Source organism: Mauremys reevesii, linkage group 4 (assembly GCF_016161935.1).
Source record: "Mauremys reevesii isolate NIE-2019 linkage group 4, ASM1616193v1, whole genome shotgun sequence".
In the NCBI taxonomy this organism is placed as follows: domain Eukaryota; kingdom Metazoa; phylum Chordata; order Testudines; family Geoemydidae; genus Mauremys; species Mauremys reevesii.
Window position 1 is genome coordinate 135,544,442 of NC_052626.1, and position 144,179 is coordinate 135,688,620.

Below are 144,179 nucleotides of genomic sequence, written 5' to 3' on the forward strand. Positions count from 1 at the left end.
AGTAACCTAACCACTGTAACATAGAGGACTTCTTGCCTTTGTTTTGGCCCAATTAATGTTTGTTTAAAGTGGAATAGCTTCCCAGAGGCAAGACCTCAGGAGCTCCCAGTTCAAACCATGACCCTCATCATCTAGTAGAGAGAGAAATTGAACTAGGAATTCCAAGTTTCCCCATTGGGGGTAGCTTAACAAGTGTAACATAAATGGCTGCTTGTTTTTGTTTTGGCCCAATTACTATTTAAAGTGGAATAGCTTCAAGAGGAAAGATTCAGGAAGCTTCTGATTCAAATCTTATCACCTCAAGGGGAGATTTGAACCCGCATTACGAAGGCTCCCAGGGTATCAACTCAGCCACTGTGATATAGAGGGTGCTTGGGTTTTTTGGCTCAATTAAAGTAGTATAGGTTCAAGAGGTAAGACTGAGGGAGCTCCCATTCAAACACCACCTCCTCATTTCATAGCGGGAGGAATTGAATCAGCAAATCCACGTCTCACAAGTGAGGCACTGAACCTTTCTACTACAGAGGACTCTTACTTCTTTGCTTGACCCAATTAATTAATTTTAAGTTAAAGTGGAACAGCTTCCCAAGGCAAGAGCCTGCATCTCATCAGATAGAGGGAAGAATTGAATCTACAGCTCCAGCAGTCCAGGGGAGTAGCCCACCCACTCTATTGTAGAGGACTTGTCTGTTTTGCTTTGGCCCAATTATTATTTAATTAAAGTTGAACAGCTTCAAGAGAGAAGAAGTTTATCTGCTACATGGGGAAACTGAACCAGCATTAGCTAAGAGGCCTCAGGGGGAGAAGTCTAACCACTGTACTATAGAGGCTTCTTGGGAAGTTATCAGGCCAATTTATAGTAAAAGTAGAACAGCTTCAGGAGGAAAAACTGAGGGAGCGCCCACCTCAAATCCCTTCTGCTCATCAAGTAAAGGGAGGAATTGAAGCCACATCGTCAACATTCCACATGAGAAGCCCTCTGCAGTATAGTGGTTACACTATTCATGTGCTTTGGCCCAATTAATATTTTCTTCAAGTGGAACTGCTTGAAGAAGCAAGCTAACAGGAACTCCCAGTTCAAATTCCTTCTCAGCTGGTAGAGGGAGGAGCCTCTCCAAGAGCCCACGAGAGTCACGTAACCACTCTACTACTGAGTGCTCCTTGGGCTTATCTTGGCCCAATTAATATTGAATTAAAGTGGAACAACTTCAAGGGGAAAGCCTGAGGGAGCTTCCATTCATGTCATGTCATCTAGAGGAAGAAATTGAAGCTGGGGGTCTCCAACACACCAAGTGAGTCCTCTAACTTCCACACTGTAGAGGGCTTAATTAACATAGCCCAGCTTCAACTAGAAAAGAACACCCCACAGTGGACTAGCCCTTAATTCAGTTATTAGGCCATATGCATTACATGCTAGCAGATCCATATTCATCTCCCTTCTTTTAAGATAGGCAGGGAATTAAACCATCTGGCATGGTACAGGCCATGGCCCTAACCACTAAGCTAACAGCAAAATGGAACATTGCTGTGATCTTCTCCCCTCAGCTGTTTTGTGTGGTGCTGGGCAGGTACCTAGCAATCTCACAAGATGTGGTTTAGGCATCTAAGTCAGCTGCCTTCAGGCAAGGATTTCCTGACTGTGGCTTTCAAGCAGAGAGCAATGCACCTCACTCCATGAAAGGCAGCACTTAGCATTTCCCTGATCATTCCCCTCATGTCATCATTTCCTGTTGGCTAGCTTAGGCGGCTCCTAGCCTAGTGTGCTGGCTTTTGTGCATTCCCTGCTTAGGTGCCTATCCCGCCCCAAACATTGAAGGGGGAAGCCTAAGTGCCTAAGTTAAGCTTCAGGGCACCCATTGTCATTCCAGTGATTTTTCTCGGCATCTAAAAATTAGGGATGGCAAAATTGATTATTTCCATAGCTAAGGCCCTTTGTAGATCTGGCAGAGGGAGTTATGCCTACTCTGAGGTCGCCTCACACGGCAGTTATGTGCCTCCCTTTGCTCTTGCTGCCTGATGAGGACCCTAATACAGTCTATAGTCTTTTGTTTTGGGTGCTCACATGGGATGTGGATAATTGTGGTTCAAGCCCTCTTCTTGAATAGAAAGAATTTGACCACCATTCTTCTGCTACTAAAGCAAATGTCCTAAGTGGTGGACTATGCGGTGTGCTGGTGTGGGGTACTCTTCATTGTTTGGTGAAGCTGGTTTCTTTTAATTAACTATTCATTGGGCCAATACCACTACGAGATGTCCTCTGTAGTATGATGGGTAGGCTACTCACCAATGCTCTTAGAGACCCTCTTCAATTCCTTCCTCTACCTAGTAAGGTGAAGGGATTTGACCAATGAGATTGCTCAGTCTTCCTGCTTTGAAGCTGTTGCACTTTAATTTGAAATGTTAATTGGGCCAAAACAAGAAGTAGGGGGCCCTTTCTAGTTTGTAATTAAGCTCCACACTAGGGATATTGGAGATTTTCCTGTGTGAGTCCATTCAAAAATGATAAAAGAAAAAATAAAACCCGTATAGGTGAACGCATTTCACAAAGTGATCATTGTACGTCTGACCTATCGATCCTCGTCCTCAGTGGTAACCTGCACAACACGTTGAACAGACGAGCCTCGGAGCTTAGTTCATAACTCTGCTAGATAGCCTGAACAGCGACACTGGATTTATGGCTTATTACGGGGTTCTCAAAACCAGGGTTGGGGCCCCTGAGGGGGTCATGAGGTTATTACCTGAGAGGTCATGAACAGCCAGCCTCCACCCTAAACCCTGCTTTGCCTCCAGCATTTATAATAGTGTTAAATAATATAAAAAAGTGTTTTTTAATTTATATGGGGGAGGTCGCACTCAGAGGCTTGCTATGTAAAAGGGGTCACCAGTACAAAAGTTTGAGAACTGTTGGCTTATTACAACAAGCTGTAACCCACTGACTCTTTTTGTCCCGTGTTGACGGACCACTCTATATTCCGTGGCCCCTTAGACTAGGTGCTAACTCCTTATGCAAAACAGTCTGTTTCGTCTTGGATTTAGCTGTGATGCTTGGCCTACCTTTCCCAGATCTGAAGAGCTCTGCGTGGCTGGAAGCTTGTCTCTGCCGTGGTTTACAGTACAAACTTACGTCAATATAACTACATCGTTGGGGGCATAGGAAACACACACCCCTGAGCAACCCAGTTATACCAGCAGAACTCCCAGTGTAAACAGCGCAGTGTTAATGGGAGGAATTCTCCTATCGACTCAGCTATCACCTCTTGGGGAGGCGGAGCACTTATAGCTATGAGAGCAGCTCTCCCATCGGCATAGGTAGCATCCTCACTTAAGACTTGTCTCCACTTACAGCGCTACAGTGGTGCTCTTACCAACAGAAGTCGGTCCACTAGAAGATATTACCTCAGCCACCTTGTGTCTTTAACTGTCTGCAGTCATTTATATGCCTGCTTCCATTACCTTCAGCATGAGCACTTTTGAGGGCAAAGAGCAGAAACACTCAGGCATGGTCTCACATCAAAGATGTTCCAACCATCTAGTAGGCAGCTACATCTCTGCTGGTTGAGGGCTTTATAAATTACAGGCATTACTTTGAATCCATGGCCTGACCTAAGTAGTATGTGCTCAGTAACACTAGCAAGAGTTAAATGTAGGTAATGTGGCATCTTTATTGTACAGTGGTAAGAACCAAGTATCTCTGGATAATGTTCACTATTTGCATAATTGTTTGCTAAAAACAAAACAAATGAGGAAATGCCACCTTCAATGGCCTCCTTCAGGCAGCACCTAAAAAATGTATTTTATCAGTCACATATATGGAATCATACAAGTTCGGTATCTTCCAGTGGTCCCTGTCAGCAATGGGTGGGTAGTGGATGGCACAGGACACCTTGTTGCTAAAGCGAGAGTGCTGTCAACTGCTCCAAAAGTCACCCTCCTCCTTGTCCTGTGAGAGTGTGTGTGCAGGAAGGAGCTGTGAATGCCGCAGGTGTGCTCTGATGCATGCCACTGTGATAGTGACAAGTGTAGCGCAATGGAGTAGTGAACACATTGGACACAGATTCTGAGGCAGAGTAAGAATGTTTCAACTATCTGCAACTTACTGTGAGCATTTTTCTGAGTAAATATAGCTCAAAGTAGTTGTGTGTTAGCCATTCGATAGCTCAGAGTTACAGGTAGGGGTTAATTAAGAATACAGGGCTATACTTTGTTACTGACACAATATATTCATAAGACATTGCACAGCCCTGCTACTTAATCACTTTTACATTAGTAATGTACATGTATTGCCCTGTGAAAGTACAGGTGTACCATGTGTGCTTTAGACTTATGGTTCCATCTGAGCAGATAACCTCAGATATCTATGTTGTATAATTAAGGGGTAGAGCTCTTGTCTGCATAACTTCATAAAATAGACAAAACTTCTCTGAAATAAGTCCATTCTGCAAACGATAAATATTTTGATATATGGTACAAAGAAGCTCATACTGTCATGTGAATATAGACTTTGGCTTTAAGAAAAGGCAAAGTAGTACAGGAAAATGCATAAAATACACCACGTGGGGCTAAATAAAACTCAGACATTCCAAAACAATGCACTATGTAGTCAAAATAGTCCTTTAATTGTATTTAGAAACTATCTGCCCATTTTGGTCAAAATTAAACTACGGTTCTATACGTTCAGCCTTTCTGGGATTTTATGATTTTTTGCTGATTGGCTGCCCTATAACATTTAAACATTACGTGGTATAGAAGAACTGCACCACTTCCAGTCTGTACAGCCACGGTGGTGGTGATCACCCGATACAGGTAGACATGATAGGACTGACTTTTTTTTTTAAGCTAATGGATCGTTTGTCCTTACATCTAAGGCATTAGAAAGCTGCAGGAACAGTCTGGGAAGTTCTGTTTTTGACATTTCAGTTGATTGCATCTCATTAGATTTAAGTGTTTTGTAAAACATCACATGCTTAATGTAATTTTCAGATTTATTTCTTCTCTCCTTTAAAAAGTGCTTCACATCTCTTGGTGATTAGTGGCTTCTTTGTAAAAGAATCAGATATTTTTCCCGCTGTAGTCTGTTTTTTCTATCTGCGTATCCGTGTTGTCCTTCAGTCAGGCCCGGGCTTTAGCATTCTGGACAACTGTTGCTAGGTTCCACTGCGTGGGAAGGAAAAACAAAAAAGTACTTTCAATAAATGAGAAAACACCTTTAAGATTTCAGAAGACTTCTATGGTTTATTTTTAAATGGAATCTAGATATTTAAACTGACAAACAGTGAAACAGCCCTTCAGCTGACATTAGCCATATACAAAAGTAGGCAGACTATACTTAACTAGTGACACCACACTGATAAGTGAAGGGCAACTATTATTTTTTGGAAGTTGATTTTATAGAATAATTTGTTTTAAAATGTGTAATGTAAAATTACCTTATGTGGTGAAGACTCTTCAATATGTAAATCAACTCAAATGAAATGGTCTCTAATTAAACAATTATAGTAGCAGGATGTGAACTCACATCTCCTCCACCCTATTCACTTCGGAATCTTTCTAAGACTGTTCCAATTTTAGCATTGGGTGGAGATTGGAAAGTCCTGCACCCATGTAGTCACTGAGGATCCTACATCATTCTTAAAGCATTAATGCTGGCTTTCTGCTCAAGTTCAAGTACACGAGTGCCAAATTTACTTCAGTGGGGCCTCTCCCATGCTTAAAGTTAAGCACATGCTTAAGTGCTTAGCTGCATTTCTTTGGCAGATGAAATATTCCTAACAGGTATACTGAAAAGTATAATAGAAATGCAGGATTACTACCATGATTAACAGGCAGGCCAAACGCTACTGGCATAGAGGCCCTTCACAAACATTCTTTTTGGTCTCTTCCTTACACGTCTTCCATCTTAAAAATAGGGGCCACATAAGGGGATTGAACCTATTGTTAGCTTCACAGAAGAAACACAGTTGGTGAACGCTACTGCATGAGCTTACTTATGGTTTTTCATAAGACTTTGGTATATTCCAGATCCCACTATGGAGAACAGCTAGGTTATTCTTCTGGCAGGGTGTCAGCAGCTCTTTGGCAAAAAGTAGGAGAAAAGGAGCTGGGGAAGGTTGAGGTCTGCAGTGAGCAGGCTGAGTTTTCTTTGAGATCTGCAGGGAGAATGGATGTATGAGTGACCATGACAGATCTTATTTTGTACGCAGAAGTCTGAAAAACACAAACAAGATTAATAGGCAGCAGGTTTAGTAATAGTCAGCAGTGTTAGAACAAAGAAAACCAAGTACTGCACACAAGGCACAGTCCACCTGCAGAACTTGTTGCATGGGATGTGGTGAAGGCCAAAAACATAACTGGGTTAAAAAATGAATTGGATAGACCTGTCATCCATGAACTTATCAATGGCTATTAGCCAAGATGGTCAATGATACAACCCCATACACTGTATCCCCCTAAACCCCCAACTTGCTGAAGCTGGGACTGGATAACAGGATTGATTATTCAGTAATTGCCCTGTTCTGTTCATTTCTGCTGAAGCATCTGGCACTGACCACTGTCAGACACAAGATACTGGGCTGGGTGAACAATTTGGTTTGACCTCGTATGGCTTGTTCCTATCGCTAGATTGCTTCCTGACCCCAGACCCCATCCTTTTTCAAAATGTAAGTGTGGGGTAGCAGTATTATCCTTCCACCCAATGAAAGCAGCACCCCACACTTCTATTAGCCAGCTCCACTTTCACACACACTTTTCCATGAGATGGTAATGCTGTAGTGTGTAGGAGCTCCGGTGGTACTCTGTGGCCCCCATTGTTCTAGGTGCTGTGCAAACACGCAACAAAAATATGGTCCCTGCCTCAAGGATTTTACAGTCTAAGACAAGAGTTAAAAGATGGACAAAGACAGACCAGCGGAGGAGTACAGGGGAATAGATGATATTGGTCAGTATGATGGGCTGTGGTCTCAGCCCACCAGCAGCCTAATTATTACCACAAGAGAGATTTGAAGACAGATATGTGCACATGTTGGGAGGAGCTCCCAGGTAACCAAGAAGAGCAGCATGGCAAAGGGCACGAAGAAGGGGCATATTTGAAAATTTAACAAGCGGGCCTTAGAGGCTGGCATCATAGCCTAATTGGAGGTGGGAGTTGACTTTTGAGACTGAATGAGAGATGATAGGGTTGGGATAGGTTATGAAGGGCCCTTGAAAGTGAAGACAAGTAGCTTATGTTCATTACAATGGAGAAGACTGAGCCAGTGGAAAGATGTAATGATCAAAGCATGATCTAAAGAAATTATCTTTGCAATAGCCTTCTGAATGGTTATGAGTGGGGCAAGATAGCATTTGTCAAGGCTGGAAAAGGATGTTACAGTAATCATGACACGAGGTGATGAGAGCTTAGACAAGAGTTTTAGCTGTGTGAATGGATGGAAAGTCTATCTTAAAGATGTTGTGCAGAAAGAATCTGCAAGACTAAGGCTTTGTCTATACTGCCACATTTGTCGGTGAAACTTCTTGTCCATCGGGGTGTGAAAAAAAAACAACTTCCGTGATGGATATAAGTTTCACCGGCAAAAGTGCTGGTGTCAGCAGGAGAAGCTCTGCTGCTGACATAGGTAACGCTGTTGTGGGTAGTTTAATTTAAAGAGCAGCTACGCAGGAGACCTTACAGTTGTACCGCTGTAAGGTCCATAGTGTAGACATAGCCGTAGACATATCCTGGATGTGAGGACTTAGACCTCTCTCCAAGTTCTCCTTTGAATGTTTTTTGTTCTTTAAATCTGACTCACTGAAAATCACTTGAATTCATCTATGTTAATGCAATATTAGGATAAGCTTTTTAAAAAAAGCTTTTCTATGATTGAAACTGAAAGAAGTATTACACTACATCGTTAACTGGTAGCAGTAGCGGATGTTTATTTGGAATCTGAACTTTCAGAGTATTAGATTTCACCATTATTGACAAATATAACCCACTAGATACTAGTAACCAAGAAATGACTTTTTCCAGTCAGAGTTCATATAATTAGGAACATAAGAGCATTAATCTTGAATCATTAGGCAGTTGTGACACCAGTACCTTGCCACCTTTTACCAGTGCCAAACCAGCAAATGATAGTCTTCCAGATTTCCTTCCTGTTAATACCATCTTAAAATACAGGAGCAATAAAAATTAATGTTAAAATACCTGGAAGTGAAGACACTTACCTGTCTTGAAACTGCAAAACTCTGATATCTGCCCACCCAATGATAAGCTGTTTCAAACTTCTAACTAACAAACAAAAACCATTGTTTTTGGAAGTTCTTCCTAAGACTCTCATCTTAAGAAAAATTAAGAGCCAGTTTTCTCTTTTTATTCCATATTTCTTTTCCGTTTTAATTGTGATATTTAGTGAGAAGTTCATCTGTCTTTTTGGGTAACTTAACTTTCTTACTCCTTACTTAAAAAACATCAGAGTCTCAGGGTACATCTATTCTATAAGCACTACAGTGACACAGCTGCAGCTATGCTGCTGTATTGTAGACACTTGCTAAAGTGACCAAAGGGGATTTTTCATCTCTGTCATAAATCCACCCCCTCAGGAGGAAGTAGCTAGATCCATGGAAGATGTCTAGTGGTAGCTATATCAGGGATGGGCAAAATTTTGGCCCGAGGGCCATATCTGGGTATGGAAATTGTATGGCGGGCCATGAATGCTCACAAAATTGGGGGTGGTGGGTGCGAACTCCGGCTGGGGTGGGGCTGGGGATGAGGGGTTGGGGATGCAAGAGGGTGCTCTGGGCTGGGACTCAGAGGTTCAGAGGATGGGAGGGAGATCAGGGCTGCGGGGGCAGGAGGTTGGGACACAGGAGGGGATATGGGGTGCAGGCTCCGGGCGGTGCTTACCTCAAGCAGTGCCCAGAAGCAGTGGCTTGTCCCCCCTCCAGCTGCTATGCAGAGGTGCGGCCAGGTGGCTCTGTGCGCTGCCATGTCCACAGGCATCCCCCCTGCAGCTTCCATTGGCTATGGTTCCCAGCCAATGGGAGCTTTGGGGGCAGGGGCAGCGTGCAGAGCCCCCTGGCTGCCCCTACGCTTAGGAGCCAGAAGGGGGACATGCCACTGCTTCCGGGAGTCACGCAGAGCCACAGCACACGCAGAGTGGGGCAAGTCCCAGAACCCGCTCCTTGGCAGGAGCTCGAGGGCCGGATTAAAATATCTGAAGGGCCAGAGGCAGCCCCCAGGTTGTAGTTTGCCCACCTCTGGTCTACATCATAGGTTAGGTCAGCTTAACTGTCTCTCACAGCAGTAGCTCAATCGATGGGAGAGGTCTCGCCGATTGCCTTGGAGCAGTGGAGTCTCTCAGACTTTTGTACTGGTGACCCCTTTCACATAGCAAGCCTCTGAGTGCAACCCACCTTATAAATTGAAAACACTTTTTTAATATATTGAACACCATTATAAATGCTGGCGGCAAAGTGGGTCTTGGGGTGGAGGCTGACAGCTCGCGACCCCGCATGTAATAACCTCACAACCCCCTGAGGGGTTCAGAACCCCTGCCTTAGAGCAGCAACACTAGCAGCACAGCTGCATTGCTACAGCTGGGCCATTGTAAGCTCTCTAGCGTAGCCATAGCCTGTTTCTCCCACTATCTATCATACTGCAAGTGCATGACAGTACAGAGACCGTTATGAATACTGTGATTCCTTGATTTGTCTGTGACTTCTCTGTATTTGACTTCCTGCAGGAAGGCTGTAGGTGGGTGGGTTGCTAACCCTCAGGAGGGGAGGCCCCATGGGGAGATGTTGAAAGGAAGCCCACCTGTCACAGGGTATACCACTCACCTCTGGACTGGTGCCTCCTCCTGATACTCTGGGGATTAGCTCAAAGACAACCCCTCCCCAACAGTTCACACACTGTCACTCCATCTGCCTGTAGCTCCTCCCGCAGCCTCAGGAACCATAGTGTCCTTCATGGCTCAACCCTCCAGCCCGGTCACTGACTGTGCTCCCCACTTCCAGGGGTGGTTTAGCCATCTATAATCATAGGCAGTCCTCTCGCTCACTGCCTCAGTACCATTCACCCAGTGGCTTGTAGGGGAATCTGGGCTTGCCCTCTATTCTGGGTTCTAGCCCAGGGACCCTCAGCTCAGCAGTCTGGGCCTTCTCTCTCTGATCTCTCTGCTCTATCCCTGGGCTACTTCCTATTTTCAGTTCCCCTTTCCTTCCGAGGCCTATCATTTCCCAAAAGTCTCTTCCCAGGAAGTGACTGCAGTCTCCACTCACTCCTCCCTTTCTCCTGAGAGTATCTGTCTTTCAGTACTGGGCTCTATAGGGCCCACCTATTCCTGCTCAGCTGAGCCTCTTTAATCAGCTGCCAGTATTTTCCTTCTGCAAAAACAGATTGTTCTTTGAGTGACTATTCACCCAGATTCCACAATTGGTACACATGCACCCCATGGGTTGAAAATCCATTCTTTTTTGGCTAGCAGTGTCCATTTAGCTGCACCTGTGCCCTTTTCCACCGCTTCCCTCCCCCAGAGGGTACAAAGGGTGGAGTGGGCCCAGCCACCTCTCACTTTCTTCTTACTTCCCATGGCTGCAAGACAGAACCCCACACACTGGCTTTTCTCTCTGCCACCTCCAAGAAAGTGGACAGAAGATATCAGTATGTGATATTCCTTAGGATACAATCTGGACAGATGGTCAACTGTGTCCCCTCAATTCTCCAGTCTGGGATGCCTTGTATACTGTTTTGCTGTGAGAACAACCACTCATGGCCAGATCTCACATAGCCTCAAGCATGCAAAATCACGCCCAGGTGAATTACATGAATGCTCTGGCCAGCCATTCATGAATTACATACAGGGCACCACCAGCAACTTCCCAGTCCCAGATCTTGCCCCTGAAATGTTTTCTTGTACTGCCAGGCTCTCTACTGAACAACGTAAGCTCACAAAGTTCGTCATTTCAGATGCGCACAAATCTTGTTCTCTCAAGTGGAGATTCCCAAATACTTCAATCCAAACACACTGATTTAGATATCTGTAGGTAATGAACTTGTTGTTTTAAGTGATTGCAAGTAATGAGGCATAAAAATCAGAATTGGTTACAAAAAAAGAAGTAAAAAATAAAATGCAAACTAATACCTAATTTCACAAACTTAAGCATGCTTAAAAGCAAAAAGGTTTGCCTCCCTGCCAGCTTATAGCCGGTTGGCTGGATTGCTTCAGCTAGGACCTCCCCCCAGTTCAGTGGTGCTTCCTTTAGGTTTCAAACATTATTGATGTCATGAGTGGAGAGAGGTGATTTGGGAGCTTCTGTTTTTAGTCTTGTATCCTTCTCCCTTCTTTGAGGCCTGTCTACAGCTGGGGTTCAGGCAACAGTCTGTTTACACGGAAAGCCCTCAGTTGTTCCATTGCCAGTATGTAAAGTTCTAGCTCAGGAGTCAGCAACCTTTCAGAATTGCTGTGCTGAGTCGTCATTTATTCTCTCTCTAATTTAAGGTTTCACGTGCCAGTCATACATTTTAATGTTTTTAGAAGGCCTCTTTCTATAAGTCTATAATATATAACTAAACTATTGTTGTATGTAACGTAAATAAGGTTTTTAAAATGTTTAAGAAGCTTCATTTAAAATGTAGAGCCCCCTGGATCGGTGGCCAGGACCCAGGCAGTGTGAGTGCCACTGAAAATCAGCTTGTGTGCCGTCTTTGGCACGCATGCCATAGGTTATCTAGCCCTGTTCTAGCTCACCTAGCCCTGTTCTAGCTCATGCCCTTCTTCCTGCCAGAGAATGGCCACATGGTACTAGTCCATTTGATTAGGTTTGGGCCTGTTTTTCTAACTTTTGGTACGTGTCACAGCAACGTTGTACAGTAGAATCTTCTAACGTTACATACAATGTTGCCACACATTTTGCCAGGGCAATAATGTCCAGCAGATTGAGTTTTCACATGATGCCTTGTGATGGGGTCTATCTACCCCACACTGGGCCCCCAGGGGTTAACTGTGCATTGCAAGCTGAGGAAGCCACACCCTTCCATCCCTGCTGAGCGTGCTCAGGCTGGAGACAGGTATAAAGGAAAGCAGCCCAACTGAGCTGGGCTGGACTGCTGAGGAGAAAAGATGTATATTGTGAGCTCCCTCCATGGACCTGTGGCAGCCCCAGGTCAAAGAGGCTAGGCATGCTGAACCCCAGATGGACACTGGACAGCCAGTGATTATCTGGGAGGAGACTGAGTTGCTGCAGACCTTGCCAGCAGATGACCCCAGAGCACCCATGGACTGCTGTACTAGGAGACCAGGTAGGAAGTGGCCCAGGGGAAATACACTAGTCTGGTCATAGGACTGAGAAATTTCGCTGTTTTGGGCAGATTCCTGCTGATCCAGTGGAACAACACTCTGCCACTGTTAGGGCCCTGGGCTGGGTCCCAGTGGAGTAGGGTGGGCCTGTGTCCCCCTGCTGCTAGCCCCCACTGGGGTGGCAACTCCCCCACCTTAGACCTAGAGGGTTGCTGTCATCTACCACTCACCAGAGTCAGAATGCTAGACTATTGAGACTGTGTGTGTGTTTGCTGCTCTTCCCTGACTGAGGGTCTGAGATGGTGGTGCAATCTACCCTGACCACTAGGTCATGCTGCCCTGGTAGCAGGCCCTAGGGGACTCTGATTGCTAGGTCTCATACTCTTGTTTTGTGTTAAGCTGTCAGACTCTAGCAGTTGAGGTGTAAGGTCTGCTGACTATATGTGACCAGACACCCCTTGATGGGATTTATCTACCTAGGATATGCCTCAAAAGGCATCCTTTGTAGAAAATTCATCATAATTTCTTAAAAAGAATGAACATGGTGTGCAGACTGTCAATCAGGTCCCCTCCAAGAAGCTTACATATTTTTGAGCTACCTATACCTGGCTCTGTGGTTGTACAAGCTGTACAATACAGGACAAAACATTATGGTCCTCTGAAGTCCACCCCTCAAGAGAGACTCCTTGCCTCCTCTCTGAAAAGCTTGACTTGTTTGGCTGAAAGGCCTGTTCTTCACAAGCCTACAAATGAGGGTAGCAACTTGAAGTTACTAAGCATTACTGGTGGGGGAGGGGGTTTAAACTGGGATGAACTGCCCATTTTTGTGGATAAGCTATCCAAGGAACACTAGGAAGAACTGAAAACACTTATGGCAGAGGTGTACAACTGCCAAAACATCTCTGCAGACTGGATGTGTCTGACACGGCAGTGAGAGTATTGGCCATTGGAATCCTTGAGAAATTGCCATGATTGCAACCCTCAGGGATTCCAAGAGGCAAAAATTGAAGACCTTCCAATTGAGGGCAACACTGAGGCACTCCATACTCTGAAGGATTGATTGCAGGGCTGCTCCGAGCCCTAAGGAGTGCAGTGTCCCAACCTGTAAGAGAACAACAAAAACTGCCATAGTTCAGGCAGTGCTCCCTGATTCTCTGCGTTTTCTTCAGAGGCTCAGAGCTTTCATCGGAGGCAACCTCTGCAACTTCCTCAGCTGCTCTGCAGTCTGGAGCTTTGAACAGACAGCCCCCCACTAATGTGGAGTCCTAATCTTCTGGGATTCTATATCTTTAAATGAACTGAGATGGTTGGGTCTACACGATCTTTATGCCCTGGGTGTGGTCAGTGATTGACCAAGGATCCAGGTATGGCCCCAACAGATACAGCTAGCCAAAAGGATTCCAATCTCTCTAGTGCATGGTGTTCCTGTGCACCAAGAGTGGAATCTTGAACCATAAATACTGTAGATTAAGTAGCTGTTCCTTTACTGCAGAGTAAGCATCATAATTAAGCACCATTTAGTGGAAAGTTGCGGTCTGATGTGTGCAGCCTTATGTTTCTGTAGATTTCTTGTTTGCATAAGTAAACTGGTCAAAATGCTACAGATGTAGACAAATGCCGTCGAAAGTGGAGTTGTCACACTGTCATAATGTGAAGGAGCAGATCAAGAAAAACGGGACAGAGTAAAATAAGTAATGGGATGATTTCTAGATCATTTTTTTTTCCCAACAAATATCCTTGTTTGGACTTGAATCAAATTGCTTCTTGTGGTTGGACATGCAGTTAAGGGGCCAGTATCTCTGAAAATTGCATGCCATGGTGGCAGATAACACTTGCTTTCAAATTTTGAGTTCTGTTGATCTTGACACTGCTTAACTAGTCATGCTTGTTCTGTGGATTTAAGATGTTCTTTTAAAGTAAATATCTAAACACAGTATTGTATGTTCGTTTTCCTTACCTTGTGCCTCACAGATTGGTAGTGCGAGCTACTCTTTGTACTCCTTGTTTTAAGATTTCAAGCTGGGGTTTCAAAAGGGCCTAAGGAAGTTCTGTGCCCAGAACCCATTGAAACTTTCCTAGGCTCTTCTGAAAATCCCAGCCTCTGTCAGTTAAGGCTTAGTCAAAATTCAAATATAAACTCAGAGTGTATGGGTTTTTTCCAATGTTACAATGTTTATTTTTTTTATATAGGTAATTGTGATGCCCCACCAAGGCTAAGCTTTGCTGAGCTGCAGGATGAGTTTAAGACCCAGACAGACTTTCCAGTTGGGACCACAGTGAGATACAGCTGCCGCTCAGGATACCAAAAAGTCCATGGAGAGTCACCCACTCTTACTTGTGAAAATGAATCTGTGTGGTCAGAACCCAAAGAGTTTTGTCGAGGTAAGGTTTTTCTCCTCTCTGCCACCCCTCCACACTCTGGGGTCAGAAAACACTAACAGATTAAAGGTTCTTCTGGACTGGAATGAAGATTTTGTAACCTTTGATGATATGGAGCTTGAAAGGGATGCTGTTTTTCAAACAGAATTGTTTGTTTTTAGGGGGAGCATAAAGCTCCCCTAAAGACTCAAATGTAAAACTTTAACACACAAGATGAAATTCTGGTTTACTTGAAGTCAGTGGCAACACTTCCATTCAATAGGGCCAGGATTGCACATGGATATTACTGAAGACATTGCATGTAGTTATTGATAAAAGCATGCCAAGCCCATGAATTAGTGATACTGATTAACTGATATCACCATCACAGAAATGCCAAATTGTTTTTCTTTCTCTGTGGGCTGGGAGTGCTGTGTGGAGGGCTGTGCTTTCCTTGAGAAGGGAAATGTTGGGTATAATTCTTTAGCTCTCTCATCCTTCTGGAACGTATAAGTGCATCTTGCAGGATAGAGCTCTTTAAGTCAGCCACAATTTTTGGCATCTGGTTGTATTATCTTCTGTGTAATTCACTTGATTTGGGTTCCTAGTAATTTGAAAGTCATATGGTTTATTTGCAGGACTCAATCTGTAGCCTGGCAATGTGATAGCTTATAAACAATAGGGATATTATTTCACTAAAATGGCACTGGTCTCCTCCATTCCACTCAAATGCCACAATATGTAAATTCATCATATTTGAGGGCCTTTTTCTTGTCTTCATAGACTTTTTTAATTAATGTAACACTTAGCTTTACATTAGTCACATAGGAAAATGTGGGTCATTTATTGTTTGCCTTTATTTATCTTTTCTAACAGAACATAGAAAGAAAAATCTAATTGCTATTTTATTCTCTTTTTAGGGAAATCATGTGGACATCCAGGAGACCTAGTTAATGGCAATGTTAATATCACAGATCTCCACTTTGGTTCGAGCATTACATTTTCTTGTGACGAAGGGTAAGGATGTCAAAGTGAGATTTTTTTTTTCCAGTACTTTTCTCCTTCCTCTGTAGACATTTGTATTGACTAGATAGCAAATCATGACAAACCTTCAGGAGGATATTCTGGAGTAAGAAGTTTCTGAAATAAATAGCTGAAACTTTTTATCTGTTCTGCAATTTGAATGTAAAGAAGGTTGGGTTAGTGTTTCCATTGTGTGGACCTACTTTTTTTTAGTATCTTGTATTAAAATTTGAAAAGATTTGCTTTCAAATCTTGGAATTACTTTTTTTAAATAGGGCCCCCAAAAGCTTTTTTAAATAGGCCCTCCCTTTATAAAAATTTCTCAGATTATTTTTGGTGTTTATATTTTGTTAAACATCTATAATTGTATAATATGTACATAGGGCAGAATTTTGTAATTTGTATTAACTTTGTCTCTTTCTAGATGTTTGGGATATAGGGTCATGCATCAAACAGACTGCACTGAGCTCGTAAACTTTTGAGTGTTAGTTCTGAATTTGGTAGCCATTATTTTCTTCCTCCTACAGTATCTTTGGCATTGCTGTGGTAATTTTCAAAGAATCAGCAGTGATGACTGGGGTATCTATAATATGTAAAAGCAGCAAAGAGTCTTGTGGCACCTTATAGACTAACAGACGTTTTGGAGCATGAGCTTTCGTGGGTGAATACCTACTTCTTCGGATACGTGCATCTGACGAAGTGGGTATTCACCCATGAAAGCTCAAGCTCCAAAACGTCTGTTAGTCTATAAGGTGCCACAAGACTCTTTGCTGCTTTTACAGATCCAGACTAACACGGCTACCCCTCTGATACTATAATATGTAAATCTCAGATGTTGATCCTTCTGTTAGCTGGAGTCACTTTTCTCACTTGCTATTTTCTGGCTTTGATCAGAATACTTAGCAAAATAAGTAACTCTTGTCTTATTATGAGAATGATGTCACCTGAAATTCAGTGCGTCATTGCCCTCTGCTGGCAGAACAGAAGTATACTCCAAATATCTGAGCTGACGGTTTAGAAGTTCAGTAATTTAAGAAATCTTGCCTTTTAAAAATATGTTCTTGTTTAGGTTCAGATTACATGGACAGAAAACTATTCAGTGTGTGATTGATGGAACAAAGGTTACATGGAATCATGAAATTCCATTTTGTGAAGGTAAGTGGATTTTATACTTTTTGTTCTGGTTATGCTAGTTCATGCAACTAGTTTTGGTAAATTGTGCTTTAAGATGAATTCACCAGTAAAGAAAAGTTTTGTTAAAATGTTCGGGCTTGTGTTTATTTCACCATTTTAAAAGCTAATGGAAGTACCAGTCTGAGGAATACTATGTTGAAAATGCCCAAAGATTACTGATAGCTAGCTCATATGGGTTAAATTCACTCACTTATTGAAAATCAGGAGTAAACTTTACCTGTTGAATAACTGGTAACACAACTGTCAACTTGTGATTAATAGTCTAGATGGAATTTATGGCCATGTATCAAATTCATTTTGTCTAAATTACATTGAAGAAAATGGTTTTAAAACTGATCTGTTTCTGACTGATTTTAGGTGAACAGGATATGTTTTCATGTATAATCCTGATACAAAGGAAGTAACACAGGATTATTGAGTATCACTGTAGGCTTTTTTCCCCATGACTTCATTGTAGAAAATGTAATGAATTAAACTTTTGTTTTGCTGTGTTCTTCAGATTTATTGCATGTGGGAGCTAAAGCCATACTTGCTTTTTTCAGACTTTTACAACAATTTATTCATCCAGTGCCATAAGTTTATATGGCATTTAATGGAAAATATCTATTTGCTGTTATTATGGAAATTCTTTTCGGATACATTTTAATGGAAGGCTAGTCATTCTAGGCTAAGTTTTAGACTTTTGCATACATTAAGGGCTTGTTCTTTTAATAGTTATTTTTTAACCCTTATAAGGAAAAGGATTCTAATATAACTTCACCATATACAGAGGTTAATCAAGCATAGAGGCTAACTGCATTTCTAGCAAAAGTTGTATTACACCAACGTTTCCTTTTAATGTCCATAACATTTACAGTTTTACTTCAGATGTGTAGTTTCCTATGTAATAGAAAAGCTTGTTATCAAAATACACTCAGGCTTTCCAATTAAATATCAGGAAGATGTTAAAATAATATTATTAATTTTCCTTCAGAAGGCACTGAAGAAAACAAGTCAGTGATTTCTAGTGCAAATGCATCTACTTTTTTCAGGTTTTCAGAGAGCTCTTTTTTCTTTCTGTTCATCTACCACCTAAGCATCTCCTTCCCCATTATGCTGCTAACGTAAAATTGTACATATTTACATCTCCATTTTCTCCTTTTCTGACCTTTTTGGTGGTTGTTTTGCACTTGTTATACCACAGATCCCCATTATCAAATAGTTTAGTGGATTGAGTGAAATCACTTTAAAAAAAAAAAAAAGTGTAGTAGACCCATCAAATGGGTCAGATTGCAGGCTTACATGCATCAGATCTTTTGGAAATCCCCTTGCCTTGAATAATATTGCTGTAAAAATCAGTAGGGTTCTATAATTCTTTGCGGTAGCCTGAATGACCATTGCCCTATTGCCTGTAGACACTGTACCTTGTTGCTTGTCAGTTTTTCTCCCTTCTGTTAAATGCTTCTTTCTTTACTTTTAATATTTTCCAGAAATTCCATGTCTTCCACCTCCAGAAATCGACAATGGGAGGTACTTTGGTGACCCTAATAATCACTACACCTATGGATCAACAGTCAGTTACAGCTGTAATACTGTACCAAGAGGCACAGACTCTTTCTCACTTATTGGAGAGGCATCTATTCATTGTACATCTGACGAAAAGCAAAATGGAGTTTGGAGTGGAGAGCCCCCTGAGTGTAAAGGTCACTATTTTTTTGTAGCTTCTGTAAAATCATACCAAAAGGATACTCAGGTTTAAGATTAAAGATCTCATCTGGATTAAATAGGGCGCCCCAGATGTCTTGTTTGTGTGTTGTCCTTAACTTTGAATTCCTTTACTTCTGTGGTATTGGTTCAAATCCTGAACCTTCACATATCACATTTTAGTTGTTCAAAGGGGTATCCCTGCCTAGTTTCCTGCTGTTTAGTAATGTTTTCAGATATGTGGCATCAGTAGATATGTAGTTTCCTTTAAAAATCCCCAATGCTAGATAGTCCTGTCTCTTCCACTGAGTTTTTATTCTGGGGGGAAAAAAATCAACAGTGTAGAACTGCATGGGATAGGAGGACAAATACAGTTTTTGCTGCTAAAAACTTGTAGTACATCCTTTCAGAATTTTAAAAGGAGTAGTAAAGATCTCTCAACTCAGTTTTCATCTCCCACTTGCATGATATAGATCAATGGTCTCCAAACGTTTTTGATCGTGTACCCCAGCAGTACAAAAATTTTGAGCACGCACCCAGTGGCCAAACTGTCAAAGCGCGCGCAAAAAAAAAAAAAAAAGCTTCTCAGACTCCTAGCTGAACTGCTGGAGAGGGGGGAGGGTGGAGAAAAAGCCGCTTGGACTCCCGGCTGAACTGCTGATGGGGGGTGGGGAGGAAGCGGCATTGCTCTCGTGGTGCTCCTCCTGCCGCGCACCCCGAAAGATCCTCTTGCGCACCCCCCAGGGTGTGCACCCCCCACTTTGAGACCACTGATATAGATTACGACACAAAAAAGATTGTCATAGGGCAGGATTCCCTGACCCTGGATTCCTCGCTGCAAACAGTCCTCAAGCGCTCCTTTGGCAAGCTCAACATCATGTGCTTGTATTTATACTGCGCAACAACAGTACAAGCTCCCCGCAGCACAAGGCTCTTACCTTCTCCCTAGGGACAGGTTGAGAGATCTTATCTCCCTGTGATCCTGGCCTTCTCTAACCCCTCCTTGGGGACTACCTCTCTTCCTGTCCTCAGCTGGTGAGCTGAACCACCCTATTAACTGATCAATCACCCAGTCCTTAACCAATTATCTCTCCAGTTTGCCCCATGTGGGGTCACTTTCCAAGTCCCCAAACTGGTGAGTCAGCTTTAGGCTACTCCCATTCTAACACAGATGTTACCTTTGTATTTCACTTGACTTTAAACAATGGTATGACATCAACACTTGACAGATATGTCGGCACATTGCTTAATGCTCGAATGGAAGGCAGTCTGCTATTAAGATTAACATGGTATTCTAACCTATGTAGAATAGAATCCTAAAGAGCCCAACCACCCAATCCCAAACTGATTTGGACAATGTTTATATTAGTGACAGAGCTTGGAAATCTCCCTTCTTTTTGTAGTAGCGTTGGCTAAGTTAGCTTTTTGTCGCTGTCCAGTTGAGCAAATCTCATCCTCTCCAAGGGATAATGAACTAGTAGTAAAGACAGAAGGGACAAGTGAAATTGTTATTGGCCTACTTAGAGTGTCACAAATAGCATGGTTGTAGTAAACCTACAGGAATTTCTTCCTTAATCTTGCTGTTTCTTGGACTTGTAAAATATGAGTGCAATTAAGTATAGGGTTACGTGATTTAATATCTGTATGCATCTATTTAGTTACTTAGTTGAAGGCTCACTTTGATATCTGTAAAACATGATTTTTTTCCTTGTCTAGTTCCTAGGCAGCTGTTGTGGAAATAAATGTTAAAATTAGGTCGGGGGGAGGAGAAGGAGATGCAGAGTTACAGCCACCATTTATTTAAAAAATGTAAAGAGGTGCTAGTCACATGTTTCGGGGCTTAACTCATCTTCTAGAGATGAAAATTTTTCACATTCTTATCCATTTTCAGTGGTCAAGTGCAGTAATGTAGAAATTGAAAATGGGAGGAAAAAAAGTGGATTTGGTCCTTCCTATACATATAAAGACGCCATTACATTTGGATGTGATGCTGGCTACTTCTTGGTTGGCAGTGAAGTGATTATATGCCAGGCGAATAATTCATGGACTCCTGCAATACCAATTTGTGAAAGAGGTAAGTGCAAATGGGATTTGATGAGAGGTCAACTTCCCTTACACATTGCGCACACAGCATTATAAAACTCTCACTTGTTCTTCCAAAACTTGGGTGGACTATAAGGTTGTTTACAGTGAAGAAAGGAAGTGCTAATTTTAGACCTAACCTGGGCTTTCTCCAGAGCTCCTAAGGGAGTTCACCTCTACAAGCTGGTTTGTTTGTAGGCCTTCTGACACTTCAGTAGTAGCAATAGTTGCATCTATTGGGAATGACACATACAATTGAGTGTTGGTATACTATTGGCAGCTGAGCACATGGTGTTTAATTCTCTGGAGTGGTTTCCTGTAGATATTGAAGAAGAACTGGGATAGCATGGATCCCTGTAGAATCTCACAGGTGAGGGCCCTCCAGTAGGAGGAGCAATTAGCCATCAGCAGTTGAGTTTCAACCACTTAACTACCGAGTCATCTGCTCCTGCTGTGTCATGTAGATGGGTTAGCTGGTTGCTTATGGTCCACTGTGTCAGAGGCAGCATAGAGGTCACGTAATATGAGCAAATCTTGCCTATGTCCATGATCACAAGAAATTTGTCATCTTGTGCCCTTAGAACAGTCTCTGTGCTATGTCCTGGTCCAAGCCCTAATTGTGAGGCCTCCTGGTCACATGCTTTTGGAACTTCCAGAACACATTTCTTCGGCTTTGATTTGTAAAAATGTATGTATTTTTACTACAGCAATTTGCAGTGCCCTAGAGTTCCCGCATGGAAAAGTGTTTCCATTAAAATCTGAATATCCCGATGGAGATTCTGTTACCTTGACCTGCGATGCAAATTATTTCTTGCTGAATGGTGTAAAATCGATGACTGTTCAATGCAAAAAGAATACATGGAATCTTCCTATACAAACTTGTCAAAGTAAGTAATGGTCAAAGTTGTTATGGTCCTTTCCACCGTTACTCCACAGGCATGTGCATTAACACAGATGTTGCTTCTGCAGATTCTAGGCCCTAGGAAACATTACCATTAAACTCAAGTTTAAGATAAATAGCTTTTAATTGTCAGCCATTAGGGTTTCTGCATTGAGGGGGGAGTTTAAGGTTTTGCATACACTGAAGGATAAAATCAGTGGTTACTATGCAAGTTATTTTGCCCAGGAATGGGATGTTGAAGAGGTTTCAGGGTCCAGTTATGGCTTCTTAAGGATTGAGAAGCTACTGTTTCTTGCAAGGGGCTTGGTAGTTATGGAAATAGTACTTCTCGGAGAGAAGCATAAGTAGTGGCCATAGTTCCCTACTGGCCTTTACTAGCCAGGAAGGCTGTGGACCCATTTCGCAGCTTGTGGTTTAAATATTTCCCAGGGTTTCTTGAGCTATGGCGTATGTGATGGAGTCTAATACGCTTACCAGAAAATCAGGCAAATCTGCTTGCATGTTCTATTCATATCCTGCTTATCTTTTAGAACATTAGCTCTTTGGACCAATGTCCGTCTTTACAGCAGGAGGGGAGAGATGGGCAGTGTAGGGAATAACTACCATTGTCAAAGGACAGTACATCAAGCTGTGTGAATAATAGTTCCCGAGCTTCTGGGATGTATGAGCTGTGCCACCCTGTTAACTAGTTAATCACACAGTCCTTAACCAATTATCTCCCCAGTTTGCCCCATGTGAGGGCACTTTCCAAGTCCCCAAACTGGTGAGTCAGCTTTAGGCTACTCCTATTCTCACACAGATGTTATCTTTGTATTTCACATGACTTTAAAAAATGGTGTGACATCAACACTTGACAGATATGTAGGCACGTTGCTTAATGCACTAATGGAAGGCAGTCTGCTATTAAGATTAGCATGGTATTCTAACCTATATAAGAATAGAATCCTAATGAGCCCAACCAGTCAATCCCAAACTGATTTGGACAATGTCTGTATTAGTGACAAAGCTCGGAATTCTCCCTTCTCTTCGTAGTAGCGTTGGATGAGGTAGCTTTGTGTTGCTATCCAATTGAGCAAATCTCATCCTCTCCAAGGGATAATGAACTAGTAGTAAAGACAGAAGAGACCAGATCCTGAGTTGGTATAAACTCATGTAGCTCCCTTGAAATCAGTGATTCTGCAGAATTACCCCAGCTGAGAATTTGGACCAGGAGCAGGGATCAGTATTTGTAAAGCAGATTGAAATACTTGATGGAAAGTGTAATCATAGGAAGGGTGAGAGGAAATGAAAGAATATAGATTTCAATAATAGGACAACAAAAAGCAGTACAGGTGAGTCGCATCATACGTGTATTTAACTTACGCAAATTCAACTATACATACTCGGCAAAAAAAGAAAAACAGCAAGATCCCTGTAAATAGTGCGGGCAATTCCACCCAATCAGCGTATGCCCCGGAGTGAGCCTGAGATGGGGGACATGAATCTGCTGTTCCTGCAGTCGGTCTCAGTTCCTGCGTGCCTCTCATAGTGTGAGCATCTCGCTGTGCTGAGTGTGATTCTAGTGTTTAAAAATACATATTTTTCATACAACATGAAGTAGTTGGCTTGCGTTTAGGGGTCATCTGGTGCTCAACCGAAGAAACAGCAATCTGTTCCAGTGCTGGAGGAAAAACTGGCTGTTTTGGACTTACTGAGAGACGGTATGTCGGTCTCCAACGTGGTACGTAAATATGGCCACAACGAATCTAGCATCCGTGCCATCAAGATTCGAGAGAGAGAAATTTGTCAAGCCGTGGCAGCAAGTGCTCCAATAACTGCTAAGGTGATGAGCCAGGTGCGTGATAAGACTTTAGTGAAGACTGAAAAGGCATTAAACTTATGGCTGGAAGACATGAATTGTAAACATGTGCCTATCGATGGCAACATGTTGCGAGAAAAGGCTCTTAGCCTCTACGTGCTGTGGGACAGCCTTCTGATAGGGAATTCAAAGCCAGCCAAGGTTGGCTTAACAGTTTTTTAGGAACCGTTTCAACCTCAAAAACGTGCGGACTACTGGTGAAGCTGCATCTGCCAATGAAGAGGCAGCAAAAACCTACCCCGAACAGTTAAAGAAAATCATAGAAGAAAAGGGCTATCTTTCAGAACAAGTTTTTAATGCTGACAAGACTGAGCTCTTCCGGAAGAAAATGCCCAACCGCACTTACATTTTGAAATCAGAAAGACAAGCTCCTGGCTTCAAGGCAGCTGAAGACCATATGACTGTGTTTTGTGGCAATGCGGCTGGGCATTTAATAAAGCCAGGCTTGCGCTGCAGGGCTGCAAATCCCCGTGCCCTACAAGGCAAGAATAAAAATCTCCTGCTTGTGTTCTGGCAATCAAGTAAAAAGGCTTGGGTGACAGCAGCATTATTTCTGGATTGGTTCCACAAGTGTTATATTCCGGAGGTCAAGCGGAACCTCAAAGAGAAAGGACTGGACTTTAAAGTGTTGCTGGTTGTAGACAGTGCTCCTGGCCATCCTGCAACACTCTGGTTTGCACATGATGTTGAAGTCTTCTTTCTTCCCCCTCCAATACCACCTCCAACCTCTCAACCAAGGCGTGTTTTGCTGTTTCAAGGCCACATACACAAGGCTTACATTCTCACTGATATGTAGCGCTATGGATGCTGATCCCAATCTTAATGTGATGGAATGTTGGAAGTCCTTCAACATTGCTGATTGCATCACTTATGTCAAACAGGCAAAGGATGCAATCAAGCCTGAACAGTCAATGCACGTTGGCGAAACCTATGAAAGGAATGTGTGAATGATTGTAATGGTTTCCTGATCATTGACAAATGAAACGCATTGTTCAGGTGGCCAGGCAAATGGGTGGTGATGGCTTCGTCAACATCCTCGAGGAAGAAATTGAAGAATTAATTGAGAGCCATAGAGAAACATTGACTAACGAAGAGTTAGAGGAACTGATAAAATCGTGTACAGAAGACGAAGATGACGACGACTAACTAGAAGAGCCAGCAAGTTGGAATCTTCATAAATTTGCTGAAGTGTTTCAGGCAGTGAAACACATGAATGATTTAATTTCTGAATACAATCCCTCTATGGAACGAAGCCTCAAAATCACTTCTTGTATTACGGGCGATTTGAGACCGTATCAAGAAATGTTTGAGCAGTTCAAGAGACAACAGCGACAGTTGCCAGTCACCATGTTTTTCAAGGAAAAACAGCCAGCAGCAGATGAGCCTATGCAATCAACTTCTTGAGCTGAACTAGAGCCAGCCACTTCGTCTACGACTTGCTCTCCGTCACCTCCGTTTCCTGGATCGACATCAAGCCCTGACGACCACCTGTAATTAAAAATACAGTACTGTAAAATTATATTTTGCATATGTACTCTATTATATACTGTACATTACTGTATACATTATACATTTATACATATTACTGTACAGGGTTGTATTCACAAAGCCATGTACGCTATACTGTACTTTATGGTCGATTTAAGGGATTTTCAAGGGTAAATTTGACTATATGCGATTTTCGCCTTATGCGCTGACTTTAGAACCTAACCCCCGCGTAAGATGCGACTCCACAGTAGAGTTGGATCTTGGGAATTGTGAGCTCAGGAACAAGAGGGAGAGTAGTGTTGATTGGTCAAGGGCAACAGATCCACTAAATGAAGATTGCAGACACATAGAAAAGGGTCATAAGACATAAACCTACTAAGTATGAGTAACAATGTTAACATTTTGTCACTTGGACATATGGACACCCTCAGTAAAATTTAGGTTTTTTTGTCTCAAGTGAAATTGTCATTGGCCTACTTAGTGTCACAAATAGCATGGTTGTAGTAAACCTACAGGAATTTCTTCCTTAACCTTGCTATTTCTTGGACTTGTGAAATGAGTGCAATTAGCTATAGGATTATGTGATTTAATATCTGTATGCATCTATTCAGTTACTTAGCTGAAGGCGTATTTTGAGATATGGAAAACATTTTTTCCTTGTCTAGCTCCTAGGCAGCCACTGTAGAAATAAATCTTAAAATTAGGTCGGGGAGGAGAAGGGGATGCAGAATTACAGCCACCATTTATTTAAAAATCTAAAGAGATGCTATGCACATGTTTCAGTGCTTAATTTTTTTCTTATCTAATTTCAGTGGTCAAGTGCAGTGATGTAGAAGTTGAAAATGGGAGAAAACTAAATGGATTTGGTCCTTCCTATACATATAAAGATGTCATCACATTTGGATGCGATGCTGGCTACTTCTTGGTTGGCAGTGAAGAGATTATATGCCAAGCGAATAATTCATGGTCTCCTGCAATACCAACTTGTGAAAAAAGTAAGTGCAAATGGGATTTGATGAGAGGTCAACTTCCCTTACATATTGTGCGCAGCATTATAAAAATCTGCAGTGTAACCAAGTCTTGGAAGAACAACAGGTTGTTTACAGTGAAGAAAGGAAGTGCAAATTTTAGACCTAACGTGGGCTTTCTCCAAAGCTCCTAAGGGAGTTCACCTCTACAAGCTGGTTTGTTTGTAGGCCTTCTGACACTTCAGTAGTAGCACTGATTGCATCTATTGAGAATGACAAATACAATTGAGTGTTGGTATACTATTGGCAGCTGAGCACATGGTGTTTAATTCTCTGGAGTGGTTTCCTGTAGATATTGAAGAGGAACGGGGATAGCATGGATCCCTGTAGAATCTCTCAGGTGAGGGCCCTCCAGTAGGAGGCGCAATTAGCCATCAGCAGTTGAGTTTCAACCACTTGACTACTGAGTCATCTGATCCTGCTATGTCATGTAGATGGGTTAGCTGGTTGCTTATGGTCCACTGTGTCAGAGGCAGCATAGAGGTCACGTAATATGAGCAAATCTTGCCTATGTCCATGATCACAAGAAGTTGGTCATCTTGTGCCCTTAGAACAGTCTCTGTACTATGTCCTGGTCCAAGCCCTATTTGAGGGCTCCTGGTCACAGGCTTTTGGAACTTCCAGAACACATTTCTTCTGCTTTGATTTGTAAAAATGTTTTTATTTTTACTACAGTAACTCCACATGTATGTGGCACTCCACTGTTCTCAAATGGAAAAATATTTCCATCAAAACCTCGATATGCCACTGAAGATAGTATTACCTTGACCTGTGAGGCGAATTATGTCTTGTTCAATGGTGCAAAATCAATGTTTGTTCACTGCAAAGGAAACAATGTGTGGGATCCTCCTGTACAACCTTGTAAAGGTAAGTCTAGATAAGACTGTCATGGCCTTTCCACAGTTGCTTCACAGGCATGTGCATTAACACAGATGTTGCTTCTACAGATTCTAGGCCCTAGGAAACATTGCCATTAAACTCAAGTTTAAGATAAATAGCTTTTAATTGTCAGCTGTTAGGGTTTCTGCATTGAGGTGAGAGTTTAAGGTTTAAATTTTATCCTTCAATGTATGCAGTGGTTACTATGTAAGATATTTTGCCCAGGAATGGGAGCTACTTTTTCTTGCAAGGGTCTTGGTAGTTATGGAAGTAGTACTTCTCGGAGAGAAGCATAAGTAGTGGCCATAGTTCCCTACTGGCTTTACTAGCCAGGAAGGCCATGGATCCATTTCGCAGCTTGTAGTTTAAATATTTTTCAGGGTTTCTTGAGCTATGGTGTACGTGATGGAGTCTGATGGATGGATTGCACCCTTAGCAAGTTTGCAGATGACACTAAACTGGGAGGAGTGGTAGATATGCTGGAGGGTAGGAATAGGATACAGAGGGACCTAGGAAAATTAGAGGACTGTGCCAAAAGAAACCTGAGGTTCAACAAGGACAAGTGCAGAGTCCTGCACTTAGGATGGAAGAATCCCGTGCACTGCTACAGACTAGGGACCAAGTGGCTGGGCAGCAGTTCTACAGAAAAGGACCTGGGGATTACAGTGAACGAGAAGCTGGATATGAGTCAACAGTGTGCCCTTGTTGCCAAGCAGGCTGACTGCATTTTGGGCTGTACAAGTAGCATTGCCAGCAGATCAAGGGACATGATCATTCCCCTCTATTTGGCATTGGTGAGGCCTCATCTGGAGTACTGTGTCCAGTTTTGGACCCAACACTACAAGAAGGATGTGGAAAAATTTGAGTCCAGCAGAGGGCAACAAATGATTTTAGGGGGCTGGAGTACATGACTTTGAGGAGAGGCTGAGGGAACTGGGATTGTTTAGTCTGCAGAAGAGAAGAATGAGGGGGGGATTTGATAGCTGCTTTCAACTACCTGAAAGGGGGTTCCGAAGAGGATGGATCTAGACTGTTCTCAGTGGTACCTGCTGACAGAACAAGGAGTAATGGTCTCAGGTTGCAATGGGGGAGGTTTTGGTTGGATATTAGGGAAAAACTTTTTCACTAGGAAGGTGGTGAAGCACTGGAATGGGTTACCTAGGGAGGTAGAATCTCTTTCCTTAGGGGTTTTTAAGGTCAGGCTTGACAAAGCCCCGGCTGGGATGATTTAGTTGGGGATTGGTCCTGCTTTGAGCCCGGGGTTGGACTAGACCTCCTGAGGTCCCTCCCAACCCTGATATTCTATGGTTCCTGCTGGTGGATTGTGGAGTGGATAATATGATCTGGTCAGATGGGATTTGTCTTTCCTAGTAAAGCTTGTGTGTGTGTGATTTATTTTTATTTTTATTTTTATTTATATTTATATATATATATATATATATATATATAAATAAATATAAAATCAATGAAGTAAGCTGAGAGCTCTTGGTAATGGTCAGTGCTTGGGGTCTGATGTCGGGGCTGATTAATCTGAGGGCTATGAGAAATAGCTCTGCTAGCTGTGATTAAGACTCACTGATGGCAGAATAGAATGCTTTTTGCTGCCTTCACTGCAGTGACAGTCATGGAAAAACCAATGCTGCTGGCGGGTGGGTTCAAAATATTTTTTATTAATTTGTGTGCTGTCTGCCATAGTTCATCTGTGAACCATGGTGATCATCTTGGTGGTGGAGGAATTGAGCAGCTTGGGGCCAAGGCATCTGTGACAGTGGACGTTAGATGTACTAACTCATTGGCAGCTTGGTCTTGCACATTGAGTGACTTATGGAAGTTTAAAATCTGGAGAGTTCAGGAGTCTTTAGGGGCATACCAGCTGTGGTTGTTCACTGCCCTGGTGGGAAGCAGGAAGGCTCTGATCTTTGCCTGGAGGAGGAGGTGGTGGTGGTGGTCAGACCAGGAGAGTAGCATGTTGGTGGTGTCTCCAATAGGCACGGCTAGGCTCAAGATAGGCTCTAACAATGTCTGGCTGCATGTGTGGGCCCAGAGACTGCCTTGCAGAATCCCATGTAGGGCAAGAGAACACACATTTGTGTAGCATCCGCATTGTCTATGTGGAGTATGAGATCATTAGGACAAGAAATCTTCAGCCCTTGTCCACCACATAGAGTTCAAGCTTAGCTTTCAAAGCTGAACAGAGTTCTCCCTTGCTTATCTGTCCTCCTCTCATTTCCTCACTCCATGCACTTCATCAGTGATGTTAGCCTTGATGCCCTCTGTGACTGCCTTTCTAGCAACTATCATACCTATAAACCATCTTCCTTGAGCTGGTCTGGCAAGACTCCTTATGCAAATCTCTCTTTAGGAGGCTCTTCTAATATGCTTACCAGAAACTCAGGCAAGTAAACTGCTTGCTTATGTCTTTTAGAACATTAGTTCTTTGGACCACTGTCTTTCCCTTTACAACAGAAGGGGAGAGATTAGTAGTTATTCCCTGCACTGACCTTGTCAAAGGACAGTACATTGAGCTGTCCTGTGAATGATAGTTGCCCAGCTTCTGGGTTGTAAGTCCATGGCCAGACAAGATAAATATTTGTAGTAGTGACTCATTAAATTACTTAAAATAAATCTCTTAATAAGAGTCCAGGGCATGTCACCCCTTTATTTTTGCTACAGTAATTCCAAGCGTATGCAGTGCCCCAGCATTCCCAAATGGAAGAATACTTCCATCAAAACCTCAATATGTCACTGGAGATGGTATTACCTTGACCTGTGAGGCAAATTATGTCTTGCTCCATGGTGAAAAATCGATGACTGTTCGCTGCAAAGGAAACAATGTGTGGGATCCTCCTGTACAAACTTGCCTACGTAAGTCTAGATAAGACTGTCATGTTCCTGCTTCAGAGGCACATGCATTAACACAGATGTTGCTTTTGCAAAGTCTAGGCATGAGGAAACTTTTACCTCTTACAAGGTAAATGCAGTTTCTGTACTGGAGGTGGAGTTAACATTTGTTTTACCTTTTTAACTGGACTGAGTGACAAGTATCTTAGAGGTTCTAAAACCATGTGCTTTCATGTCCTCTTAGATCTGTGGCAAAGGACTTTTGTTCACAGGAGCACTGCAGATATGTAATGTCTGTTGCTTTATCATCTGAGAAGCACCTTGATGTAGACAAGTGTGGAATGGGGGGGTTACAGATTTTTTTAAATTTGTGTATTTAAAAGATGAAAACTATTTTAAAGGGTGGGGCATAGCACAGGCACAACTAAAGTTTTTAGTTCAGCTTTAGTCATTTTACATAAAGCTACATTAATGTACCAACAATTAATAGATGCCCTTTAAGTAAGTGAAATGGAATATTTAGTATGTGGGGTTTAAGTTTCATTTAAGTGGAACTTTCACACTAGCTCTGGCTCTCTGCTTCCTTTGTCTGATTTTTTTTTTTCTTCCAGAAAGCCCCCAATGCCAAGAGCACCAAAGAATGCACTTCCCAAAAGGGGAGTGCATGCTGCAGTCCTCATATTGGAGGGGAATAAACTTTTAATAAAGCTCCTTAAGTGACATGACAAACAGCTTTAATAGTTTTTGAGACTTTTTCTGCCCTAGTGCTTTCTCTATTGATGGAGATTAGCTCCACACTGTATGAGGGGCTTGCAGCTTTTTGGTTGGATGGCTATTTTAACTCTTCCAGTGCTTCTCATTAGCTCATCTTCTTAGGATAAGCATTGTATAAATGCCTATAAACAAACAATAGTAAATCACTGGAAATAAACAGGTCATGAGACTGTAAGATTCCTGTCTACATAATGTGGCTGTTTTCCACTCCTTTAGTAAACCAATGCAAAGTTCTCAAACATGAAAAATGTTGAGTAAGTTATGGAACAGGTACTCTGAAATGTGCTTAGTTCTTACCAAACATGTCTTAAAAGTAGCAGAAAGCTCCAATATGGTATATGTATTTTAAAATGCATGTGACTGGAAATATTTTTAAAATGGGACGCCTAATCTCTCTTGCACTTGGGTTTTGTATTACTTGGTTTTAACAAGTGTTTTTTCACGTTTTTATTTTCAGCTGGTTGTCCAGACCTGGTCATCCCTCATGGAAATGTGACGTCTGGAGCAAAACTTTTCTATGTTGTTGGAGACCGTGTTGCAATTGAATGTTCTACGTCCCACATACTGCATGGTGAACCTAATATTCAGTGCACTGATGAATTTCAGTGGAAGCCTGCAATTCCAGAATGTAAACCATGTAAGTATAAATGTGAAATTCTAAAAAATGGTCCCAAAAATATATTCCATATTGTGTGACACCCAAATGCTATCCTGGGATTCAGGAAGTTGTCACTTGGGGGACACATTTTTCCATTGAAGAGGTGGTGATAATGCATCTTGTTTAAGGAGTTTGGGGGTGAGACACAGCTAATCCCTTTTTATTCTAGAGATTTTATTATATATTACCCTTCTATTAGATTTGTTTTTATCTAGACACAGTACCTGGAAGACTGTTCAGTTTCTTATTTTTAATTGCTGCTTGTCCTAATTTAACACTTTTGCTAGATTTTCTTGGAGACAATCCAGTAGAGATTAATATGTGTACACCTGCTTGTAGGCTTGTATAATTACCATGCATGCTCTTAAATTGAATTCGCTTTTTTGTTTACTCTAGATGGGTCCAACACTGTCGTCATCGTTGTTGGTGCTGTTGCTGTTGCTCTTGTTGTTGGTGGTGGTAAGTACCTTAGTAACACCAAATGAGACAGTGAAGCTTGTTTTATTTCATGTCTAGAATGAGTGTTTTACTTCTATTTCAATTCATTGTACATAACTGCAAGAACCTACAGTGATTTGGGTGTTTCCCTGTCATTGAATTACATGCATACGCCTTTTCTATGCTGTAAAGTTCCTGAAAAAACTGATTGGGTGTATGAGCATCAACTGCTATAAATCATAGTTTTAATGTAAAGTGGAGTTTTTCTTTTGTCATCTATAATATGACATGAGCAATATTTTGCTATGTTCTGCAAAGAATTTGAAGCACACTTCTGGCTGTTGGATTTTGTTGGAACTATAATTAGGCAATAACTGGTCCACAATCAACCAGCTGTGCCTCCCTATCTTACAAAAGGTTTTTCTCTCCTCTCCCTCCTTCTTTAGCACTTAGTTTTCAACTTTCTTTTACATTTTTGTGGACTGTGTAAAACAAAGATCCTCTCTTGGACTCTCCCTCCCATTCTTACCTCAATTCTGCAACTCTCTGGCCACCATAGAGCGTGGTTATTTTAACAAGCAGCATTAGGCATAGTCATGAGGTTTACTTACCACTGGTACAACCCCTTGTGGCTGCATCTGGGGATTAACTCTGCTGAGGCTGACATCCCCTTCCATCACTTGCTTATGCCACAGTCCCTCTGGGTCTCTAGGACTTGGTGCTGGCTCTCCAGACAGATCGCTGTACAGCTTTCCCCTTTCAGGGTAACCAAGTCACCAGACCAGGTGTCGTTCCAGGCAGTCTTATGACTCAAGATTGTGCCACTCCTGCAGTGGCTGGTAAGGAAACCCAGGCCCTCCCACTGCTACAGCTTCTAGCTCAGGGACCCTACAATCAAGGGCCAAGGTCTGCACCATCTCAGCTCTTGGTGCCATTTCCATAGGCTGCTTCCTACACTGCCCTCTGCTGGCTTTCTTCTCTCCATCCTTCAGGGTCAGGAGCCTAGGTCTTGGGCTCCTACTGCCCCAAGTTTCCACCTTCTATCTTCACTAAACTCAGACAATGACTGCAGACGTCGATGTTACAGCACTTTTTGCTCACCCTTCCTGGCTTTATAGAAGGCACACCTACTCCTGCCCAGATGGGCACTATCTTCAGTTAGTGCTTGTCAGTCAAGTCCAATGCAGCCTACCAAGTTAATTAGTCCCTTCTGAGCCACCTTAACCCCTTCATGGGTGGTTGTCTATGATAAGGTGTTCACGTTACTTCTTAAAGAATTACAGTGAACTCCCTGTAATGCAATGGATGCAGCTGCTTTACCATTTTGGGTCTGTGCTTTTCCTCTCCCCTGAGATGATCAGTTCACTAGCTTAGTGTGCCTTTGAGCACTAAGTGAGTATTTAATACTTTTGATTAAAGATTCAGAGGTGGGGGTGGGGGAGGTTGTACTATGGCTGAACACCTTACGTTGCCAAAAAAAGCATTATGAATGTCACTTCTACACCTGTGAAGCTTGTTAATTGCGGGTGTGTTCTTGGGCTAACAGTGACTTGTCACCCAACTACATTTTTTTTTTCTTTTCCTTTTCAAGTAATTGGTGTGGCAGTTTATAGGAAAAAACGTTCACAGGAAGGGTAAGTCTACACCTGTTTTTGTCAACTTCCTGATACTTTTTTTTTTTTTGCATGAGCAAGTACTGTAGCTTCTTGAGCTTTTCATTAGCCTAGTAACACATGAAAAATTCTAGCTTTTCATCTACTGTTATAAATTGTCAGAGTTGAAGCTATATTCTCACTTGGCTCTGATCATTACCCACATAAAAGCTGTGAATTAACCTTAAGGACTGCCTGACTATATGGGAAAATATCATGTGCATTTAAGCTCATAATGCCACTACATAAATCCATGGTACACCCACACCTTGAAGGATGCATGCAATTCTGGTCACCATCTCAAAAAAGATATTAAAATTGTAAGACTATAGAGAGGGCAACAAAGGATGATGAGGGGTATGTAACAGCTTCTGTATGAGGAGAGATTAAAAAGACAGACTGGTCAGCTTGGAAAAGACCCAACTGGGGGTGGGGGAATATAATTTAGAAAATCATGACTGGTGAGGAGAAAGTGTTTACCCCTTCACATAACACAAGAACTAGGAGTCCTCTGATGAAATTAGTAAGGGAGTACTGCACACAACCTGTGGAACTCATTGCCAGGGGATGTCATGAAGGCCAAAAGTATAACTGGGTTCAAGAAAGAAAAGTTTATGGAAGAGATGTGCATCAATGGCTATTAGCCACAATGGTCAGGGACACAACCCCACGCTCTGAGTGTTCCTAAACTTTCAAGTGCCAGAGCCTGGGACTGAACAACAGGGGGTGAATCACTCTAAATTGCCCTATTCTGTCCATTCCCCCTGAAGCATTTGGCACTGGCCACTGTCAGACAGGATACTGGGCTAGATGGACTGCTAGTCTGACTGAATCCAGCCATTCTGAGGTAGGCTTAGTTCTGACAAAGGATCCTAGGAATACTGTACGATATTTTCTCGTGGAAGGAATATGCCTATGCCCTGCTCAGAAGTACACCAATTTTTTTTCCCCCCAGTAATTTAGATAGTAGCACATGCTTGTGCCATTATCAGTTTTTGTTACTTTGCTGCATCCAGGGCAGCTGACTTCATTAGGGAAGAATCTGAAAGACACTGCTTGTCTATTCAAAATATTTTATTTTTTTATGTTTGTTTCTCAAAAGTATCTTTTTCATCTAATCAAGAAGCCATTTGATTAAATGTTTTTAACAGGTAAATTAAATCCCCCTACAACACAAGGCAAAGCTAAAACAGCATGCACTTCTAAAAAAAAGTATTGTATAAAATAAAAACTGAACATTACATACAATTCATAATACATAATAGTTGGTAGTATAGAAAAAACAAGATGTGTAGTATTTAAATTTTGAAACTACCCAATAAATACAAGTATTTGACATTTAATTTGTATAGATTTCTAGCAAACCTGTATAGTGACAGAAGTAATTTTTTTAATTAAATAAGAAAATAGTGAACATTAGAACCAGACCTTGCTCTGGGAACAGTGGCCCCTGCATCCATGTAGTTCTCAGGCAAGGACTGGAGCCTAACTTCTTAATTCGTAAGTTTCCTCTTTGTAATACCTTGCATATATTTTTCTTGAAGTCCACTTTCTAGGACAAGTTATTTAATTTGCTTTTTACTGTGGTAAGCGTTTGTTAGAATCTTGTGGAGGGATGGGGTTGGGGACACAACATACTTTCAAAAATATTTAGCATAGAGAAATTCAAAGGGCTATAAAGAACCAAGTACAGGGCTTAAGCCTCATTTCAGCAAAGCACTTCAGAATTTACTTGTAAGTCAACCGTACTGTTTGCCTGGTTAAAGTTGAGGCATGTGTTGTAAGTGCTTTGCTAGATCCAGGGCATTAGTGCACCGTGTGTGGTTTGGTTTGTTTTTTTCCCATTAAATATGCTCTCCATGAACCTCTGACGCATTAAAAAAGAGAGAGCCAGGTTAACAAATCAGAATGAGGTTTATGCCCCCACTTGTCTTCTGTGAAGGGGGAGTGGGGAGGGGAATTTTAAAACTGAGACCTTCAACAGACTGTTTTGGCTCCAATATTTGATATAGACTAGAGCTTATTTTGGAAATCACCGCAGGCACCAAACTCTGTATTCGGTTTCTAAACTTCTTAAGGATCCCATAAAAACATATCTCACCAGCCATTTCCCTCCACTCCCTTGGGCTTCACTCACCATTCATAGAGACTATTAATCAATTAGACTTCTTCCCCCCTCTCCCACCCCGCTGTTCAGCGCATACCAAACCGATGAAAACGGCAAAGGAGCATGCATTTTAAATGTTAAAGTACCAGATGAAAATGAAGCATCTGCATTAAAGAATTAATTGAAACATGAAAAGGTATTGTTTAAATTTCCTTTCCACTTGAAAATGTCCAAATTAGATGGCTTATTCATATTTCCAAGGGAAATGTGGTATGTAACTGCTATGTATTAGGTGAAGACCACAACCTATTTTCATAGGTCTTCCTGTATGGTATGTATGTTTCATTTTTTTGTTTGTTTTTTGGACTAATTCATTCTCATGTGTTATCTCTTTTGATAAAAAGAGAAATATGGTCACTTAAAACCAAACTGCATCTTATAAGGACCACTGTACATCACCAGGTTTGAAGTGTTTTTTAAAGGCATGCTTGAAATATTTCAGATTTTCATTTTAAAGTATTAGTGGCTTTAGTTTTTCAGTAAAATTGATTTAATAAAATACTTCCTCATAATAACTAAGGAGTAATCATAGAAAGGTAGGTCTGGATGAAACTGCAAGATGTCATCTAGTCCAGCCCAGTTTTGTCCAATCTGTTCTCAGAAGCCTCTAATGATGGGGGCTCCACAACTTCCTTTGGAAGACTATTCTAGTGCTTAACTATTCTTATAGTTAGAAAGTTTTTCCTAATAGCCAATCTAAATCTTCCTTGGTACAGATTAAGCCCATTACTGCTTGTCCACCTTCAGTGGACATGAAGAACAATTGATCACCGTCCTCTTAGAAACAAAACGTGTTAAATGTAAACTACTAAAAATGGAAAGTTTTAAAAAAGTTTTGACCTTGGTAAGGAAACTGTTTCTATGCTTGTTGCGTTTAAATTAAGAGCAACATTTTTCCTTTTGCATAGTAAAAGCTGTACTAAGCCAATGTTCAGTTGTAAACTTTAGAAAGAATCATAACATTTTGTTCAGAGTTAAACACTTCAGTTATGAACAACCTCCATTCCCAAGTTGTTCACAACTGAGGTTCTACTGTACTTGATACAAAACCTGTATAATTGGCAACAATTATGGTTATTCTTACACCTGAGTTGAGTCAAAATGTTTATTTCAATCATAACAGAACAAGGGACCAACCTGCTGCTTTTCACTGTGCTCAGTGATGACAAAGTTCTGGCAGTGTTTTTAATACTCTCTAAATTTTACATGCAGAGATAACAAAACCATCCTTTGAAACCAGGGTTTCCTTTATCCCAGTCTCAAATCCTATAGTATAGTATGACTTCCAAGAAAGTGGTAGTAATGGATTGGAGACCAAACATCTCAATCCTGGCTGCTTCCAAAAGGTTTATTGGAAGGACATTCAGTTAAAAAAAAAAAAAAAAAAAGGTTAAACTGTTTTCTGTATTGTAACTTCAATAAATGTAGTTTCAAGTTGGACAGTCTGGGCTACAAATTACATCCCTTCCAGCCCATGTACCGTTGTAGGACAGTCTTTGACTACTTTAGAGTGGTGTTTCTCGTTAAGACTGTAGATTAGCTTGTGCCTCTCTCCTTGTGGGAAGAAGGTGCTCTGATTATCTTTTGTTGTGAAATCTAGACATAGATAGTGGTCATTTCTGTATCTCCTGGGCAGGACATGGTGATCTGAAGCAACAGCAATAAGAGGTGTTTACAGTGGTAACTTCTGAATTCCAGTTTGCAATTGCCAGGAACTGCCCACTGGAGCAAAAACACTTCTTGGCCCTTATTCTAATCTTCCCCCCCCCCCCCCCCCAAAAAAAAAAAAAAAGGTAGATGGAAAGGATCCAATGTTTGGTCTGAAAGTCTCGGCTTAATTTAATAATCCTTTAATTTTTAGATATTCTAAATACTGACACACTCAGTTGTGGGTACACATTGGGATTTAAATCCTCGGATGTTGGGGTGCTAACCATAACGTCATTGGACCACAAAAATGAAAGAATTTTGCTCAAAACTGTGTTTTTAGGGCAGCTTTTGGTTCTTAATTTATGCCACTGGTTCACATGCCTCCACCAGTCCTCAGTCTGCTTAAGGAAGTGATTTCTCAGGAGCATGGGATTCCTAGCTAATAATTCTAAAATAAACACTGTTAAATTCTTAGTGTTTTGCAGTTACCAACATTGTGACAATCTCTTCAGCAACCAAAATAATCCATATAACAAATGCATGTCAGGAGAGCAGAAATGCAGGTTGTTAGCAATTATCAAGCTGCTAATGACAAGTTTAAAAAAAAAAAGTCGTAGGAGCCTATTTACGTTTTAACTTTTTTTTTTTTGAGTGTACCAGCAGCCAGTATATCTCTGAAGTAACAGAAAAGCTGACTTGGAAAATATCACCAGTTTAGTCATAACATGGGAAAATGTGCTAACTTACTAGTTAAAATTAATGAGATTATATGAAAAATCAATTCTAATTCTTGTTTTTGCAGGAAACATGACTCCACTTCACTTACTGCTCAATACACTGCGTGTAAAACCTGATTGGTGGGGAAGGAGCAGTGGTGAAAGATGTCTTACAGATGGAGAAAGGACTGCATTTGCACTATTTCTAATGGAATATTTAGCCCCTACTTTCACCAGAATTGAAGATGCTTTTATCTTAATTTTTCTTCTCCTTTTGTGATTGACTGTTATAAGCATCTACTGCATTTTTACCAAGGCACAAAGCCAGAACGTATACCAATGCCATCCCCTTTAGCTCACCTGTCTGTGTCTGAAATTAACTTATAAAAAGCTTCATGCCCATAGCGGTCTCCCAGCAGCCTGGAACACTAAAACTGTGCCTTCAGGCCACCTGCCTTCTTTCTCTGCCATGCAGCATCTGCTTGCTTCCAGAAGAGACTATGCAATGAGAGAGTGCTTGGTAGGTTCTTCATATGATTTATATTGCATTAGTGGCCATATTGTTTAAATTACCTAAGTACCTCTATTTTAGGAAGCCTGTTGAAAGAGACAGTGCTTAACTTATTTTTCATAAGTTAAGTTTTGTACATTATTCCCTTTATATTTGCAAGAAAGAAATACGAAAACTAAACTTCTCGTGTCCACTGCTTTTGGATATACTGTGCATCTAAATCAGGTTTTTGTAACCTTTCTGTTAAGGCAATTAATTGGTCTTGGTGTGCAACATTGGGGAGCCTGGGTAGTAATTCTGTCCCAGTTAAGACTGTAAATGACCACCTTGAATGGGGAATCAAGAGAATGACCACATCAGAAACATTTGTTACCTCTCAGATTAGCTAGCTAATGAAGGTTTCCCACTAGAAGTGACAGAAGATACTTAATTGGACAAAGTGCTGGCAAATACACTTTTTAATTGCAATATAAATACAATCTTTTGTTTTTCCTTGTTAAAGGGCCAGCCAACACTTGTCAGCTGAAACAGCTCAAAAAATTACATTAGAGATCTTGGATAGGGAGTTGGATTCTTGGTGCATATCTGAAATCACATACTTAAATCTGTTCCCCGAGCATTGGCTCTGAATTAGCTGCTGAGTTCAGTCCAAGCTTTGACTTGTAATGTATAATATTACGAAAATATTGTCATGATCTGTCTATCTCCTAGCAATGTGTGGCTAAGCTAATAAACCTTTTCTCTTACCACAGACCATGTAGGCAGTTTGGTTATAGGTTCATTTTCCCACAGAAAGAAGGAAGTGCACTTTAAGTGTTTTTATTTCAGATCGTCATTGTTCTGTGTGATATGGATGTATATATTTGTATTAGTACCAGAACTGTTCTATGGGATCATATTTATTCAAACAGTAATAAACAGTGGGGCAAGCTTAACGAGGAAGGGGCTAGATTCACAAAGTCTAGGTGGGCTGTGCAATGAATGGGACTCACAGAAACCAGCCTGTTAAGATGCTCCTTGTACAAGGTAGCCTGTAGGTGGTACAAAGCCATGGGGTTTGTGCTAAGCTCACCCCTCTCTGAGATTGGCACCTCCCTCCTGTGAAGTACGTACACTGTTTTTGCAAGAAGAGGAGCAGGGTTGTTGAAGCTCCCATACACTCATTCACCATTTACTCATCATGTAACAGCTTCTACATTGGTCCAGCAAGAAGGAGTAAGCAAGTATCTGAGAGAGGAGACTTGAACCACAGGTCACTGGGCTAACCATTAGAAGGTAAATCTGTGCCCTCTGCTCATTTTGTGTAAGCTCATCTGTGGGGCCTGATCCAGAAGGCAAGGTTTGAGCATGCTTACCTGATAGGGCCCCACAGATGAGTTAAAGGACCATCTACCTTTTCCTGGTTTATGCACTGTTCTGGGGCTTTGCCACTTTAGGTAACTAAAGCCTGTTACATGCCTACATCCTTTTGTGAATCTAGCCCAAAAGGCAAACTAAAAGCTACTCTGATAAGCAAAAGATTAGACCAGCTGGGACCCTGGTCCTGCAAAGACTTACATAGTGGGTCTATTCACAATGTGTACAGGGTATATATGAGATGCCTATATCAATCACTGGATTGTTTTATAGTGCCTTTAAGTGTTATTGGGGAGCTTTGTAAAATGCTACAGTATGAATTTAATCATCTTCTGAACACAAGAAGGATTTGTCTTGATGTAAAATCTAGTATCAACTTGTATTCTTAATAAAGTGATTTTTTTAAAGTGTTTGTCACTGAAATTTGCCTTTGATTTTTAAGTAATATGTCATGTGACAACTGGCCTGACGTCGCAATTTCACTCAATTTTTTATTTTTAAAAAATAAGGGGTTTGATCAATCATTTTACAGGGGTAAAAATACTCTGGGTTGTCCTGAATCAAAAGAGTTACTTGCATATCTCTACTCAATACATGTGTTATAGTACTTTGCAGCCCAGTAAGTCTACAGTGAGTGTATTTCCATCCAGCAGGCAGATTAAATATTACTTAAAACTGCATTATTGCATGTGTTGAATAAGATAAATTTAACAGTTAAATTTATGATGGAAACTGGACTGGGGACATGAGAAGAAACCATGCTTTGCTTGTGTGAGCCAGAGGGCAATACCAGCTTGATTTTAAAGAAAAACTAAATCAAAGTAGACCATCCAGATTTGAAAGACAAATAACTGTTTTACTGGTTTGCAAGTCCACAAGAAGGTAGATGTATTTTTTTTATATAGATATCTGCACCTTGTTCACTGAATAGGAAGAATCTGAACTACTGAACCTTCACTAGAGCTCTTCCTACCAGTTCAACAGAATACAACCACAAATATTACATTAATACACATACTTACAGCATTCTGGGACCCCCCTGATGTGAATGTGCTTGTGGAGAGGGGAAAAACTGAGTTTCCATTAGTGTTGCTTTTCCCCCTACATCATAACCGATTTCAAATGGTGCTAGACAAAAACAAAAAACTCTGAACACCAAGAGAGATCGGTCAGCCTGTGTAAGAGACATTTTCCCAGCTCAAAGGGGGGGGGGTCATCTAGGTCACAGCCACAGGTCCATTTGAGAAAAAACAGCTCTGCTTCTGGACATGCCACAAAAGCCTCTGAAAAATAGTCAGTCTGAAGAAACTAGTCTACCCCAGAACTCCGTATCAAATATGGAAGGGTTATGGCTTTATTGTAACAGGAGCTATTGGAAATAGGTTACTGTTTAAAGAACAAAAATTCAAGGATTACTACTTTTCTCAAGAAAATAGCTTGATATTCAGTACATGAGCTTCCACCACCTACTGGTAAGAGAAGGGTTCAGAACTTCAGAGGTGCTGAGTACCTACAGCTCCCAATGACTTCACTACTGAAAAGCAGCCTCTAAAATGAATGCCATGATTTATTATGGCAGTAATGGATATGAAGTTACCCATCATACCAGTCACTTAAGTTTCCCATATTAGCAGGTTGTGTGAATACTGAAAAGCAATTAGGACTGTATCTACATAAGTGTTTTTGCTATGGATACTTTGAAGTATGAGGATGTACAAAGGTAACTTACTGATTTCAACAGGCATTATCTTTGGGGCTCCCATCCATTATGCTCATGCTTAATTGGGTAAAAATGTAAGGAAGATAACTAAACTGACACACACAAGGGATGCTTCAAAATGTGCCACTCAGGCTATTTACCAGGCTAAAACTAATCTGAAGAGTTGATCCATTTGATGAAGTTAGCAGGCTGCTTCTGGGATCTTCTTTTCCCATGCTGCAATTCTTGCTCCTAGAACACTGATTTCAAATGGTGCTAGATACAAAGATGGGAAAATCTAAGCCACCATGTGAAACCAGCTTCCAGAAGAAGACGACATCTCTGCGAGGCCAAAATCTAAGACAGAAAAATAGCCTTCTTCCAAGGTTTTTAAATTACATCAGTAGATCAGCCACAGCTGTGAGAGCAAACTATGGCAAGTGCTGACAAACTTTTTAGATAACAGCATTAGTCTAGAGAGAGAGAGACAGGACCTTCTGTATAATAAAACAGGTATCCTACCACTGATAATGCTTTTCAAGGAAATCAAAGTGGAATTATAGCAAATACAGTAACTCCCCACTTAACATCGTTTCAATCTTACATCCCTGCTCCATTACAGAACATGCTCCATTTAAAGCTGTGCAATGCTTTGCAATAATGTCAGCCTGCTTTGTTCACAGCTGGCAGCCCCCAATCAGTTCTATGTGTGCCCCCTGCTGACTGGCAGACCCTATGGATCAGCGCCTTCTGCCTCCTGCCCAGGGCAATCAGCTGGTTTGTGATGTTCAGGATGCAGGGTGAGCCTGCGCCAAGTCCTTGCTCCTCCCTCCTGAACACAGCAAACCAGCTGATTGTCACAGACAGGAGGGAGGGGGGAGGCGCAAGGACCCGTCCTGCAGAGTAAAGGGCGTGGGGGAGAGAAGAGGCAGGTTAAGGCTGGCTTGCAAATCCTGAGGGATGATGATCCTGACAGGGAACACAGCTCCCATGTGCTTCGGGGAGTTGGTCAGCTAATGACTTGCTATAAAGAAATTTACCAAGGGGGGGGGGGGGAAGGAAAAACAACAATCTCTAGGTGTGTTTTTTCAAGTTCAGCAAGAGGCACAGCCTGACAATCCACGCACTGACTCCACCACCTCAACCAAGCTTCATACTCAGTAATGATGACTGACTGTAGTATTGAATTGTTTAAAACTTTTAAATTGCTTGTTTAAAAATTATATAATGCCTTTTGTCTGGCAACATTTTTTCTCCTGGAACCTAACTCCCCCGCAACCTTACTTACATTAATTCTTATGGGGAAATTGTATTCACTTATGTTCCTGAAAAATGCAACTTTAAGCAAAATGATGTTAAATAACTACAACATTAAGTGAGGTGTTACCATACTTATCCATCGACATATATAGTAAATAGTTAAAAAAACACACCTGAAAATGAATAGCATAGCAAACTAATCATGCAATGTAAATATCCACACTTCTTTTAGTCTAAATGTTGTTACAGGATTCTTGTTCCATTTGAGAAACCACTGAACTTGGAGGAGGTTTGAATGCCTCAGCTCAATTGCCTTTGTCCCTTAGTTCAGGCTGAGGCTTCGTCTACACCTAACGCTTAGGCCAACCTAGGTACATCACTCAAGGATGTGAAAAATCCACACCCCTGAGAGAGACAGTTAAGCCAACCAAAGCCTCACTATAGACAACCAAGGGGGTGGATATACTAGAGGATAAAATCCTTCAGTCTCTGTAGCAAATGTTTACCCGGCCTGTGGCAGCTGGTCTTCTGCAGTGTACATACGTACGTACGCACGCACACACACACTCACTCACTCTCAGGGTAGGTCTATACTTATCACGCGGGTTCGACTTCTCGGAGTTTGAACTATCGCGTCTAATCAAACTCCCCACGCGCTCCGGTCGACTCCGGAACTCCACCACCGGAGTTCGATCCCACGGCGTCAGGACGGGTAAGTCAGTAGCTATTCGCGTAGCTGAAGTCGCGTACCTTAGTTTGATCCCCCCCGTAGTGCAGACCAGGCCTCATTCACGTATCCAGATGTGTGTACAGCCACACCGTCCTCCTTTCAGTAATAGTGAAAATAGGCCTATATTTTTTATTTTTTTACTTGTGATCACATCTGTCACCGAATTTTTTTTTAAACCAACGTACTTATAAATACAGACATGCTCGAAGCATATATAGCGTTTGTAAAGACAGAGCCATAGGTTTGTACCAGTTCTGCATGTGAGATTTGCCACGAATGCAAATCTGTTTTTAAAGAAGAAAGCATAGGTACAGGAAGTACATCTGATCTTGCTGGCTAGAGGTCTGCAGTTCCACAGACTGACTTTCTGGGGGTGGAAAACAGCTTTGCGTTCTTCAAAAAAGATTACCAGGGCTTCATGGGAACCATGCTCAGTACCAGAAAAATAAGTAAGGGCTATGAGAAGAGCACTGAAAGTATCCTCTTACTAAATCATTCTTTGTCCTTAATGGAAGACACCACCTTAACTAAAGAACATTGAGTCAATTTATTTTTTTTTTTTTTTGCTAAAATGGTCACTGTCTCAACTTGTAGGTGTGTCAATAGGAGAGTGAAAAGAGCAAAACACCATGTAAGGATCATTAGCCCAGTGTGGCTGGGCGCCTATCTTTAAACATGTTTGTAGCTGTTTAAACTGAAGATGCTTCCAACTAAAAGGATTTATTATAGAGTTTGATAGGTCAGCGTGGATGGATCTGAACAGTGTTCTACCACAGACAACCGCTGATCCGGTCATTTGCCTGATGAATCAACTTATGGCTGACAAGTCCAATGCGAGAATGACACAGCTTGTTACAAATTTCAAATCCATGCATTGTCTGAGTTGGAGTCCAAGATTACAGCACACTTCCTTCTTTCTCACTTTGCTTTCATTCTCTGGGTCAAAGTTGCTTCGTGATGAGCAGCACCCACTGCCAGATGGATTCGATAGGATTCTGCTCACTTCTCCCAGCTTTTTATATTGATGTTGAACGACTTCATATAATTTTTGCACATATTTTGGGGGGACCATCATAAAAGGCAACCACTTTCTAGAGCCATCTCAAAACTCACTTTAAAAAATATTCTTTGGGATACGGTCTCCTCCCATTCTTCCGTCATGACCAAGCCATCGCAACCTCTCTTCTTGATAGTGGTTTCTAAGTGTGTCAGTCCTGCACACTCCAGCACCTCTGTGTTTGGTATTTTGTCTTTCCACTTAACTTCCAGGATCTTGTGTAGGCATCTTATGTGGAAGCTATTCAGTCTCCTGCTGTGCCTACCACATGTAGCCCACATTTCTGACAGCACACAAGTGCTCTCGTAGATTGACATCTTCACCGCAGTTAACAGTTTTCTGTTATTCCATGCACATTTCTCTAACAGCCCAAAATTCTTAGCTGCTTTTCCAATCCTGTTAGCTCAATCTGTGGGTCAAGATTCCTGCCAATCATAGCAAAAGCTGTTGACGATGCCAAGAGATTTACCCTCCAGAGTGATGTCAGGCATTGGTTCTTCCATCCTTTGGTATATGATCAGTCTTCTTGAAACTAATTGTTAAGCTGAAGAGCCAAAGCTCTTGCATGATACAGAAAATCTACCGAAGAGATTTTTCAGGGAAGATTCACTGTGGGCAACCAAGGCTGTGTCACCCACAAACGGGAAATCTCTCAGAACCAGCTCTTTCTCCTTGGCTTTTGCTCTAAACCATGTGATATTGAACAAGCCTCCCTCTAGTCTAGTTCCCAAATAAATGCATGAAGAAGGAATGATGTAGTAGATGTTAAAGAGCCCAGGGGGCTATGTAAGACCCACCTGTTTCACCCCGTTGTTAATGTTAAAGGCATTTGAGTCTATGTTTTCATAAACTACAGTTGACCTCGTACCTTGATGGAATGAATGATATTCTATAATTTGAGGGTGGACAATCCAGTTTCTTCAGAACAATAAAAACCATTACAAAACACATTTATAACATGGTTTGACTACTTCCACACTGGCTAACCAAGCAAGGTTCAAGTTCTTCTTCGAGTGATTGCTCCAATGCATTCCAGTTAGGTGCGCGCGCCGCGTGCCGTGCTTCGAAGAACTTTTTTTAACTTTTTCCTAGGGCGGCGGCGCACTGGCCTGGCCTGGCGCGCGCATGCTAAATAAGCCGCCCGGCCCCCGTCCCCTCTCAGTTCTCTACCGCTCACGGACGGTCGGTCGTCGCTGTGTGGGCTCGCTGTTGCCTCCACTGCCCTTTTTTTTACTCTTTTTTTTTTATATAGTAGTATATAGTTAGTTTATATTATAGTTAGTTATAGTTATTTAGTAGTTTGTTATAGTTTTTTTAGTAACGTTTAAGGGTTTTCCCTTTCCTTTCCCCCGGTCCGGGGCTCTTGCCCAGCCGGCTGCAGCTTCCAACTACCTGGCTGACCCACCAGCATACCACGCCGAGAAGCGACTCGCACACCTCCGTTGCTCCGGACAGGACGAGCAAGTGCGTTCACTGTTCTGCTTTTGCCTGCTTTTAAGCAGATCCGGAGGAGGCGCGGGACCGCGAACCTCGGCTTAAGCAGACGCTGATCCTTATCGCAGCCGCGCGCCCAACCCGGCGCGGTGCGCGGAACACCAGCAGCCCGCAGAGTGCGCAGCGCGCTAGCGAGCCCCGCCGCGCGAGGTCCGCACCCCGCCGCGCCGCCGCGCAGAGCGCCCGGCTCGCTCTCTAAAGGCATAGCTGCGGCCTGAGAGCCAGCTCGCCGCGTCTCGTGACGCCGCGCTGTGACTGTGCTCAGCGACTCCGCAAGCTGGGACTGCGCGCTGTGCAAGCCACGGCACCCGCACCGCCGCCCGGCCCGCACTCCCGGGAGAGCCCGCGGCCGCCGCCGATGGCACTCTCGAGCGAGCAGCCGAGCTGAGAGTAGCCCCGCGCCGCCGCCCCGCGCGCGCCTCGCCCCGGGAGGCTGGCCGGGGCAGCCGTCGGCGGCGCGCGGCGACGGCGTCCGGCCGCACGGACACCGCGACCATGCGTCGACCGCCATCCACCACCCCGACCCGGCTCCACGCGCCACCGCCGCCCAGCTCGGCTCCCGCGCGCGCCGCGTACCGGCGCTCATCCGCCGCCGCCGCCTCGTCGTACGACCCGCCCGCCGGTCACGGTCGTCATCCGGCACCGTCCGCCTCCCGGTCATCGGTCGGCCCCGGCGCGCCCGCCCAGGTCCGGCGCCCGCGCCGCGCACCGCGCCGGACTCCCGACGCACCGCCGCACACGGGCTCGGCGCCCCGCTCCGGCACGCACCGGGACCGGCGGTCACGGACCTCCTCGGTCATCACCGGGACGGGCGGGCTCGATACTCGGCCTACCGGCGCCGGCCACCTCCCGCCCCCGTCGCGTGATCCCCTGCGCCCGCCCCCGCTCGCGCGCCCGCGCGCCGCCCTACGCCAGCCCAACCATCCCTCCACCACCGCACAGCCCCGGCTCACCACCACCAACCCCGGGGACCTCTCGGCTCTCAGGCAGTGGGGCTCGTGGGGCCCACCCGGCGGCCGAGGAGCAAGTCATTCTCCGGCGACCGAGAGTCGCCGCGGACGCAGAGTCGCCCGACGACCGATCCGCGCCCCCCGCAGGTCCGCGCCGCCGGCCTCGCCCAGGCCCGGGACGAGGCAGTCCAGTCGCCCGCCCGACCTCAAGCCCCTCCCCGGTGGCCCCCCTGCCATCCGCCCCACGCCCCCACTGGGTCCTCGGACGCCATGGCCAACGTGCGACCCATTGACGGACCCGCCCCCCAGAACTACCCGCCGGACGGCGGACTCCGGCCGGGTGGCCGCGCGCTGGCCCAAGGCCCCACCGCCTCCAGAGGATGACGTCCCCATTACTTACCCGGACGCTACTGCCGTGGCCGCTAGACGCGTGCCACTTGGCGCCCATACAACGCATGGCGCCCCCCGCGCGATCGCGCCACGCCTGGGGCCCGCAGCTCAAAGGCTTCCTGCGCTGGTCTATCAGCCCCAGGCTACCGCCCCCAACCCTCGACTCGCTTGTCAGTGGCACTCGTCGCCCGGGATCGCGTGGAGAGGATGCCCGCGCCCAGACGGCGGAATGGCCGAGCCGGTGGATGGACGATGGAAGGAATGCCCGCCTCGGCGCCTCCTGCTAGGCCGTGCCAGCAATGGAATGGCTCCTGCCAAGGCATGGGTTTCCCTGGCAAATGGCCCTTTGACATCATGGCATCCAACTCCCGCCTCCCGCCTGGCTTCTCGGAGTTCCGGGCAATCCTCCCGAGGAAGTCCAGGCTCTCTCCTGCTGCAAGAAGACGGCTGCGAGACGGTGCAGTGGCCCCGGCTCCCTGGCTGGGTGCAACACGACGGCACGCCACCAAACGGGGGCTGCAATCCAGACGCTGCAGTGGGAGCTGCAGTATTACAGACCAGAATCGCTACTACACACGGCCAGGACCTGGTCGCTAAACCCGACCTGCCGCGCGACCGAGCCGTTCGAGATCCGCAAAGACCGATCGGAACCAGCCGCCCGCACGTGCGTCCTCGGCCCGCTCAGCCCCCGTCCTTCCGCCTTTCCGCTATCGGCGTCAGAGCCCCTGGTCCGCTTTGCCGAGCGGCAGCCCCAGATCGCCAGCCTGCCCAGGGCGTCTCCGGCCAGAATCCAGGACGGCCAGTAGGGACAGGCCTCCCAGGGACGCCCAGGTTTTCTCGGCCCTCCGCGAGCTTCAGCATCACTCTCCCCGAACCGCTCCTCCCCCCAGCTGGTCTCCCTCACAGTTCCCGTCGTCTTCCTCCGCGCCTCCTTACTTCTAGTCCTTTCCCAAGAGGTCTTCCCTCCCACGCCCCGGGCAGACAGGTTCTCACGACAACAAGAGGGCCCTTGTCGTCCACCTTCCTCCCTCTTCACCCTTCCCCCAGGAGGCTCTGGGGATTCCTCAGCAGGGTGCAGAGCCTCACCCAGGTCCAGACAGGGCCGGCCCGATGGAGGACTACGGGGGGAGAGGCGCTGCCTCGTTATTTCCCCTCCTGCGGTCACCTTGGGACCATCATTCCCTCTCTTCGGCGGGAGATTGGTTTGCCGCTCTCAACTTCTGGGGATTGGTCAACCATCATCTTGATCATCCCATTGCCGCTGGACTTCGGCGGTTTGCCTCTGGCCACTACATGTCACAGGTTTCACCTTCGTGCTATCCCACCGGCTCTTGACCTACGCGTACCCTTTCTCGACTTGCCACGCACCGTTGGGCGTGTTACCTTTATTTACCAGTGGCAGCAGCGTGGTCCCAAAGTGCATGGCAGCTGTAGCAGCTGCATGTGCGCCCCGCTATCTGGCAGCAGCCCTCTTATGGCACCAGAGGCTGATTGTCTCGCAGGAGCGCCACCAAGCAGTCCCCTGTCTGCCAACACCTCGGCTCTGTCTGTCTTTCAACTCCTCGTCAAGCTCAACAGCGGCGCTGCGCCTTGTGGCTGCCGGCGGCTCGATTCCTCGACTTGTCAGGCGCCCTCTCGCACTTCCTTCCGGTGCTGCGTCTCCTTTGACTCCGGCCAATGGTCTCCCTCGCATGGCATCGACGTCAACGCTGCCACCGCGCCGCTGGCTCACATGGCTCCGCTGGCCGACCCACCATCTGGTCCACCATGCGCGCCGCGTGCGTGCACGACTCCTCCGTCGCCGTCACCAGTGGCGGGCTCGCCCCGGGCTGGGCACGGGCTGTCTCTCCGCCGTGTCACGGGCCTCCGATCCGCGCCGTTCCTTCGTCCCGACCCGAGACGGGACCGGCCGCCGACCGTTGGGGTCTCCCGCTTCCACCGACGACACACTCCACTCACCGGCCCCGGGGCACGCGGGAGCCTCGCTTTCTGGAGGCGCAATCCTTCACCTCCTTTCTCTGTGCGCCAGGCAATGTCTCTTCCATCAGCCAATCAGGCTCTCTCCGAGCATCTGAGGAATAACTGCCACTTAGCCCTCCAACCACGCCGGTCTCTCCCAAGGCAGCCCGGACAACACACTTGCAATCTTCCCCCCGGAGGGGGCGTCCCGTCTCTGCAAGGTGGCTCTGGCAGAATGCGCTGCTGGCGACCAGGCTCAGGAACCTCACCTCCCCTTCCTTCGTGCTCCCCTCCGCCCGACTCCGCATCCACGATCTTCCGGTCCTGCTCTCCTCGTCGGTCTCTCTCCCGCCTCAGGTTTCCGTCCGTCCGCTGGGCCTTCCACTCATTTTCCCTCGCCGAGGTCCGCCGACGACTCTGTGTCTCTCTTCTCTCCGGCAGGGCACTCTCTCTATTCTCTGTCAGGGGGCTACAGCACTCTCATCTGCAGCGCTCTCCTCACCTCTCGCTTCAGACCTCCACCTTCTCGTCCAGAGTCCTCGGGCACCCACTCACAGAGAGCCTGCCTCCAGGCCCTGGGAGGGCACCTCCATTCCTGCTGTGGCTCCAGCCATGCTACCCTGCTGCTCGAGAGACCCCTCCATCCCCATCTCCCATCATGGCGCCCGGCAATCCCCCCTGACTGGGGACTCCCTGTTCCGGACGACGCCAACTCCGCCATCTACTGGCCTCGCCCTCTGCAGTCCACCTGCCCGGCGGAACTGTTCAAGAGAGTCGGTGGAAGCCCTCGGCTGCACCTCCTGGTGTGACCCTCCCACCTAACCTCACATTACTAGATCCCCTACCTACCAGCCTAGGTTTGCTCTGGTGTGACCAGGGTGCCTACCTCCCCCATCCTCCTTCATCTTCAACAGCCTCCTCTACAGTGTCCGGTGTTGGGAAGGGCTCCTTCCTGCCCTCCCTCGACCGCTGTCTCTGCCTCGTGCGCCCCTGCCCCGTCGACTTGGCCAGTCGCCCGCCTCTGCCACCTGAGGGTGCCCTCCTCGCCTGCCAATCACCGCCGTCCTCCTCCCTCGCCCCTACCATCCTGCCTCTCTCCCCTCTACCTTCTCAACCTGGCCGACTCCATCTGTCTCTCCTCTCCTCTATCCTTCCTGGTTCTCCCACGGCCCTCCTATCTGACTCTACCTCTGGTTGCCGGCGGCCTTCCTAGGCTCACTGGGCCTCCTACCAAACTTTCTCTCGGCCGGCCACGTCTTTCCAGGCCGGGCCGGTCTCGGCCCGCCTCACACCTATTCTTCCTCACCCGGGTCGCCGGCCCGCTTCCGCAGCTCTTTCTTCTTCCGCAGCTCCTTCGCCGGCCGAGAAGGCTCCGGAGCTCGGTCGCGCCCCGGCTGGCCCGTACATCTTAGGACAGCGAGCTGAGGCGCTGAGGGCAGCTCTTCAGCTTCATCGCTGGTCGCATGGCCCATGAAAGGCGAGCTCGCTCTTCGGCGCTCATGCACGTCTCGCCGCCGCCGCACCTCCCTCTGACGCCCGCCCACCGCCATCGCCGCTCACGCTCTCATCCTCATCCAGACCGCCTGCAGAGCCCGCTCGCCCCCCCATTCCTGCCCCCTCTCCCCACTTCGCTGGTCAGCAGCTCGCCCTGGCCTCTGCGACCTTCGGCCACGCCCCCGCGCACGGCACCGCCTCAGCACAGACTAACCCCAGGCGCCACTGGCACTCTGGGAATCACCTAAATACTCTCTCCCACTAACCACCGCGGCGCACATCATCACAGAATCACCGGGAATGGTTCGGGCTTGATGCCCTGTCCAGAAGTTTACCAGACTTCCCCCCTGTTCCAACGGGCCGCAGACGGAGAGGGAGGAGCACTGGTGGAGGGGACGCAGGAAGCCTCCGAGCGCGCCTCCGGCCGGCGCGCCTGAGGCCGCGCCATAGCGACGGCCGGGGAGAAGAGAGCGCCCGCACGGGGTTTTTTACACTGGCTTTGAATAATGTTTAAAATAACACTTAGCTTTTCAGCTTGGATACTCCTCCTAGGGCCATTCCAAAATAACATTTCCCAGAGTTCCAAAAGTCTCCCTATTCTGTTACTTCCTAGAAATTTATATTTTAAAATAGCTGCCATTATCCTATCTAATCTGCCAATAGAGGTGAATCACTCAGTTTCATTTGCTAAAAGCTGAAGTAATGAAGAGCCATATATAACTGGGCCTGATTACTAACATTATTTTGTATAATTCCATTCTTCTCCCAGTGATTTTCCAGCTGGAACTCCACCAGCCCCTTTTCAGCCATTAAAAACATCTCCTTAGTTGAGGATTAGACCACTGAAATGCAAAATCCTGAAACTAAGATTGTCAGTTCATTTCATCTACGTTGCAATAAAAAATACCACCCCCAGCGGATCACTTTTAAACACAAACCACTCACTTGGGCTTGGGAGAGAAAAGATGAACCCTTTCGTTGCCGAGTAGAACAAGCCCAAGCTAGCCTAAATGCCTGCCTCTGTTAAAGATACACCTGTGCCCATTTAACACCAAAAAAAAAGCCCAAAAATAAACCTGAGGGAGTGGGAGATAGTGCCTTCTTTACAGCTGCCCTAGGGTGTGAAGCACACGTCTGAAAGAAATAAGAATTTCGTGCTTGTCCTCTTTAGATCCTGCTGTACGTCTTCACTCCTCTTTGCTAAAGCAATTCCCTAAAGAACCTGAGAAACGGGAGGAATAGATGAGGGTTAAAACAGGAGCAGGATCAAGAAAGTGGTCTGCCGATGGAGTTCATGCTAGACTTGGTGCAGTATTATTTAGTTGCGACAGGAAGGTTTACAACATGTGATTTAGAAATCCTGATAGAAGAGATTGTTTGCACTGCAGATACAATCTGAAAAGCTTGAACAGAAATTACCCATGGAAACTAAAAATCTAGGGGTTATTAAATGAAAAATATAATTTTAAGAAAAGATGAATCAAAGAGTTAAACAATGTACTTCTGATAGTCCAGGGAGACTGCTGGTATCAAGTACAACCAGGAGAGAATATACCAACTATGTCAGTAAGTCAGTCAGTCTACAGGTTAACAATAGGTATCTCATTCTGCTCTGCAGAAAAGTGTTCTAAGTGTAGAGTAATTTATGTAACAGATAATGAAAATTCCTGATACGTTCCACTGAAGTTACAGGACCAAGATTGAAAAGGAGGCTGTTTAAAACAACCCCGACCATTGCTTCCCTCGGTGCCTTCTGGTTTTTCATGAAGATCTCCACTAAAGTAAACTGCCAGGAGAAAACAGAGAAAACAGGAGAAAACAGAGAACTTCAAATCAGCTAGGCGTAGGAATTTAATGAGGAAAAAGTGAATGATATTGCAAAATGTTCAAAAACACTTTACTAGATTCCCAAAAAGCCACAATCCCACAATTGAGGAATAAGGCCGTATTGATTAAAAAACTGCCTGGTTTAGAAAGGAAGTGACAGCAGCTATAAAAAAATACAAACAGTTATAGCAAATTGAAAAAAGGGGAAGTTGATAGTAATGAGTATAAATCAGAAGCTAGAAATTGTAGAAAATTGATAATGGAAGCAAAGGGTCATAAAGAGAAGTCTTACTGCTGAGGGAATTCTGTGCCACTGCGCAATGCAGAATTTTGCAGAAATTGTGCACGCAGAATTCCCACCCCCCCAGAAATGGGCTGCAGTGCTGCTAGCCACCATTAGGGGCCACTGGACCTGGCAGAGCCCAGCTAGCACATAGAAGACACTGTCAGGAGGAGGGAGAGGAGGAGCTGGAGGGTACCCGGCAGCCACAGTTCCCCGCACGCTCTGAGAGAAGGAGACGGCAGCGCACAGGAAACGCTACACAAGCCTGGGAACAAGCATCAGGCTGTTCTTCGAGTGCTTGCTCATATCGATTCCAATTAGGTGTGCGTGCGCCGCGTGCACGTTCGTCGGAAGATTTTTACCCTAGCAACACTCGGTGGGTCGGCTGTGCGCCCCCTGGAGTGGCGCTGCTATGGCACCGGATATATTCTCCTGCCGACCCATCCGCCCCTCAGTTTGTTGGAACAGTGGAGCGCAGCTTAGCTGACCTCCACTTCCCTAGCTACTCGTAGTTCTCTCGTTCCTTGTTGTGTATATAGTTAAACACTTTTTATATAGTTCACTTTAGTTTATTACTTTATTACTTTATAGTATATTTAGTATAATAATAGTTAAGAGGGGTTTGGGGAATAGCCCCTTCTCCGCACCCGGTGCCGGGGCCCATGCCCAGTTCACCGGGTTTCAAACCGTGCTCGGCCTGCCGCAGGCCGATGCCGACAGGAGACCCGCACAACTCCTGTCTGAAGTGCCTCGGGGAATCGCACCTGACAGCTACGTGCCACAGTTGCAAGGCTTTTAAGCCAAGAACAAAAAAGGAGCGGGACATTAGGCTAAAGCAGCTCCTCACGGAGGTGGCTCTCACCCCTCCAAGCACTGGTCACTCTTTGAGCAGAAGCACCTCCTCGGCACCGGACCGCGCCGGTACGGCCAAGACTCCTCAGCACCACCTGTCGCCGGCACCGAGGCCCGCTCGACGCCGCTCCCTCTACCCAAGGTCGAGAAAGACTAAGACGCCTGCTGCTTCCGTGCCACCTGCACCGCAGCCAGAGAGCTTGTCCAAGTCGGACCACCTGGCGCCGACACCCGCCGCGGCACCAACGACGTTGCCACCGTCGATTCCGGTCCCACAAGGGCCGTCGAGTCCGGTGCCTGTCAGCTCCCCGGCTAGACCCGTGGTAGAGTTTACTATCCCGTCCACGCCGGAGACGTTCTCAACGGCGAGGGATCTGATTTTAATGACAAGAGTCAACGCTGCCTCTGCCCCCGGCACCGCCGGTGCGGGCGATACAGTCTATAGGCAAGCTGGCCTTGATTCGGCCACCCTCTGTCGGCACAGCAGACCGGCACCGTTCAAGATCACGGTCCCGCAGACGTTCCAGGTCCCGACGGCGCTCCCGCTCGCAGTCCCAGCACCATTCTCCTCTCTGGTACCTGTCGCACTCGCGGCTCCAGTTGGCATCCCGGTCGCCGGCCTGCTATTCTCGGCACCGCTCCAGCTCCCGGCACCACTCCAGGCACCATGACTCCCGTAGCCGCTCCCGACGCTGAGCCTCGAGATCATGGTTGACCTCCCGGCACCGTTCCGGTCGCAGGTCCCAATCTCGTTCCCAGTACCGGTATGCCTCCTGGTATCCGGTGCCGAGTAGAGCTAGGCCAGCTAGAGACATGGACTCTGCTCAGGGCCTCTCCGCTCCTCCATGGCCTTCCAGGCACGCTTCAGAGTCGTCCCGCACGGACACCTATTATGCACAGGACTGTGAGTCTGATGTGCCCACCGGGGTCTTCCAAGAGACACAGGCCCAGGACCTAGGCCCACACCAGTGGGCCTTCTGGACGCCTTGGGCGTACCACCAGGCCCAAGGGGCACCAGTAGTCCCGTCCCGCTTGGCACCATTAGAGCACCAGGTGCCAGAGGCGACAATCAGCCGTCCCCCTCCAGCTGGTACAGAGGAAGCTCCAGTCCACCCACCGGACTCCCCAGTCCCACTGGAGCAGGAGGTTGCTCAGGAGCAAGAGGCCACGCAGGACCCTCTTGTCCCAGGTGTCTCCTGTTCCTCTTCTCCCGACGAGGCGGTGGCAGGGACATCCTCCTCGAGCCCTCCTCCAATCGACCTGAGGGCCCACCAGGACCTCCTCAGGAGGGTAGCACTCAACATGAACCTCCAGGTAGAGGAGGTCCCAGAGGTGGAGGACCCAGTAGTGAGCATTCTGTCGGCTGATGCTCCCACCAGAGTGGCCCTACCAGTCATTCGTACCATCCAAGCCAATGCTGACACTATATGGCAATCGCCGGCCTCCATCCCACCTACGGCCAGGGGAGTCAAGCGTAAATATATGGTGCCCTCTAAGGGGTACGAGTATTTATATGTCCATCCTCCTCCCTGCTCACTGGTCGTTCAATCAGTTAATGAGAGGGAACGCCATGGCCAGCAGGCGGCAGCCCCAAAATCTAAGGAGGCTAGGCGAATGGACCTGCTCGGCCATAAGGTGTACTCGGCGGGTGCCTTACAGCTCCGGGTGGCGAATCAACAAGCCCTCCTCAGCCGCTATAATTACAACACATGGGCGGAGGTGGGGAGATTTACGGAACTACTCCCTCAGGATTCCCGCCAGGAGTTCGCGGCCTTCTTGGAGGAAGGAAAAAAGGTGGCCAGAACTTCCCTCCAAGCCTTGCTCAATGCAGCCGACTCAGCAGCCAGGACTCTGGCCTCAGGTGTTGCCATGAGGCGTATCTCATGGCTTCAGGTTTCCAACCTCCCACCCGAGCTGCAGTACACCATCCAGGACTTGCCGTTCGATGGTAAAGGCCTCTTCTTGGAGAAGACTGACCCTAGGCTGCAAAGCCTGAAAGACAATAGGGTCATAATGCGTTCGCTAGGCATGCACACGCCAGTGACCCAACACAGACCCTTCCGCCCCCAACCTCCTCGTCCGTATTTTGTGCCTAGAAATAGACAGGCGGCATGGCCGAGGTGGGCGTAGACGCCAATCAGGACCCCAAAGGGCCAAAATCAAGGTCCCTCGAAACCACCAGTGGGACCAAAATCTAACTTTTGAAGGTGCGCCCGAGGACGGCGTACCAATTACAGGCCAGGATCTTTCTCTTCCCTTCTCCAACCATCTCTCCTACTTCCTCCTGGCGTGGTCCCAGTTAACCTCAGATCTCTGGGTCCTACGCACAGTGGAATATGGATACCACCTCCAATTTGTTTCAACCCCACCCTTCCACCCCGTCCCTCTTCAGGGACCCCTCTCACGAGCAATTCCGCTTGCAAGAGGTGCGGTCGCTCCTCGCCATGGGGGCTATAGAGGAGGTGCCAAAGAACGAAAAGGGCAAGGGGTTTTACTCCCGTTATTTCCTAATCCCCAAGTCAAAGGGTGATCTCAGACCCATCCTAGACCTGCGAGGACTCAACCAGTTTATGGTAAAGTTGAAGTTCCGTATGGTATCCCTGGGGACCACTATCCCGTCCTTGGATCCTGGAGATTGGTATGCTGCCCTTGATATGAAGGACACATATTTTCATATCGCCATTTTTCCTCCGCACAGGAGGTACCTCCGTTTCATAGCCGACCATCAGCACTTCCAGTTCACAGTCCTGCCCTTCGGCCTTTCCACAGCCCCAAGGGTATTCACGCAGTGCATGGCCGTGGTCGCTGCATATCTCCGCCGACGTCGGATACACGTGTTTCTGTATCTGGACGATTGGCTCATCCGGGGGACCTCCGAGCCACAAGTCGCCCAGCATGTGGGCATCGTCAGGGACCTATTCACTCGTCTAGGCCTGGTGATCAATATAGAGAAGTCCTCTCTAGTTCCCACACAGAGGTTAGACTTCATAGGAGCGACCCTAGACTCCAATCTCGCCAGGGCATGCTTACCACAGCCGTGGTTTCAAGCAATGGCAACAATCATCCGCGGTCTGCAGAATTTCCCGACGACCTCGGTTCGCACTTGTCTCAGTCTCTTGGGCCACATGGCTGCATGCACGTTCGTAACCAAACACGCCAGGCTCCGCCTCCATCCGTTACAAACTTGGCTCAACTCGGTATTCCGCCCGAGCAGGGACTCAATAGACACAATAGTCACCATTCCCCCGAGCACTCTAGGCTCTCTAGACTGGTGGCTGACTCCCTCCCTGGTGTGTGCAGGGCTATTGTTCCATCCGCCTCAGTGTCCCTGACGACGGACGCGTCTTCTCTTGGCTGGGGTGCGCACCTCGGAAGCCTTCGTAAGCAAGGCCTCTGGTCACCTCAGGAGCTGATGCTGCACATAAATGTCCGAGAACTGAGAGCAGTCCGCCTAGCGTGCCAGGCGTTCCTGCAACATTTACAAGGCCGCGGTGTCTCAGTGTTTACGGACAACACAACGGCCATGTACTATATAAACAAACAGGGAGGGACTCGATCTTCCCCCCTTTGTCAGGAGACCATCAGACTCTGGGACTTTTGCATAGCCCACTCGATAGACCTGGTAGCGTCCTTTCTCCCAGGGGTTCGGAACATTCTGGCGGATCAACTGAGCAGGTCATTCCTCTGCCACGAGTGGTCGATACGCCCGGATGTTATTCATTCGGTTTTCCAGAGGTGGGGATTTCCCCACATAGACCTGTTTGCTTCCTGCGAGAACAGGAAATGCCAGATGTTCTGCCTTCCAAGGCCTCTCACTGGGGTCGATCTTGGACGCATTCCTGATGCCGTGGACGAACCTGCTACTTTATGCCTTCCCGCCGTTCCCGCTGGTTCACAAGGTCCTGCTGAAACTCTGCAGGGACAGAGCGCACCTAATCTTGATCACTCCAGCGTGGCCCAGGCAGCACTGGTACACCACGCTACTCGATCTATCACTAGCCAACCCGATTACCCTGCCACTCCACCCAGACCTCATAATGCAGGACCACGGCAGACTTCGCCACCCAGACCTACAGGCCCTTCACCTCAAGGCGTGGCTGCTGCATGGCTGAACCAGTCAGAGTTGCGTTGCTCTGCCTCAGTACAGCAAGTACTCCTGGGTAGCAGGAAGCCTTCCACCCCGTCAACGTATCTGGCCAAATGGAAGCGTTTCTCCTGCTGGTGCGGGTCACACAATGTTACCCCCACTGAGGCCTCGATCCCAACCATCTTGGATTACCTCTGGTCTCTAAAACAGGAGGGCCTGGCGGCATCTTCATTGCAGGTACACTTGGCGGCCATCTCTACCTTCCATCCAGGGGGGAGTGGCCGCTCCATGTTCTCACACCCTATGGTCTCTAGATTTCTTAAGGGCCTGGAGCACCTATACCCACAAGTATGACGCCCTGCCCCAACATGGGACCTCAACCTGGTTCTAACCAGACTTATGTCTCCCCCATTTAAGCCGTTGGCAACATGCTCGTTGCTATACCTGTCCTGGAAGACAGCTTTTCTTGTAGCCATTACATCGGCCAGGCAAATTTCCGAGCTTCGTGCTCTAACGGTGCACCCACCGTATACTGTGTTCCACAAGGACAAGGTGCAGTTACGTCCACACCCGGCATTCCTCCCTAAAGTGGTATCGGCATTCCATGTCTACCAGGATATCTTCCTTCCAGTCTTCTTCCCAAAGCCGCACTCATCACGACGGGAGCAACAATTGCACTCCCTGGACGTCTGTAGAGCGCTCGCATTTTATATCAAGCGGACAAAATCATTTCGTAAAACGCCCCAGCTCTTCGTCGCAGTGGCAGACTGAATGAAGGGTCTACCTGTCTCATCCCAGAGGATCTCATCGTGGGTAACGGCGTGTATCCGTACTTGTTACAACTTGGCTCATGTACCCTCGAGCCACCTCACCGCACATTCTACCAGGGCTCAGGCTTCATCTGCCGCCTTTCTGGCTCGTGTACCTATCCAGGAGATATGTCGTGCGGATACCTGGTCTTCAGTCCACACCTTTGCTTCACATTATGCTCTGGTCCAACAGTCCAGAGATGATGCAGCCTTTGGCTCAGCAGTTTTGCACTCTGCAACATCTCACTCCGACTCCATCGCCTAGGTAAGTCTTGGGAATCACCTAATTGGAATTGATATGAGCAAGCACTCGAAGAAGAAGAGACAGTTACTCACCTTTGTAACTGGTGTTCTTCGAGATGTGTTGCTCATATCCATTCCAAACCCACCCTCCTTCCCCACTGTCGGAGTAGCCGGCGAGAAGGAACTGAGGGGCGGATGGGTCGGCAGGGGTATATATCCGGCGCCATAGCGGCGCCACTCCAGGGGGCGCCCAACCGACCCACCGAGTGTTGCTAGGGTAAAAATCTTCCGACGAACGTGCACGCGGCACACACACACCTAATTGGAATGGATATGAGCAACACATCTCGAAGAACAACAGTTACAAAGGTGAGTAACCGTCTTTTTCTCCCTCTGGATCCCTGGGCTTTGAAGGCAGGTGTCTGGTCTAGGGGTGGCCCTGTGGCTGGGCTCTGCAGGGAAGGGGTGCAGGTACCTGGACGGGGGGGGGCACATCTGACCTCTGTGGGGAGGGAGTTTGGATGTATTGGCAAGGGGGGGCACACAGCTGGGCTCTGGCGGGAGGGGTTGTGGATATCTGAATCCCAGCTGGGTTCTGTCGGGCAGGGGGGCAGAGAAACAGGAACTGCGTTGTCATAAGGGTTTTTTTTTTTTTTTTTTAACTCTCTAGTCCTGGGAAAATTTTTGTTACACACATTCTTGCTGACAGGTATTTTGAAATAAATTACCAAAATAATTGAAATTGGCATGATTATGCGGTGTTATTTTGACAAAATTTGCAGCATTTTAAAATATCGTGCGCAGAATTTTTAATTTTTTGCACCGAATTCCCCCAGGAGTAGTTTATGACCAGCAGATGTAAGGACAATAGAAAGAATTTAAAAGTATATTAGGAACTAAAAAGAATCCTAACAAAGGTACTGGTCCATTACTAGATGGAAATGGTAGAATTGTCAATAATAAGGCAAAAAAAGCATAAGTGTTCAATAAATATTTCTGTTCTGTATTTGAGGGGGGGAAAACCCATAACAATCTCATCATATGACAACACTCTTTCCACTTCACTTGTATCATAGGAGGATGTTATGCAGCAGCTACTAAAGTTAGACATTTTTGAATCAGCAGGTCCAGATAACTTGCACCCAAGAGTTTTAGAAGAGCTGGCTGAGAGGCTCACTGGACCATTAATATTGATTTTCAACCAGTTTTGGAACACAGGAGAAGTTTTATAAGACTGGAAGTAAGCTAATATTGTGCCATTATTTAAAAAGGGTTAACAGGACGAAGCTGGGTAATTATAGGCCTGTCACTCCAAAATCAGTACCAGGCAAGATAATATAAATAATTTAGGACTATTATTCCTGAGCTTGGCTCTACCTTGGCTCATACTAAAGATGGCTATCAGGGTCAGTTTGACACAATTCCCTGAATACAAACAATTTTAGTAATGAACTTTTTTGTTTCCCCCCAAACAACAAAATTATTAGGTGGAGTTGAAACTTTTTCTGTTCACAGATAATTCATAGATTCCAAGACCAGAAGGGATCAGTGCGATCATCTGTTTTGCCCTCACCATATAACTTCCTCAAAATAATTCCTAGAGCATATTTTAGAAAAACATCCCATCTTCATTTTAAAATGAAGAATCCACCACAACTCTTAGTAAGTGGTTCCAATGGTTAACTATTCTCTCTGTTAAAAATGTACACCTTATTTCCATTCTGAATTTCCAGTCTAGCTTCAACCTCCAGCCATTGGATTGTGTCATATCTTTCGCTGCAGATCATTTTTCTTCCTTTCCTTCCCTGGAAATTACCTCTGCTCATCACCTTCCTCCTCCAGAATCCATAGTTATGGCTAGCACCATGCAGTATGGTAACCATCATCTGTGGATTAAAAAAAAAAAAAAAAGCACAATGATCACTGCAGGAAGTGCTATTAAAACCAGTAATTGTAACATTTGGAACTGAATGTACAGCTTCTCACTTGGGCACCAAAATTTAGGCACCCAGAATCACTAGATACTTGTGAAAATCCAGACCTTATGACTCCATATTTAACCACCACCATTAACTGCCAGATTTTCAGAGGTACTGAACACCCATAGAGCCTATTGACTTCAATTTGACTACATTAGTGCCTCTGAAAAATCAGGCCACTAATTTGTGTGTTTAATTTTCAAAGTGCATAAGTAAGGCTAAGAATTTTGTCACAAATATTTTTAGTAAAAGTCATGGACAGGTCACGGGCAACAATGAAAAATGAACGGAAGCCCATGACCTGTCCCTGACTTTTACTAAAAATATCCATGGGGACTTGGAGCTCCAGGGTCCCCCCTGCCACCCGCGGTGGCCAGCAGCTTTGGGGGTTCCCGCTACTTCTTGGGAGCTGTGGGAGTCTACCTGCTTCCCGCAGCTCCCTGTCTCCACAGGTGGCAGGGGACCCTGCAGCTCCCAGCTGGCGCTGGATTCCACGACTAAATCGCAGCCTTATGCATAAGTGACTTAGAAGCCTAAGTCCTGTTTTGAGTAAGACCTAAGCCACTGAGGAACCTAACTAAACCAAACTTTTAACCACATTTGAAAATTTTGTCCAAAAGTCTCACTCTGCTTTTGAACACTTACTGAGAAGTAATGATGGCACGTCACAGGCCCAGTCACACACCCACTGAAATCAAAGGGAAGAGTTGCCTGGCCTTCAGTAGGGAATTAGAGCAGATCTTTAATAAGGGGTCATCTTACTAACATGTCTACTTTTACAAATTACAGCAAAGTACATATTCATTTGTGCTAAAAATTCTTGTAAATAATTAAAATCAAAACACTCCATCACTACCTTTACAGAAGGGACATCTACCTTTAGAACTGATTGACTACTTTATATTGCAAGGAACAGCACCTCTGAAGATAAATGGCTAAAAGTACTGTATTTCTTCAAGACCCAACAAAATAAACAACATAACAGGTCATGAGGTACTAAAATGTATTTGTAACTAAATTCATGATATACAGACAACTTTAAAAAAAAAAAAAACCTCAAACCCATTTTTGTCAAAACAAATGAAGGAAAATATGAATTCTGTGATATAGTATGTTTGATTTTCTTTTTATATAAAATTCAGTTATTAGCTAATTCACAAAATTCAATGATCCACAATGGGCCTCACAATTAATGAGTTTCTACTGTACATTACACACAATTTACATTACTTTCAGATAATTGAAAGACGTGATAATTAATATTTCTTTTTCTGTTTATTAAATCGTGCCCAGAAGCTTGACTTGAAAAACCTTTTCACTGTTTTTCTTATTCCAAAAATAGTAGTAGTTTGGTTCTGACGTAAAAAAAACTCAGCTATTAAACCAAGGTATTGCTTTAAATTCATCTGATATTTTTGAAAACAAAAACAAAAAGGAATTTTGTTACAATACCAGCATATTAACTTCCTATATAACCTAATCACAGTGTTTATTCCCTACTGCTATATTGAAAACTATCTAAAAAGCCGAGTCTGACATTTATTGTGCGTTAAAAACGGAAAACAAAATATTACCTTTCCTCTGATTCTTAAACAAAAATAAAATAATTTGTTTGTACTGTTTAACCACTGTTTGTGAAAAACTCCAGAATAGCAGAATGAGACACTAATGTTTCTCACGCTCCTTTTTTGTAACATACTGAGACCAATGGGTTTTTTTATCCATGTTTTCTTCAAGTCAAAGGTTCAGTTATTAAGGTAAAGCAAAGACCAGCAGAGTTTACCCAGAGTTCCTCTTCATTTGGCAGATATGCATTCCCACCTCTCTCCCACTTCAAAGGTTTTACAATAGTATTGCTTACTGTGGAACTAATTAAATTCTTAAACAAAACAAAAGTCAGAATCAATGTATTGCTTTGCAAACACACTTTCGCCTTTCTTTTTTGAAAAGGAGAGAAACATATAGCAGAAATGTTAACTATTTTCACCTTTTCTAAAAGTCTGATCAGGTTAGAGAATATGGTAGACAAGACATTCATTGCTTTGTCATTTTTATTTTTTGAACTTTAAAGTTTAGTTGAAAAGTGTACTGTGCATTGTTGGTGCTAGTAATATATAGCATGCAGTTGATGGGGATATTACCCAGTATGTAAGAGGATAGTTGGCTGCAGATCAAAAACAATAGATTAGCCCCAGATTTAAATGCAAGATGATGGGGTTTCCTTTTATTTTCGTCAAAATTGAAGAATATACTATTTTAAAAGTGCATAAATCCATCTGCATGCTTTGTGATAAAATAAAAAGCAATACATATACATTACATATCAGACAGACTGTAAGAAGAATGATCTGTCACAGAATTAATCATGGGTTCAACTTGACTCTCCTTACACACCCAAAACTCCCACTGACTTCAATGGAAACTGAACTCTAACAGATAAGGAAGTTGACTCAAAGCAGTTGTTTGTTCCTGTGTATACCTGCCACCAACCACATAGAAATACGCACTTGTGGGAAAACTGCCCTGAAAAGGCGGTTCTGTCCAGCAAGCACATGAATACAGATGCGTCACAACAAGCCATTTGGACTGCCCAAATGAGAAAGCACACCTGCAGGCTGATTTAAGAGAGACACACAAAAAGGCTGATGTTTTGGGCAGCTGGAGCTCTTGGATTTGCAAGAATCCAGCCAGTTACAACATGTCCAACTCGGTAAGGGGCTGGAAACATGCCCCCCCTCCCTTGAATCTTGGTTTCTAGGAGACTTTGTGGTATGTTGTAGCAGAGTAGATGCAGGAGTGAGCTGTTAGAACTGGGTCATGGGTGGTCAAATCTAGTGGTCACAGCAGGAGTCAGGCTGAGTTGGGTCCCAGAGGGCCAGAGTCTGAGACAGGACAGAGGGCAAACCATGAGTCAGCCTCAGGCGGCAGGCAGGGTCACCCACAAAGGAAAGCATATATAATCTCCTTTCCTGTGGTAAACAGTGTCCCATAATTACAATGATCACTCACTCCTGTCAGGTATTTACCCTATGTCTATGCCTGCCTTCTGCACCTGCTTTCACTCTTACTTAATCTTTTCCTAACTAGTTATTTGTATTGTTTCAATGGAAGTCAGTAACAACATGTGCAGGCAAAGAAAATAAATTCCTAACCTAATTTTCATAGCAAGCTGAAAGACAGATCTGAAAAAGACAGATTTTAATTCTGGCACTGATTTTTATCTGACCTTATTGCCTTTAATTCTTTTGTCTCCGTTTTATTTCTGTTAATCGCCCAGAATGGGATTTTCAAAAGCTCTTTTCCCAGTTTTCCCCACAAGTGCATATTGAGGCTACAAAGGCAGAAAACGCAATAAAAATGGGGGATTTTAACTATCCCCATATTGACTGGATACATATCACCTCAGGAAGGGATGCGGAGATAAAATTTCTAGACATAGTAAATGATGGTTTCTTAGAGAAGCTTGTCCTGGAACCCAGAAGGAGAGAGCCCGTTCCTGATTTAGTCCTACCAGGAATGCAGGATCTGGCCCAAGAGGTGAATATAGCAACCCATAATGTAAATCAATTTAATATCCCTGTAGGGGAAAAAATGCCAAAAAATCCCATCACAGTAGCATTTAACTTCAAAAAGGGGAACTATAGAAAAATGTGAAAGCTAGTTAAAAGAAAATTAAAATTAAAAGGAACAGTCACCAGGGTGAAATGCCTTCAAACTGCAGGGAGAGTATTTAAAAACACCACAATAGAGGATAAAACTAAATGTATACCCCAAATAAAAAACAGTAAGAGACCAAAAAATGCCACCATGGCTCATCAGCACAGTAAAAGATGCAGATAGAAGCAAAAAGGCATTTTAAAAAATTGGATGTCAAATCGTAGTGAGGAAAACAGAAAGAAGCATAAAACTCTGACAAGTCAAGTGTAAAAAGTACAATAAGACAGGCCAAGAAAGAATTTGAAGAGAAACTAGATAAGGACACAAAAACTAACAGAAAACAAATTAAGTACATCAGAAGCAGGGAGCCTGACAAACAGTCAGTGGGGCCACTGGATGATCAATGTACTAAAGGAACACTCAAGGAAGACAAAGCTGTTGTGGAGAAGCTAAATGAGTTCTTTGCAGTGGTCTTCATAGCAGAGGATGTGTGGGAGATCCCCATGCCCAAACCATTCTTTTTAGGTTACAAATCTGAGAAACTGTCCCAGACTGAGGTGTCAATAGAAATGGTTTGCAACACATTGATAAATTTAACATTAATAAGTCACCAGGACCAGATAGTATTCACCTAAGAGTCCTGAAACAATTCATATATGAAATTGTAGAACTAACAACTGTGGTATATAACCTCTCTCTTAAATCAGCCTCTGTGCCAGGTGACTGGAGGATAGCTAATGAGACACCTGTTTTAAATACAGGCTCCAGAGGTGATCTTTACAGACCAGTAAGCCTAACTTCAGTACCAAGCAAACTGATTGAAACTATAGTAAAAAAACAAAATTATCAGACACAAAACATACATGATATGGCGGGAAAGAGTCAATACAGCTTTTGTAAAGGAAAATCATGCCTCACCAATCTATTAGAATTCTTTGAGAAAGTCAACAAGCATGTGAACAAGGGTGATCCATATGATATAGTGTACCTGGATGTTCAGAAAGCCTCTGACAAGGTCCCTCATCAAAGGATCTTAAGCAAACTAAGCAGTCATGGGATATGAAGGAAGGTCATTTCATGGATCAGTAGCCAGTTAAAAGATAGGAAACAAAGGGTAGGAATAGTCAGTCAGTTTTCACAATGGAGATCAGTAAATAGCAGGGTCCTCCTAGGATCTCTATTGGGACCACTGCTGTTCAACATGGAAAAAGAGGTAAACAGTGACGTGGTAAAATCTGCTAACAATACTAAATTACTCAAGATAGCTAAGTCCAAAGCTGACTGTGAAGAGTTACAAAGGGACAACACTAAACTGGGTGACTGGATGACAAAATGGTAGATGAAATTCAATGTTGATAAGTGCAAAGTAATATACATTGGAAAAAATAATCCCAACTCTACATACAAAATATAGGGTCTAAATTAGCTGTTACCTTGGAGGTTACAAACCTGTAACCTGAAGTTCTTCAAGATGTGTTGTCCCTATACGTATTCCACATGTGAGATACGCATGGGCACCACGTGCCTGCATCTGGAATTTTTTGCAAGTAGTGTCCATTGTCTGGGACAAATGCCTTAGCTCTCCTCACGCTTTCCTCCAAGGGCACTAAGGGCAGTGTGGGTCAATGCCTCTCCAGTTTCCCATTCCCATCTGCAGCAGAGGAGACAGAAGACGGGAAGCGGAATACAGATAGGGACCATGCATCTCGAAGAACCTCCAGTTACAGGTAAGTAACTTCCATTTCTTCTTTGAGTGATGGTCCCTATGTTAATTCCACATGTGGGAGATTAACAAGCAGTAGTCAGACAATAGATGTGCAAGGACACAGAAGCGATAGCTGATTGCAGTACTGCTGTCCCCATAGCCGTAGCCACAGTTGATAACTGTACCAGGGCGTAATGTCTTGTGAAAGTACGCAAAGAGCTCCAAGTAGCTGCTCTACATATCTCTAGAACGGGTATGTCCCTCAAAAACACAATGGGTCTATGATGGCCTCGTTGATAGGGAGCACAACTGGACTGGGATCAGAGGACTGAAGAATGTCTAGTAAGCTGTGCTGAGGATCCTGAATTTCCTTCCAGCTATATTTGTATTTCTGCCACTATCATGTGCATGAATTCTTGGTGGTGTTCTGGCAGAGAAGGATATGGAGTGACCACTTCCATCTGATGACAAGATTGTTCCCGGAACCGACTCCCCTTCCTCCTCTGAATATGCTTATGGGGCTGGTTGCATATGGCTGGGTTATGGCAAGCAGGACTCATGCACTGATCCTGGTTGTCTGGATTAGGACTCCCACAGTCCCTAGTATTGCCAGCAAGATGGATCCGCTGGTGGAGGGGAAACCCATGGCATAGGCTACCACCAAGCCCTTTGCCACTTGTGGCTGGTTGGAGATTAGAACCCTGACCTTCTAGGCCTTCTGTCTGGGGCCACCTCTCCTCAGTGCCACAGAGACTCCTGTGGAGCCTCTCACTCAGAAGAACAGGCCGGATCCCTGATTACTGGTGGGTCTGATGTTATTGATGGCTGTGTTTCAAGGGTAACCGCGAAATGGCATCGACCAAGAGAATAAGGAGTTATTTACCCCTTCGCATAGCACAAGAACTAGAAGTCACCTGATGAAATTAATAGGCAGCAGATTTACAATTAACATAAGGAAGTATTTCTTCACACAAAACAGTGTCAACCTGTGGAACTCATTGCCCGTGGATGTTGAAGGCCAAAACTATAACTGGGTTCAAAAAAGAATTAGGTAAGTTCATGGAGGATGGGTCCATCAATGGCTATTAGCCACGAAGATCAAGGACACAAACCCATGTTCTGGGTGTTCCTAAACTTTCAATTGCCAGAAGCGGGGAATACACAACAGATTGTGGATCACACAAAACTGCCCAGTTCTGTTTATTCTCTATGAATTATCTGGCACTGGCAATTGTTAGAGAAAGGATACTGGGCTAGATGAACCATTGATCTGACCCAGATTGGTCGTTCTTATGTTCTTCTTATCCCATTACACTCTATTCTTCTGTAATTCATCATAATTAGAAATTTATAACAATATATTAAAAGGCCACCATCATCACAAGACCCAAAAGAGGTTGAGGAGATCGAGTATGGGGGTCAGGGAAAGTGTTCATTTAAAAAAATACTCGGAAAAAAATTACAGGCATTTAAACTGAGGATGGAAAGTTTGAGATGTTGGTCAAGTTTTGTAAAAATGGGTTCTGTCTCCCATGGTTCTGATCTTACAAAGCAATGATCACGTAATGGAAAATGAAGGCACTCAAACCTCACAGAACCCAGAGCAGTGGAGTAATAGTGATGTGGCAGTACTGTGTATAGTTAACTGAATTTTCAGATGCTGGGCAACTTTGGAGTCAGTGCTGGAACATTCAAAAATGTTATTATGAATGGCAAGAACACGCTGAAAATAAAGTTTTTTCTCTGTATCTATAGTGAGATTATTGAAAGTTCATAATTTTTCCTCCTTTTCCCAACATTAACGAATAATTCTAATATTCCTCAAATCAAAGAGAGAAACTACTGGCTTTTAAATATGTAGCTTATGCTTCTTTTCTACAGCACAAAATGATGATCCATCAAGTTTAAGTCCTACAGATGAAAAAATGATGGAGGGAAGGAATTAGGAACTAAGATCTCAATCCAGCAGAACACTCATTAATGTGCTTAATTTTAAGCCTAATCCCATGTTTGTAGTTAAGCACATGCAACAGGATGCCCAGCCAATTCTTCCAGTGCAGGATCCAAATTAAAAAAACATTTTATGTTAACAGCTAATCATATTTAACTGCCTTCAACTTCTATAATCTCCTCTTTGCAGACTGTCTATCAGGTCAGAAGAGAGGTTTGATCCAAAGTAAGACTATACTGCAGCACTGCTTTTATATTCACCAAAAGCTTGTTCAATCAGCCTCTTTTCCCTCCACCAAAAAATTTAAAAAACTGTTGGTTCACTCTTGCAGAGATTAATGCTAGTGGGAAATACCAAGCTCATCAGACATGCAGCAATTTTATAACCTGCACAGGGAGAGAAAAATAGTTCTCAAAAGTGTTTATATTTGCTTTGGCTTCTTCCTCCTTATAATTCTCTAGCCTTCAACACAAGCCAAACCACGTCAAGTGAGCCAAAGGTAATGCTAAGCATGGACCACTGAGGTCATTCTTAACCCAACTAGAGACATTTGCATATGAAAATTACAAATTACAAAAGTGTTTATATTTGCTTTGGCTTCTTCCTCCTTATAATTCTCTAGCCTTCAACACAAGCCAAACCACGTCAAGTGAGCCAAAGGTAATGCTAAGCATGGACCACTGAGGTCATTCTTAACCCAACTAGAGACATTTGCATATGAAAATTACAAACTGAAGATAAAACAAAAATTAAAAATAATCTTCCTGTGTGTAAAAATAAATTAATAAAAATAGAATTGTGCATAATATATTTACATTAATGGATAGTGGTTCCTAAATTGGAGGATATGCTGTAGGAGGCCAAGCATTAAGGTTTGAACATCTAATTTCCTTGGAATCACAGGTTCAAACCCAACCAAGGTCAACTTAGTCCATGTTCCTTCTTCAGTAAATAAATTGAGATCCATACAATTAGCTGTCTTTCATATGTAAGTTTGGCTCTGTCTAGACTCGCAACTTATGTTGGTATAACTACATCACTTCGGAGTGTGGATTTTCCACGCCCACGAGCAACGCTAGTATAGCCACCTTACTCCCAATGTAGACAGCAGGAGGGCTTCCGCCACTGACACAGTTACAGCCTCTTGGGGAGATGGAGTACCTACACCAATGGGAGAAGCCCTCCCATCGGGATAGATAGCATCCTCACTGAAGTGCTATAGCAGCACCACTGCAGCATTTTAAGTGTAGACAAGCCCTTTAAGAAGAGACGGTGTCTGTTCTTCATGGACATTAGAAGATGCCATGGCAATTTTCATAAGAGTGGTATTTTGCCTTGATGCCCTGGCCAGAATTTGTGATCCTACCAATATTGTGCAGCATTCTGAATACCATTTTCTAAGGTAGCAGCAGTTCAGTGGTGCTGTACTACACACACTGTGTCTATGTACAAAAAATGGTATGTTCTTACCTCAGGTTAAAACAGCAGTGAAGACATGGCAACTTGGCTTTTAATTCACATTAGCAGGGTGAGTTCAACCCCAGGCTGCCGTACAAGGCTTTAACTATCAGAATTAAGCCCACATATTTACTGCCCAGATTAATTTACAGTTCAAGTACGACATGGCAAACACATGCAAACAAGATGTTGGGAACAATTAGGGAGGAGGGAATGCTTGATGAGCTGGTCTTAACGGCAATACCTGGAGGAGGAAGTGGGGTCGGGGGGTACGAGGAGAAAGTAAAATGTACTTAGCTCTTGGATCTCTTAGGTAGCTCAAGTGCAATACCTTTCCTGCAATATATCCAGCAAGCTACATTATCTGGCTTTAAACATGTAAGTATGAAAAGAAAGAAATGTCCCCATTGTCACAGAGATATTGTATCAAGCTATTTATTAGCACTGATGATGATAAAGAAGCTTGTGAACATAACATAAGAACATAAGAAAGGCCGTACCGGGTCAGACCAAAGGTCCATCTAGCCCAGTATCTGTCTACCGACAGTGGCCAATGCCAGGTGCCCCAGAGGGAGTGAACCTAATAGGCAATGATCAAGTGATCTCTCTCCTGCCATCCATCTCCATCCTCTGACGAACAGAGGCTAGGGACACCATTCTTACCCATCCTGGCTAATAGCCATTTATGGACTTAGCCACCATGAATTTATCCAGTCCCCTTTTAAACATTGTTATAGTCCTAGCTTTCACAACCTCCTCAGGTAAGGAGTTCCACAAGTTGACTGAGCGCTGCGTGAAGAAGAACTTCCTTTTATTTGTTTTAAACCTGCTGCCTATTAATTTCATTTGGTGACCCCTAGTTCTTGTATTATGGGAATAAGTAAATAACTTTTCCTTATCCACTTTCTCAACATCACTCATGATTTTATATACCTCTATCGTATCCCCCCCTTAGTCTTCTCTTTTCCAAGCTGAAGAGTCCTAGCCTCTTTAATCTTTCCTCATATGTGGACTACATTTAAAATAAGTGTTTCTCAAACAGATGGTGTTTCTTTAAACACTAAAAATGGTCTGATTTTGTAAGTTGTGTTTATTAGTAAAGGGCTCCACTTTTTACTTTAAAAGACAAAACAATTCCTCACCTTCTCTGTTTCTCCACTCCCTCTTCCCTCTCTCCACTCAAGGTCTTTGAAGGTCATGAAAAGTGTCAACACAGACTGGGCAACGCTGACTTCCTGGACTCCTATCATGTATGTAAATTACATTACCGTGTAAAATGTTTTGAACAACTAAGCTGTACTGCATCATTTTTCACTTCAACTGAGACAGACCCAGAAGAGGTTATGAAACACAACAATTATACGCACTGTTCATAAGTCATGGAAACATATTAAACCACTAGAAAGGTGAAGTGAAAGCTACTGCTTTGTTTAGGAATTCACACTTTTACCTTGCAACCACTTTCTCTGGAAAGAAAGAACTTTTAAACTGAACAGCCAGGTAGCAAGGTTAACACCAAACTAGGAAAACACTTGTGAGTGATTCTATTTTGATTTTTTTTTACCCCCTAAAAAGTTATTTTATGCTGATGAGAACTACTTAAGGTTGAGTACTTTACTCATAAACCAGGTGTAGCCTGGGCAGCCCCCATCCTGCTCAACCTTGCACTTTAACCTGGGAACAAGTGGCTAATTCAGTCTCCACAATCCACTCAGTCCTTGGCCTGTGCTGAGACTGCCCATTATGTGGGTGTTTTTTGTGACAGGGATACTGACAGATGGAGGACACCAAATAATTTAATATGGGCTGCAAGCATCCATCTAATGGAAAGAGCTTTCAATAACCATCAAGCTGAAATGGATTGAAACAGCTTCATCTGGAAGACAGTGGGTTAGGAGCCCTATAACAAACTCTACGGCAGGAGTCGGCAACCTTTCAGAAGTGGTGTGCCGAGTCTTCATTTATTCACTCTAATTTAAGGTTTTGCATGCCAGTCATACATTTTAACATTTTTAGAAGATCTCTTTCGATAAATCTATAATAAATAACTAAACTATTGTATGTAAAGTAAATAAGTTTTTTTAAATGTTTAAGAAGCTTCATTTAAAATTAAATTAAAATGCAGAGCCCCCCGGACTGGTGGCCAGGACCCGGACAGTGTGAGTGCCGCTGAAAATCAGCTTGCGTGCTGCCTTTGGCACCTGTGCCATAGGTTGCCTACCCCTGCTCTAAGGCTTGGTCCATATTTAAATATCGTATTGACCGAGCTACAGCACTCAGGGCTGTGAAAAATTCTGCCTCCACATGCCGTAGTTAGGACACTCTAACCACCAGCGTAGATACAGCTACATTTAGCTATCCCTTCTCAGGGTACGTCCATACTACCCGCCCGGGTCGGCAGGTAGCGATTGACTTCTCGGAGTTCGATACATCGCGTCTCATCTAGACGCGATATGTCGAACTCCGAACGCGCTCCCGTCGACTCCGGAACTCCACCACCGCGAACGGCGGTGGCGGAGTTGATGGGGGAGCCGCGGACTTCGATCCTGCGGCCTCAGGACGGGTAAGTACTTCGAACTATGGTACTTCGAGTTCAGCTACGCTATTCGCGTAGCTGAACTTGCGTACCTTAGTTCGACCCCCCCCCCCAGTGTAGACCAGGCCTCAGAGAGGTGGATTAACTACACGGACCAAAAAAAACCAACAACAAACCCTTCTGTCAATGTAGGTAGTGCATCTGCTGTAGCACTTGTAGCATAGACACAGGTTGAGTTACCCATCCCCCTGGTGCTAAACTGTGTGGACTTCTGAAGAATTACTGCACTGAGAAAGTGAAATATCCAATAAAGGGAGGCTTTTGGGGCACCTAGCTAAGAGAGAAGACTAACAACATGGAATAGTCTCATGGATGCCTGGCTAACAGTCCCATTGACTTAAGGTTGACCTAATTAGTTTCATAGCTTTAAAAACAGTGGACATCTCAGTAGAATACTTCAGCCAGCTCTCTACCTCCATGGAACCAATGCTTTAGATTCCCAAACTGTGGTACATATACTCCTGGGAGTACATGAGACATCTCCGGGGATACGAAGAAGAAATTATGTAATAGTGGGTTTATTATTTTATTTATTGCATTTTTCTAATAGACTATTCAGACAAAGCTTTACAACTCGGTGGGAATTTGTTATATAAAATATGGTAGTTCATTGACTTTATGATGTATCAATGAGAACACCGAGTCACGGAGACACTGATGTACAGAGCCCTCACCTCCCATCACCGTACAGCGTGGGTTCAGTTGCACGGCAACTGTCCAGTTTAACTGAGCTCAGAACTTACTCAGGGTTGTTTTTTCCAATTGTATACATCGCACTATAACTCTATTCGTACATAACAGTGAAATATGGGCCGATGGCTCAAGACAGGCAGTGCTACGAAGAACACAAAGTATCAGTGGTCAGACAGGTAAGGGAACGCAAGCAACTAGTAGATCTGGAAGGGGGTATGCGGGCAGCTGGTAGATCTGGAAGGGGGTATGCAATAAGAAAAGTTTGGGAACCTCTGCTTTAGATTAATACTAAAAGGAGGGTAACAGGTTTGTGTTTGTTTTCATGTACTAAACATGTCTAGGTATGCAATGCACAGGCTATTTCATGCACGTCAGCAGTAATTCTTCCTCTTTCACATCAGGTTAATTAGTACAGAGTCATTTAGCATGGCCTCCAGCTAAACAAATAGTTTCAAGTGCAACAAGTACATATTTTACAAATGACTTGACAATAAACTTTGGTGAGTGCCTCTCAGCTAGGGAACTACAGGGATAAACGCAAACACCAGCACACACGCACACACACACACACTTGTATTAACTGGGCTTCCGTGAAAAGCTGCTCAGGCAGCACTGAACAGGCCCCATCCATTCCCAGAGTAAGACAATAAGTTTAGCCAAACTAATTTGCCTACCTGCCACCAACGATCTACAATATTAACTACATAATAGGAAGAGGCAGTATCTAGTAATGAAAGCAGGTAAACGTGTATCAGAAGACCTGGGTTCTGTTACTAACTTGAAACGGACTTGTCCAAGGTCATACAAGACATCCTGGTGCCCTCAGCTGCCCCATCTTTAAATAGGGATAATACTTATTTACCTTAATAAAGCACTTTTTGATTCTTGGACATGAAAGATGTTAAGTGCAAAATACTATCATTATAAGCTAATTTCCTGATGCATTTCAAATCCATCCTTGCTACAATATGTCCATCCGATAGGCAACAAAAATGTTAATGGTTCAGCTGAAATGAAGTGTGTCAGAAAACAGACAAAAGATGCAGCAGGAATACTGCAAGCCATAATAACTAGGGGGTCTCACGCTTTTTTTGCTTCTGTCAGTGAAGCTCACTGTACACACCAGGGGGTCCTTGCATCCCTCCATCCTCCCCGACCCACACCACCCTCCCATCCCCCTTTATTTCAGGGACTTGTTGCAACCCCTCCATTCCATGCTACAGGCTCTGTGTTCCCTATTCTCTACTCCATGCCAGGGACTGTGTGCACCCCCAGTCCTTTTCATGCTCTGTGTGAACACCCCCTTCTCCCCATACCAGGGTCCCACATTCTCCCTCTGCCAGGGGTTGTGTGCGCCCTCCCCCACCCATTCTTCTTTTCTTTCTCAGTCAACATTTTTAAAGTGAATTGGGAGGACAGGCAGAGCTAAAATGAGGGGTAGATACTGTTATGCTTTAATGTGTTAATGGCTGCCATCCACCAGTTATTTGATCTGTAGACAATTACAGAGGTGGCTGAAGCTGCTAGCTCTGCTAACCAGAGGTTAGGGGTTTCACGTATCTCCAATTTCCCTCTGCTGACTTTAACCAAAATCAGTAGGGTTCTGCTGATCGATGCCTAGAACATTCCCTGAAATTTTGCAATCGATCCGAAGTGGCGTTCCACGGTTATCATATTACATCCAAACATCCTAGCACAGAAATGCCATCAAGTTGGGTTTTTATAGCCCCTTTCACACATAACAGCACTTCACAAATGTTAATTAAATGTAGTGACCCCTTTGGGAGGTGGGTATGTATTACTCATCTTATAGATGTATGCAGGGGCGGCTCTAGACATTTCACCGCCCCAAGCACGGCGTCATGCCGCGGGGGGGCGCTCTGCTGCTCGCTGGTCCCACGGCTCCGGTGGACCTCCCGCAGGCGTGCCTGCGGAGGGTCCGCTGGTCGTGCAGCTTCGGTGGAGCTGCGGGACCAGCGGACTCTCCGCAGGCATGCCGCCGAAGGCACCCTGCCTGCCACCCTCCCGGCGACCGGCAGAGCGCCCCCCGCGGCATGCCGCCCCAAGCACGCGCTTGGCATGCTGGGGCCTGGAGCCGCCCCTGGATGTATGAATTGAGACACAGTGATTTTCTCAAGGTCACACAGTAAATAAGTGGCAGAGTCCTGACTCTGCGTGCCCTCCTCTAACCATAGGACCACATTGGAATTCTTCTACGAGATGCAGCCAGCTAAAGTAGAGGTTTTTGTATTGTTTTACAGCAGCACTTATAAATGCAACAAGGAATATGTGAGGACTAATGCTATTTCATAGTGTTTCAGCGTGCACTGCGTTTAATTTGTTCTGCTGAAAAGAATTAAAGGCCAAAATCCATTTGAAGACAAGCATGGACAGAAAAACAGCTCAGAGTGGTTTGGAACAGAAAAGAAAAGGAATTTCAGTTTCATTCTCTGAAAAATGATTGAGTTAATAGGAAGCGAGTGTGATTCATGCGCTACAGATGACAAGATACATTATTCAAAAAGCATTCAGCTGAACTAGCAGCCATTTTGTTTTGTCAAGCTGAAATTCGAGAGCCAAATTCAGACAGTGGTGTGGGGGAATCATTCCACTGCTTCAGTGACAGCACCTCCAGCTCTGAGACAGAGGCTCTCTCCTGCTAGAGTAGGCACATAGGGAGATGTGTGCGTACACACATACAGGGCCAAATCTTCAGTTGGTGTAAACCAACACAGCTTCTGTGCCATCAGTACTGAGGGTCTAGCCTAGATACCTACCCACCATCTGTGATGTCGACGCTATGAACTAGAAATCAGCATACTTCAGTTAAAGCTGTTTCAGTTAAACACAGACATTAAAAAGCAGAGACTCTGGCTACAGCTACACTACCACTTATGTCAGTAGAACTTTTGTCGGTTGGGGTGTGAAAAACACACACCCCTCCCCGACCGATTGACAAAAGTTTTACCGACAAAAAGTGCCAGTGTGGACAGTGCTTTGTTGATGGGTGATGCTCTCCCGCCAACAAAAAACCACCCCCTAACGAGGGGCGGTAGCTATTTTGTCAGCAGGAGAGCTCTCTCCTGCCGACAAAGAGTGGCTACACTGTGTATCTTACGATGGCACAGCTGTGCCGCTGTAAGGTATGCAGTGTAAACCTAGCCTCAGAGGTGTTTCCCCATCTCTGCTTTCAAGGCCTTAGATTGCAGCCACTTTCAAATGAACAGAGCTCCTGCTCTTGGAGCCCCTGGAACAACGTTGGTGGCACCCACAGAGACCTGCCATCTGATGAGAGCCCTGCAGATAACACAGGAAATCAGGCTGGAAATATATATGCATAGATTGAGGCAACAGCAGGCAGACCAATGAGACAGCAGAACCTACCCACAATCATTAAGGTCCTCTCTTTACTCTTCTACTGCTTTACATGTCCTGTTGATTGGAGATTGCTCCAGACCCTGCAGTAACAGACATAATCTTATGTGTTGCAGACTTATAGTGGGTCACCATCTATACTGTACATGCGTAGCATCAGGGTTGGAACTCAAGAATTTTTTGCTACAATGGATGTAACTTCACTATCTGAGCCCAATAAGATTGCCTCTAACTAACAACAGAAGTAGGTCCCTTCTACTCTCTTCAGTCCCAGCCACTAGAATGGTCACACACTGGGCCACCTCAATCTGAATCACAGCCAGGAACCATCTCCTACTATGGCAGGATGGAGTGGGAGCAGCTATACAGACTTGGACCAGGAGAGGGGACACCATCTCATCTGGTTCATTCTCCTGCCCCCCCTCTCCCCGCTGCATGACTGTTCTTATCTGTTCCAGATCAGAGCTCACTTCAAAGGAGATTGGAGACGACTTGAAGATTAGGCTTGAACTACCTATCCTACTGGGAAATTCTAAATCAGCAGTGTCAAAATAGACTCAGTCTTTCATCCTTTCAAGTCTGCATTCCACACAGCTCACAGGCATAGGGGTCTTTCATGCATGTTAAGAAACAGTTTGTGTGCACTCTTCCTAGAAACCAATGATCCCATAACACTTTTGGTAGGAGCTGGGTGGTTTACCCGTGTCTCTTTGGCTCATGGTTAAGATACGAAATTTTGGACAGTTGTCTGCTGCCTCCATCCCAGAAGTGACTGCACTTCAGTTGCAAAATGCCTTGGCATCCCTTGCTGGTGAAATAGAATTTTTACATTCTTCCCATTACTCCTAATCTAAATCAATCACTGCAAACTGATAATCTCTATGGAGCAAAGAAGCACTCTTTGGCAATAGCTTGACTAATGTTTTCCTTTGATAAGAGACTCAGGTAATAGAACCACATGGATGTGCTACGTTTAATATCTCAAATATAATTAGCCAGACCTTTTGCAGAATGCTATCATGAAGCATTTCCTGGTTACCCTGCACTCAGAAAGACAACAAGGCATAGCACTCAGGATTCCATACATCTCACAGCCTAGTCCTCAGAATTGTCAGGAAATAACCACATTCCATATTCAAGGTGATCTGTAAAGGAGTAAGAAAAGCCTAAGGCAAACGTCAGCACCGCCAAATTTTTCTTTTGCTTTCCAGTAATTATTTTGACTCAAACACTGGATTTAGAAACAAAAACAGGTGTGGGAGACAACTTGACTTTCTGTAGTTTGCTTACCTAAGAAAATGTGTCTTGGAGCAAACAGACTCCATGGCTTCTGTTCTGCCTTGTGGGCACTCTTCATCCCCACCAGCTATGGTCTTCTCTTGGACGTCTTCCAAGGATGACGCAGGGTCTGCTGGTTAGACTAGAGGCTGACTGGATGGACCAGTGAGGATGTGCACTTTCAGCAGTGCAAACTGGAGAGTGCCCTTTTTGTCTCTGGAATCCTAATTTCAGTGGGTGAAATAATTGTATCATATCAATATATCACATCACAGGCATTTTTCCCAAAACTGCAAAACATTCTGCTACCTAAAACATTGTTTAAATATTTCCCATTATACTCATTCACTTTTCACAAAGTGAATGTACATATTTCGAAGGTGCAACTTAGGCAACAGTGTTTGAAAACGTGGCTCTGCATACACACACAGTAAGCAAACGTCAGAAAATGGATTACTTCCCAACATCTGGAATACATAAGTATCTTGTCCGGCTTTGGCTACTTGACCAGAATGTTAGTGATATTTTTAACATCACAAACCACCTGGCACACTACAGAATTGTTTGCTAGTGGCGGTAGTTAGAAATGTCATGTAATCTTAATATGGTGGAGAAATGTAGTAATTGCATAGAAATTTTCAGTGGTTGTGTATCCTTGTAGACTGCCCAATAGACACTTCACGGTTCAGCAGCATGGCCTCCAGTGTTAGTAAGACACCTGGATAAGGAAGGACAGTTCATATGAATGATTTTGCCTGTTATCCTGAAAGCGCCGTCTGTATGGCAGGAAGGAAATACACTTTGTGAGACTTTGCATTTGAGAGTACTTGCTAGAGAGTGGTTTAAGGCACAGATCCAAGTTGGCACTCTCCTATGGAACTGCTGGTGATATCGCTCCCCTTTAATTCCCAATACCCACCACCTCTGCTGGATGGAAAAGGGGAAAGATGGAGTGTGGAACAACTCATCTGCGAGAGCTATCCCAATTCAGATCAGGCAATTATAGCATAAACCTCCACACGCCCTGAAATGACCCTGCTGGAAAACATCCTATTGCCTCTGTAATATATCAGGGAGACGCAACTTCCCTAGTTGCTCACACTGTCCCTGAGGAAGGGACAGCACTAGACAGTCTGCAGCAGCTTTTCGGCTGACATGGGCTGGTGGGGAACAGCCGGCAAAGGCATAAGTATTGTGAACTCCACAAGGCAGACACGGGTAGAGATAAGATTTGTCTTTGAATGCAAAGCTACTGGCAGCAAGGTTTTTGTTTTCCTACGTTCTATGTTTGCAAAGTACCAATACATACCGACAGTCACTAGAGCAGAAAATCATTTTTAAACCCTGATTTTCTAAGGAAAGTAGCAACCTTCAAAACAACAAAAGAGAATAACTGTGCATTAAATATTTGAGTTCTTGCAATATTCAACACTTACAGCCTTAAGAGACAAACAGGAAGTGGGCAAGGAGTCAAAGAGTGGATCTGACTCTGAACCAGTGAACCTATGTTGTGAAGAGAAATGGAAAGCCCCAAACTGTTGCAATGCGTCATGACATGCAAATCATAGTCCTAGTTCCAGCCAACCCCCTGCTGAAAGGGAAGTTATTTTATTAAACAAACAATAGCACTAGAAGTGGTTTCCACGGCACTGACTCAATTATTATTTGTTTTATTAAACTGTTCAGTGGTGATTTATTCAGGTCTCTCTGATCACCCTCATTGACCAATCCTGGAACCTGAATTCTTACAACTTTTATCTCTATTATAACTATTCTTATCTATTTTATCTGCACACACACTGTAGCTTGCAGAAGTTCTACATTTTAAAGGCTTCATCCTCATTTGTTGACCCGTTCAGCCAACTTCTATTTGATGTTATGCCAGCTATTCAAAGCTGCTGCAACCAAAAGAGAGAACAAAAACCCAGCTTCCCTGGATAGGCAGCAGCTAGTTTCAGCTAAGGGGAGTGAGGCTCCTCCTCCAGTTTCAGTCTTTCCTTCTCTTATTGTACCAGTGCACAGATTCCATGTTAACTTGGTCAGAGCCAGAGCCAGATCTCACACTAGTGTAAAATCAGGATCAAGTAAGAGAAGCAGCCCCTCACCGTTCCCACTGCCACTGGGCGGTGGCTTATCCACTTCACCTCAGGCTTCATAGCACGAAGAGCCACCTGACTAAAGAATATAACCAAACTGTATGGGCGACACATGGACTGCCAGCTATGGGAGCTGTGCCCCTTCTGCCCGAGACCCCTCCCTGCCCCGCACCATGGCCACCAGCCAGCTTCCCCAGTCTCCCCGCCCCACAGTGCCAGGAGGGAGGGCGGCACAGGCAGCCCCAGCCTGAGCCAGGGCCAAGCACAGGGGAACTGGAGCCAGAGCGGGAAGCAGAGTGGGGAGGGGGGCCTGGGAGCGGAGCGCGGGCAGGGCCACACCTGGCTGTTCGGGAAGGCGCAGGCTTCCCCAGTCTATGATATCCGCCACCCATGCCACAGTGGCCTGAACAGCTCAGAACACAAGCAGAATAATGGCAACACAAAACTCTGAAGGGAATTTTCAGGAGGGCTGAACATCAGAACAAAAGAGGAAGTGATGGGTGCGGGTCTGAACAAGAGACATTTGAAACATCATAATTTTAAAAGCTACACATCCTCTTTTTTCAGAAAAAGAAAGCTTCATGTGTTGGGAAGGATCACTAACAACAGTGAAACCAACCTCTCGCCCTCAACCCTTTACACCTGGTATTGGTTACGTTAAAGCATTTTTTTAGGGTTAAAAAGCGACCATGTACAAATGGCTCCTGCTGCTCCCTGTGTCTCTGAGTCACATCTGCTGATCTTTAATCCTGTTAACCCCATAGGAGCTCATGCAGCTACAGGAAAAACATCTCACACTTTTACCCACCCTTTATGTAACTATAAACATCAAGGGCGTGCATTTGTCCACCACAAAAACATTTTGTGGTTGAGATCCTTAGTGACTTTGCCTGCATCTATTTTGGCCAAAAAATGGTCACATAGCTAAAAGTTTAAAACCCACCAGTTTTCACCTACGTACAGTGTTTTGCTTCTTATATGGCAACAGTAGTGGGGAAAAATTTGCGTCAATAACGTCATTGATGATTCATACACGAGTTGATTAGCTGTATGACTTATGGCCATCAGTTCTTCAGGCGGTAAGAATAATTTGCATTTCACTTGACAGAAAATTATTGCCCACTAATCCAGAAAACTGCCAGGGAAAAGGCTGGGTCAATATGAAACGCTGCCTACGAGTCCAAGCACTACAGTTCTAAAGTGAGCTGAGGTTTCATACTGTGGGCCTCAGTTATACTTGGCCTAGGCCGCCGATTCTACTGCCAGGTTTTGTAAAAGATATTCAAAAGGCTGCTCCAGTTATGTTCAAATGAAGAGAGGGCAAGCGCACACTATTTATTTTTTAAAAATCCCACAATAACTTGCCCAAAAAGACAAATTAATTTTTCAAACAAATCTCAAATTCTCCGCATCCACAAAGGAACTGTGAGGGCAGATGCACCTAGGACTGTCTCATCATATCACCACTGATTGTTTTAAGTTAACATCTAAATAAGCAGAAGATGCTGGTTTTGACCGAGAGCCGTTATCAACTGAAGGAACCCACGCAAAATGAATTCAATAGTGTAGGTCCATTTCCCAGAGAACAAGGGACAGATTCTCTTCTGCTGATAATCTCTGCTTGGTACAGGAGAGCGTACGGGAAGGTGGGATCAGGAGAGTCTGTTATGGCTCCCTGATTCTGTGGGCCGGCCTATGCCAGCCCCAGTGTGTGGTACAGATTTATGCCCCTGGAGAATTAGCAGAGCTCCATCTTGCCCGACACATCCCCTATGCCACGGCAGCTATGGGCAGCTGGCCCAGGGGCCTGTTCTGCTGGCTTTATGCAAGCGGATATTTCCTCACCACCACAGGAATTCTCATCTGGACAGCTAGAGCCAGAATCCAGCTTACAATCTTACTGTTCTACTAACCACTGCGTGCAGTGTTTACTACTACAAATAGTCTCATCAAAACCAATGGGGATCTGCAGAGTAAGATATAAGGACAAGAAGCCTGCATTTTCAAATGTCACTTGAATTTCTGGGTGCCCAACTTAAGACAGCTTAAAGGGGCCTGGTTTTCACCGGGCAAGCACTCAGTGCTTCCTGAAATTCAGGCCCCTTTCAAGTCATCTCAGTTTGGGCACCAGAAAAACAGGGGAACCCAAAATCACTAGCCACTTTTAAAAAGTTAGGCCAATAGTCTCTGCAGGATCTGATCTGAAATCACAAAAACAACTCTACACCCTGTTCTCATTGACACCCAGTCTCAGCAGAGAGGCCCAGCATAGGAATGGCCATGAAGACTGAATTCCCCTCTGACTGATGGAGGGAGCTGCCATCCATCCTGAGGGCCAGAGGATGGGGAACTTGTGCCTATATCTGCGCCTTTTCAATAGGGTGCCAGTTCTGCACCTTTCGTTAACACTAAATTATATATTCTATATATAAATGCAGGGGACAAAAAAAAAAACCCTACTGTTACCAGAAGCAAAAAGTCTTAAAGAAAGGGAAATTATGATGTACTATAGCAGAACACTGAATATTTTCTGAGTAAGAAAGAGTTAATTGAAACAGTCACATTAAACTTTGGAAACTTGGCATTACTCTTTTTTTTTCCTTACTCATTTATTCCAAAGAGCCCTCCTTCTCTTCCTTCTCCTCCTCCACAGCTCTACTCATGTCTCATTAAGTTCATAGCTACTAACTGTCACACCTAGCAACCATTCCCTTAGCATGAACTAGTATTCGTTTCAGATTGTTCATCTCTTTCAAGATGGCCAGTTGCTGCTGCAAGCTTTCCCCATCACTTAATTTAAGAAGACCCCTCTTGTAACAGCTATGTCCCCCTGATATTTTCAAGTCATTGTTTCAGAAAACAATTACTTGATAAAATATGATACACCAAAGTGGTACATCATAAGACAGTCTTTTAAAGCAGGAACCACGTAGTACATTCTAGTTGTTAAGATGGGAACTACTAATGATGGGAAAGCGTAATTACTGAAGATTAACATCATGACACATGGAATTTCAGATTTCCACAGCATGCAATAAAATGACCTCTAACTCCCTTCTAAATGCCATCCGATTTATTTTGCCCTCAAACTTCCTCTTCTTGATGCTTAACTAGTTGTGTTTTCTCACCAATCACAACCAAGGGGACTGATTCTTATTGCCATGAACCTTACGCAGTCATTTGTATGTACAAAGACCATGTAATCAGAATAATAGTGTCTCACAATGCACCGGAGTAAATAATGATGACACAAAGGGGAAGGCAGGGGAGAATCAATCTCAAGGCTTTTCAGAAAGCAGACAAAAATGCAACCTTCTTATCTTCAGCCTTTCTTGTGTTTCTTAACTATGAGCATCCTTGTTAGTTTCACATATTGTGTCCCTTTGTCAAACTGCACCTAAAAATGTGAGGGGAACAGAAATATTAGAAGACAAAAAAGGAGGAGGAGGAGCAGGAAGAGATCATATCAGAATAATCCTTGTGAATAAACAGATGAGGACAGGAAAATGAAAAGAGGAATTATAAGTAAGATTTGCATGTTGGCTTGAGACCATGTTCTAATTTAGATGTCTAAGTAATTCAATGTCTGCAAATCTTTGCCTTCACTCCAAGGCTTTCATCTAAAGAAAATCTCTCCCACAAAATGTGTTAAGGTCAAGAATTATTTCTTACATTCTTAAGTGCTGGAGCATTGTCGAAGCCCTTTTGTTACCTCATTAAATCTTGCATCTGAAATCTGAGAGGGGAAACCACATTGAATGAAATATGGTCTCAAGCTTTTTAAGAACACAGAAGCTGCACACTCACACACTAAAGATTAGAGGGCCCTTTAATCAGTCTTGTACTGTTTGTGCTCCAAGGTCTCTGACCGCAACCAACGATAGAGCCACAGAAAAGGAGCAGAGCCAAAATGACTTCACAAAACAGCAACTCCAGTTAGTTAATGTATTAATCAAAACCATACCCAGCGCAGTAGTCAGAGAAGGGACAGGACAGGGGGAGGAGGAACATCAACAACGTGGACTAACATTTACAAAACACACAATGAAGCCACAGAAAAGTGTAATGGTTCATTTGTTTTCAGTCTCAGTTGAATTGCCATAATCCTTTACTTTACCCCATGTCAGTAGGAACTGGCAGTCGATTGTTTTAAAGCAGAATTCAATTCAATATAGATGCTGTTCAGTGTCAGCCTACGTACTTTCCTGTATCTTACCAAGTTTCCTTTCATGAAAGAGAAATCTCTGATAGCTGATGCTGTTCTTTCCAAAGTCTGTGGCTTGCTTGGGCATCTAATACAGGATGTCCATGAGGTCAGGCAGCACTGGGGAAGGGGAAATATAAAAAAGAAAAAATCAGAACAGTTCATGATTCTGCAATAGGTTAGCAGTTGCCTGGGAAACAGAAACTATGTGTAGGCAGAATTCACCCTAACAAAGTGAGTGTGTGCATACCTAGTATCTACATACTCCTCCCTGAGAAACATATAACCAATTAGATCCATCTGGAATATTTCTGTTGAAAAGTTTTCAGCGAAAAACAGAGGGTGGGTGTGGAACTTCCACAAATGTATTTTTTCACACTTTTCAGCCAGCTCCAATAATGCTCTGCATGTACACAGCCTCTTTCAGGACCTAAGGGCTTCATAGACATTAACGCCCCTTTGCAACACTCTGGTAGCATGAAGGGGCCTTAAATTGTGCAGAACCCACCCCGAGAATCACCCCTACACAGGGACCTTCCTAGCTGGCATAAAGACTCTGTACTGGCTCAGTACAGATGGCAGACTGGAGGCAGGACCAGAGTCCACCATGTTACAGCTATTTTCTTCTTCCCAGGGCCCACAGGGGGCCATGGAAAGCAGAGTATATGTCGAAGTAGCCCCGAGGCTGCTGTAATTTACACTGCAATCCACACAGGCTCCTCAATGATCCCAGAATACAAGGACAAAGGTGGCTTTAAGCGCACCACCCTCCATCCATTCCCAGAAATAATGTTAACTGAGGATCAGACCCTAATTTTCTCAACACCTCTGAGAGGAAAAGCCCCCATTTTACCAGGGAGAGACTAAGACACTGAGGAAATGTGAATTACACACAAGGTAATATAGCGAGTTAATAGTAGAGCCAGGCACAGGACCTGGGGATCTGGTGTAACAAGCAGTAGCACATAGAGAGACTTGAACTGGGTGAACTTCTGAAGCTTGGGTTGAGATTTCCATGTGAGGAGATGTGTAACTCATGCCCACTCAGAGTGGCATTCTGTCCCCCTCTGCCTCACTCAACCACTATGTGACCCGACGCCTGGTCTTCTCTGCTACAATCATTAGATCACCATGCCTCTCTCAGTGAGCAGCCTCATCAACCCAGGCTGAACGTGAAAAGTCAGAGATAGGATAGCCATTACTATTTTTGTTTCAGTGAACTTAATGCAGATGAAAAGCGACAGACAGCCTTCCATACTCCAGCATTATCTATTCACAGGACAGGAACAGGCCGTGACAATCTTCCCACTTGGTTCAAAAGTTTCCAGTGGGAGTTTTTCTTGAGCAGGGACTGAATAAAAACAAGAGAGCATGCCCTTAATTATTACAGCCCTGACAGCACCCTACACTTATATTCATTGCCCTACTACTGTGATATATCTAATGAACTAAAACAACATAGAGCTCTGATCCTGCAAACCTTACTCAGAGTAGTAATCCCAGAAGCCCATGAGACCTCCCACAAGTAAAGGTTGTAGGGCTTTTTGTCCCAGTCTATCCTAACATAATAACAGGAGAGCCAACATTTCTGTTCCAAATAGACCAGCGGTTTGAACTTCTTTTCAAGTGAAAGTTAGTCTCCAAGATGCCAGCGTACCCACACATATTTACCTTGGAAATATCTAACTGGGCAGAAAGATTGAGACGCAGATTTTTTTAACTGAGTAACAGACAAGGGTTTGGTTTGGCCAGTCACTAGTTTTTTTAAGAAATATTTTAAAATATATTTTTTTTCAAAAAAAATTGAGAGAATTGAATGAAGTTTGGTACTGTCAGGCAGAAGTGGCGGGAAGATTTTTTTTGAAATGGTGGAGATATTCAAAAAGTGGTTGCTACGCAGTCACATTTCAAAGCAATTTCTCTTATGCGTAACTGCTGCACCGAACCCATGTTACCGCATGATTAACCCTTGCTCTGCCAAGTCGTGTAATATGGCTAGTGGTTTCAATTCTTCTTAGGCAAGGTCAATTTTAAACAGGAAAGCAGCTTTTGAATGATCAGAGCCATATTAAAACCTTGTTAAATGGAGTATTTAGCTTGTATAGCATTATCCCCCCACCAAATAAAAGTCCTATTCCCTCCACCAGACCAAGAACGTGTGACTTAGCACAGCAGAGCGTTCCATGGGTCAGAATCCCACTGCCCGGACTGCGGATCGGCAGTAGATTTGCCAAGGCTAGCACGGTGGAAAATCTGGGGAAGCCATGCTGTTGCAGTTCCACTTGTGCCTGCTCCTCCCTCTCTCTGCAGCAAGGAAGGAGCGCCCACAGAGCCCAGCTCTGCGTCACATCTATCTGCAGCCTCCTAACGCCCTGCCAGCCCTCCCATGCAGAAGTCAAATAAAGAGTTAATATTGACCAATATGCTTTTGATTGGACAAGACAACCCAGTAGAACACTATGATCCACTGGTTATAGATCATAACAGTATCATTCTGATTGGTCTCATGACATAATATGCAACTGCAAGCCAATGCTAACTCGCTTCACTGCATTTAGACACACCAACTCATATGGCATGCAAGTTCACTCCACATTTTATGGCATTGCCATAGGGGGCCACATTATCTTCTATGTCTAGATGAAATGGAGAGGGTTAAAAAAGCTTGAATAACTTTGCCTTAGATTCTGTTAAAATCTAAAGGGGTCAAATTCAGAGCTGGCTTGTGAGGATGAAATTCCACTGAAGTCAGTGACTTACCATAGGCTTTAAAAGGAGCGATGGGTTGAAATTAAGTGAAGGGAAATTGCAGCTGTTAAGGAGAAATGCCTAGCGGTTAGCTCTACTAGACTGTGGAAGTGCATCCCAAGAAAAGCGCTAGCAGACTCATCGCTTCAGCCATTTAAAGCTAGCCTGAACAACATGGTAGAGAATATACTGTAGTGAACAATCCTCCACTGGACTAGATGGAACCCAAAGGGTCTTTTTCAGTTTCTAACTTTTATGAAATGTCTGTTTCTAAGCATTAGCAAGGGAATTCAAGCCTTTCCCTGTGCCCTTAAAGGGAAGGTGGGCTACATGCATGCCACCAATCAGTGGCTTGGCACAGAAGGGTTTTAAAAGGTAGGTACTGTAATGCCCCTAAAATGATCACTGCCATACAAGCCCTTGACATGAGGCCATATAGCAACATGCTATCTGTAGTTTAACACATATTAGAACCACTCCTTCTGCTTTATTTTGCAGATCCCCCAATTGAAACTGTTGACTAAAGAGACTCAGAACTTTCATCTTCTGGCCACGTCTCACGCTTTGGGCCGTGTGGTCCTTAGCTGGTCCTCGAACCATTACATTTTCCTTTCCTCCACAGAAACTATCCTTGCACCTAGGGGATTGAAGCCAGTGCTTCACATACGGATGGGCTGCAAGAATGCAGGCAGTTGTGACACCATGTACCATGGATCCCACATATCTGTCTGAGGATGGGGGAACCAAGCTGCCAGTGTCCATATGTTGTCAGTCTAACACATGTGCCAATGGTTCAATGGCAACTCTGAAGTGAATGAACTTCATAATCAAATATGAAGCCAGTGGCTGCGTGAGGAAAAACCTTCTAACCCATTTGCCCTATACAGAAAGTGTTGTGCTTGGAGATGAAGGGATATATTTAACTAGGAAATATCTGCTTCTTGGAAAGCTTAATCATGCTGTGTTGGCTTGGTTTTTCAGCAGACAAACTACCACATAGGTTTTCTTGTGGGTGGAGAGGCAGCACTGCCATTAGAATTAGCAGCTGGGTTCCTTTCCCATGAAAACTAAGGCCTGATCTACACTGGGGGAGAGGGGGTCGATCTAAGGTACGCAACTTCAGCTACGTGAATAGCATAGCTGATGTCGAAGTACCTTAGCTCGAATTACTTACCTGTCCTCACAGCGCGGGATCGACGTCCGCGGCTCCCCCGTCGACTCCGCTACCGCCACGCGCTCCGGTGGAGTTCCGGAGTCGACGGGAGCGCGTTCAGGGTTCGATATATTGCGTCTAGATGAGACGCGATATATCGAACTCCGAGAAATCGATTGCTACCCGCCGATCCGGCGGGTAGTGAAGACGTACCCTAAGTAACAATGCCACTACACACTAGGGGCCCAGAGTTACTTGAAAATATCACTGGCTTGTGCATATGAAAACACCTGCACAGAATCAGGAATCAGCTGGGCAGAGCAGCAAGGAACAGAAAAGCTAGTGAGCAGTGACTAGCACTAAGAATATACAAGGGACTGTGCTAACTAGCTGGTCATTGGTAGAAGCACAATCAGCAACCCAAGGAATTTGAGTGATAACAAATATGTGAGCAGATATGCAAATATGGATGGCTTTTTATTTATTTATTTTTGCATAGGTGCGACTTAGGTGTCTATGTTTGAAAATCCGCTCCCTCTTGCCTACCAGTCCAGGAAAAAGGGTTTTTTACCAGCTCTGAAGATCAGCTCAGAGCACAAAACTCAGAACTGGATTTCAAAATACCGCCATTTTTGATGGTTATTTAGATTTAGGGTTTTGGTTTGGCCCATTACAAAAGTAGAGACCATTTGCAAAACTCAGAGACAGGTGCAGAGCTTGATCATCATCATCAACATTCAAGGACATTTGGTTCTAGTACCTGTTAGTGGCTGATGGTGAGACAGCTGAATGACCTTGCAGGCGGTGGTCTGATAGTCCACCCTGCTGTGGAAGGTACCTCTCTCTGGGCATGAGCACAGTTATTCCAAGATCGATCTCTGCATAAATTATATAAAAACAATCAGTATTTCTTAATACTAGTAAAACAGTTCCATGAACAAACGTAAGTATCCATTGCTCTTTTCCAGCAAAAATTGTAGGGGGGCGGGAGGGCAGGAGAAACAATGGAATCAATTTCCCCTCTATAAACCAGGGCATCTATGCAACTCGGAATTGGCATTTTATATGGAAACCCTGTAATCGGGCACATCACCAGCTCTAAGTCTCAGCTATAGCTAACCACTGCGGCATACGTCCCAATCCCAGGCATCAAAGTCTGGTAATCCCTGGCCACACCCATACCAACTACAAGAGAACACAATGCACAGGGTTAAAAAAATCCTAAAGCAAGATGTGGTTTTCTCAATGGTTTGGGGGGTGATTTCTGGTGGGTTGGGAAGGGGACAAAATCTAGTATTTGGATGTTTTTAATAGATTTCTCCAAACAACAACAAAACCATTTGCTGAAAGAACATAACCTCCTCATAGCATCAGCAAAGCTTCTGTCACAGAGCCCAACGCTGTATTTATACAACATGGAAATTAACAGCAGCAGCACTGCAGGCTTAGAATGTACTCTGCAAGCAACAAAATGGCTAGCGGTGCTGTTGCCTCCATTTGGATTCCTCTGCTGCTTACGAGGGGTGAAAATGGTGGATGCCAATACCACTGCTGCTTTGGTTATGGTTACATACTATGCTACCGACGTTAAATGTATGTCTCTACGAATCTCCGTTCTAACCCTCACCACTCTGCTCCACAAAGCGGAGACTCCCATCACCAACAAAACAGAATGCGTCACAGATGTAACACGACCATCAGCAAAACAAGTGCAGGAAGAAATCATGGCCGCCCGTTCAGAGCCCTGCTCAGATGCAAAAAAAACCAAAACCAACACTGGAATTTCCATGGCCTGTGTTATAGGGGAGACCACACTGGACGATCGCGATAGATTCCAAGCCAGACGGGACCAAGAAAAACATTAAGGTAATGCTTTCAAATGCATAATGCCGTCCATTGGAAGGTCTGAACATGATTTACAACAGGGTCCAAATTGTTACCTTGAATGGTAAACACTGCTATGGAAATCAGTAAGGGTTTTGCTTGAGTAAATAGTAAATGATTCAGCTCATTAATGAACAAAGCTTCTCAATACCCCTCTGAGGCAGGTATGATAAACCCCATTTTACAGAAGAGGAAGCCAAGGCACAAAGAGGTAAAGTGACATGACCAAGGTCACACAAAAGCAAGTAAGTGGCAAAGCCAGGAATAGAAACCAAAATTCCGGACTCCTGTTCAATGCTTAACCACTAGACCACTTTTGACCAATTGATTGTTCATACCTCTAACACACTTACATTAATAACTCCAGCCACATGATCTGAATGAGTCAGTTTTCCCCATCACCCTATAGAAAAATACCATGCCTCTGCCACTGCCTTATTTCAGATGAACCTTTGTATCCCATAGATTTAGCTGCAGCAAGTAAGCTCAATTCCCACGTGAATATGTGTTTAGCAGTAAACCTAAACTTAAAGGTTAAAATAAGACAACAAAAATGAGTCACAAAGGCAAACATCTCTGTAAGTGGCTGAGAAATGAGAAAAGGAATAAAAATGAACCACTCTCCATGCCTGAATATGGGTACTCAGAAAGGATGCTTGCTCTTTGCCTCCTTTTCTAAATCCAATCCCCAGTGGGAACCCCAAACAGCATGACAAACACCATTATTGGGCGCTGTATGTTGCAAGTTAATACAGAGCCCCCAGCAATGATCGGTGGGAAATACTAGGGGCACCCGTATACATGACATTCAGCAAAATAGACTTCACTCACCATTCTCCCAAGCAACATCTCTTAACCCAGCTGCTGCCTTGTACAAATGCAACTGCAGTATTGTACCTATATACGTATATGTATTGTGTGCTCTGCAGTAAGACGAACAGACACATATTGTTACTGCCGCTCCGCTGCTCTGCGGACCTGGCACTGCAGGAAGCAAGGAGACTCCATGGGAGCCAAATCCACAGGGCGAGGGATCAGCGGGTCAGCAGGGCAGTGGCAACCGCAGTAAGAGCATTTTAAATTCACCGTGAACCTTGGAAAAGGGGGGAGAGGTGAAAAACGTAGAGATGGACACGAGGAAGGAAAGAGGGGAGCAGATCAGTTATCCCCTCTGGCTTGTTGTTTTCCCTCCTCCTGTCTCCTACCACTTCTCCCTCTTTGGAAACGGTCTACTCCCTCCTTTTTACTGCCCCAAAACACTGAACTGGAAGCAAGAGAGCAAGGCAGGTGCTCTTTAAGACCTGATGAAATCAGTGCTAGAATGGTGTGTGCGCATGTATCTACATTATATAAAAATCAGGATGCACTTTAGGAGACAAACTACTATAAAAGAAATCAAGAAAGAGAATGCAATACATCTGATCTGTACTTGGCTCTTTAGATGTTGGTAAGTTATACATTAACTGCTTATACCCCCATATTCTTGAAGTCACTTCACATGAAAAAGGGATAAGGAATAACTCTCCCTGCTGAATGATCAAGCAAGTTACTACTCCTCTTCAGAATCTGGATGGCTTTCTGAGCAAGACGACGCAAGCTCAAATGGTTTGTTCACAGAACGTCAGAGCAGAACTGAAATCTTCATCGTCAATCACTTTGAGGAGGCAGGGGAGGGTGCAAAGATGGCAAAATATAGTTATGAAAAAAATGTCTTCCTGTTTGTCTTGGCCTCCTTACCCTCTTTTCCAGGTCCCTCCCAGACCTGTGCTGTTGGTCAATAACAAGAACTTAATATCCTTAGAAGGAAGAGAAAGATGCATAAAAGTCTATCACTTTCCTCTGGCCTGACTGACACGTCACTGTGGCTTATTTTGCAACAACAGGAAACTCACCTGTCACTGAAGTAATTCAAGCTACGAAATACTTGGTTCTGTCTGTGTTATTTGCATAAATAACATAACAAATCACTTCCAAGAGTTTGTCACATTCTTCCCTTGCTTTTTGTTACTTTGCATAACTGACACTGCAAGAGAGAAAGATTTCAAATGTCTGCCTTAAAAAAAGAAAAAACCCAGGTGATTTTAGTCACAAAGTGTTTGGAACTGATTTGAGGCAAGTGAAATCAACATTTAGATTTGACACCCTGCCCTCAGCCAATCCAAGAGAGCTTTTCACCTGCCATCACCCCTTCTACCAATAGGATCAAGTGTTCAGGCTCAGAACCCACCCCAGCCAATCATGTGCAAGCTCAGCCACTTAGTTAATGATGCAGCAGTACAGGGAAGACTATCACATGTGAGCTGGAAGGCTGCCAACATGGAGACACGGAGAGAGCAAGGTAAACAACTTTCCAACACCAAAATGATGACATTTAATCCCTAAACCCTAGCTTCCCTTCTCGACTCATCCTTAACCCCTTTCTGCTAGTCTGGAAGCCTCTGAAAGACGCTGTGTACCTGTCCCCCTGATGCTTTTAAAAACTGGACAACGTGCCCTGCAATGATCACTGCGTCACCATTTACCACTTTCTGAACTACGCAGTGACAAACCTCCAAGCTTTAAAATGCAGAGTGTCTGTTAATCCCTGCACCAAGCCCTGGCCGATGTGCCAGCCTTTAAATAGGTGGGAGGGAGGAATTAAAAAAAAAAAAAATAAACGACAGCCTCTGCAAAGTTGTCATCTCCCCCCACGACCACCACCCCCAGCTGCATAACAGCACCACAGGCAAGAGCGACATTCGTACCACTTGTGCCATCGTTCCATTCAGAAAACGGCTCTGACGCAGAACAGTGCAGTAACATCCAGCCAAAATCATAAAGCCACTCCGGGGTTTGAACTTAGAGGAGTGGGGGGGGGGGGGGAGGAGAAGAACCTGTAAATAAATAAAATAAGATGCAGTTCTAACCCAATCCCAATCAAAGGATACGTACGTGGGAAAGACGGACCCCGAGCCGAAGACCTCTGCCCGTTAAACATCTGCGCAGTCCGTAGCCCTTCGCTCGCTCGCTGTGCAGCGCCGCAGAATAGAATGTTCCAGAATTTTCCTCCCGTTAACCCTTCCGACGTCTGCCCACCCTCCCTCCCCGCGGGATTAAACGCATCGTGTCTCCAGCATCGTCAATGGGCGAACCCTCCAATATCAATTAAACCAAAATAATTTTTTTAAAAATTAAGCTGGCCGGTTGCAGGAGCCCAGTCCATGATGTTATTACTTCTGTCTCTCTCTCTTGCTGCCTCTCTCTCTCCCCCCTTGCTGCAGCAGGGCTGTTGCTAGTAGACCTATCGAGGGAGCTTGCTCTCTCTCTCACACTCACTCACTCTCTCAGAGCTCTGTGACGCAGCTCAAAATTCTCCAGGCTGCTCCCTGTGTTATAACAGCGGAACTGCAGCTTTCCCAGGAGAGCTGATGCCAACAATGCCAGGGCCAGTCAAATCAAGAAAGTCAGTCACTGCTGGACTCTGCACCTCTGCCCTTTTCTTGTTTTTATTAATGCGCCTCACCTCCGTTTTTCTGCTTTGGTTCCAAACCTCTCACAATTGCATCTTTTTCTCTGCTGCTTAGTCACACCTACTCGGTTAACTCTTTTGGGGTCGGTAGTCAGCAATGCAAATCTCGAACAAGTGCCACTGACAGCATGGACAACTTTGTGGTGGTTTTTCTTTTTAAACCAGGGTAAATCCTCTCCCCGTTCCTAAAAGAAAGAAACAACAACAACAACATTCCAGTGGCATATTAATGCTGTTTGATTAACTCTTTCAGGGATAGGAGACATGGTTTGACTTTGGGAAGTAACATACTTCGGCCCAGAGCCTGCAAATGTTCACGTGCATGTTTAACTTTACGCACAATGGGACTTCAAAGGGACTACTTGCTTGAGTAACGCTAAGTGTGTGTGTAAGCATTTGTAAAACAGGGATGTAACCAGATGTTCCCTGGATGGGTTTTTGGCAGCAGGGATGAAACCTTGGACCTCTGGATCTGAAAGCATGAGCCTCAACTGCCTGACCTAAAAGACCCAGCTGCATTAGCCCAAAGGCTGTAGCAGATTCATCAACCTCTTGTGTTGACAGCAGAACTCCTAGCCACCTGAGGGAGACAAAGAGACAAACTACGTAAGTGTGGGTTACTATAAAGTATTGGAAAATTGTAAGCTCTTCCCTTTCCATCCACACAGACTTCAAAAATGTGTTAACCAGATAAAATGAATGATTGTGCCCAGAGTGAAGATTTTGAGGCTCATGACGACATTGCCTGGGTCACCAGCACTACTAGTCACAGTCCAAGAATCTTCATAATAGCTAAAAACATCTGCACAACCCTGCATGGGTTAGGCAAGCAAAACATTCCAGAGGGCTTGGACACAGCTCCTCTGGCAGCAGGCTGAAGGTTAACCCTAGTGAGTCACAGCTAGCTCCCATGTTCGGCAAAGAAAGTTGGACGCTCAGATTATTTATCGTCAAGAACTAGGGCAGTGCTTCTCAAACTTTTTTCTCGTGGACCACTTGAAAATTGTTGAGGGTCTCAGCGGACCACTTAATGATCTTTCTAAATGTTGTTTGTACCATTAGCTAAATATTGTAAAGCGCTTTGGATAAAAGTACTATATATAAAAAAAACTTAATTAACTTTTTCTGTTCTATAAATAAAAGCACACAACTCATATTTTAGTATCAGTAGTCTTACCTTTCTAATGCGAAGGATGTGCCCTCTCTCCCCCGCCGCAGCAGCCCCCAAGCTGGGGTTGGGAAGGAGGGGGGGTCTCTCCCCAGCAGCTGCAGCCCTGGAGCTGGGGGAAAGTCGCCTCTTTCTCTGGCTGCCACAGCCCTGCATGTCCCAAATTCCCCCCAACCCTCCTCCTCACCCCACTGCCCCTACCTATTCCCCCCCAAGGCCACCACCTCACCTTACAGGTGCGTCTTCTCCAGATCCAGACTCCTAATTAGTGGAGGCACGCCTGCGTGGCTCCACTAATTAGGTGGGTGGCCCTTCATTCTCTCGTGTGCAACTGCCCAGGAGCACACCTTAGAGGGAACTATCTGCAGACCACCTGAACAGAGCTCGCAGACCACAATTTGAGAACATCTGAACTAGGGAAACCCAGAGGAAGAGCAAAGGCAGGTATAGCATTTGAGCAACCAGACAGCTGTGTGGATGCTAGTGAAAAGCCAACAGCATATGAAAGAATCTGCGCAAGAAAGAGCATCTGTATGGAAAAAAATAAATATAGAAAAACACCACAAAATCAATACACCTGCCATATTAATACCAGATTTCAGAATGGGCTGTGAGTTTTGGGTTTTCAGTACAGCTGAGGCTGAAATAACCAGTATTTTTTCCTTCAGAGACTGAGCTATTTTGGGATTCCTCTGTACTATACTGAAAGTGACACCTGTTGCATGCAGACATGAACAAGAATAATTGCAAGGTCCCAATTTATAAAATAAAACTCTGACAAAAGATGCAAGTCACAGGAACCATCTTATACTGGGGGAAAGACATTGACTTGGAGTGAGGAGCATAGCCCCTCCAGATCACCAAACTGCCAGAAGCCAATACAAGAAATATAGGTGGTGTTTTGTAATTGCTATAAAGAAAACCTGAGCATCCCGATCTTTGTAGTGACCCAGCAAGGTTACTTTCCATCAATTGGACGCAATGAAACGTGGCTGCATGCGTACAGACAGACGTATGGTCACCTGTGGAGATTGAGCCTAAGACGTTCATCACGAAAGCCACAAGTTTCTGCCACCTGAGCTAAAGGAGATGAAAGCAAGCAGCCGGTATTACAGCGGCGTGAACCAGCCACTTGAAAGAGACACTGTCACATGGACATTATCGCCAGCGGTATACATATTACACAGAAAACACCTAACACAGCTTGCTAAGCTGGTTCCACCTACCCTTACGTGTCTCATGAATCCCACTAACTTCCAAGGTCAGACCCTGATTTCTTCACTCACTCTGCATCCCGCTGATTCAGAATAGCGCCAGCAGTGCGCCATGTATTATGCAGATACGCAAGAAGAAAAAGTCCCTGTCTCAAAGCCTTTATAATTACTATTTATTCTGTGGTAATGCCTAGAGGCCCCATCAAAATATAGATCCCATTGGGCTAAGTACTGTATGAACAGATCAAGGAAAAGGACAGGGGAGCAGCAGAAAGCAGGGCACTACAGTACTGCTCTTAGCACACATTTGGTCAGTGCCACAGTGTTTAAAAGGTGGGGATGGGGGGGGAAAGTGGAGTTTTAACATATTTTTTAGGGTTTATTTGGGGTAGGGAGAGAGGTTGTCTCTCTTTTATTTGTGTCTCCACAGACAGAAACTGTTCATTTTAAAATAACCAAACATGGAACATTTCTGGCACATTGCCAGAATATAATTATTTATATTCTGGTAGTACCTGGAGGCCCCAAGCAGGGATCAGGGCCCCAGAGTCTGGGTGCTGTACAGACATGGATAAAGAAACCCCAAAGAGCTTGCAATTCAACTGAAAAAAAGAAGCAATGGGCTGGAGCAATCAGAAGGAATGAGGAGGGTACATCATGCAGATAGGCATGTTAACTACCACACTATTGGATGCTTACAAGTTTTGTGATTTTTTTTGTAAAGATAAGCAAGCAAACAAATATCAGGACTCCCTGCTGGCCATTTACCTAGCTGTTATTAGCTGGCAATTTTCCACTGGCATCATGGTAGAAGCAGAGTGGTGCCTTTTATCAGTAAATCTGGCAAGTGCAGTATTAAACTTTATATGCTAATTCATCAAAACGTTTCTGGCATCTTAAATTCTTCCCCACCCTCTCCCATGTCATTTCCCTCCCCTCCACCACAGGGCACACGTTCTCAGCAGCAGTGGGCTTCCATAACTCCAGATTTCACACATGAACACTTAAGGATCCCATGTAATACTTTGGCCACATTACAATGGTATTGTGGGTGATACAAGAACCTAAATAAACCTGCTGTGCACTCACTAAGTGAAGTTCTTGCTCTGATGTTAGCAAAACTCTGACTCAAGTGGTACAGTAGATGACTGCACAGGACTTTCATCTGACCACTAGCAAAGCCTTAGCTCATATTACCTCTCAAGCACAGGAAACTACAATTATTAAAATCAGGGCAAGTCCTGTTTAAAAGCCCAAGATCAAATAATCCACAGGCCTAAGCAGTGCCAGACAAATTCTTGCCCAAGAATAAATGGAGAGTTGCAGCTGCTGTGTATGTACAACCTCATGACCTCAATCTCGTGTCAATGACGTTGCAGCATGGTACCTTGGGGAACAATCGGCTGTAAACTGAAGAAGCAAGAGATCAAAAGAGAATGGGAAAAAATGTGCAACTTAATAACATTGCTTAGTACTGGTATGGCTCTTCCACTCTGCTGAGTGCTTTGCAAACATGAGCACCATTAAAGTGTGCCAATTCAGGGCTACACAGTCATTGGCTAACTATATCAAACTGCTTCAGAGGAAGATGCAAGAAGAAAGTTATGTGGGAAAGAGTTTCCTTTCCCACAAAAATTTCCGAGAGTTCAAAAAAACCAAAAAACCCAAAAACGTTCCTGTCCTGAATCAGGACGAAACGTTAACATCTCAAAAACTTTCATGAACCGAATTTTTTTTTTTTTAAATATATAGTTCAGGTAGATCAATTGAAATGTTTAGTTTTGATTTCCATCTGCCTTCCTTTTTAAAAAAAATTTTTATAAAACGAACAACCTAATCAGGTAAAGTGACCTTTCTTCGCTTGAAACAGAAGCTGCCAGAACATTGTGGCTTTTAAAGGAAACAGATGGGAAATTACATACACACAGCGTCTTAAGACACTGTTTTAAATGACCACAGAAGCATGGAGATGACCATGGAAACGTGCTATTCCAAAACATGGGTGGATATTTACTTGAGCAAATACTGTGGTCTACAAGGAAACATTTATAATGGACTACATTGTATTGTATATTGGGGTAGGGAGAGAGGTTGTCTCTCTTTTATTTGTGTCTCCACAGACAGAAACTGTTCATTTTAAAATAACCAAACATGGAACATTTCTGGCACATTGCCAGAATATAATTATTTATATTCTGGTAGTACCTGGAGGCCCCAAGCAGGGATCAGGGCCCCAGAGTCTGGGTGCTGTACAGACATGGATAAAGAAACCCCAAAGAGCTTGCAATTCAACTGAAAAAAAGAAGCAATGGGCTGGAGAAATCAGAAGGAATGAGGAGGGTACATCATGCAGATAGGCATGTTAACTACCACACTATTGGATGCTTACAAGTTTTGTGATTTTTTTTGTAAAGATAAGCAAGCAAACAAATATCAGGACTCCCTGCTGGCCATTTACCTAGCTGTTATTAGCTGGCAATTTTCCACTGGCATCATGGTAGAAGCAGAGTGGTGCCTTTTATCAGTAAATCTGGCAAGTGCAGTATTAAACTTTATATGCTAATTCATCAAAACGTTTCTGGCATCTTAAATTCTTCCCCACCATCTCCCATGTCATTTCCTCCCCTCCACCACAGGGCACACGTTCTCAGCAGCAGTGGGCTTCCATAACTCCAGATTTCACACATGAACACTTAAGGATCCCATGTAATACTTTGGCCACATTACAGTGGTATTGTGGGTGATACAAGAACCTAAATAAACCTGCTGTGCACTCACTAAGTGAAGTCCTTGCTCTGATGTTAGCAAAACTCTGACTCAAGTGGTACAGTAGATGACTGCACAGGACTTTCATCTGACCACTAGCAAAGCCTTAGCTCATATTACCTCTCAAGCACAGGAAACTACAATTATTAAAATCAGGGCAAGTCCTGTTTAAAAGCCCAAGATCAAATAATCCACAGGCCTAAGCAGTGCCAGACAAATTCTTGCCCAAGAATAAATGGAGAGTTGCAGCTGCTGTGTATGTACAACCTCATGACCTCAATCTCGTGTCAATGACGTTGCAGCATGGTACCTTGGGGAACAATCGGCTGTAAACTGAAGAAGCAAGAGATCAAAAGAGAATGGGAAAAAATGTGCAACTTAATAACATTGCTTAGTACTGGTATGGCTCTTCCACTCTGCTGAGTGCTTTGCAAACATGAGCACCATTAAAATGTGCCAATTCAGGGCTACACAGTCATTGGCTAACTATATCAAACTGCTTCAGAGGAAGATGCAAGAAGAAAGTTACGTGGGAAAGAGTTTCCTTTCCCACAAAAATTTCCGAGAGTTCAAAAAAACCAAAAAAACCAAAAACGTTCCTGTCCTGAATCAGGACGAAACGTTAACATCTCAAAAACTTTCATGAACCGAATTTTTTTTTAAAAAATATATAGTTCAGGTAGATCAATTGAAATGTTTAGTTTTGATTTCCATCTGCCTTCCTTTTTAAAAAAAAATTTATAAAACGAACAGTCTAATCAGGTAAAGTGACCTTTCTTCTCTTGAAACAGAAGCTGCCAGAACATTGTGGCTTTTAAAGGAAACAGATGGGAAATTACATACACACAGCGTCTTAAGACACTGTTTTAAATGACCACAGAAGCATGGAGATGACCATGGAAACGTGCTATTCCAAAACATGGGTGGATATTTACTTGAGCAAATACTGTGGTCTACAAGGAAACATTTATAATGGACTACATTGTATTGTATTTTATTCCAAGGGGCTGGTAGCCTAGTCTACAATTCGAAAGTTACCTGCAGCTATTTTAGTAAAGTAGTGACTAGTTACTACTAGAGTTAGGTTCAGATTGATTGAGAAGTTCATCATATCAAAACTAGTTTGGTCTTGGAATGTCAGAGAAACTGGTTCCTGTAAGATTTCCAGTTCCTCCCAGATTAAGATAGGTCAGAAGCATTAACGATACCACCGCTTTATCATCCCCATCCCGAGCCACATACACTGTTCTCTGTTATGCTCACAGTATTTTATTTCTGTTCATGGTCATGGCTAACACCAGAAAAAACTGTCATGAACACAAATGTTAAAAAAAAAACCAAAAAGGACACACTTGCAAATATCCCTAAAGGTCTTCATTCCACGCACCTGCTTGTGAGTGCACAACTAATTGCAACCACAAAATTGACCCACACAATTTTGCATGCACCAATACTATATATGCACTTTTCAGGGTGTTTTATGCATTCCCCTCTGTGCCTGACTCACCAAAATCTGCTCCAGTTCCCAGCTAGAAGACTAGATCCCAGAGGTTAAATCTGGTCCTAGCTTAGAGAAAACATAGTCCTACAATTTACTCTATTAAATTTGAACAACACAAACTGAAGACAACATTCTCTCTCTCCCCCTCCTTTTCAATGAGATGGTGATGCATTAACATGCAGGTCATTTCAGGGAAGAGTCCACCTCCCGTGTTGGTGTTGTGTCCAATGGCACTTAGCATCTCAAGATAATAGCCCTGTTCATCATTCCAATTCACACCTGGCAGTGTTTTGTACTCTGCAGCAGTCAGTAAAGGAAGCCCTGCCAAGATGTTGGAATGTGTGGCCCTAGAGTACCCAGGACCACTTCACACTCCACGGGACAATGAAAGGAAGCAGAAAGCCTTCCTGAGCAGGAGGGTATGCTAACCTCCAAATCTCAGGAGCCAATGGTGCTGAGACAAACATAATTATTTCAGCTATTAGCTGCTAAGAATAGAGCCCACAGAGGTGCTCTGAGCAACTGAGGTGCACTGCTAGCACAGTTGCAAGTAGCAGGAGTTGCAGTGGAAGCACAGAAATAGTCATTCTCTGAACTCAGCACTTTGCAGGTTCACGAGTCACTGACATACAAAAGGGACATACACAAACCAGACAGCATGTGCCACTGGGCTGGACTCTGTGGTGAGGGTTGAGGGTCAGTGAGGCAGCAGGGCTGTGCTGGGGAGCCTGCTTTCCACTAGGGAAACACCTCTCCTATAACAAAAAGTATGGGAGCACTGACATACCTCCTCTCGCCATGAGATTCCCACCTCCACCATGCACTGTCCCTGCCCCACAGTGCATAACGGTTCTCCCAAGGGAGATGTCTACTCCAGATATACCCAGCTCATTCATACTACCCAGCCATGCACGTTCCTCACCTCTGGAGGTATGGTGGACCTGTCCTTCCTCCTACTGATAGAGCAAAGTGGGCAGAAAAGAAATTGCCCCCCGTATACCCTGCTACACAGAAGAGAAGTGGAGGCTGTTCAAGAACTGACCCTCTCCAAGCCCTGAAAAGAAGCTTAAGGGGGCTGGAAAAATGGGTTTCTGACCAAACAAAATTTTTCATGAGAAGTGACTGTTTTCCGTGGAAAATTTTGATCTTTTGTTGAAAAGCCAAAGGCCCGAAAACCAAAATATTTTGATTTGAAAATATTGCTGCAGTACCGCAATGGGAACTGTAGTTTGATTGCCTGTTGTGGCTGGACTACATCTCCCATGATGTCCCACAGCCAGGGAATGGTTTGTACTGCCTCCCCCCCCCCCCCCGCCCGCCTCCAAGAGGGGAAACTATGGTGTGTCATGAGAGATGTAGTCCCACCAGAGAGTCTGGCCCATAAAGGGAGAATAGTAACTTGAGGTACACAAACTTCAACTCCCATGAAGCACAGTGGCAGTATTACCAAACAAAAAAGACTAATTATTGGATTTCTGCCCCAAATCAAAATTTTCCATAGAAAATTTAGACAAAAATTAATTTGTTTTAGTCAACATTTTCCATGGAAGGAAACACCATTTTTTCCACCAGCTTTCTCTCCTCTCACTGTTGCAGCATTGAGGATGGGAGGCACATGAATCTGACTGGGCCTGCCCCTCCCACACCAAGGAAGCTAGCCCTGCTCAAGCCTCCCCTGCGGAGAGAAACAGATCTTTTCACCCACAAACAGAGCTCTGGCAGACTTGTTTGGAATGGATCCCAAACAACATTCAACGTAAGTAAGAACCGAGCCCCACAGCCCTTCCTAACCTAGTCCAGCGCTCTCTCCCTAAACCCTCTGCCTTTCACAAGCACTGGAAAGGACCTAGTCCTCTAAGCTATATTGCAAACAACTAAATATTACCAGGAAATTAAAAAAAACAAACCACCACCTCAGGACTAACAAGTCCTTATCTATGTTCAATCCGCTTTAGTTTCCATTGCCTCCTGTCTGCTAACCCTCTAGTGGTCACACTTAATATTAAGATTCCATTTATAAATACGTTATAAAGGGCTAATACATGGGTAATAAATGTTTTAATACATGGTTAATCAATTGTTTGTATGACCAAGAGGTCAATAGGTTGCTTATTGCCATAGCTTATAACCACTTATAAACACCTTATGTGCTTACAATTAGAGCTGGGAAAGTATTTTTGACCAAAACATTTTTTCATTCAAAAAATGCAAATTTGGCAACACCAAAAAATTTCACAAGCGCCTGTTGATTTCACAGAATTGTTTGTTTATAAAATTTCCCCCGCAAAATCAAAGTATTTCCATTTTTCAGTTCAAAGCATTTCAAAATTTCCTTGTATTTTTTTTTATAAAGTTAAAAACCATTTAAGAATGCTCAAAGTTTTTCAATTTGCTGAAAATTTTAAAAAAATTTCATTGGTCCAACCTGAAATCAATCCCCTCCTCCCCCAACTTTTCACAATTGCCAACAAACTGAAACATCCATTATTAGCCCAAGTCTACTTACTACTCATGTCTGTAACATGTTTATGACGACATCTATTAACCATGTGTAAATGGACATTTAATATAAAGTGTGCCCCTTCAACAACAATAAACCCTTCGGGCCTCAATTTACAGATCCAAAGAGAGACCCAACACACACAATTAAAGTCAATGGGAATCAGGGAATGGGGGTGTTTCTTTATCTGTCTAAAGAATCTAACCGACTTTGGTACTATACTGTGTTAATAATGAATGTATTGTTCTTGCAGATTATATATGTAACCCAGAGCCTGATCTACACTGGAAAAGTCCCACTGATGTCATTAGACTGGTTTTAAACTGATTTAGTAACAGCCGGGCAGCTTTTCTAATACAGACAAACTCTATGTTACTCTATTGCTGTATATTCTTGCATAAAGTAGGATTTCTATTTTACATGTATAAAGCCAATTCTTACCTAAAAACAAACTTTAAAAGGACAAGGCAATCATCATGCTTGCTCGTGCATCTGCAGAGACAGAGTCAAGCTAGACAGACTTAAAGCAACGCCTCAGCTGGGAAATGGACAAGGCACCGGACAGTTTGCGGATAAGCTAAAAATAGATTAATCCCAATTACAGCCACACTTCTACTTTTTCAAGGTTTCCTGTTTCACTTCCTTAGATGAAAGCCTGTGTGAATGATAGGGTGGGATTATCAACCCACCCTGGCAGAAGGAAGGTGGGGCCTCAACAGAGTCATTTGTGTTGCATAACTCCAGGAACACACAGTCCTTCAGCTGAACTAAACAGAATGACCGCACACTTCCCTTGATCCAGCTGCCTTTAGGTACCATAAGAATTCTGATCAATAACCAGGCTTTCAAATCCATCTTTCCCCAATACTGAAAAACAAAAAGATACTTTTCAGTTGGGTTTATTTTGTAAGTTTCAGATGAGTGGTTTTTTGTTTGGCTAGCCCTCCAAAAATCATTTTCCTGTCGAGCTTTTTGAACTCTCCTACAGATTTTAATAGAGAATTCTAACTCTGCTATAGAAGTCTATAGGATGGCTCAAAAAGGCTCTAGAAAAATCCCATTCTCTATTACATTTTTATAGGGCCTTAGAGTAAATTCTATAAATCCCTATTCATTCTTATTAATTTCTAGAGGACTTTCACATAATGGAAAGAGACAATGTTATACAATACTCAGGATTTATTAATGTGTTAAATTATACATGTTATAAAATACACACATACACTTAAATCTATCCTGTATACCTTAACAGTTCATTTGTCTGATCAAATCCTTTACAGTTATGAAAACATCTTTTTTCACCCTAAAGGATGTGTAATAAGGATGGCAGAGCTGGGAAGGAGGGACAGGGAATCTGTACTTAAAACTAAAAAGGATTTTCTCAGCTAGTCTTGTTTTAGCTATGTTATTTTACTAAATATTATTTTATTTAGGATAGTTTAGAAAACAAGAATTCAGTTTTGTGGAAAAACTGAGGTCTCAATATTTATTTTCAGTTCTCCATGGGATCAATTATACCTTTTGAAAATTTTCATGAAAAAAAACCAGACACCTGCACCGCCAACCCAGAATAGCCAGATTATTAGGGTACTCACCAGGCATATGGGAGACCCAGGTATACCAAGTCCCTGGTCTGAATCATAATCCCATATCGCAGGCAAGTGACACTGGGCCTTGGCTAATTTGGGAGTCTCTCTCTCTCTGTACCTGAGAACTGTTACCCTGGCCACTTGACCAGTGTTTCTGAACAACCGGTCCATGGAGCGGCACCGGTCCCTAAGATCTCCCTAACACAGTTCAGGAAGGCAGAAAGCTGGTCCCTGGTTTCATAAAGGTTGAGAAACACTGCACTAGACCACACAGGCTCAATAAAACAATCCCCAGGAAGATGCCATTTGTATGATTCCCCAGAGTTTGTGTGGGAGAAGGGAGGGGGCAGAGACCATGAACAAACAAGACAGGGACTTTGTTCCTCTATCCTACTTAACAGATGGCACTGTAATAACCTAGCAAATATGTATCCTTTACCTTCTGGATATGCACATCAAGTACCTATTTGGAACTTTTATTTATTTACTTATTTATTTATTTAAATCTGCAGCAACTGACTTGGAGAAATGGTAGGATTTACAAACGGACTTCAGAATTCATTGATTATTGCTACCTTAGAACTAGCACTAAGGCCCTGATCCTGTAAAGATTTATGAATGAGCTTGACCTTATGGAAACAAATAGACCCAGAGTTAAGCATGTGCATTAGTCTGCCTTAAACTATTAAAACCTTGATATCTCAGGCAACTAGTCACCCTCTCAGTATGAAACCGCAACAAATGATACACTTTAGAAAATGGCAAGGGAAACGGTTATACAATCAGATCCACATCAACTAGTCCTCATTTAAAAAAAAATGGGGAGGTGGATTTTTTTTTGGGGTTCACAAAAATTTCACTAAACCATTCTCTCTTCTTGTTGGAAAGTTTCAAATCTGGAAAGGTTTCACCCTCGCTATAGTATCAACAAAGAGAACCCCTTCTCTGTCATGGATTCCTCACCCTGTCTGTCCTATTCACAGGCTGTCTCTCACCTTCAGCTGAGATTGTTAAAAAAACCAATCTCTGCTCAAAAGAATTATTATATGTTTGTACAGCCCATAGGGGTTTTCAAAATAAAAGTATTTATAATAAATGATTGTGAAAGGATGCTCTTATAAAATTGGGATGTGAGAAGTCTTCCCCTTAATCCCCCTAAAAAAATTATTTCTGAGTCAAGTCTTTCTAGGCCAATTCCCTCCTTAGCCTTTTTTTTTTTTTTTTAAAATACAGGTAGCTAATGTACAACTTCAGGGATATAGCTAATACTAAAAGGTAGGATAAAAGAGTATTTGATGCTTCCATAGCATCATTCATTTGAGGACCTCAAAGTAGTCGGTGAACTAAACATCATGGCTATGAGGGATGTTGAATACAAATCTGCAGCTGGTAAACAAAAATTCTATCAAAAGTTTTTTCCCCTTGGGCAAGATTTGGTCATTTATCAAGACCAGAATCTGATGCAAATACACTTCAGTTTGTTTTGAAACTTTTCTCTTCTCAAAACTTGGATGGAAAGTTTTACAAAACAAAACAAAAACAAAAACAAAAAGAAAAAAAAGCCCATTTGTCATGCTTCAAAATATTGTTTTGTTTCTCTGTTTCACCAATTTTGATTTGTCAATGTAGTTACATGGTGGTGGTGGTTTTTTCTTTCTCAAAATGGAAAATTTATTTTAAACAATTTCCTTGGAAAATTCAGAAAATGAAAAAACCTACATATTCCAAAACAGACTGAAAAATGCTTTGAGATTTGCCAGCATTTCTGCCAACTATGTTTCTGATTTGTTTTTAAACTAGCTGTCTCACAGTGAGCATGACTCAGCATCTATTTGTCCCACATACAGCCAGGAGAGCTGCAGATCACATTTTAGCCGGATGGAAGGCTGACATCCAGGTCCTACACAAAGATCTGGCTGGAATCACCTCAAATCAGAACCCAATATTTCTGCCAATGTAAGAAAGGAGAGGGGGAAAAAATGTACCGGGGCAGGGGGAGCACACTCATGAGACCATCTTCACACAGCATAAAAGAACAAGCAAATGGCACTGATATTTCTTTGCAGTTCACCTTAAGAATATACACCACAGAGAACACGTTTTTTCCATACAATAAACAATGGTGTGAGCATTATTTGATTTGTCCAGTGGAACCCACTGAGCACAAACCATTGCAGCTAAAGTTAAGTTCTCATCACTCTGCTTTCCTACGGCCCCACTGGCAAAGCAGGGAAACGAAACAATCCTCAACAGACCAAGAGCCTGATTATCAGTAGGGGCTTCAACCAGGACTTCACTTGTATCTGCGTATGTAGTATCGCTACACTAATGTGCACGTGTGCAGGAGACAGATTCTCATATGTGGACATACAAATCCCATTGTAAGTAAATTCTAACACCTGCACGTACAAATCTCAGTGCACAGACCTTGATGTATACACATGCAGACCTCAATGCACAGATGCCTTTCTAACATCGGTTTATAATGCCGCCCATTTGTACTAGCTGTGTGCCTTCCATGTAAATTCAACAGCAAAGTTCCTAGTGGACTTCATGGAGTCTCTGACATCTGTTGGGGATAAAAACTGATTGGAGCAGGGGGTTTGCTTTTTTTTAGATTTTGCTAATTTGATTCTCCCTTTCTTGTTTGGATGTTTCTTGATTAGAGGGGGTGTTAGTGTTATGCTTATGGTGGAGGTTTTTTTCAGAAAGGTTTTATTTTAATGCCTTCAGAGCCATCATTGTGCTGTGAAGCATCCAGGATTGTCGCTGATGTCACCTGTTGGTTATGATCACAATTATTTTGCTCAAGAATGGGAGGATGGAGATAGGACAGTAGGTAAAGAGATCTTCAGGGCAAATGATGGCTTCTTGAGAACTGGGAAAAATATTGTGTTTTTCAAAGGGTTTGGTAGTTGCGCTTCACTGAAGGAGGCACTCATTATTTCCATTAGTAATGGGCATAGTTGTTCTTCACGGACTTTTACCAATCAGAAGGCTCATGGATTCGTTTCGCAGGCTGTGGCTCTACTATTTTTCAGGGCTTTCTGAGCTTCGGTGCTGAGTGCGCAGATTTCAGTGCATGCATACACACACATGCCTCAGTGAACAGACATTGCACACACGTGCAAACAAGAGGCAACCAGACACTGAAAAGCAGGCCAATGCTTACAGAGTCTCACTCTTCAATATTCAGAATGTAACTACTCCAAAAAATGGAGGCTGCATAAGGAATTAAGACTTCGGGCACATCAATAAGTGAAAATAGGTCAGACAGCAGCGGCCGGATCTTTCTTTTGTATTCTTTCGGTAGGTTAATTTATACTGACCCCAATTCCATTCTTCAGACTGTTACATATAATTATTTCTATTTAGTAAGTTTCATGAAGTAAACATACAAGTGATGTGTTGGGTGAGGACATGTATGGTGGCCCTCACTCTGGTTATTGTCTCAGGTGTGTGTGAAATGACGTGAGATGCTGTGTTTCATGTGACAATGACCTGGGTTGACCCGAAGCCCTAGTTTCTATATGTAACCAAGGTAAACTGAATTATCAGCAGAACTGCACAATAAACCAGTTTGTGATTACAGCCCATTTGTTACTGCTCTACCTGGAATCCCACCACCTATCAGTATTTGCACCTTTTCAAAGATGCCCACCAGAGTTACATTCTCTTGTGAAAGGAGGGTCTTGTTTGGGGCATTATCATTTCTAATTTAAATTAAAACAAAAAACAAAACAAAAAAAACCCACCAAACTGAGTTGGGCTGAGAGGAAAGAGGAAGAAATCATAATGCCATTACAGTTCATACACAATACTAGCTCTCAGGAATATGATTAGTTACTTGGCAACCAGAGAAAGGTGTGCCTGAGTAAACGGGACACAAATACATGCACGCTAGCTTCAGCAATAGAAAATGGAGGAGAGGAAGGTCATAGTTCGTCTGGCTCATCAAATTTTGTTGTTGGAACAGTTTTTAGAACAACGCACCTAGAAACAGCCTCTCGTGATTTTAATACAAAGCAGGATCCTTCCACATCATTTCTGTGCTTTCCAAACATTCACTTCATGTGACACTGTCTTATCAAGCAGCTAATACAAAAGTTGCATGCCACAAGCCAGCAAGTTATGTGTTTAGTGACCCTCCACCTAGACAGAAGCTTTCCTGACTGAGGAAGAAAGATGATCTGATACCATGCCCACGAGTGCAGACAGATTAGACTAGCTTGATAGAGTTTACTTTAGGCAGAGATTCAAGGGACACCGTCAACTCAATTTGAGCCCAACAATTAAGGTTTTGTAAATAAACAAAGCACTTTGCTTTTGCTAAACCTAAATCCTTAGAAATGTTTTACAGGATTCAATTGTATTGTCTAATTCCACCAAAGAAAGTTAAAAAGCAAACAAATTTTCCTCTGCTATACTTCCATACCAAAAATCTCAGCACTGAGGACCTGAAAGCAAACTATAAATCAAAAGTGAAAGCAATTTTGTTCATCCTCATAATCCAAACCTAAAAAAAAAAAAAATGCAAAAAAGTAAACAAACACCACAAATAGTGGAAAGGGAATTGGATTTTTAAAATTCTTTCAGTTTTACTAATCTAAGATATTATTAGTAACATAGGTGAAGAAGTTTCATTTGTTCATGGTAAATGATTTTTTAAATCTGACAATCTTCCTTTCACTGTAACCAGAATTGTAATTAGTGTGATGCACTAAGGGTACGTCTACACTACGGGACTATTCCGAATTTGCATAAACTGGTTTTGTAAAACAGATTGTATAAAATCGAGTGCGCGCGGCCACACTAAACACATTAAATCGGTGGTGTGCGTCCATGGTCCGAGGCTAGCATCGACTTCTGGAGCATTGCACTGTGGGTAGCTATTCCGCAGCCTCCCCCGCCCCTTGGAATTTCCGGGTTGAGATCCCAGTGCCTGATGGGGCAAAAATCTTTGTCATGGGTGGTTCTGGGTAAATGTCGTCAGTCACTCCTTCCTCTGGGAAAGCAACGGCAGACAAGCATTTCGTGCCTTTTTTCCCTGGATTGCCCTGGCAGATGCCATAGCATGGCAATCATGGAGCCTGTTTTGCCTTTTGTGACTGTCACCGTATGTGTACTAGATGCCGCTGACAGAGGCGATTCAGCAGCACTACACAGCAGCATGCTTTTGCTTTTGCATGACAGCAGAGATGGTTACCAGCCATACTGTACCATCTACCAATCCATAAATTGGTAAAAAGATGATCATGGCTACCAGTCGTTTTGCACCATTTGCTGCTGTCATAAGTGTCCCTGGCTGTTCTTAGCCAGGGGCACAAAAGCCAAAATTGGGAATTACTCCCAGAGTCAATCCCTCCTTTTTGGTATCTAAAAATAGAATCAGTCCTGCCTAGAATATGGGCAAGTGTACTAGAGAACCACTGTATCAGAGAGCACAGCTGCTCTGTGTCAGATCCTGCAGAAATTATGAGCTGTATGCTATTCACAGGGGGTGCTCCTGCAACAACCCCACCTGTTGATTCCGTTCTTCCCCCAGCCTTCCTGGGCTACCATAGCATTGTCCCCCCCACTTGTGTGATGAAGTAATAAAGAATGCAGGAATAATACACACTGACTTGTTAGTGAGAAATGAGTGGAAGGCAGCCTCCAGCTGCTATGATAGTCCAGACAGGACAGTAAGGAGTGTGGAGTAGAGGAGCCCAGCATCCCTCTGCTAGTCCAGGGGCAATTGAATCTTTTTTTTACACATGAAGGGTGGGGGCTGACAGAGCTCAGCCCCCTGTTGCTATGACGACGATGGTTATCAGCCATACTGCACCATCTACCAGGAAAAATTAGGGCCAGGTACCCTTGATAGATCTCACCGATGCTAGTCTGCATGGTTACCAGTCCTTTTGCACTGCCCCATGTGCCAATAGGCTGATGATGAGGACGGCTACCAGTCGTTTTGCACCATCAGCCACCCATGGCGAGGGGGAGCAAGGATGTTGGTGTTGAGTGCTGCAGCATCGGGTCTATCTGCAGCATTCAGTAAAGATAGGGTGACATGTTAAAGAGTCAAGAGAGGATTGTTTTCCCTTTCACTTCTGGGGGTGGGTGGGGGTGTGTGTAAATTGCCGAGCTATGCCCTGACCCACCGCGGACACTGTGTTTGACCCTAGAAGCATTTGGAGCTCAGCCAAGAATGCAAATACTTTTCGGAGACTGCAGGAACTGTGGGATAGCTTGAGTCCTCCAGTCCATGAGCGTCCATTTGATTCTTTGGCTTTCCGTTACGCTTGTCACGCTGCAGTGCGCTGAGCCCCTGCTATGGCGTCTGGAGATTTTTTAAAAATGATTTTGAATTTCGTCTTCTGTAACGGAGCGCTGATAGAACAGATTTGCCTGCCCTTACAGCGATCACATCCGCATGGTCCATGCGGGAGCTCTTTCTTTATTTTGATTTTTAACTGCATCGCCACATGTGCTGATCTGAGCTCCACGCTAGGCAAACAGGAAATATTCAAAAGTTCGCGGGGCTTTTCCTGTCTACCTGGCCACTGCATCCGAGTTCAGATTGCTGTCCAGAGCGGTCAGTGGTGCACTGTGGGATACCGCCCGGAGGCCAATACCGTCGATCTGCGGCCACACTAACCCTAATCCGATATGGTAATTCCAATACTAGCGCTACTCCTCTCGTTAGGGAGGAGTACAGAAACCGGTTTAAAGAGCCCTTTATACCGATATAAAGGGCCTCTCAGTGTGGACGGGTGTGGCGTTAAATCGGTTTTACGCTCCTAAAACCGGTTTAAACGCCTAGTGTAGACCAGGCCTAAGACAGTGGCTCTCAACCAGGGGTTCGTGGCCTCCTAGGGGGCCTTGAGCAGGTTCCCAGGAGGGGGGCCCAAGCAGGGCCAGCATTAGACTCACTGGTGCCCAGGGCAGAAAGCCGAGGCCTCACCACCTGGGGCCGAAGCCTGAGCAATGTAGCTTTGTGGGGGGCCCTGTGGCAAGGAGCCCCAGGAAATTTCCCTGCTTGCTACCCCTAATGCTGGCCCTGGCTTTTATATGCAGAAGACCAGTTATTGTGGCACAGGTGGGCTGTGGAGTTTTTATAGTATGTTGTGGGAGCCTCAGAAAGAAAAAGGTTAAGAACCGCTACACTGAGGGCTTGGCTATGCTGGAGAGTTGCAGCGCTGGTGGAGACTTTACAGCACTGCAACTTAGTAACTGTCCACACCTGCAAGGCACATCCAGCGCTGCAACTCCCTGGCTGCAGCACTGGCTGTACACCTGGTCTGCTTGGGGTATAACGAGTGCAGCGCTGGTGATGCAGCACTGCTCGTCAAGTGTGGCCACACACCAGCGCTGTTATTGGCCTCCAGGGTATTAGGAGATATCCCAGAATGCTTTTAACTAAATTACTCTCTTTGTTTTGTTATGATGCCTCTCTTTGTTTTGTTGTGAACTTGGGGCTCCGGGAGCTGCTTATCTAAAACACAAACACAGCTCTTGTTTGCTGTGAATGAGGCAGGCAGGGGAATGAATGTCTACAGCTAGTGTTTGCTTGAGGAGAGAAACGGCGGGGGGCCGGGGGGAGAAAGGGAGTCTGTTGGAGCAGCTGCTTATCTGGTCTGTAGGCTATTTGCAGTTAAGAGTGAATGAGGGGTCGAGGAAATGTTCAGATTTTGCAAGGCAGGGAGCCGACACAGAATTTGCAAGGCAGAGAGCTGACACACAGTGTCGGCTTCAAAAATCCCCTCTCTCTCTCTCTCCCCCCCGCTCCCTGTCACACTCCACCCCACCCCCCTCTTTTGAAAAGCACGTTGCAGCCACTTGAATGCTGGGATAGCTGCCCATAATGCACCCCTCCCAACAGCCCTGCAAATGCTGCAAATGTGGCCACACTACAGCGCTGGTAGCTGTGAGTGTGGCCACACACCAGCGCTTTCCCTACACAGCTGTAACTCCCAGTGCTGCACATCTGCAAGTGTAGCCAAGCCCTAAGACAAGACTTTAATTCCACTTCAGTATTAATGGAGTCCTGCTACACACTGACTCCACTGTGAGTATAACAGAGACTCAACTTCCTACATGTTGTACCTGCCATTACTGGAATGCTGTTACTTCTAACTTTTGCATCAATAAAGAAGTTCATGTAGGCAAATATTACTATTGGTTCAAACATCATATTGTTACAGTAAAAAAATACCAGTTTAAGAACCCTACTGCTCAACTCAAAGTAAAGCATAGCGTTTCGGAAAACTGATCTCTAATACAACTTTTCTATATCATAACCACTTCAGTAGCAGATTTCATTCAAGGATCACAAACAAACATCTATACAATCATAAATAAATCTCACAAAACCTCTATCAAATAATGGCTATTCTAACCACTTTCCTGGAACACTGAGGCAAAGACAGGGAAGATGGCTTCCCCAACATCACAGTGAGCCAGAAGAGCTGGAAACCAAAGCCAGTAGTCCTGACTGTGTCCTCAGCTCTTACCATAGGCAACACTCCCCCTCTAACTAGATTTCACCATTTCCCCTTCATGGTGGAAGTAGCTAATCTCTTCTGGGCCCCTCCCCTCCATCTTCTTTTTCAAGAAGTTACTACAGAATCAGAGAAGCAATAATAGCTTAAAAGGAGTTGGCTGTACCAGCGCAGAGACATCAGTCAGCAACCAGCCAAAGCTCTGATGCGTGGCGATATGTAGTGTCTGCTGGACCTGTCAGAGATGCAGCATAGTCATTTGCCTACTGAGGTTTGTCCTGCTGCCCTTCCGATTGTCCTAGTTTTTTGCCCTTAGGATCTGCTTCCTTCATCGCATGCCCCAGAGATTCCTGTCTTGTCAAGGAACAAAGAAAATGTTTAAAGGAAAGCTACAGAAACCTGCTAATCAGAGCTTAAATCTTTGGTATTTTTACACAGCAACATTAATTCTTCATATAATATTGTACTTGGTTCCCTGTAAGCCACGGAATGTGTGAGAGGTAGCTCAGCACATGTTATGAAGTATGGGATTTTGGGCTGTGATTTGAAATTCCACAGGAGATGGGCACATAACTCCCTTAGGCTCCTTTGAAAATCCCACGCAAATGTCCTATTACATTATGAACTAAAAGCTCCAGAGCGCCACAGACTTCCATTGTATCCTGATAAGATGGTTGACTGAGCTTGGAAAGATAACGAGCCCAATAGTATAAAGGGGGCTTAAAGAGTCTGCAAATATGACTTACACCCAACTTTAAGCCCCTTCACAATGTCAGAGCAGGATAAAGATGCCTTAGCTTTGAGGAGAAACCAAGCCCATAAATGGAAACTTGTGCTGGAAAGTGTCTTCTATCATTTAGCACCTCCCACCATTAAAATTTTTAATCAATTTTAAAACTAGGCTTTTTGGTGGAGCATTGGGGCAGGGGGAGAGGGGAGGGGAGTCTAGAAAAGCCGATGAGATGTGGCAGGTGAAGATAAGTCTGTCAGATGCTCATGTCCCCAATACAAAAATTATTGAGAGACTGAAGTCTTGGTCTTTCCATCTGGCATATGTTCTTGGGGTTAGGGTTACCCAACGAGAGTTCCATTTTCCAGGATGGTTTTCCTTTTCCACTGTTAAAACTAAGAACCACCAGTGTCATCATTACCGCCCCCCTTCCACTTTTTCCAACAAATGCTTCTATGACCGGCTGCCTGGGATGGACCACATTGAGAACGCCACATGCAGGGCACGCTGCAAGAAACAGGGCAGACAATCCCTCCAAACTGGTGGTTATTCTAGAATTAGATTCACCAAACCAGTAACAAAAGAGTTTCTATAGCACCACACTGGTTAACAAGAAGCTAAACACACAGTCCCCTTTAGGCATTCCAGCCCTTAGTTCCCATCCAGACAAACTGGTCTAATATGGCGAGGTCACTGAAAACCCAATCCACCATATCTGAGATTTTACCAATCCCAAAGGATCAGACACTTACCCCCAGGTCAATATATATCTCAGATCTTACCAACATATCCCGCTGTCAGCCAATCCTTAGTAAACCAACTAAAGATTTATTAATAAAGGAAAAAAGAGAGTTACTGAATGGTTAAAGAACCATACACTACAAGTGATTTTTAGTGTTCATAGATCAGGATCACAGCAGTGATGGAACAGACTGCTGGCGTGCAAAAGTCTCTCTGGTAACTTCCAAAAGATTGGGAAGTCCTCAGTACCATTGTTCAAAATACTACTTTTAATTGTAAATCCGCAGTCCAGAGAATTGGAGCAGGAATGAGACAAAATGGAGATTTCTCAGGTGTCTTTTACATTCTCCTTCACATGCATGGAAATTTACTGTCCCAAACCAAGCCCACAGCCTCTGCGTATGGAAAGTTACTGGCCCAAGATGGAGTCCAGGGTAACATGCCCTTACATGCTTGGCTGACTCACAGAGGCAGCCATTGCCCATATTCCTTCTGAGGCATCCACAGGCAAGGCTTACTGGCAGGATGAATTTCTTTAATTGCCCATTGTGAGAGTGGAGTGTCCTTAATAGGCCATCAACACATAGCTGTCTAGTCTGTCACCATCCCTCCATTCTCAGAAGATCTTCAAATCAGGCCCCTGGCAGTTTGCTGTTATCTCATATTGGGGTTGTTAAAAGGCGGTGACTATTAGTATTCTGGTGTATCTGGAGTTGTAAGAGGGAAGTGACCCCATAGGATGCAGTGTCTGTTAAAAGGTTTCAGAGTAGCAGCCGTGTTAGTCTGTATCCGCAAAAAAAACAGGAGTACTTGTGGCACCTTAAAGACTAACAAATTTATTTAAGCATGAGCTTTCGTGAGCTACAGCTCACTTCTTCGGATGCATAGAATGGAACACACAGACAGGGGATATTTATACATACAGAGAACATGAAAAGGTGGAAGTATGCATACCAACAGGCAGAGTCTAATCAATTGAGATGAGCTATCGTTAGCAGGAGGAAAAAAACTTTTTGAAGTGATAATTAAGATGGCCCATAGAAGGTGTGAGGAGAACTTAACATAGGGAAATAGATTTAATTGGTGTAATGATTCCCAGTCTTTGTTTAACCCACAGTTAATAGTATCTAGTTTGCATATTAATTCAAGTTCAGCAGTTTCTCTTTGGAATCTTGCAAAATTGCCACCTTCAAGTCTGTCACTGAGTGGGAAGTGTTCTCCCACTGGTTTTTGAATGTTATGATTCCTGATGTCAGATTTGTGTCCATTTATTCTTTTGCGTAGAGACTGTCCGGTTTGGCCAATGTACATGGCAGAGGGGCATTGCTGGCACATGATGGCATATCTCACGTTGGTAGATGTGCAGGTGTATGAGCCCCTGATGGCGTGTCTGATGTGATTAGGTCCTATGACGGTGTCACTTGAATGGATATGTGGACAGAGCTGGTCCTCCTGCTAACGATAGCTCATCTCAATTGATTAGACTCTGCCTGTTGGTATGCATACTTCCACCTTTTCATGTTCTCTGTATGTATAAATATCCCCTGTCTGTGTGTTTCTATGCATGAAGTGAGCTGTTAAATAAATTTGTTAGTCTTTAAGGTGCCACAAGTACTCCTGGTTTTTTTGTCTGTTAAAAGACATCACTCATCCCAACCATGGAAATTATAGTTTATAACCTGCTGTATTTGTCCAAAGACCTAGAAAAAATGATTGTGCTGAACCTGCAGGAAAACTATAGCTAAAGAGTTTTGAAAATGACCTATATGATTGTCTTGTCTTATTTATGCTGTAAAGTTAACAGAGCATGGAACATGCCTTAATCCATGTTTACAAAGCGCCATGTGACTTTATGATGCTGTATAAACACATTAGAGAGAGGTTTTGTGCCCTGCTAAGATGGAGTTCATATTCATTTCATAGTCTGATACAGCCAACACTGGAAACTGGCTATCCATGCACACTAGTATGTTTTTAAAGAGCACAAAACTCACAAAACTCAGTAGGTTTATCCTTAACGGGCAATGCATTGTGAAAGCATCATGCTGGTTTGGAAAGACTACTACACACATCTTCAGAACACTAACCTAATATACCTTAGAACACAAGGAACAGAGCTTTCTTCTGGAAGTTGCTCTATGCAATAAGGCATTTAAACAGAAATCTGCAGAATCAGTTAATTCCGTTTACCAGGATGCATGAGATGGAAAAATCTGTCACCTTTAGGAAACCAATATATAAACTTTGAGCCAATAGCATTCACAGTGGCTTCCATTCAAATGATCATGATGCACATATTGGCCTTTAAATCATTCCCAAATGACTGCAGGGCTGGAACAAATTGTGAAAGAAAGAATTCTTGTTTACCAAGTTCAATCATGACAGACTAACCTGATTTCCTTCTTTTATCAAAAAAAAAAAAATCAGGTATTTTCCTCAAAGAAGGACAGTAGATCTAATATACTGGGACGTCAGTAAAGCATTTGATCTAGTACCATATGGAAAATTATTAGTTTAATTCTTGTATTTATCCCTATCTTCCCTAATTTAAGTGGATAAGTAACTGGCTAAAGGGGAAAAGGCAGCTGGCTGTGCTGAAAGGTGAATTATCAGAATGGAAAGAAGTTACTAGTGGAGTTCCTCAATGATCAGTCTTGGGATCAGCCTTATTCAACATCTTCATTAATGACCTTAGCACAAAAAAAGTAGGCATGCACTAATAAAATTTGCTGATGATACACAGTTGGGAGATACTGTTAATACCGAGGAGGATTGGAATATTATATGGGAAGATCCAGGTGAATTTAAGTGCAAGGTGATGCCCTTACGGTCTAATAACAAAAATTTCTCCTGGGAGCGCATAAGCTGGAAGCAATGGAGAAGGAGAGAGACCTGGTATGTGGGTTGATCACAGGATGTGCAAATGTGATCCCAAGATGTAAAAAGAATACTATTGTACAAGGCACTGGTAAGACCTCATTTGGAACACTGCCTACAGTTCTGGCCACCCATGTTCAAAAAAGATTAATTTAAACTGGACTAGGTGCAGAGAAGAGTTACTAGGATGATCATGAGAGGAGCCTAAGGGTAATAATTGGAGATATACCAATTTCCTAGAACTGGAAGGAACCTTGAAAGGTCATTGAGTCCAGCCCCCTGCCTTCACTAGTGGGACCAATTTTTGCCCCAGATCCTTAAGTGGCCCCCTCAAGGATTGAACTCACAACCCTGGGTTTAGCAGGCCAATGCTCAAACCACTGAGCTATCCCTCCCCCAGCCTGGAAGAGTCTGACTTGTTTAGTTGAGCAGAAAGAAGGCCAAGAGAAAATATAATGTCTCTCTAGAAATATACAAGGGAGTAAATACCAGGGAGGGTGAAGAGCTATTTAAGCTAAAGGATAATGCTGAAGCAAGAACAAATGATATAAACTGGCCATGAATCAATTCAGACTGGGTATTAGAAGGTTTCCAACAATCAGAGGGGTGATGTTCTGGAATTGCCTCCTGATAGTAGGTTGAGGCAAACAGCACAATTAAATTTTGAGAGAGCTAGACAAATTTAGGAGTGCAATTGTATGACAGCATTGCTTGTGATAAAGGGGTGGGGATCAACAGCCCTGCTGATTTTTCAAGGTCATATCTTGTGTTCCTAAAAGCACATGCTTCAGGGTTTTAGATAACTACCTGCAGGGGTCAGGAAGGGTTTTCTCTCCCTTCCGCCCAGTGTATGCTGTTTTTTTAAATCTCCTTCCTCTGAAGCATCAGGGATGGCCAGGACTGGTGTTGGGACAAGGGACACTGTAATCCAGGGCTCTAAAGTGGCACAGAGTATTCTCTCAGGTGCTTGGCTGGCTGATTGTTGCTCACCTGCTCAGGGTCTAACTCAGGGGTCAGCAACCTTTCAGAAGTGATGAGTCGAGTCTTCATTTATTCACTGCCAGTAATACATGTTAATGTTTTTAGAAGGTCTTTTTCTATAAGTCTATAATATATAACTAAACTATTGTTGTATGTAAAGTAAATAAGGTTTTAAAAATGTTTAAGAAGATTCATTTAAATTAAAATGCAGAGTCCCAGTGTGAGTGCCACTGAAAATCAGCTCGTGTGCCACCTTTGGCACACGTGCCATAGGGTTGCCTAACCCTATTGTCTAACTTATATGTGGTCTAACTAATATGTGGGTTTGGGAAGGAATTTTCCCTTGAGTCAGATTGGCAGGGACCTTGAGGGGGTTTTCACCTTCCTCTACAGCATCTGGGTATATCTCACTTAAGCATTTCCCTGCCACTGCAGCGGCCTCAGCAAGTACTGGTGCACCTCAGTACTTCCTATTCTCTGCTTGTGGCATATAACAGTCTAGTCTCACGTGGGCTGTAATACTTTGATCTAATTTCAGTTGTTGGGTTTAATGTGCAGGTGCTGGGTGGGGTTGGTGATATAGAGGGGACTGTGAAATAGAGGGAGTCAGAGTAGATGACATGAAGGTCCCTTCTGATCTTAAACTCCATGGGTACATCTACACAGCCCACAGCAGGGAGTCTCAGAGCTAGGATTGACACACTCAGGATTATACTATCTTGCTAGAAATAGCTGTGTAGAAATTGCAGCTTGAGCTGGACCATGGGCTCTGAAGCTTCGGGAGGGGAATGGGCATCAGAACCCACACTCCAGCTCGACTCGCAACGTCTAAACAGCTATTTTTAGCACAGCAGTGCAAACCCAAGCCGGTCAAGCCTGCTGCAACTCAGTGTGTAGATGTACCCTATGATTCTATGACGTTACTTATTAGGTGACAAGAAGTGAGCTCAAACAAATTGTCAACACACAGATGCCGTATAGCTTTGGAAACACTGCAAAGAAGAAGAAACCTGAGTGAAGTCCTCAAGAACACAAGAAAAACCCCGAGCCTTGCTTGAGAACTGAAAACCAGTACCTTTTAATAGCGCATGAAAAAATACAGTACTTGACTTTCCATCTCCATGGTAACCTACTCCCTCAAATTGCTTTGATTTGTTTTTGATTCCTCTGGCTTCTTGCTGGCCTTGGAACCAAGCAGCCAAGGCTGAAGCACTGGTAGCCAAAGGACAGAAGATGGGCTGTGCAACTCTTCTTTGTCTTCAGCAGCAAGTGACCGGGGGTAAGGGGGGCTTGGCTTCCCCTTCCCCTCAAGGAAATGTCTGTGCCATCATCACCAAAGAAGAATTCATGTTTCCGTGAAGCAAGCCAAAGGTAAATCACCTCAATAGGATGGCAACAGGTGACATGCAAGCTGAGTAAAAGGGCTGTAAACAATGGCTGAAGCTGTTACTGGCAGGGGCCAGGCCTTGATAACTTCTTCCAGCAGGAGACCTTCTGCTTCTGGAAGATTTATGTTGGCATCTGAAACTATAGACACACTTACCCACTCCAATCTCCTGCAGTTTTAAAGCGTGAGCCTCCCAAGGGACTAACAAGAGTCTGGAGGAAGATGTGGAAGATGATAGATTCTTGGAATATGGAGATTAGGTACCATGGTGATAAATGCTATGGACAAAATTAAGATGGGGTGGGAGCCCCGCATACAGCTAATATGGAGTTTAAGGAGAAAAAACTCTCTAGTGAAATTTCAGACAATTTCTCCATAATCTGTTCCAGAGACACATATATGTGTGTGAGTGAGTGCATGCACGTATGAGGGTGGGAGGGAGACGCACATGCACACACACATCCTGATACACATATGACTTTTTCCATGAAGGGCCCTCAACTCTAGAAGACTCAAGACTTCTTTATGTTTTCATTATTATTTATATAGTACAGTAATGGGGTGCACTCACCTCTCACAAGCGCCGCCGGTCAAGTGTATGCGTGCCTGCAATTTTTCTCAATTTCCTTTGCTCATAGAGCCCCCCGTCGGCTGCTATGCTCATCAGACGGGTCTTCAGTGACTCAGCCCTCCAGCCAAGTCACACTCTGTCCATTTGTCAAACAAAAACCCCTTCCAGGGCACACAGTCCAAAATGTCCTCAATGTCCTGCAGCCCTCCCTAGGCTCAGTCTTCTAAAACAGTCGAACAGAGCCCATCATGGTACCCTCGCTTGGTCCAGCTAGGTTGCAAGGCTCCTTCTCTGGAACTGAGCAGCGCCCCAAGAGCTTCCTCCCTGGGGACTCCTTGCCTCTACTTGAGCCTTCAATGACCCCAGCCTTCCTGTTGAGCCACCCCTCTTGGGCTCAGTTTGCTGACCACAGTTCCCCGCTGAGTCAGTCCCAGTAACTACCTGCTTATTCCCTTGCAGGGGTCCTGCATCCAGCCCTGCTAGCAGCTACTCTGTCCAGCCTTACAGCTCCTGCCAGCGGACTGAACTCACTCTGGCCCAGCAGCTCCTTTTATGTGAGCCTGTTGGGCCCTGATTGGTTGCTCCTTGCAGCCTCTCTCATTGGCTGTATCCCACACAGCTGCTCTAAGCAGCTTGGAGGACCTCTCTATTGCTCTTTTCTGGGGCAGGGTGAGGCGGGGCTGTGAGCCCTCCAAGCAGGGGGCCTCCAGACCTCGTCCACCCCATCACAAGCACCCAAAATTGTACAAGAGGCCCTACAGCAGGGGTCAGCAACCTTTCAGAAGTGCTGTGCTGAGTCTTCATTTATTCACTCTGATTTAAGGTTTTGCGTGCCAGTCATACATGTTAATGTTTTTAGAAGGTTTAACTCTTTCTATAAGTCTATAATATATAACTAAACTATTGTTGCATGTAAAGTAAAGAAGGTTTTTAAAATGTTTAAGAAGCTTCATTTAAAATTAAATTAAAATGCAGAGCCCCCTGGATCAATGTGAGTGCCACTGAAAAATCAGTTTGTGTGCTGCCTTTGGCACACGTGCCATAGGTTGTCTACCCCTGCCCTACAGCCATAAGAAAGGGCTCTGTCCCAGATGGTTACATATAAGCCCTTTTGTTGTTCCCTTTTCAATTTGTGCTTTTTCACATGGGGCAGTTTATAATTGTATCTTCCAGGTGTGGTTGGGCATTACTGTCTCATGGTTTCAGATCTAAAGCATGTAAGCACATTGCCCTATTTATGATCTTACATTCAGACACTACTTTCCACTCAGCTGGATCCCAAAATCTTTAGAAACTTTACTAACTGTACAAACTAGGAACAGGTAGCAGTCCACCCACTAGTCAACCACAGCCACTTCTGGGATAGAATGCAGCAACAGCACTACACAGCAGTTTAGGACATGATACTACATCCAAAAGAAACTACACAGGGAAAAGCTTGGGTGCTACATAAACAACAAAATATACCTAAGGAGGTCTTGGAGTGTTTCAGAGTTGAAGGCCCTCCACAGAGAAAAGTCCTGAGTGTGTTAGGATGTGCATCTCCCTCACACACGACTATGGGTAGGCCGGGTGGCTCTGAGTCTGCATACAAATGGCCAATATACCGCTGCTGCTTTTTGTTTTTGCAAACTTAGCATCCTTTCCATCTACATAACTGCTCTAGCGAACATGCAAGTCTCAGGATCATTGTGAGGACCGATGAAGAGGAGAGTTGTAAATGTGAACAAGGCACACCTGACACCTTTCAAAGAGCAAGGCTGGAGGTGAAAATAGCAAAGGGGGGCTAAAATAGATGATATCACAGAACTGAGAGGCCATTAGAATACCTGCCGGGGATATAGCCAGGGCAACAGCAAGGAGCATTTACCTTACTGCAGTCAAAAGCAAGGCCTTTCAGCTTCAGGCTTCAGCATGAGCACAGAGGTATCTAGGAGAAGGTGGGTATAAATCATTGATTAGAAGGAAGCACATCCAGTGACTAGAGAAGGAGAGACTGGCAACTAAAAATACTCTGCCCTCTTACTTGCCTTCTCCTTGGCCAAGTCACTGCACCTTCCGGACTCAACTTCCCTACCTGTAAAATTGGGATCAAAAGACTTATTTTCAAAAGTGACCTGAGACTCTTGGGTGAAAAGGTGCCATCTAAATATTGTTATTTATTACAAGAAAGTAAATTCCAGCGCTCAAGGACCTCCACTGAGAATATCCTATGCCTGCCATCAGCGCTTTAAGATCTTTATCAGTTTTTAGCCAACTACAGAGGGCAGGCCTCTTCCATTTCTATCAAGTCTCTCTTTTCATCCAGTGCAGCATTGGCACCTTCAATATATTCCCAAGAGCCTTGATTTGTAACAATAGCGGGATATTTTAGGTAACTGTCATGCACAGGGCACACTGCTCATTGCGTCAGTGCTGCTATTGTACTGCTACACTTCTCCTCCTCTTGTAAAGCATGTGGGCAGATACTTAGGGGATGCAACATCCCTAACTCAGGAAGACAAGAACAATGCTATTCTATAGACCAATGCATCAGGATTCTCCAATTTGAGGGAACAGCAATAAGGAAGTGAAATAAATCTTGCCTCCATTACAAAGGCCTGGTAAACCGGAATATTAGGCCACTAATACAGCAGTGTGATACCTGGAAGAGATATTTTGTTAAATGTGCATGAGAACAAATCTGTTGATGCAAGAGACCTTGAGTTTCTTAAAGATTAAAGTTCCTAAATTAAAAATCTACTGGAGCAATATAATTGGGTCACGGCTACAATACATGGGAGCATGCAGTACTGTACCAAAAGATAAAATGAGAAATTTAGATGCCTTCTTTTAGGGAGGACATCTAATCTCCTGCAATAGCAGCAATGGGCAAGACAATCTGTTGCGGCAAGGTCTTTCTCACCACCTATTTCTCTTTCCCCCGCCCCTATTAACATGCATACCTGCCATACCAGCTTGGCCTGCAGCCATATCACCATGTACAGTGACCCAGTCAGCTCTCAGCAGGGGCAGCCTGCATCAGTACATGAATGGGGGAATTGTAACAAAACACTTCTATGCAGCGGAAGATAGTTCTGGTGGTTTAACATTTTACCTTCTGTAAATGCACTGATCCACTGCCCTAATGGTGATACCAGAAATCAGAAGTGCCTTCTTTTGGATGAGCCCTAAAACTGAGTTCTGACTCCTTCTGCTCATGAAAAGATCCCATGGGGGTTTTGTTTATTTGCTTGCATTGCAAGAACAGGGGTTTTACCATTTATTCTCCTAATAAATGTAGCCCAACTCAAGTTCTCCTTGCAATTTAAGTGGAGTAAAGCCACCTTTACCTTCTGTCTTCCATTGTTATGTAATGTTAGCGTGGAGATTTTTTCAAAGGCAAAGGCATCTCCAGGTGCCCAGCTCTTGCTGAAAGTCAATGGGCATTGGATGCAATACTCCAGCTTGCATCTTTGAAAGTCTCCTCTTGAAAAGCAGGCTTTCTACATATGCTTGGGGTAGGGCTAGCATCCTCTTCTGTCCTATCATGCAAGTTGCTGATGTTTAACCAGGAATGATTTTTCAGCGTAACGTGATTCTATATATATATAGAATCTCAATATATATAAAAAACTCAAATCCTTTTTCATGAAAAACAAAACTAATAATGAAGACAGCAAGTCCTCAATCACGCTAGATAAAACTGGAGTCATGTGTAAGATTAAACAGGTTATGATACACGTGCAGAAAAATAGAAAGTTAGCAAACTGAAAGCAGCAGTTGTATTTGACTACTAACATAATAAAAAGATGCAAAGAAATATAGGAAATAATTTCACTAGGTTTTTCCTTCTGCTTCCTCTTGATGCAGAACCTGGTTTATTATACAAATTCCTTCCAAAAAGCCTGTTATCACTAAAGAAGTTAATCCAAATTAAATATTTAACTAAAAAGAAATTAGCTAAGAACTATTAATAATAAACCATATTGGTCCCAGCCTAATAAGGCTGTTTATTTGGGCTAAGGCAACTACAAGGGGAAAAGCCAGTTTAACTTTTATCCCAACAATCTTTTTACAGAAATGGTTTAAAAACAAACTACATCATGTACACAGGGACAGAAACAATGCATACCAGGTAGAAAACAATCCATTGCTGTACAGTTATTATTAAATTCAATGAAGTGATTGTTCCTGAATATGCAAAGCTCTCACACACATTGCTGTAAAGTGCTCGTTCTCAACCTTCTCCATATCATAACCTGAAGTTAAAGTTTTGAGACATCCCCCACACCTTATAATCATCTTGCCATAAGGAAAGAGCACTCCCTATATAGTAATAACTGCAAAAAAGGCAAGAGAAATTAAGGGAAAAGACAGGTTTTGCAAAATCATGCCAACATTTTTAATCGGGACAAATTTATCATAAGCTAATTCTGATTATTTTTTATACCTTGCTTTATCCCACTGAGGCACAGCTAGCTTACAGGGAAACATGCTCAAACTGGGACAAATCCACATAGCACTTACACATGTGCTTAAGTGCATTGCTGAATGTGGACAGATTTAGGCATGTGCTTAAGTGCTTTATTGGATAGCAACAGCTGTTTGTTAAAATTACCCGCAGCATTTTGTGATTATCCAAGACTGCAAGAATTCGGGGGCAGGGATTTCTTTTTTATTATTCCATGTTTGTATAACACCCAGCACCAAGCGGTCTTGCTGCTGAGACCTTTAGGGGCTTTCACAATACAGATAATAGACACTGAAATAATTATTATTTCATCCATCTTTAGTGCCTTCGATTCGATTTCATGCAGTACTGCAAGTGCTCCCTGCTCCAAGGAGCTTACACTCTAAGCTTAGAGGTGGCATAAGAAGTGAGAGCAAACACAGTATAAGAGGAGAAGGCAGGAAATAGAGTTGGGGGGCAGAGGATAAAGGTAATAAAGATCCCAGGGTTATTAAGTTTACCTCATGCATGTCATTTATTTGTATCTTTTGCTCTAATTGCCATTTACCTCTGCCCTTGTTATCTGCTGTCCTGATGAAAGCAGTAGATCTTTCAGATGGATGCAGGAGTGGAGTGGGAAGGATGTTGGATGTTCTGGGATTATGAGATTGTTCTGCCCACAGGAGGTGGCCTGGTAGTAGGGATCAGAATGGAAATGCTTAGGCTGGCATTCGGGCTGGCATCACAAGAGCAGGCCCACGTTTCCAAGACAAGGCAGGCAGGATCAGAGAACGAAACTTGAACAGCATTTCACCAGGCCCCCACAAGCTGTTCTTAGCATCTTGGTAAACATCCAGTATCCTGTGACCTTGAGAGGATTTGGAGGAGGGAGCTGAAGCAGAATCATTTTTTTTAACCTCTCACTGAAGTTATTAAGAGAACCTTAGGCAGCCAGAATTACCAGTCAGCCCAGACGGAAGCAAACAGCAGCCTCTGCTAATGCAGAGAAGCTGGGCTGGAGAGCCAGACCTCCTGACACAGCTCCACTCTGCAGCTAAGCTTCACAGGGAGGTGGCGCTTCCTTCTCTGAACTGGGGGCATGATTTGCATCATCATTTCATGGCTGCTGTTGCCTCAGTAACCGTGACAGTGCGCGCACACAGACAACAGCGTAGAGCACAGAACAGAACGTTTCCCTCTCACTATCTGATGCGGGTTTTTTTTAAAAACAGGATGGCTCAGGCTGTTCCTGTTCTTTTAAGCAGCTCCACTCATTCATCCATTTTAACTGGGCACACTATTTGTATAAGTTTAATGACCTCTAATTAGAAACAAAACACATTCCCTCTTGTCACTGCACCCCAGCCTGCCATTAATTTTTATTTCCTTCCAATTGCTTGGGTTATATTAATCATCCCAGCGCTTATGTATTTGCATATAGACTCAACTGTCTAGGACATACCCAGGCATTAAACTGTTATTCCTACATTCCCCGCTCCACCACCACCACCAACCTGCCACACACAGAGTGCAAGTAACAGGGGCGCCGTTTCTGTAGAATTGTTTGCTGTCTGAAAAATGCTCTCGGCTCCCAGATTTATATCACAATAATAACCCTTTACACTCCCTTTGCACCTCTCATCCAAGGATCTCAGAGTACTTTACAAACATTAAGCCTCCAGGCGCCCCAGTGAAGCAAGGATAAGAAAATGGCACTAACAACATGTGGCATATAGATGCTGAGGGTGCAAGAGTTTCTCTTACTAAATTCAGCACTGGAATTTTTTTTTTTTTTACTTGCCTTATTTTCGACCCCATTTTAGCCGTGCTGGTGATGGGATGTCTCCGTCAGTACTGCAGTGTCAAGTTCTGCTACATCAGCTAATCTCACATCTTTAGCACAAACCCCTTTCTTTATCTGGTCTTCAGCCTGGAAGATTTTCTAGGGTAACAGCTAGTCTGTCTACTGGTGTCACAAGGGGTTTGCTCCTGCCTTAATAACATGTCGACATGTGAAGGTGAGGGGCAGATCATGATGAAATCTGCAGTAAGCATCTTCCGACCTAAGCATAGAGCTTCCTTCCTCCCACCACTCCCTGAGCATGTTTGTTTCAGGAATGAAAAAGTCCTGCAGAGGCTCCCAGCCCTGCTATTGGCTCTGCCAGATACACCTCTGCATTCTTATTTGCTGAGCAAAGAAAAGGAAAAAGGGGGGGGGGGGGGGAGAGAAACATATCATCTCTAAATGGTCTTAGATTCAAAATAAACCCAGGTTCCAAGGAGCAGATATTCTCAAAGGCATCAACAGAGAATCTGGAACAAAAAATAAAGATATCCAAAAGATCTCTTGCATGGTGTCAAGTATCAGGGGGTAGCCGTGTTAGTCTGTATCCACAAAAAACAAGGAGTCCGGTGGCACCTTAAAGACTAACAGATTTATCTGGGCATAAGCTTTCGTGGATGCATCTGAAGAAGTGAGGTTTTTTACCCATGAAAGCTTATGCCCAAATAGATCTGTTAGTCTTTAAGGTGCCACCGGACTCCTTGTTGTTTTCAAAAGATCTCTCTCTCTCTCTCTCTCACACACACACACACACACAATCTGATCATAGGTCTGTGCTCCCAAGAGGATGTTGTGTTTGTGGATTATGAAACTACTACTCCACATTGCACCAAATTGTTGGGAGGGCACGCCGCAAACTCTCTGCGTGGGCAGGCATTTTAAAAAAAGTATTTTGAGCTTAAACTCAAAGGACAGCAGCGGAAAGACATGAGCTGCCTCTCAGTGAATGTAGTCTAAATCAGTGTCTCTCAGCCTTTCCAGACTACCATACCCCTTCCAGGAGTCTGATTTTTCTTGCGTACCCCAAGTTTCACCTCAATTAAAAAACTACTTGCTTACAAAAATCAGACATAAAAATACAAAAGCATCACAGCACACTACTACTGAAAATTGCTTACTTTCTCATTTTTACCTTATAATTATAAAATAAATCAACTGGAATATAAGTATTATATTTACATTTCAGTGTATAGTATGATATATAAAGCAGTATAAACACGTCATTGTATGAAATTTTAGTTTGTATTGACTTCGCTCATTGTAAAACTAGGCAAATATCTAAATGAGTTGATGTACCCCAGCATTGAAAACTACTGGTATATGACAACAACACTTAGCTCTTTTCATTCGTAGAGCTCAAAGTGCTTTAAAAGGAAGCTAATTGTCATTATCCCCATTTACAGGTGGGGAAGACAAAGCCCAGGGAAATGAACTGACTTGCCCAAGGTCATCCAATAGGTCACACACACTGCAGTAGAACCTCAGAGTTATGAACTGACCGATCAACCACACACCTCATTTGGAACCGGAAGTACGCAACCAGGCAGCAGCCGTGACAAAACAAAAGTAAATACAGTACAGTACTGTGTTAAACTTAAACAACTAAAAAAAAAAAAAGTTTAAAAAAAAAGATTTGACAAGGCAAGGAAACAGTTTCTCTGCTCATTTCATTTAAATTAAAATGGTTAAAAGAAGCATTTTTCTTCTGCATTAGTGAAGTTTCAAAACTGTATTAAGCCAATGTTCCGTTGTAAACTTTTAAAAGAACAACCATAATGTTTTATGTGGATTTCCCTCTGACCAAGTCACATGGTGTATCATGGGAGTCACATGATTGTGCACATTAAAGGGGCATGTAGTCTGGCCAGGCAGAGAGCCTGGCCTATTGGGGAGCATGGGGTATCAGCTAGGGTGACCAGACAGCAAATGTGAAAAACTGGAATGGGGGTGGGGGGATAATAGGAGCCCTATATAAGAAAAAGACCCAAAAATCGGGACTGTCCCTATCTGGTCACCCTAGTATCAGCTTCCAAACTACAACTCCTACCAGGAGTGAGCCATTAGGGGAAAATGAAGTTTAATATTGATCTAGCTCAAAAGATCAGTTCAATAAACCAAAATGAAAAATTTCAATTTCTAAAACACTGAAACTTTCCAATATTTCTGAATTTTTCATTTAATTTCTGTTCTGCAAAATATCTTGATTGGGAATGAAAACAAATGTTTAAGTGTCATCATTCTGTCGCATGGGAAATTCTGAATTTTGCTCTGCTCTAGTACTGTGGTGTATATAGAGTCATACCAGAAGTAGGGTTATGCACACAAGAGCATATGGCTGTCTACATACAGAGGAACAAGCCCTTTGGGGTAAATCGCATAGAATTTGATATGGATGAAACCCATAAGGTTCTGAGGAAATTACTCAAAGCCCTCTAGAATTGAAGAAACAATTAAATCCATTCTGGAACCATTCTAAAGAAAACAATAGCAGGGATAGCAGGCTATTCATGATTCTTAAAGTTGATTTTAAAATTCTGTTTCTAAGATTACCACTGTCTTCAGTTCTATAAGTTTCACCTATTGATGTAGATGGATATCAGTGGATCTCAAAGCGCTTCTCAATCACTAATGGGATTTCTCCTCACAGTCCCTTATGGTAGGGAAGCATTATCACCCTGTTTACAGATGGGGAACTGAGGCACAGGGTAGATATAGTGATTTATCCAACATCACACAGGCAGTCTGTGGCTGAGCTAGGAAGTGAACTCAGAGTGCTAGGTCCACTAGACCAAAAGGAAGGATGGCCCGGCGGTTAGGGCACTAACCTAGGACTTGGGAAACCAGGATACAATACTCTGCTGTGCCACAGATTTCTGTGTGGCATGGGGTGAGTCACTTGGCATTCCTCTGTCTCAGTTACCCATCTGTAAAAACCAGAGATGATAATACTTCCCAACCTCACAGGGTGTTGGGAGGATAAATACAATGGGAAGAGCTTTGAGATATACTGATGAAAAGTGTTATACAAGAGCCAGGTATTACTGTTATTCCTACTGCATCATTTTCATATGGGTGTATCACTTAACATAGAACATGAACCCACAGTACTTATTGGTCTCCACACAGCCGGCATCACAGGCTGGCGTAGCCAAGCATGCATTAGCATGGCCACCTACATTCATGACAAGCATAGGTGCCAGCATAGCTGAGTGCAGGGAGACATGCTGATGTGGCTGAATGCTGCTCTGCTCACAGATACAGCATAAGCATTGCATATGGAAGCAGAGAGATCAGTGGAAATTTCCCAGAGGAGTCAGCACTGGCCTAAGAGGAATGAAGCAGCAGCTTCTACCTTTGTGAAGCAACCAATGGGCACTCATGGCATTTCAGCAGTGCGCCTTTGCAGAGGATAAACGGGAGGAAGGAGAAGGTTAACAGCCAGTACTGAGCTAAAAAGGGAGACCATTGCACCTGCCCCCACCCTCCACTCTAGACCCTGAGCTCTTTGCATGCCAGGCCAGGGTAGAGACCGTCGAATCGTGGAAATCAACGAATGGCTACGCAGATGGTGTCGGAGAGAAGGGTTTGGATTCTTTGACCATGGGATGGTCTTCCAAGAAGAAGGATTGCTAGGCAGAGACGGGCTCCACCTCACGAAGAGAGGGAAGAGCATCTTTGCAAGCAGGCTGGCTAACCTAGTGAGGGGGGCTTTAAACTAGGTTCACCGGGGGAAGGAGACCAAAGCCCTGAGGTAAGTGGGGAAGCGGGACTCCGGGAGGAAGCACAAGCAGGAAACTGCAAGAGGGGAGGACTCCTGTCTCAGACCGAGAAAGCGGGACAATCAGCGAGTTATCTTAAGTGCCTATACACAAATGCAAGAAGCCTGGGGAACAATCAGGGAGAACTAGAAGTCCTGGCACAGTCAAGGAATTATGATGTAATTGGAATAACTGAGACTTGGTGGGATAACTCACATGACTGGAGTACTGTCATGGATGGATATAAACTGTTCAGGAAGGACAGGCAGGGCAGAAAAGGTGGGGGAGTTGCGTTGTATGTAAGAGAGCAGTATGAAACTGCAGAAAAACCTGAGAGTCTCTGGATTAAATTTAGAAGTATGAACAACAAGGGTGATGTCGTGGTGGGAGTCTGCTACAGACCACCGGACCAGGGGGATGAGGTGGACGAGGCTTTCTTCCAGCAACTAACAGAAGTTGCTAGATCACAGGCCCTGGTTCTCATGGGTGACTTTAATCACCCCGATATCTGCTGGGAGAGCAATACAGCAGTGCACAGGCAATCCAGGAAGTTTCTGGAAAGTGTAGGGGACAATTTCCTGGTGCAAGTGCTGGAGGAACCAACTGGGGGAAAAGCTCTTCTTGACCTGTTGCTCACAAACAGGGAAGAAATAGTAGAGGAAGCAATAGTGGATGGGAACCTGGGAGGCAGTGACCATGAGATGGTTGAGTTCAGGATCCTGACACAAGGAAGAAAGGAGAGCAGTAGAACAGAGACCCTGGACTTCAGAAAAGCAGACTTCGACTCCCTCAGGGAACTGATGGGCAAGGTCCCCTGGGAGCTGGCTGTATTTTAAAGAAACCTTATTGAGGTTGCAGGAACAAACCATCCCGATGTGTAGGAAGAAAAGTAAATATGGCAGGCGACCAGCTTGGCTCAACAGTGAAATCCTTGCTCGTCTTAAACACAAAAAAACAGCTTACAAGAAGTGGAAGATTGGACAAATAACCAGGGAGGAGTATAAAAGTATTGCTCAGGCATGCAGGAGTGAAATTAGGAAGGCCAAATCATGCTTGGAGTTGCAGCTAGCCGGAGATGTTAGGAGTAACAAGAAGGGTTTCTTCAGATATGTTAGCAACAAGAAGAAAGTCAAGGAAAGTGTGGGCCCCTTGCTGAACGAGGGAGGGAACCTAGTGACGAGGATGTGGAGAAAGCTAGTGTACTCAATGCTTTTTTTGCCTCTGTCTTCACAGACAAGGTCAGCTCCCAGACAGCCGCACTCTGCAGCACGGTATGGGGAGGAGGTGACCAGCTCTCTGTGGGGAAAGAAGTAGTTCGGGACTATTTAGAAAAGCTGGATGAGCACAAGTCCATGGGGCTGGATGCGCTGCATCCGAGGGTGCTAAAGGAGTTGGCCGATGAGATTGCAGAGCCATTGGCCATTATCTTTGAAAAATCATGGCGATCGGGGAAGGTCCTGGATGACTGGAAAAAGGCTAATGTAGTGCCCATCTTTAAAAAAGGAAAGAAGGAAGATCCAGGGAACTACAGGCCAGTCAGTCTCACCTCAGTCCCTGGAAAAATCATGGAACAGGTCCTCAAGGAATCAATTCTGAACCACTTAAAGGAGGGGAAAGTGATCAGGAACAGTCAGCATGGATTCACCAAGGGCAAGTCATGCCTGACTAACCTAATTGCCTTCTATGATGAGATATCCAGCTCTGTGGATGAGGGGAAAGCAGTGGATGTGCTATTTCTGGACTTTAGCAAAGCTTTTGATACAGTCTCCCACAGTATTCTTGCCAGCAAGTTAAAGAAGTATAGGCTGGATGAATGGACGGTAAGGTGGATAGAAAACTGGCTAGATGGTCGGGCTCAACGGGAGTGATCAATGGTTCCATGTCTAGTTGGCAGCCGGTATCAAGTGGGGTGCCCCAAGGGTCGGTGCTGGGGCCGGTTTTATTCAATATCTTCATTAACGATCTGGAGGATGGTGTGGACTGCACCCTTAGCAAGTTTGCAGATGACACTAAACTGGGAGGAGTGGTTGATACGCTGGAGGGTAGGGCTAGGATACAGAGGGACCTAGACAAATTAGAGGATTGGGCCAAAAGAAATATGATGAGGTTCAACAAGGACAAGTGCAGAGTCCTGCACTTAGGACGGCAGAATCCCATGCACTGCTACAGACTAGGGACCGAATGGCTGGGCAGCAGTTCTGCAGAAAAGGACCTAGGGGTTACGGTGGACGAAAAGCTGAATATGAGTCAACAGTGTGCCCTTGTTGCCAAGAAGGCTAATGGCATTTTGGGTTGTATAAGTAGGGGCATTTCCAGCAGATCGAGGGAAGTGATCATTCCCCTCTATTCAGCACTGGTGAGGCCTCATCTGGAGTACTGTGTCCAGTTTTGGGCCCCACACTACAAGAAGGATGTGGATAAATTGGAGAGAGTCCAGCGGAGGGCAACAAAAATGATTAGGGGGCTGGAACACATGACTTATGAGGAGAGGCTGAGGGAACTGGGATTGTTTAGCCTGCAGAAGAGAAGAATGAGGGGGGATTTGATAGCTGCTTTCAACTACCTGAAAGGGGGTTCCAAAGAGGATGGATCTAGACTGTTCTCAGTGGTAGAAGATGACAGAACAAGGAGTAATGGTCTCAAGTTGCAGAAGGGGAGGTTTAGGTTGGATATTAGGAAAAACTTTTTCACTAGTAGGGTGGTGAAGAACTGGAATGGGTTACCTAGGGAGGTGGTGGAATCTCCTTCCTTAGAGGTTTTTAAGGTCAGGCTTGACAAAGCCCTGGCTGGGATGATTTAGTTGGGTTTGGTCCTGCTTTGAGCAGGGGGTTGGACTAGATGACCTCCTGAGGTCCCTTCCAACCCTGAGATTCTATGAATGTCAATAGCAAGGCAATCCTGCATATGAGGCATTTTTTCAGCCTGGCACATACTAATCTGAATTGGACCAGCCTGCCCCATGCAGTAACCTGCTGCTGGGCTGGACTGTGCGCTGGATTTCTGCCCTGTTACAAACACCACAACAAACTCTAGAATCTGAAATAATTAAAACAAAAAATACAACCCAATCTAATTTACTGTTTGCCATTTGTGCTTTATGCATTTTCATTTTCATGCTGTTTGAACTGTGAAATCAGATTACTTAGTTTCACTTGGTTGGTGCTTAAATGCAAAGATGATATATAAGGTTTGTTTATACTCAAGACTAGAACAGGGATGTTAAAAAGAGCCCAGTGAAGTTAGGCATCCAGCTTTTACTGAATTCAATAAAATCTGGGCCCTTAATTCCTCTCGGAGAATTCTCTGAAAACCCCAGCCCTAGTTCCTGCATGCCATGGCTCAATGGTATTGCCTCCAACACAGGCAACTTTTCTAAACCTGTTAATTTATTTTTCTTTAAAAATAAATATTTCTATTCATGATGCAACAAAACCATAAACCCTTAATGTCTGTTCCCTTTAGCACAAGTAGAGTGCAACATAATTTATGTTGCACAACAACAACAAAAAGTATCTGAATCGTTTTCCTGTAATTGGCTATTAAGAACTTGTACCACTTTAATCTATTAATTAGACATCTTATCATCTTTGACATGTTAGCAAGTTGCCAAAGCAGGAATTAACCTCTGGGGCAGGCAGCTGATAAGAAAAGCAGGAAGATACAAACAAACGACTAAAAAAATATATATATTGAAAAGTAGGAAAAAAGTGCTTCAAGTTAGAGACCCAGAAATAGGTAATAAATATAAGTGAGGTTCATGAAACATCTCAAATTAATTTACAAGAAAAAAAATAGAACCTAAAAATGAATGTATTAGGTGCCTATGCATCAGCAGGTTCCTGTAGTGCAGGGGTAGGCAACCTATGGCACGCGTGCCAAAGGCAGCACGCAAGCTGATTTTCAGTGGCACTCACACTGCCCGGGTCCTGGCCACCGGTCCAGGGGGCTCCGCATTTTAATTTAATTTTAAAACTAAGCTTCTTAAACAATAGTTTAGTTATATATTATAGGCTTATAGAAAGAGACCTTCTAAAAATGTTCAAATATATTACTGGCACGCGAAACCTTAAATTAAGACTCGGCACACCACTTCTGAAAGGTTGCTGACCCCTGCTGTAGTGTATCTTGCACTAGAAAATAAAAGGCGCACAGAGTCTAGAGACATCCTATAACTATTTCCATGATATGAGCACAAGGCTATGTTTCTGTAACAACAACTAAGCACCTGATCCAATCCACTTTAAGTGAATGGGAGATTTTTCCTCAGTGGGAGTAGGACTATGCTTCGAGTGAATTTCATAAATGCCAACGTTTGACACATTTTAGGCTATGCTGGAATGCTTAAGAGCATGGATGGATGGAGTTAAAATAGGAACTTTCCCTGGGTGACTTTTACAGCAGTTCCTGCGCATGAAAGGAGCTGGATTGATGACCCTGTCGACTGAATTTCACTTTATCCATAACACCACACTGGCTAGGAGTGAGTTTGCTATTTGCTATCTAATCCACAGTGAAAAGAGCCTACTAGTGCTGCCAGCTAACGAACCTCAGAGTTACAAACTGACCAGTCAACCACACACCTCATTTGGAACCAGAAGTACAAAATCAGGCAGCCTCAGCGGAATCCCCCCCCCAACCAAAAATAATAATAATACAGTTCAGTACTGTGTTAAACATAAACTACTAACACAATAAAGGGGAAGCAGCATTTTAATTCTGCATAGTAAAGTTTCAAAGCTGTATTAAGTCACTGTTCAGTTGTAAACTTTTGAAAGAACCATAATGTTTTGTTCAGAGTTATGAACATTTCTGAGTTACGAACAACCTCCATTCCCGAGGTGTTCGTAACTGAGACTCTAGTGTACTCATAAATGGAAAGACTCTCACTGCCTTCAGTGAGAATTGGCTCAGGGCCTATAAGAACAAAAATTAAAATATATTTAAGAATAGCTACAGAAGTTTGAGGAGTTTTCAAGCGGTTGTGATGGGAATATGGAAGGGTCCATTGCCTTGCAATTTACCAATCTCAACAGTATAGTCTCAGATAGTAGAGATTGCCTAGGAAAAGTCATGTCCTCTGGGAAAAATCTAAGGAGTTATAGATAAATTAAATTCTGGGAAGTCACTGGGCCTAAATGACTTTGCCATGGAGAATCAAAACAACTTGATATTTGTTGACTCCAGTTTATTTATGACTCTGTACTTTGCCTGCAGCAAACACCTGTCTCAGGTAACTTTTGCCATCCAAGGATATACGGTTGAGATTAGTTTACTGAATTAGGGGTAAAGAATTTGTAGAAATCAAGGATTTAATTCCAATCTGTAGGATTTTATCCCTGATGTTTTAAGTCATTCCTGGTTGAGCTCCTTGATGGGTTACCTAGCAAAAACCTATCGCTATAGGCTACACATCCTTTGGAAATCCTGCTCTAGTTCTATCTAATTCCAAATTCTGTTACTATGTGTTTTATGTAACTGCCATTTTATTTGTAAACCTCTCATCAAGTTGCCTACTTATCCTTTAGAGCCCCATCTACACTAGGGACATTTTTTTTCAAATATGCTAGTGCCAGTTCATTGCCACTGATGTTAGTAACACTGGGAGCTCTAATCTATTTAGTCTCTAGTCCTCCAAGGAGTCATTCAGGAAAAAAGCAGGGGAGGCAAGACATGTCTGATATTTCTAAGGTAAAAAAAACAAAGCAAAAAAATCTGCCTGGGGAAAAAAAAGGGGGGGGGGGCGCGCCTTTGCAGGCCTTCTTTCTCTACAGTGAAGAAACAAAAAGGGACACTTCTTTCTGTCTTTGTGGGTCACCTTTAAATAATTTCTCCAGAGGATCCAAAATGGGGAGGGAAGGAGACTGCAGAGACTAAGGCCTGGTCTACACTAGGACTTTAATTCGAATTTAGCAGCGTTAATTCGAATTAACCGCGCACCCGTCCATACCAGGAAGCCATTTAATTCGACCTAGAGGGCTCTTTAGTTCAAATTCGGTACTCCACCCCGACGAGGGGAGTAGCGCTAAATTCGACATGGCTATGTCGAATTAGGCTAGGTGTGGATGCAAATCGAACTTAGTAGCTCCGGCAGCTATTCCACACTGCACCACTCTGTTGATGCTCTGGACAGCAGTCCAAGCTTGGATGCTCTGACCAGCCACACAGGAAAAGTCCCGGGAAAATTTGAATTCCTTTTCCTGTCTGGACAGTTAAAATCTCATTTCGTGGTTGGACATTGGGGCGAGCTCAGCAGCACCGGCAGCAATGCAGAGCTCTCCAGCAGAGGAGTTCATGTAATCTTTGAATAGAAAGAGGGACCCAGCATAGACTGACCGGGAACTCTTGGATCTGATCGGTGTGTGGGGCGAGGAGTCTGTGCTTTAGGAGCTGCGCTCCAAAAAACAGAATGCAAAGACCTACGAGAAGGTCTCCAAAGCCATGAGAGACAGAGGATACAGCCGGGATGCAACGCAGCGCCGCGTGAAAATCAAGGACCCCAGACAAGGCTACCAAAAAATCAAAGCGGCAAACGGACGCTACGGAGCCTGCCACCACTGCCCCACCAGTGACCATGGACTCCGACGATGGGACAGTGTCGACGGCCAGTTCCTCGGCGATGTTCGCGGACGGAGAAGATGAGGAAGGGTTTGTGGAGGACGAGGCAGGCGACAGCGCTTACAACGCTGGTTTCCCCGACAGCCAGGATCTCTTCATCACCGTCACGGAGATCCCCTACCAACCCTCCCCGGCCATTAACCCGGATCCTGAATCAGGGGAAGGAGCAGTCGGTAAGTGCTTTAAACATGTAAACTTTTATTCTTAATATAACAGGAATCTGAAGTATGTGAAAAGGAGGTCTCTCTATATATGGGGATAGAACAGAAATCCTCCTGGGAGATCTCCATGAAGCTCTCCTGGAGGTAATCGAAAAGCCTCCGCAGGAGGTTCCTGGGGAGAGCTGCCTTATTGGGTGCTCCGTGGTAGCACACTTTTCTGCGCCAGGCTTTCATGAGGTACTCAGGGAGCATTGCCTCCCCGAGCACGGCTGCATAGGGCCCTGGTTTGTGCTGGCTTTCACGCAGCATGCACTCTCTATCTCCTTCAGTGACCATCCTCAGGGTGATCTCGCTCGGAGACTCCTGCATCTAATTAGGGGAATTACCGTAATGTTACGCCTGGTCCAAAGTATTTTTAAAAAATCTCCGGACAGACGGCATAGCAGAGACTCAGCACGCTGCTGCGTGACAAGCGTAACGGAAAGCCAAAGAATCAAATGGACGCTCATGGAGGGAGGGGGACTGAGGACGCAAGGTATCCCACAGTTCCTGCTGTCTCCGAAAAGCATTTGCATTCTTGGCTGAGCTCCAAATGCTTCTAGGGTCAAACACAGTGTCCGCGGTGGGTCAGGGCATAGCTCGGCAATTTACGCACCCCCCCCACCCCCAGAAGTGAAAAGGAAAACAATCCTCTGTTGACTCTTTTACATGTCACCGTATCTTTACTGAATGCTGCAGATAGATGCGATGCTGCAGCACTCAACACCAACATCCTTGCTCCCCCCCCCCCGCCATGGGTGGCTGATGGTACAATATGACTGATATCCATCGTCATCATCAGCCTATTGGCAAATGGGGCAGTGCAAAAGGACTGGTAACCATGCCGACTAGCAGCCGTGAGGTCGATCAAGGGCGCCTGCTCCTAATTTTTCCTGGTAGATGGTGCAGTATGGCTGGTAACCGTCCTCATCATAGCAACAGGGGGCTGAGCTCCATCAGCCCCCACCCTTCATGTGTAAAGAAAAGATTCAATTGCCCCTGGACTAGCAGAGGGATGCTGGGCTCCTCTCCTCCACACTCCTTAATGTCCTATCTGGACTATCATAGCAACTGGAGGCTGCCTTCCACTCATTTCTCACTAACAAGTCACTGTGTCTTATTCCTGCATTCTTTATTACTTCATCACACAAGTGGGGGGACAATGCTATGGTAGCCCAGGAAGGCTGGGGGAAGAATGGAATGAACAGGTGGGGTTGTTGCAGGAGCACCCCCTGTGAATAGCATACAGCTCATAATCTATGCAGGATCTGACACAGAGCAGCTGTGCTCTCTGGTTCTCTGATACAGTGGTTCTCTAGTACACTTGCCCATATTCTAGGCAGGACTGATTCTATTTTTAGATACCAAAAAGGACGGATTGACTCAGGGAGTCATTCCCAATTTTGGCTTTTGCGCCCCTGGCTGAGATCAGCCAGGGGCACTTATGACAGCAGCAAATGGTGCAGTGCAAAAGGACTGGTAACCATGACCATCTTATTACCAATTTATGGTATGGTAGATGGTACAGTATGACTGGTAACCATCTCTGCTGTCATGCAAAAGCAAAAGCATGCTGCTGTGTAGCGCTGCTGGACCGCCTCTGTCAGCAGCATCTAGTACACATATGGTGACAGGCACAAAAGGCAAAACAGGCTCCATGGTTGCCACGCTGTGGCGTCTGCCAGGGCAATCCAGGGAAAACGGGCTTGAAATGATTGTCTGCTGTTGCTTTCCCGGAGGAAGGGATGACTGACGACATTTACCCAGAACCACCCGCGAAAATGGTTTTTGCCCCATCAGGCACTGGGATTTCAACCCAGAATTCACAGAGACAGACCTAGACTGTGTTCATTGTTCGCAAAAATGTATCTTTGCAAGGAATTCACTCCCTTTTTCCCATCACACAGCTTCAACTGTCTCCAGACCTGCCACAGCATCCCCCTCACAGAGGCTGGCAAAGATTAGGCGGCGAAAGAAAAAGACACGGGACGAGATGTTCGCTGAACTTATGGGCTGCTCCCGAGACGAGGCGGACCAGCAGAGCCAGTGGAGGGAGACCCTCTCTCTGTACCAGTGCTCACACAGCGAACGGGAGGAGAGGACGCGTGAGGAAGACAAGCAGGCGACTCAAACGCTGCTTGGACTAATGAGGGAGCAAACGGACACGCTCCGGCGCCTTGTGCATGTTCTGCAGGACCTCAGGCAGAAGGACAGAGCCCCCCTGCAGTGTATCTGCAACCGCCCTCCCCCGCCACAAAGTCCCATACCCCCCTCACCCAAAATAACCAGAAGGAGGGGCGCCAGAGGCCGTGAAAACTGTCACTGCACCCCAGCAGAGTGCTCAAGTACCCAAAAGCTCTCATACCCTAAATTTTGAGAAGTCCTTTCCTTCCCGCCTCACCCAAGCCCCCGTCCCAGTTTCATCCCGTAACTGTCTAGTTGATAATAAAAATACTTTTCTGTTAATTACTGTTTCCGTCATGTTCTTTTAGAGGAGACTCTGTTTGAAGGGGGGGGAAGGGGGTTGGTAATTGGACAGGACAATCACCTTTACCAGTGTACAGACATGGGGGCAGGATCAGCAGCAGGTCACACACACAGTGCAGTCAGTAGGCACCCTGGTCGGTATGGGAGGTGGTTTGCAGGTTCTGTGTGGGTGGAGGGGTACGTGACTTTGTAGCGGGGGAGGGGTGTTACAGATCTCATGCAATGTTCCCTGTCCTGGACCACAGAGCCATGCAGCAGAGGAATCTGTATCCATCCTCCCCCGCCAAAAGGCCACATAGCCCCCGCACACAGAGTCCCAAAAAGGAGGGATGGCAGGTTCCGTTGAAACATCCAGTCCGGCACTGCAGACCGCTCTGGGAGCAGGAGCCTGTCATTCCTCGAGTTTACAGGCGGTCTTTACATCACTGCACACCCTACCCAGCACAGTCCGTGTCCCAGTTTCAACCCTTTAACGCAAAGTCATCAATAAAGAAACCTTTGTAAAGTTACAGTGGAACATGTATTTTATTTTTAAACGTGTGTTGGAAGTGGGGGAAGCGGGGTGGGCGGGGTACGTAACTGCAGATGCTAGTCAACAGTAACTTGGTAAAGAAACAGGGGCAGGTTCAGCTTCTCTGTAAAGAAATATCCATGATGACACAGGTCACGCTGCTCACTGGTACCTGAAGAGTTCCTTGTCGCTGTGCAAGGCGCCTGCATAGGGCTTCACGAGCCAGGGCATTAGCAGGTAGGCTGGGTCCCCGACGATCACTATAGGCACCTGCACATCCCCAAGAGTTATTTTGTGGTCCGGGAAGAAACTACCTTCCTGCAGGCGTCTAAACAGACCAGAGTTCCTGAAAACATGCACGTCATGAACTTTGCTTGGCCACCCGATGTTGATGTTGGTAAAACGTCCCCCATGGTCCACCAGTACTCACAGCACCATTGAAAAGTAGCCCTATTTCTCAGCAGCTGACTGTGGAAGAGGTGGACGATAAGGTGCGAGGAGTTGACAACGGCCATAACTGCAGCGGGATCCGTGCTCAAAGTGCTGTGGCGTCCGCGCTATCACTGAGCAGAAAAGTGCACGAACAGATTGCCCGCAGGCGCTTTCAGGGAGGGAGGGAGGGAGGGCGTGATTGACTGTTCAATGATGACAGTTACCCAAAACCACCCTCAACACATTTTTCCCCCCAGCATGCATTGGGGGGAAATCCCAGAATTCCAATGGGCAGCGGGGAGTGCGGGAACTGTGGGATAGCTTCCCACAGTGCACCACTTCCAAAGTCGATGCTGGCCCCGTTACTGTGGACTCACACAATCGAACTAGTGTATTTAGTGTGGATACACAACTTCGACTTCATAAGGTCGATTCCACAAATTCGAATTAAGTTGATTCGAAATAGTCTTGTAGTGTAGACATACCCTAAGTGACTGAGTTTAAGGGAAAAGGTCAAACCCACTATAAGCAGAAGGAAAGAAATTGCACTGCTAGAGTATAAGCCCCAAGGGACTTTTGGAAAGTTGAGAGAACAATGTAAGTTTCAGATGAGATAACGAGTGATGGAGATGTGTCTGCTCAGTCTCAAAGGCCTGGTCTACATTAGGAAATTAGGTCAGTGTAACTACGTTGCTCAGGAGTGTGAAAAATCCACACCCCTGAGCGACACAGTAAACCAACCTAGCCCCTGGTGCAGACAGCGCTACGTTGACAGGAGAATTCTCCCATCAACCTTGCTACCGCCTGTCAGGGAGGTGGAAAACAACTCCCCCACCCCCAAACAGCACAGCCATCTGACCACTGCTACTTTTGACATAAAAGTTTTGATTTATAAAAGCCTAACTTATCCTAATGCTGCTAAAATGGAGATGACTTACGTGTAACCAGAGGTTCTTCGAGATGTGTGATGCCTATCTGTCTTCCACACGTGGGATAAACATGCACAATACATGCCGGAGTCCAGAATATTTTGCAAGCAGCGTCCGTTGGCCCACACAGGCACCGTAACTCTCCTCATGCGCCGAACCAAAGGGGCTGACATCTCTCCAATTTCCCATTCTTACCGCAGTCCAAACAATCCACAGCAGAGAGGACACAGGGCAGGTAGTGGAATACAGATAGGGACCACATCTTGATGAACCTCCAGTTATAGGCAAGTAACCTCTTTCTTCAAGTGATGGTCCCTATGTTAATTCCACATGTGAAAGATTAACAAGCAGTAGTCAGACAGGAGATGGGTGCAAAGACACAGAAGCAATACCTGACTGTAGTACAACTGGACCACAGCATATCATCTTGTGAATGTAAGCAAGGAGTTCCAAGTAGCCGCCCTATGTATCTCTCGGGGGGGGGGGGAGGGGTGTCTCAAAGATGCAGCCAAAGTAGTTTGCCCTTTAGTGGAATGAATCCTCATCTCCTCCAGAAGGGGAACATTAGCTAGTTAGTAAGAAAGGGTAACACAATCCAAGATCCATTTTGAAAGTCTTTGTGTTGATATAGCTTGACCTCTGGATCGCTCTGCTATGGGAACAAATAGCTAGGTGTCTTTCTAAAATCCCTTTTCTCTGTAGATAAAAGCCTTTCAGACGTCTAGAGAACGCAGCCATCTCTCTTTATCTGAAGCATGGAAAAAATACTGCTAAATGAACTGTCTGACTCTCATGAAACTTGGAAACTGCTTTAGAAATTAATCTAGGGTGGGGTCATAATACGATCTTTTCTTTATAAAAGTTAGTACATGGTACATCTGTTGTGATTGCTCCCAGCTTGCTGACATTATGGCTATTAGAAAGGATAGATGGCCGTAGAGCCTCTGGGTGCTATTCCTTGGACTGCTCTGTAACTACCTGCACCAGCAGGGAATTTGGCGGAGGGTGAGAGAACAAAAACTCTCCTCTCTGGGACAGGGCAAAATACCACTTCATGGCCATCTTAGGGGTGGGAGAACGAGAAGCAGGAATGTTCCAAACTGTCTTCGCTAGGTCCACGATGGCCTCATTGATGGGCAGGACGACTCAACTGGAACTGGAAGACTGCACAATGTCTAGTTAACTGTGCTGAGGTTCCTGGACTTCCTCAAGTTGATTCTGTAGCTCTGCAGCCAAACTGTGCATGAGCTTTAGATATTGTTTAAAGTCACCTGGCAGAAACAGAGAAGAGGGAAGAACCACCTCATCCGGTGAAGATAACGAGATTGCTCCCGGAACCATCGACTCCAGCACACCTTCCCTTTCCAAATATTCCAAAGGGGCCGAGTGCAGCTATCTGGGCAATGGCAAATAGGACTCCTGCACAGATTCTGGGTGTCCAGAGTAGGGCTCCCATGGTCCCAAATATTGCCAGTAGGATGGATCAACTGGCAAAAGAGGACCTCAAGGTACAGGGTACCACCTTCTCTTGGCTAATCGTATCTGGTCAGAGGCCAGAACCCTGATTTTCTGGAGCTCCTATCTCATGCCCCTTCTGTCTGATGCTGCAGAGACTACTGTGGGGCCCATGTTCCCAAGCTTGTTTTCAGAGGGACGCTGCCTGCATGGTGAGATTGTTGTAGGAGGGTGGGGTCTATGGCCAGGATCTGATTGGGGCTTCATTGCCTTCTCCTGAGATGTTTCCTGAGTCTCAGTTCCCAATCATCACAAGTTCTCAGGGGGTGGGTTAAAAGCAGCAGATTTGCACTCAGCAGAAATATGTGCCTCGCCAAGGCAGCAGAGGGCAGCACTGATGTTTGTCACTCACCAAAAAGGAGCAGGGGCAGGAAACACAATTTTTGAACCTGGGCACAATCTTAATTTTCTCAGGGGGAAAAGGTCTCTGGGTGGGGAAGAAAATGGGGACACCACTTTCTAATTATTCTGTGTAGACTATACTATCAAGACTACTAAAACTACGTATATACAATATCTTAGAGCAATGATTCAGCAGAAAAGGAGCTGAGGATACTGAAGATTCCGACTCAGACCCATGCAGCAGTAAGAAGGAAATGGAGAGGCATTGGCCTGCACCACTTAATTCCCTTGGTTTGCAGTACAAGTAGAGCTATGACACATGTGTAGGCCAAAGGACACTGCTTGCAAAAAAATTCCAGACACAGGTACATGGTGCCTATGCATATCCCTTATGCAGAATACACAGCTGCAATACATATACATACCATCACTTGAAGAAGAATGAGCCTTTACATAGGTTTTCATCCCCAGGTTTAAATTGAGGCCATATTAACATGTTTGTAGAAACCAGTTTCTCAGCTCTCATTTTTGAAAGCTTATCTCAAGGGACAGATAATCTCATTTACCTCTGCTACCACAAATCAAAGCACCAGCAAATGAAACAGATTTACAGTCCAAGATTAAAGAGCTAGAATTAAAACTCTTGCAACGAGCAGATAAGGAAAACAATTTAAAATATAATATTTCCAGGGGGCGGGGAGGAACCCACACAAATGTTTTTGTCTTTACCTGGAAAATAAAGGGGAATATATAATTATAGGTAGATTGATTACACACATACACACGACACACTATACCCCGTGCTTGTCCAAACAGTTAAGAAAGGAGGAGAATGGGGGGAAAAAACTATTTTTGAATGCTGCCAATCATCAATTATGGTAAACATCATTCTATCCATTTAGATATTAAACAGGTTGTTGGATGACTCTGTATAAACACAATATTACAGACCTAAGAATACAGTTGAGTGGGATAAAGGGGAATTCAATGAGGAAATTGTTCAAGCTTAAAATTTATTTGCAGGCTTCCAAGCAGGGGAAAATCCCCCAAGCCAGAGAACAACCCACCCGCCAATCAATGCTTTGCTAGTTTAACTTTTCTTTTCGGCACCATTACAGTTTCCATTCACCTTAGGTTTGTCTAATATAGGATGTCACCCTTCCTTTATGTGAGTGTGTATTTCACTTTGAGCAAAAGGCGCAAGGATCCCTGAGCGCGTAGGTCATATACAAACATTCTATAATTGAAGGTTATATACACTGAGGGTATTCCTGGCCCTAATGAAATCAGTAGGAAAAGTCCCACTGACTTCACTAGGGCCAGGCTTTCACCCTAAAGAGTCATGAGGACTGGTTTTGTCCAAGAAGAATAAAACTCAATCGCAGAATGACACAATCAAAGGAAAACTTAGACCGACTATCTGGAAGCCATGAGAGGCAGGTAGTGCTACCTCAGCGGTTAGATGACTTGCCCAGTGTCACATAGAGTCAGTCTCTGAGAATAGAGGGGTGAAATCCAGGCCTTGTTCAAGTCAATGGCCATTGACTTCAGTCAGGCCAGGATTTGACTCCCGGAGTACACTTGATCTCTCCAGTTCTGGTCTCCAGATTGTACTCCCTCCCAAGTCATACACCAATTTTGGAAAAAGAGAAG

The 144,179-nt window shown here is 44.3% G+C and overlaps 4 long non-coding RNA genes across 7 annotated transcripts; 2 read left to right on the forward strand and 2 right to left on the reverse strand.

Annotated features, from left to right (window-relative positions):
• Positions 1-4,434: 4,434 nt before the first annotated feature.
• LOC120403924 lies at positions 4,435-10,007 on the reverse strand. The gene is made up of 3 exons (XR_005597803.1): positions 9,817-10,007; positions 5,985-6,146; positions 4,435-5,154 (listed from the first exon to the last, which is right to left on the reverse strand). It is a non-coding gene; the product is annotated as an uncharacterized LOC120403924 (long non-coding RNA).
• Positions 10,008-38,786: 28,779 nt separating this feature from the next.
• Positions 38,787-39,944, forward strand: LOC120403920. The gene is made up of 2 exons (XR_005597797.1): positions 38,787-39,428; positions 39,549-39,944. It is a non-coding gene; the product is annotated as an uncharacterized LOC120403920 (long non-coding RNA).
• Positions 39,945-51,054: 11,110 nt separating this feature from the next.
• Positions 51,055-92,504, reverse strand: LOC120403921. 4 transcript variants are annotated; one of them, XR_005597801.1, is made up of 8 exons: positions 92,375-92,504; positions 88,320-88,437; positions 83,671-83,778; positions 77,371-77,582; positions 77,082-77,225; positions 76,090-76,163; positions 60,483-60,552; positions 51,055-51,787 (listed from the first exon to the last, which is right to left on the reverse strand). It is a non-coding gene; the product is annotated as an uncharacterized LOC120403921 (long non-coding RNA). The 4 variants fall into 4 exon arrangements; XR_005597800.1 differs by having other exon boundaries at positions 51,055-52,351; XR_005597798.1 differs by lacking the exon at positions 51,055-51,787 and having other exon boundaries at positions 59,658-60,552.
• LOC120403922 lies at positions 91,713-103,062 on the forward strand. The gene is made up of 3 exons (XR_005597802.1): positions 91,713-91,781; positions 101,197-101,356; positions 102,354-103,062. It is a non-coding gene; the product is annotated as an uncharacterized LOC120403922 (long non-coding RNA).
• The last annotated feature ends 41,117 nt before the right edge of the window (positions 103,063-144,179 follow it).